Here is a 144,179-nt window from a genome sequence, read left to right as displayed (position 1 = left end):
CACCTAACCCTCATCCATGCACCTTAGCTTTGATGGCTATTGACCTCTGTAGTAGTTTACCAGCCACTTTGTTCTAGTGCTTCTAGAAAGCCCAGAGAGATCCACATTTACAACCTGAAGGTACCTAAACACATTTGGCAGTCCAGTTCCAAGTTTAACTAGCTCAATGGCAGTATTTGACACCCGAATCTTTTATTATACCACTTTTTACACATTGAAGAGCAGACTAATTACTGCCAGGCATTCAGTTATTCCTTTTTTTAACAAGACAGCTCTTGCATCAGAGGGCAGTATTAATCCTTCTGTCTCTTCTTCTGTAGATGTACTCTATTGTCTACAGTTGAAAAGTCCATTAAAGAGCCAAAGTCCGATGTGGGAAAAGAAAAAAAAATAGTGTTGAAACAGAAGTGTTGAAAGAAGAGCAAATAAAATTGTAAGGATAATTACCTTGAACTATTTTAACCTATTTTAAAAGGTAATATATAGGGTATTCACACATATCTACCAAGGACTGTATTCTTCTGTGATTAAAGGTAGAATATAAACCAGCGCTGCCAATGTTATTATGATAATATGATAATCTTATGTCCTTCAGTAACTTCTTGCACTTAACTGCTTGTGGTATGAAGTATTTTTTGTAATCAAGTTCCTTGAAAGAGTTTTCCACCAAGATTGTTTTTTGTTTTGTTTTGCTTTGTTTTAGTTTAAGTTCATTGAAACACTTCAACAAATAAATTGTATCAGAGTACATCCACATAGCAATTTTTCCCAAAAATCTTTTCCACAGAGAAGCTCTGCCTCCAACACATATCTATTACCAACCTCAGCAAGTTGTCATGTCAGTGCTCATTTTCTTTCTCAGAATCCATCTGCTCTTTATATGTTCCCAATTAGAAGAAAAAAGCCTTTGCAGGCAAACCTGCAATTCACCTCGGTATGCCACAGAGCTGTTCTCAGGCAGCTCATCTACGAACAGTCTTATGGAACACTTTTATGTGACTGCTCCTAAAGAGCTGAGAGTGCCCAGGTACTGCCAGCCAGGAAAGAGATGGATCAGACACATTATTTTAAAACTACAATATATTCTAAGACCCATGAAGGTTGGGTTGACCTCTGTTGACCGTGCTGTGCCAGAGCTGAAACCATGAGCCCTGGGGGGCTTCAGCGGTGTCTCCCACTGTCATCCTTTGCTGTGGGAGAGGAAGAGAAAGCCTGCCTCTGGTCTGGTCCCACCTGTTCCCAGCATTGCCCCAAAGAGAAGGGCAGCACCATCCCCATGGAAGATGATGGAAGCTGATGGCTGTGCTGCAGTTTACGGGCCCAGAGGCAGCAGAACTAGGGGACAACCTGCAGAGCATCATAGCCAAAAGCACTGATCCGAACTCTGACAAATCTGCAGTATTCACATTACAAACTCAACTCTAATATTTTATTTTGCACTAGAAGACAGTGGTCCTGGAGAAATTAAATTAGTTCCAGAGATTGTGATCCCAACATGTAATTTCAAGAGTTAACCTGTGCAGGACATGATTTTGGGTGCTGCTGAGAACCCTTCGAGTGCAGTAACATTGCATTTATTGATTCTGTAGTTATGGTCATCTAATTTTTGTTTTGCCTTACTCTGTGTCTGAGCTGACAGGATTTTATTGTGCATCAGCACTGAAGCATGACACCATTGATCTCCCAGCTGTGCCAGTATCACCCAGCCCATTTTGCTAGCAAATACTGCAAAAAATTATTTCCGAAACCTATTTTAATCCACTCATTACCTTCAAAACCAATTGGTCATCTGGGGCCAGAGGGCTGCATTTTGCTGTGACACAGCACAGACCAGGCTATCAGTGCCATTTGCTGTACCACCAGAGCAGCTAAAACCAGAGAATTATGAAGTTCTTTTCCAAGCAATCTGAGGAATGTCATTTACTGAATTCTTAAAAAAAAAAATGCTTTGAGGGGGGTCTCAACTTCTGTGGTTTGGGGCTGTGGTTTGGGTCATGTCCATGATGGAGTAGGTGATAGGCACTGAAGTAATATGAGGGGACACGAATGGATATATTCAAACTCTTACTGCAAAAATTGGCATGTTTCAGTCAAAAGCAAGGAGAAATGAGCAAATGAGTGACATTAAAGTACAGCCAAGCAAATGCAAGATAAATATAACAGCATGAAAAGCAGCAAGAAGTAGCACAAATTGTTGTCCCATTGCTGGGATGAAATGTCATAGAAAGCAAGGAGACAATATATGAGATGCATATTAAATTATTGCTACAATTACATTTTAGTAATGATGGACAGAGACACTCCTCTAGTATCTTTCTAAATTTATCCTGTGGGCAACATAGTTATTTTTCCTGCTATACAAATGTAGAGTAATCAGTGCTACTGATGCCTCAGTTTTAACTTTTATATTTTTCTGATTCTGTACTGCTTAGAGTGTAACTCTGAGGTTTCTTGTAGCTTGCTAATTTCTGCTCACTTGTGGTAGGTAGATATAACAAAGCCTCTCCGGGCCTGCTCTTCAAGGTCACCCAGACCATCCAAGGCCCAAAAAGTATAATCCAAAGAGCTTCTAAGGGGATAAGCAGAGGGGAAATTACATCATTGAACTGAAGCTTTAATTGGAGAATTAACCCTGATATGCAAATGAACCAAACCCATAAAGGTGTGAAAAACTCATGACCTGTTGTCCATCTTGGGGTCCATTTTTGGCAATAGCCTGTGGCTGCCAGGGTGTACCTTTGAAGGCTTTTCAAATAAATACTTATTTTATTCTTTTACTCCTGTCCAGTCTCTGTGTCTAGGAGGCCTCATAAGGCATCACGACAAATGCTTGATTTTCATTTCTTACACAAAAGAGTGTCTGCCTATAAATAATATTATGCTAATATAAACAGATAAAAGAACAGAAATAAGACAGGGTTTTTTTAATGTTCATTATTTTTATCTATTTATCTGTTTATTGCAAATAGGAAGACAGGAAGAAATGTGAATCTGTGATCTTGATTTTTTTGCTAAAAGCAAGAACAGAAAGCAAGTTTGAACATACAAAAGGTAAACAGTGTTGAAAGAGGTCTGAGACTGGACAGGAATGATGAGTGCAAGGTTTTCATAAATAGACTTGTTTATGTTATTTGTACCAGGACTAGACTTGCTGCATAGAAGAGCTGGGAATTCAGGACTGATGGTATCATCTACTGGATAGTCCGAGGAAGATGAAAAACAGGGACAACCCTAACAAAATCAGATACTGCATCTTAAGAAGGAAGAGTTGATGGAATAGTTCAGGTCTTATGCCAAAAGGCTGATACAAACTCAGAATCCAGACTTGTAATAACAACACTACATCCCACAGATTTCTTGTCAACAATAAACTATGTCAGCCCCAACTTTTCTCAGCCATCCCAGGCCAGCAATACTGAGTTTACAGCCTCCTCATTCAAACTGTCACAGAGCACCATTACTACCAGATTTTTTTTTGAACCCCAACTTCAATTATTCACTACTGCAGTTTAAGATTACTATTTCTTAGTCTTCCTCCTACAGACATGGAGAGGTTGCTCCCTACCACTCTATAATAGCTGTCACAAACCTGGAAACAGTTATATCCTCCCCCAGCCTTCCTGTGCAGATAATCACACTTTGTTTAATCCTTTCCACACAGAGGATGCTCCTTTTCATTTTTTCCTTGAAACTGCCTGCAACTGGTCTGTATTTTTCATTATGTGTAGTGGCTAAGACTGTATACATTACTGCAGCTGAGGCCTTAGCAATGAGCAGAAAAATAACTTCAGGGCCTTGCAAATTGCCTTTCTGTTTATACTCCCACCACCATTTTCACAGTGGCATGGTACTGTTGACATATGTTCAGCATGTGAAACACAGCCCGGCCCTAAAGCTTTTCTTCAGTTATTTGCTGTGGTTTGTTGTTGTAGATAATTGTACCCACGTGCAGTTGTAGCAAGCTGCTCTGCCTGGAGTGGGGGTAAAAGAGTTGGAACATTTCCCCCTTTGCAAAACTATAAATGGTGAATGGGGCCACTCATGCCTTTGGTGTTGAAGAACGCCAAAATCAGCATGAACCATTAACCCCAAAGTTAAACATCCTAAGGAAGAACAATGGTTTTCCTGAGAGACACTGGCACAGGTGCGGATGTGGCAGACAAAATACCTGCTAAAGGAACCAACAAGTGATACTACTGATAACTTTATTAAAGATGCTAAATTGACACAGCTGGCCTGGAGATGGATGTGCAGATTCCTCCTTTTGAGTGGGGATGCCTCTCAAGTTTACCCCTCAAGGCTGAGTAAAATGCTCACTGTTTTCTAAATACGATATTCTTTCAGCGATGGCCTTGTCCAGGCATTTTGAGATTAATCTTTTCGAAAATGTTGCTTGGAGCCCACATGTCTGAATGTCAGTGGGTAATCAGATCCATCTTAGTTTTTTACTCCATTTTTCAAATGAAACTAAGAAGACATTTTTCATAGAAACAGTTACAACTTGTGCTCTATAGATATGATTATGTAAAATTAGTATAAAGCTGGTTGATAATTACATCATGATGAATTCACTCCATAATGGAGCTGTGCAGTATCTGAGATAGTTAGTCAAATGTGGCGAAAAGAAATAAATGCCACGGATCTAGACAAACTGTTCACACTCATTCTTTCTTCATCCACTAGCATGGTCAACAAGCACCTAGTCACAGGGAGAAAGAAAACTAAACAATTACTTTAGCCATATTTCACAATTCTATGCATTGCAATCTTTAAAAATTTAAATAGAAATACCTGGCTGCGCACTTCCCTCATAAATGACAGTTTGTCATGGAAATCTCCATAGTTGAAATTTCACTCAAAGCTGTTGCACCTGGCAAGTTGCATGGTTTAACTGCTGTTATTGCCAACAATTCAGCACAAAACAAATTGTGCCTGAAACTGAGACTATTAAATTATATAGTGTAATCAAGAAGGCAACAATGGCAATACCAAAGACATATAAAGAACAAAAAATAAAACCAAATTAAATACAATGCTGCATTTGTTGTGTCACAGCTGACATTTCTGGCTTCAAGGACATGGTTCACATTGCCCTATCAGCTTACAACTTATCAGTCCAGCTTGGAACATATTTGCAGCACAATACAAGATTGCTGGGAACTGAAATTTTTCAATGGCAAAATTTGCAGTGTTCTTTTTGAGCCTTAGGGGCATTTACAAAACAATTCAGCTGGATCTAAGCAAAAACTCCCTTTCTTCAAAATTTCTCCTCAGTTTGGTAGATGTGATCTGCAGGAGGTGGGTATTTTTCAACACACAGATTTTCTGCCAATTGCTGACCTGAAACACGGGGAATTAAACTGATCTGTCTCCTGGTAGTAAAGAGAAATACCACGTCAGTGCAGATTCTCAAAGGAAAGTCAAAGAAGATTGGGGCTTTCTGCCTTCTTAAATCATCCTCCTCTCACTACATCTCAGTGTGAAGTTTTTAGTAATAATATTCTCTCACAAGGAAGCTTTCTGTAAAAAATGTCATGTGATTCACTGTCTAGTGCAGACAATCTTTGTAACACAACCCTCTCAAAGATGCATATATGCATCTCTAGTGTAAAAAAAGAGATCATCACATCACATTTGAGTCCAATCTTTGGAAAAGATTCAGTTCCAATTTAATCCCCTAAAGGCATGTCAGGTATTCCGAAGAGCTCAGTAGCCAACAGCTCAGGTCTCAATTGTCATGTATGTGGTCCAAAAATTCAAGAGAAAAATAATATGTGATAACAAACTGTAGAAGCTACAAGGCTGAGATTGTACTTAATACAGAAAAGATCTTACAAAGTTGAAAAAAAATTGATGTCTACTGTAGATAATTGCACCTGTACTTTGCTATTTTTCGTACTTGCATTTTATAGATTTCTAAATCTAACACACACACACACAGAGGCATGAACATTCATGCACCCATGCACACCCAAATATAAAACCCACTGATTTACCATGCAGAACTCACACAACCACTTCTACTATACCATACTGTCCTGATTCTTTGTCAGGCCTCCATGAATTAATATATTATAAACATTCTCTTCTATATTGCAAAATCTGTTACTGTCATGTTCATCAGTTATCATGGCTCTGAACTCACAAAGTCTGCTTCCATATTCTGTTTATAGAACACACTTCTGTTTCTCTCAAATGATTTTGAATAATGAGTCATGACAATTGAATACTGTCTGATAGTCCTGAAATACTTTGCTGAAATCAAAACTCAAATTTTCTACTAGAATGCAAATTTTAAAAATCTGATGGCATCTTTTATATCACTTCACAAATAATTTGAAGCCAAAGTCCTTCACATTATTATAAAATTAGACCAGTTTAGGACATGAACTCTAGGAATTACATTTCCTAAGAGGATTTTGTCATTCACATGGGTATAGACCATCACTTAATATTGTAGCAGGTCTTGGGTAAACCCCACAGGGAGAACCATACTAAATTCAGCTCAAATGAGAAAAACCCAGCTTTAACACCTGTGAAACACTTGGAGCTATGTGGAAAATTCATGACTGAGTAGACACACCAAAATAGGACCAAAAATGAATTGTGGGAGCATAATGAGCTGCCAAATGCTGGTTGACCAATCCTCACTAAGCAAATGTATCCTCTTTGCCCATTCCAATTATGAGGTAATTAACCCACAGTGCAAGAGACTGAACTGCGTTCAATGTGCATCTTAATACCCCTTTTGATGAACAAAGCTGTTCCTCAGAAAGCAACACAAAAAAGAGATTTTTATATAAGGTGAGCAAGTTAAGTTTTTTCCATCTTGTGCTTTATCAATTTGACTATGAAATTCTTTCCATCTTACTGCATAACTGGCACATTAACTACTCGCATTACCATCCCTGTAAGTAAGTAGGAATGGTCAGTACACCTAAGGTGGATAAAGTTGGCTGAAGAATGCTACCCAGCAAACAGCTATCAAAGTGTTCCTGTCAAACCAGGAAGATAAAAACAGTGAGACCTTGGAAATTGCTGCCTGTGGTCTGATAGCATGTGATTTTTAATTTTCATTAAGGACTTGGTTGACAGAGTATCAGGTATGTCTAAAATATCTTCAAGCAAATTTCTGCCTGAGAGGTACTGCCAGTTAATTGAATTAGGATTAGGTACTGCCAGGATTAGAATTCAAATTTACCTTAACAAGTTGGAAATATGACAAGAAAGAATAAGATGATCTTCAGTACAGGCAAATGCCAGGTATTTTCCTCAGGAGGGAATAATCAGACTCATGATGGACTGAGGGAAAAAACTGACACCGTTAAGGACCCAGTAATGTACAGGGATAAAGTTTTGCTATATCATGTCTCAAAAATTCCCATCCAGGTAAATTGTAAAGTGTTAAAAAAGGCAGCCCCTGTAATCAAACTCTAATTACCCTGTGTACATCTGAATGAGAACTACCACTAAATCCTACATCTGAACCATCTCTACAGTCAGAACATACAGCAGTTAGCTACTCTGCTTAAAAACAAGTATTTTAAAGGATATTTACTTGGCATTGTACTAATATTACAACTACTCTGTACACAGGCAGTAGAACCCCTTTTAAGTGCATTTTCTTTGAGGGGCCTGCCCTCAAAAGGTGAAATAGGCAGGAGAGGAATAGGAAATAATTCAGGTGAAATAGGCAGCAGAGCACCTCTTTCCTTATTCTCTTTTTAAGGAAAATATCAGTAGTATCAGATCCTTTCTTGACTGTTTCTGTTCAAAGCAACTCTTGGAATATCAATAAAGCAGCAGCCTTAAGTACCTTACTGAAATGAGAATGCAGATGGATCAGAGGTCTAACTTCATATTCATGTTCTTGAAGAAGGGAAATGAGACATCCAAAGACATTGGCTAATCATTTCACAGAAAGAATAATTCTAAAAATATTGCTTTATTGCAAAATACACCTCCCAAACCAAAGCATGTTAATAAAACTACTGGCCTCAGCTGTTCCTGCTGAAGGCATAAAGGAACATAAAGGAACAATTTTTTGCTGAATTTGAGGAAAATCTACACTCTTTATCATTTTTATGGTAATTACACATTTTAAATGCAGAAGAATACCTGGCAAACAAGCCTGACCTTTTTTTAAATGTCACCAAAGTAATCAGACTTATAAGCCTGGATAAGTAAAATTGAAGCTGTTAATTAATTTTAAAGTGGAGGTCTAGCCATATTCTAACCAACTCAAGGTTTCCAAAGTGATCATTGGGTTTCCTTACACTTCTTTCAGTATGACAACCCCAAACTCTACCAAACCCGCCTTTTGTGTTGATAGTTTTTGCCTGTTTAATAAATGGCTGATCACGTTATAGATAAGCAGTTGCTGAAACAAAAGCAGTGTAATGACTGAGACATGGACTCAGACCAGCAGGGAATCTGAGACATACACTTCTTCGAGACACACTATTTCCTTATGTGGTATTTTTCACTAAGCGACCTATCACGCATTGCTGCGTCAGCAACACACTTTCTTAATGTCCTTATATGGGGGTGATCACGAGCTGCTCACTCCTCCAGCAGGCTCCTCTCCGTAGGGCGCCTGGCCTGTGGCATTTCTTCCCCCCAAGGTCAGGCAGAGACAAGCTTCTCTGTGCTGCCGTGGTGTTCTACAGGCATGTCCCACAGCCTGTAGCTCAATTCTATCTTATCTCTCCCCACAAAGCAGGGACAAGCACAAAAGGGCTGTGTGCTGAAGAGCATCTCTTCCTTCAAATATTCCTTCTCATGCCACTTCTACATGTGGTCCCAGTAGAAGAAAAAGGTGCTCACTGATTAGTAGTAAGTGAACTAAGAAAGGCTGCTTTCCAAACGATTTGTTTTCTGTGGCCCCTAAATTTTTCCCTGCTGCTTATCCATCTCCCTTTCCTTCCCTCTATTTGCCACGCTTGACAGTGTATGTCATGATTATGTGTGTGCTGATGGATCAGCCAACATGTGCACTCTTTGACTAGCTGGCTGTTGCCTCCTAGAAAGGACAAAAATCTCAATTATAACTGCCTTTGCCTCACTAGGGAGCACTAATTTGGGCTTGCGTTCTCCATCCTGCCCCCACTTGGCTGGCTGCTGCCAGCAAGAAGAGGATGGCCAAGTCCTTCACATTTCCCACTTCAGTTTTGTCATAGATTAATCCAGGTCCCTTTCTGTGACTAGCTGTCAATTCTTTATAGCATTCTCAAGAAATTAACATCTCTGAACTAGCTGGTTGGCTGTCAAAACTGCTCAAAAGTTTAAGAATTCACAGTGAAAACTAACAGACTGTTAATACAACCACATATGTATCATTTTCCTAAGAGTCAGGCTGATAGGATGTGTACAATTGCACTTATATATAAAATCAATGCCCAAAATAAGGATAAGATATGAGTTTTGGTGACTTCATACATTATCACCTGTCAAACAAGACAAGAAATCAGCTAGGAGCACACAGTCACCCTGTCCCTACTATGAAAATAAAGCTTATTAGCTAAAACTTCAGCATGGTTCTACAAACCTTTACCTTTGCAGACCTGGGTCTGAGTTCTCCATCATCTTCATTCAAGGACTTAAAATTCCCTTCTGTTTTGACATGCAGATTTTTTTCAACCTGGAGCAATTTTTGGAGGGGAAAAATAGCTTTTGTAGACCTGCTTATATGATTTTACACTGTTGAATTGATGTTTGCTATGTAGCATGGTGATCCCAGCCCATCTTTCAGAGACAATGTATAGCCTTAGCTAAAGGAAAGGGAAAATTCCAAAGATGATCTTGATGCACAAACAAAGCACAATACGCATTTAAATTTTCTTAAAGAACTGCTTTGAAGGGCTTATCCTTTTCTCCATTTCAACAGGTAATTTATTTAACTAGAAGTAGTAGTTAGTAAAGTAAAGTGCTGCATATTTTGGAACATTTACCAACATTAACTCTTCTGTACTGTTAATAGCATGGGAGCACACAATGAGAGGATCTGAAACAGATAAATACCAGAAGCTAGCAAAAGTACAACAACAAGCACTGAAATACGATTTTAATACATACAGTGAAATGTAGCCTAGCTCCTGGGCTGGTGGTTTTATTTCCATAATGTTAATCAAAAACTCTGAAGCCTAGGAAATATCTAATCATCCTTTAAAGCCCATTATGCAAAGTTTGAGATGGAATATGTTTGTGCTTATTGCAATTAAACAATATTTCACTCTCCACTACTTTATACCTTGTCAAATCAGTTCCAATGCAGCAAAAAATGATGACAGTTTTCCTCCACAGTGCACGTAATGACTACATGAGGTGCTCAGAAGAAGCTACTGGGCAGTCAGTTTCTCAAATATCTCTTCTTTTTCTAGTTTCTTAGTTCCCACTCACTAACTTGATGTCCACCATTAAATAGCAAAAATGTTGAATTGATCTTAGCACAAGACTTCAGCCCATTAAGTTCTGTGTTTCTCCAGACCTCACTTCTCCTGGCAGCAGCCAGCATCTCTCACAACCTTGCAGAAGCCCACTGAACACTCAGCTTCTTTGAATCCTTGTCAAGCAAGCCTGATTTTAATGCACCACAAAAAAAGCTGGTCATTATAAATATTCCCAGGTGACCGGCAAAAACTGTGGCACTGCCATAATTCTAATGGTCAGAAATCATAGATTTTAATGTTTCAATCAAGAAACTGGTGTAAAACATAAACAAGTTATTTTCTTGGCATAAGTAAGTAAGATTTTTTTACTCAGCTAAGAGACTTCCTTTTTTATTAGGATAGCTTTACCTGCTTTGTTATGCCCAAGAAATGCCTTGGAGTAAAACAATAATTCAAATAAATCAATTTTATTCTAGCTTCTGAATAATTTACAGGCTACTGTATCAGGTTGCTCTGTCTGCAATGGGGTAAAACAACTCAATAAATGTCCTGTTTGCAAAGGGCACTCACAAATGAAGAAGAGGAAGTCATGCTGATTTTGGTGTTAAATAATGCTGAAACCTGTTTGACTCACCAATCCCAAAGTTAAACATACTGATAGTGAGATGAAGATGTGGTAGTCCTGATAAAGTACCCAATAAAGGAAAAAAACAAGTGATACTATTAATAATTTATATATAGCTACAGAAATGACACAGCTGACCTGAAGACATCTGACTGACAGTCAGTCATTTTATAATATAAAACCCATATTTTAACAGCAGGGTCTTCTAACAAATCTCTTCTTGAAGTGTGTGTGGAGATTCTTCCGTTGAGTATGGACACCCCTCAAGGTTAGTTCTCAAGGCTAAGTGAAAGAGATTTGCCCACAATCATCGGTATGGGTGAGTAGCATCAATCTCTATTTAATTATTGTTTTTGCTGGTTTTTCAGTATTGCTTCAAAATAGTGCATTATACTATACTCATAGTTATAGCTCCTATACTGTGTAGTAAATAATTCTGATTAATTTCTCTTGTCTAATCATTATCTTAATAAATCATATATATTTGTGTAAATATATCTGGTTTGCCATCCTCAGTCCTGCAGGACAAAGTTGCATAAAGGTTCAATTACACCTGTATAATCCTTTAAACATAAACCATTGACAAAGTCTGGGGCTAGGATTAGATCCAGCAGCACCTTGACTCTTCTCTGAGAAGGAGTTTACAAAGCAAGGAGGTTCTTTCTTCACCTCATGACTCAGTGGAAGGGATTCTCTAATAAACTTTGTCTGAATCTCCCTCTCTCCCCGTGACAGCTACCTTCTGGAACTCTTGCCTCATACCACCGAAGAAAGAAATTGCATTTTTATATGCAACAAGAGTCAGTAACAAGATGGAAATGTCTTTTAGAATTGGAAGACTGGAGACAGTATGGTACAAGTACTGGCAAGGCAGGTGGAGCTCCCAAACAAGAGCACAATACATACACAGCAACCCTTCACTTGGGAATGTGCCAGGAAAGTACCATTCTTTTCTGATGACATTTCATATGTGATACAAGAACTCTTCACAGCTGCATTCACTGACAAGTTTTAAGTAAAGGGCAAGGAGCTGCCAAGATTGGGTACTGGTAGTCTGTCTTGAAATGGAGTGTCCAGGGTGTAGGAACCCAGAGTGCAGAGGATATTTCTCTGCCTTTTTTGAGGGGTTTCACCCCCCTGAACAACACAGCTTTTGACCTCTGTCTGTGAAAAAAACTGCCTGCTCTTAGAGAAGAACTAGAAACTACACTAGTGTAAATTAGGTGATAGACTACTATGTAAGATTGTCACAGGGTGAAAAATTTAGCGGTTTTGGGTTTGTTAATGTAGTAAATAGATAAAAGCAAAAAACAAAAAAATGGAGGATTGTTGTTGTTCTCCAAACCTTCCTCTTCTTCTACAACTCCATATTCTGCAGTAAAAGTAGTTTTGGATGATTGGACAAAGAATTCCGCAGTTCCTGGCTGTGTTACTGAATAATTGGCAGAAAGGTAAAAATAATGTACGTTTTTAGTAACCATTGGTTGATTTACCTTTAAAAAGGCCATGTAATCTTGATAATTCGGCTTTCTCCTGCATTCTCTGCTTTGTGCTATGTCTGGATCATGCTAGCGACTCTTTTTCTCTGATAAGACTTAATAAACAACTATCAAGAAGCAGCAGAGGCTGAGAGTCCCCGTTTGTCTCTCGAACTCCTGTCAAGGACTTTAAAAACTCTCTCTCATCAGGAGAGGTTTGATTATGGCATGAACAGTGTCACAGAGGAAGATGTGCTTTTTCAGCCCAAGTTCTCTTCCACTTCATTTACATGGAGCTGGAGTGAAGAAAAGGATGCAGAAAAATAAGCAAGTAAAAAAAGCCAGCATTAGTAGCAAGGACAGGCAGGGAAACAACTTCACCGTCAAAAACTTGGACTAAATTTACAGTTAGACCACTGAGATTAAAGGGGAAGGAATGACTGTGAATAAAAGAATGTTTTAAGTATTTGGCTTTACAAGGAGATGTTTCAGAGAAGGGACGACTCCTTGGCCATACAGAGTAAACACCAAAAGCAGGCTGGATGTCTAAGACATCTGCCACAAAAAGATAAAACATAAAGAAAATACACTCTTTTTCTCCCATTCTTGCACAAAGGATGGGGAAACATGTACACACATTGGAAAGCACAGTACAGGCCAACACGGACTTAACATATAATCCTTCTGCTTCCTGCTTGCATGTGGTAAGGCCCTTCATAATCAACAAAGTTCACTTGTGCTGAGGAAAAGAGGAAGCCTGAGCACACCAGCAGTTTCTTAAGAATACGCAAACAGCAAACAAATGACTCAGTGAGTCATTAAGCAGATGATCCTAGGTTTTTTCCAAGTTGTACTACTCATCTGCTCGAGAAGGCAGGATCACAGTGATGCTCATGATGACAGCTTCTGCATTGCATTTTTTAACAGGACTGGACTCAGATTGTTTATAACTCAAAGTTCTGGTGCTAGACTGGACATGACCTGCAGGAACACGGTAAGTGACAAACATCCCATGTCTTAATCCCACTTCAGACCCTCTGCTAATCTCTGTCTGGAGACTCTGAACAATTAGATTTATCTGCCGATAGTTCCAATAGCCCAGAGCAACTGTAAAATTTCATTTCAGACTCTTATGTACTCTAGCTGCTTGCCTTCTTTTTTTTTTTTGGTAAAACCTGCAATTGCTTCTTTATAATGACTCTTCTTTTCCCCACAGCAGTCCCAGCCAACAAGGATACCACATGAAAACGAACAGACTAAAATAATAATGTGAAGTGTGTCAGAGACTGAAATATTATAATTTATGACTTAAACATTTTCTTGAAGGACTTTTAAAACTGTGTCACTGTTATCCCCAGTAACGGCGGAGTCACGACACAAATCCAGGTTGTAAGGTATGGCCTTTATACCATAGTTCGCGAAAGAGAAACTACATGATTGATCTATTGGCCCACCACCTCCCAAGGTGACAGGCTGAGCAGTAAGGCACCCATTTCCAAATATTATTCTCACAAGACTGAAAACAATTCTACAGTTTCCACAACAATTTACAGCTGCAATAATGATTTACATTCTTACAAACTGTTATCCATCCAGTTCTCATGAGAACAAGAACTTTCACAGAGAAGCTATGAGAAGCTGGATTTCTCTAACTGCTTTCTTATGAGAAAGGAAAGTTTCACAGGAAAATTCCTCTGCTAGCCCTTGCTAGTATCCACAAAACTGTATTACAAAGCTGCAGAGAAGAGTACTGCACCCTGAATGGGGCCCTGACTGAGGCCTTACACCACTCCCTGATGGAGATAAGATAAAGTAACCACTCAGGGCTGGGAACATTCATGGAGCACAGGCTTAACACCTCCAAGGTGGAGACCTCAGCCCCAGGGCTATCAGCTGCCAGGCTCGCACAGACCCTCCACCAAAGGGTGGGGGTAGGAGAGGCTTTGGGTATCTGGGAAAAGCCTCTGGTCAGAGGCGCAGTGACTGCCCGTCCTCCACTGTGCAGAGGAGCCCAGCTGAGGGGTCCTCACCGGGGTGGGGGGAAGCTTATCCACAGCAGAAGGGGGTGACATGGCCCATCACAGGGGCCCCCCTCAAAGGGGTGCCCAGACCCTGCACCAGAGCACCAGAGATGATACAACAGACCCTCAGTGTTGCAAGGGACAGTGTCACGCTGGCCCCTGCAGGGGAGACATGTGGGTGTTCCCACTTGGCCCACAGCGTATATTAATCCACGGGATTCTGTACTCTTCGGCGTGTGGTGTGGTGGTGTGTGGCGGCATGGCGTGTGGCAGCATGTAGTGGCGTGGCCACGGCAGTGACAGGGGACCCTCACCACCAGCAGACCAGATGGAGGGGAGCAACGAGACGTCATTGGGACCCTCGGATGGGTGATATGCTTCCACCTAATCCCTGTCACCTCTCCCTGTCCCCCCAGCCCCCCCACACACACTTCTTTTCACCCTTCCTTCCTTCCTTCCTTCCTTCCTTCCTTCCTTCCTTCCTTCCGAATTCCTTCCTTCCTTCCTTCCTTCCGAATTCCTTCCTTCCGAATTCCTTCCTTCCTTCCTTCCTTCCTTCCGAATTCCTTCCTTCCGAATTCCTTCCTTCCGAATTCCTTCCTTCCTTCCTTCCGAATTCTTTCCTTCCTTCCTTCCTTCCTTCCTTCCTTCCTTCCTTCCTTCCGAATTCCTTCCTTCCGAATTCCTTCCTTCCGAATTCCTTCCTTCCAAATTCCTTCCGAATTCCTTCCAAATTCCTTCCTTCCTCCCTCCCTCCCTTCCTCTCTTCCTCCCTCCCTGGAATCCTTCCTTCCTGGAATCCTTCCTTCCTCTTCCTTCTCTTTCTCTTCTCCTCTCCTTCTTTCTCTCTCTCTCATTCTTTTTTTGTTTCTTTCTCTTCTTTTCTCTCTTTCTCTCTTTCTTTCTCTGAATTTCTGTCTTCCTCTCTTTTCCACTTTCTCCTGATACCTGGGGGCATTAGGAGAGACAGGAACTCTTATCTGATATTCCATGCATTGTACACAGCACAGATGCAATCCCTGTCTGAAGTGAGTTTGTGTTCTGAACAGTTTTCAAAGAAAACTGTTTCATGTAAAATGTGAAATGCTGTCTGTGTCACTGGGAGAAAGATGTGCACAGAAGCATCAGTGTCAGGAGATACCTATTTCAGGAAGGGGGGAAAGGGTGTAGATGTATAGAGAAGAGGATTGGAACTTGTTCAATGTCACCGATAGCTAAAGTAGCAGATTTGACAGATTTCCAAAGCTTGAGCTGTGCAAGTTCTATTAATCCCTGAATCAGTTTATTAAAAATCAGTTTAGTGCCCAAGGCTTTATGCTGTTTGTTTAATAGGCAACAAGATTAATTGTTAGATTTGGGGGCTATGTCTCGGTTTTGAAAGACAGGTGTCTGCTAAGGAAGGCAGAGGCCCCCCTTGAAGTGGCAGATATAACCCCTTTTCCCTCCAAGTTATTATATTTTGAAATCAAGGGCCTTTAGGCAAAGATGTGGGAAATAGGAATAACAGTTCTTTACTCTCTCTATATATATATGTATATAACCAGTCAAACAAAACAACAACAACTATGGCAGTAACAGCAATCACAAACCCAGTCCCAGCCTTCTCGGCTGTCAGGCCCTTTCCCCTCGGGTGCAGTTCCGCTCGCAGCCGGCAGGGGCGCTGGCGGCTCCCGGTGAGCAGGGCAGGTGCGATGGTTCCCCCGCGGCTGCAGGGGGGGCTCCGGGGCGAGCTCGGGGAGCACGCGGCACCGGTGCCCCGGGATCCCGGGAAGGGATGGAACAAAGGCTTCACAAACCGCTGGGCAGTTGATCCCGGGCTCTCAGGAACAGCAGGCTGAAACGGCAGGCTGGAATGGCAGGCTAGAACGCAAATCCCGGGTGGCAGACGAGATGTATCCAGATGGGAAAAACCCACGGAGGCCCAGGCAGGCAGGGCGAGCAGAGCTACAGCGTAGCGAAAGCTCGAAGCAGAAGCGGAGCAGGGCAGCCACAGCTCGGTCTCCAGCAGGGCAGGGAAAGCAGCTTTGGGATCCCGGCGTTGTTTCCAGCAGGAAGAAAGAACGGCCAAAAAGAAAGAAGCAGCAGCTCCTTTCTCTGCAGCTTCTCTCTCCGGACGCTCAGAGCGAACTGACCCCACACCCAGGTGTAGACAAAGGAGTAGCCAGGCCCGCCCCACCCCCCTTTTTGTCTTTCTTAAGTACAGCTATTTGTCCCCTAGCAACATGCATATGGGAGAAAATTCCTTTAACAGGAAAACCTAAGACTAAACTAAAACCCCAACATTATCCACCCCGAATTTTTTCCCATACTAACATGTTACATGAAACAACTTTTTTTAACCATATAAATCTATGCATTACCCAAATTATATACAAATATACGTGCTGATACTGATACAAGTACAGAGCCATGGGTAGTTCACCCTAAAACAAGGTCCCCTTGAGGTAAGCATCGGGTCTCTCCATCCTTTTGCATCACCCACCAGGTGCAACCTGGTCCCTGAGCAAAAACAACCCCACGGATGGGTTTGTCTTTGCTCAAGGCAGACTTTACCCAAACAGTTTTTCCAAGCATACCTCTCATGTGCACCACTGGAACCTTATCCCCGTCTGTTGTTTGTAGGGGTTCGGATTGGGCAGGGCCTGCTCGGCTGGTGGAACCTCGAGTGTTAACTAACCAGGTGGCTCTTGCTAAATGCACCTCCCAGTTTTTGAAAGTCTCCCCCCACCCAGTGCCTTCAAGGTGGTTTTAAGCAGTCCATTACACTGCTCAACCTTCCCAGCTGCTGGTGCATGGTAAGGGATGTGGTACACTCACTCAATGCCATGTCCTCTAGCCCAGGTGTTTATAAGGCTGTTCTTGAAATGAGTCCCATTGTCAGACTCGATTCTCTCAGGGGTGCCATGCCTCCAAAGGACTTGCTTTTCCAGGCCCAGGATGGTGTTCTGGGCAGTAGCGTGAGGCACAGGGTAGGTCTCCAGCCACCCAGTGGTGGCTTCTGCCATTGTGAGCACATAGCGCTTGCCTTGGCGGGTTTGAGGCAGTGTGATGTAATCAATCTGCCAGGCCTCCCCATACTTGTATTTGGACCATCGCCCGCCATACCACAGAGGCTTCACCCGCTTGGCCTGCTTGATCGCAGCGCATGTCTCACAGTCATGGATAACCTGGGAGATACTGTCCATGGTTAGATCCACCCCTCGGTCTCGTGCCCACTTATAGGTGGCATCTCTGCCCTGATGACCTGAGGCATCATGGGCCCATCGAGCTAGGAACAGTTCTCCTTTATGTTGCCAATCCAAGTCTATCTGGGACACCTCTATTTTCGCAGCCTGATCTACCTGTTTGTTGTTACGATGTTCTTCATTAGCCCGGCTCTTGCGGATGTGAGCATCTACATGACGGACCTTCACGGATAGCTTCTCTACCCGAGTGGCAATGTCTTTCCACTCTTCAGCAGCCCAGATTGGTTCCCCTCTGCGCTGCCAGTTTGCCTTCTTCCACCTTTCCAGCCAACCCCACAGAGCATTGGCTACCATCCATGAATCAGTGTAGAGGTAGAGCTTTGGCCACTTCTCTCTTTCAGCTATGTCCAGAGCTAATTGGACAGCTTTGAGCTCAGCAAATTGGCTCGATCCACCTTCTCCTTCAGTAGCCTGTGCAACTTGTCGTGTGGGGCTCCATACAGCGGCTTTCCATTTCCGGCTAGCGCCTACAATTCGGCAGGAACCATCAGTGAAGAGGGCGTATTGTCTTTCACTCTCTGGTAGCTTGCTATATGGTGGGGCTTCCTCAGCACGTGTCACCTGCTCCTCTTCTTCTTCAGAAGATAACCCAAAAGTCTCACCTTCCGGCCAGTTTGTAATTATTTCCAAGATCCCAGGGCGACTTGGGTTTCCAATTCGGGCGCGCTGCGTGATGAGGGCAATCCATTTGCTCCAAGTAGCGTCGGTGGCGTGATGCGTGGAGGGAACCTTTCCTCTGAACATCCACCCCAGCACCGGTAGTCGGGGTGCCAGGAGGAGTTGTGCCTCTGTGCCGATTACTTCTGAGGCAGCCTGGACTCCTTCATAAGCTGCCAGGATTTCCTTCTCTGTGGAAGTGTAGTTGGCTTCAGATCCTCTGTAGCTTCGGCTCCAGAATCCCAGTGGTCGGCCCCGAGTCTCACCAGGCACCTTCTGCCAGAGGCTCCAGGACAGACCATTGTTCCCGGCTGCAGAGTAGAGTACGTTCTTCACCTCTGGTCCTGTCCTGACTGGGCCAAGGGCTACGGCGTGAGCAATTTCCTGTTTGATCTGGGCGAAGGCTTGCTGCTGTTCAGGGCCCCAGTGGAAATCATACTTCTTGCAGGTAACCAGGTAGAGAGGACTCACGATCTGGCTGTACTCGGGAATGTGCATCCTCCAGAAACCTATAGCACCTAGGAAAGCTTGTGTTTCCTTCTTGTTGGTCGGCGGAGACATTGCTGTGATCTTATTGATGACCTCAGTGGGAATCTGACGTCGTCCATCTTGCCACTTTACTCCCAGGAACTGGATCTCTCGGGCAGGTCCCTTGACCTTGCTCTTCTTGATGGCAAAACCAGCTTGCAGGAGAATTTGAATTATTCTCTCTCCTTTCTCAAACACTTCGGTTGCGGTGTTCCCCCACACAACGATGTCATCAATGTACTGCAGATGTTCTGGAGCCTCACTCTTTTCTAGTGCAGTCTGGATCAGTCCATGGCAGATGGTGGGACTGTGCTTCCACCCCTGGGGCAGTCGGTTCCAGGTGTACTGCACGCCCCTCCAGGTGAAGGCAAACTGAGGCCTGCACTCTGCTGCCAGAGGAATGGAGAAGAATGCATTGGCAATGTCAATAGTGGCGTACCACTTTGCTGCTTTGGACTCCAGCTCGTACTGGAGCTCCAACATGTCTGGCACGGCAGCGCTCAGCGGTGGAGTCACTTCATTCAGGGCACGATAGTCCACAGTCAATCTCCATTCCCCGTCAGACTTGCGCACAGGCCAGATGGGGCTGTTGAAGGGTGAGTGGGTCTTGCTGACCACCCCTTGGCTCTCCAGCTCGCGGATCATCTTGTGGATGGGGATCACAGCATCTCGACTTGTCCGATACTGCCGGCGGTGCACTGTCGAGGTGGCAATTGGCACTCGTTGCTCTTCCACTTTCAGGAGCCCAACTGCAGAAGGATTCTCAGATAGTCCAGGCAGGGTGTTCAATTGCCTAATGCCCTCTGCCTCCACAGCAGCAATCCCAAATGCCCACTTGAGTCCTTTTGGGTCTTTGTAGTAGCCATTCCGGAGGAAGTCTATGCCCAGAATACACGGGGCCTCTGGGCCAGTCACAATCGGATACTTTTGCCACTCCTTCCCAGTCAGGCTCACCTCAGCTTCCAAAAGGGTCAACTGCTGTGATCCCCCGGTCACCCCAGCGATGGATACAGGTTCTGCCCCCACATGTCCCGATGGCATTAAAGTACACTGTGCCCCAGTATCAACCAATGCATCATATTTTTGTGGCTCTGATGTGCCAGGCCATCGGATCCACACCGTCCAGAAAACTCGGTTCTCCCGTGCCTCTTCCTGGCTAGAGGCAGGGCCCCTCTAGCCCTGGTTATCATTCTTTCCCTGGGCGTACATGCTCGAGGTACCTTCAAGGGGATCCGACATATCATCCTCCCTTCTGTAATGCCTGGCAGCTCAGTCACGGGAGGCTGAGGCTACCTTCACCTTAGCGGAACCCCCTCGGTTAGTGCCTCCCTCCTTGAGTTCACGCACCCGCGCTGCCAGGGCAGAGGTGGGTTTCCCATCCCACCTTCTCATGTCTTCCCCATGCTCACACAGGAAAAACCACAGCTCAGCTCGTGGGGTGTACCCTCTCTCTCTAGCAGGGGGACGACGGGCTCTGACTTGGGGGCCTGTGACTCGCACTGGTGCCACACTGACCCTCCTCATCTCCTCCCTCATCTCCTCCCTCATCTCCTTCATCTCCTCTTTGAGGTCCTGGACCACAGCAGAGACATGAGCTTTCAGCGGGCCATTGATCATGCTGTCATAATGCCTGAGCTTGTTGGCAACAGAGCCCACTGTTTCTCGGGTATTGTCAGCATCAATCGTTGCAATGAAGGTGGTGTATTGCGATGGCCCTAGCCTTGCCAGGTTCCACATCATCTGTCCTGTGCACCTGACCTTATCGGGGTCATTATCATGCTGTCCATCCTTCCCAAAGAGTACCTCTAATATTGCCACCTCTCTTAGCTGTTGGATCCCTTGCTCAAGTGTCTTCCACTGCATTCTATGATGATACTCCTGCATTCTTTCTTTGTGAATGAACCTTTCTCTCACACTCATTAAGAGCCGCTCCCAGAGAGAGAGAGGCCCTGGCTCCCTCACAAATATCTGGTCCACACCTGGGTCCTGGGTCAACGATCCCAGATACCTTGCCTCACCACTATCCAGTTGCACACTTGTGCCCATAAGGTCCCAAACCCGAAGCAGCCAGGTGGTATAAGGCTCACGCCCCCTTCGCACAATGTCGTTTCGCATAGCACGGAGACTGTCGTGCGACAGGGACTCAGTAATGATCTCTGGCTCTGGCTCTCCTGCTGGTTGTGAGGGCCCTGGTTGCCCATCATCATTAACTGGTTGTACTGATTTGGTCTTACACTTCCTCCTTTGCACAGGGGTGACTGCTGCTGGCTGTGGTTGTCCTTGTGGTTCAGCTGAAGCCTGGACGGTTGTAACATCCGTGGGTTCCACTGCTGCACCATCGGACTCACCCTCTTTGGGGCAGGGAGAGGGTTTTTCACTAGCTGACGAGGTGTATTCCCTTAGCAATTGGCATATCTCCTTGCGCACCTGGCCCAACTCCTGGCACATCTCCTTGCGCACCTGGCCCATCTCCTGGCATATCTCCTGGCGCACCTGACCCATCTCTTGGCACATCTCCTGCATCCCTTTTGCCAGTACCCCCACCCAGTTTGGGTAGTCCATTTCTGAGGTGGACTGTTGGGCAGTATCAGTCTGTGGGGCGGGATCTCTAGTGTCTGGGGCTGTGGCAGGCTCTGGCTCTGGGGTAGGATCTCTAGTGTCTGGGGCCGTGTCAGGCTCTGGGGCAGGATCAGGCTCTGGGGTAGGAACTCTACTCTCTGGGGCCATGTCAGGTTCTGGGGCAGGATCTCTAGTCTCTGGGGCTGGTGTCCGGGTAGATATCCAAGCCAATCTCAACTTATCCTTGAATGCTAAATAGAGTAGGCCTATCAGCAGCAGATGGTTAGTATTCAGAGGGAATTTAAACCCTTCGAAAATTGATGGGGTGGGCCCAAAGAACTGGTTGAGGGGTTGGGAGAAAACTTCCGCTGGTGTCATTTCCTCACAGAAGGTACCATTGTTAACATAACCCCAAAAACATGTGCTCAGTGTGTGATAGCTGTTTATCCATGTGCCCACATTCCGGAGGAAGTTAAAAACCCATGAATTCCTCACCTTCTCGACCCATAACGCAAGCTGGATAACAGCAATGGTAGCCTTAGTCAGAGGACCCATATTCAAGTAAGGAGCTGCAAAGGGGAAGAATATAGCCACGGCTACATGCCACCCAAACCAGGGTAAACTAGACCACATAGTGCTGCCTAACAAGGTTCCAATATCCAGCTCACAAAATAAAGTTATCCAGGAACTGTTATTCCTTTTTCACCTCTATCTCTTAATGCCCTCAGGCCCCACATTGGGCGCCAAGATCTGTCTCGGTTTTGAAAGACAGGTGTCTGCTAAGGAAGGCAGAGGCCCCCCTTGAAGTGGCAGATATAACCCCTTTTCCCTCCAAGTTATTATATTTTGAAATCAAGGGCCTTTAGGCAAAGATGTGGGAAATAGGAATAACAGTTCTTTACTCTCTATATATATGTATATAACCAGTCAAACAAAATAACAACAACTCTGGCAGTAACAGCAAACACAAACCCAGTGCCAGCCCTCTCGGCTGTCAGGCCCTTTCCCCTCGGGTGCAGTTCCGCTCGCAGCCGGCAGGGGCGCTGGCGGCTCCCGGTGAGCAGGGCAGGTGCGATGGTTCCCCCGCGGCTGCAGGGGGCGCTCCGGAGCGAGCTCGGGAAACCCGCGGCTCTGGTGCCCTGGGATCCCGGGAAGGATGGAACAAAGGCTTCACAAACCCCTGGGCAGCCGATCCCGGACTCTCAGGAACAGCAGGCTGAAACGGCAGGCTGGAACGGCAGGGACGGACGCAAATCCCGGGTGGCAGGCGAGATGTATCCAGATGGGAGAACCCCACGGAGGCCCAGGCAGGCAGGGCGAGCAGGGCTACAGCGTAGCGAAAGCTCGAAGCAGCAGCGGGGCAGGGCAGCCACAGCCCGGTCTCCAGCAGGGCAGGGAAAGCGGCTTTCGGGGTCCCGGCGTTGTTTCCAGCAGAAAGAAAGAACGGCCAAAAAGAAAGAAGCAGCAGCTCCTTTCTCTGCAGCTTCTCTCTCTGGACGCTCAGAGCGAACTGCCCCCACACCCAGATGTAGACAAAAGAGTAGCCAGGCCCGCCCCACTCCCCTTTTTGTCTTTCTTAAGTACAGCTATTTGTCCCCTAGCAACATGCATATGGGAGAAAATTCCTTTAACAGGAAAAAAAAACTAAGACTAAACTAAAACCCCAACAACCATCAGCAAGGTTAATCTTTTCTTTGAATGTTTTAGGCTAGTTAGTATCTGCAGTTAGGCTTAATAATAATGATAATAATGAAAATAAAAATCAGGAAATTTATTATGGTAATTTAGTTGTAGTAATTACAACTCAGCTGAAGGGCTGTACTCTTGTGTTCACAATCCCCTTCCTCTCATATTATTCTAAGAAGACACTACCAACATCAAAGTTGAATGGTTTTATGAATGTTTATTTTCAACAGTAAATTCTACAGACCAAACCCCTGTGGTTCACGTACCTTTCCCTTCTTAGATGGCACGTGTGGTGCTCTTGGTCCTTTTAGGTCCCCTCTAGATCTTCTGAGAGATTCTGATTCACTATACCCCCCAAACAGAAAAATAAAGAACACTTAAAGAAGCCATGGCTGTTATAAAAAACATCAGGAGGAATACCTCTGTTTGTTGTTTGTTGTTGTTGACACAAGCAGGCAAATTATACTCTGTTTCCTATTTAGGTGGTAGATACTTATTTACACCTTCAGGCAATTTTTCTGAGAAATTGCTGAACACACTAAAATTCCTGGGCTACTGGAGAGCTTTTATTAGCTCGTAAGTTTTGTTTGGTTACCTTGCTACTTGCATAATTCTGAACAAATATCCCTACACATGACATGTTTAAAACCAGCATAAAGGACAGACCTCAAATACTTACATTTGACTGAGTTGAGCAACGGATTAAAAACTCATAAAGCTACCTCTAATTCAGACTGTATCTCTAATATCAAAGATGCCCGTACATACTTGGCCCAACACGGTTCTGTATTTCACGATAAAATTGATGTGTTTTAAAGCTTTAGACTTTCAGTTTCCCAAAAACCTTTCAGTTCTTGTAATTATCTTTCTGAATTTAGTAAAGGATTTTATACTCACTCTTCACTTTATTAGTGTATTCTGTACCATTCTTTTAGACCTTATTACTTGTACAAAAATCACACTGCAGTATTTCTACTTTTTATTAACTTCTTTGGCTACAAGGTAATGTATTAAAATTGTACTGTGGGTAAAGAGGTTGTGAAAAGTGCTATTGTGAAAAACACAACAGAGGACTAGAAACAGTAAATTCTTTGTTCTGTTCATAGCTTGGTATCACAGCTTTCCATAGATGGAAAATCATGCCTCAAACATTGATATAAAGTTTTGCTCATTAAAAAGAAGCTACAACCAAAGAGGCCTCCCTGAAGAGTGGGACTTAGGACTGAAAGTCAGACTGCTGATTAGATAAAGGGAAACCTATCCTTCAGTCATCTCAGGCTGAGGGAAAGGTATATGCATCCACAAAAGGCCAAAGCCACCAGCTGCAACTAGCCCCAGCTGAGTCTGGGGTGGGGGGAGAGCACAGCTCACATATAATAAATGGTTAAAAAGTTATCTTTTTTTGGTTGAGAAGAAGTTAAAAGTTGCTTGTTAGAGGAGTGGGGGTATGCAGTTAATGAGTTAACTGTTATTGCTACTGTATGGGTGTAATGTTGCCATGTACCCACAAGATGGCGAAACCAATGGGGGGGAAAGTAGTGGGTCCACAGGAAGAAGGGGAATGCTCTAGAATGTTCTCAAGACAACCCAATAATCATGATATAAACAACCAATCACTCGACGCCCCAGAGACTGACAGAATTGAACACCAATGAGGACCCTAGCAACGAGGCATCATGTGAAGGATACAGAATGTTTTGTTCACTAAATATCAAGTAGCAGGAAACCAGCTGCCTAGATCTAGATAAAAGCCAGAGACAAATATGTGCTTGCCTAATCCCTATCTGTACTTGCTTAATCAGCTTTTAGTTCCAGGAACTTGAGCATAATGACCATATAAGGAGGGGTCAACCAAAAGACACCGGAGGATGACTACTAGCCTTCATTCTGCGACCACCAGGAGGAAAAAAAGAGACCCCCTAGCAACAAGTCACACATGCGCAGAATACCATAGAAGAGACACTTCAACTGGAAAAGAGACTGTATAAGAAGGAACTGGAACTGGCAGAAGGCGCAGCAGTTGGTGGAGCAGAGACTCCCCTGCCGCCCAGCGCTGTATTTGCCTTTGCCTTGCTTGCTTATTAATTAATAATATTTTGTGATTGGCAAAATGGAGTTCCTGGATTTGTCACATATTTATCACAATCAGAGGGAGGATCTGAGCTGCACCAATCACAGCATTAAAAGAGACTATAAGAACTGCTCCAGGGCTCAGCCCCTCGTTGTCGTGGGGAACCTGAGTCCAAGGGAACACCGTGTGCGACGCACTGTTTGTTTCTCTGGGTTGTTGAGTGGGACTTGGGCTTACCTCGAGTCTCCACTCCTGGTTTTCTTTTTAATAAACGAGCAGACTTTTATTCCACCCAAAAAAGTCCAAGCTTCGTTTATAACATCACAGAAGCCAGGTTTACACAGACTTCCCCCAAACCCAGGGGGGAGGAGGAGGTTTTGGGTGCATGGTGCAACCTCTGGTCAGAGGCAATAAACACCCATCCTCCATTACACAAACCGGCCCAGCTGTGGAACCCCCAACCCCACAGGCCACACCCATGGGACTTCCACGTGAGAGGCTTGGCCCCACAGGACTGTGAGAGGCTTGGCCCCACAGGACTGCACGTGAAGCAACAGATGCAGAGTCTGCTGTGAGAGACTGACTCCCCACCCCAGGGGGATGTGCCCAGACACACATAAGCCTACCTAGCTTAAGCATATACACCCTTTGGATTCTTGGCGAAGATTTGGATCTTCACCACTGAGAAGACCAGCTGGAGAGGATCAATGGAACATCGTTGGGATCCATTGAGTGGTAATATTTTCCTTATTCTGTCCTGGTCATTTTCTTTCTGTACCCACCACCTATTTTCTATTTCTTTCTCTCTCTCTCTCTCTCTCTCTCTCTCTCTCTCTCTCATATTTACTATCAAATAAAACCCTCACTATTGTCACTGGCATATGGTCTCGCTTCCACCTTAATTTGGGCAGAGGAATTTGTAAAGAACCTCAATAATCTGAACTTAACACTTGGTCACAGACTTACCAAAACTTTTTCTTAGTATTTTACTATTACATTTCCAAATGTGTTACCTAAATCTGCTTTTGTCCACTTTCAGACTGAATTTTAGAATCACTAATAATTCATGATACCAGTTAAACTTCAGGAAGAACTACAATCAGTGAAGTCATCCTTAAACCCATACACCTTTGAAGTAGATTCTGAAAAGTGAAAGGTATAAAAGAAATGGAGACTTAAAAAAAGAAAAAAAATCTGCTTTATTCTCTATAGTGATCTTTTCAGAAATTTTCATTCCTATTCTTACATTTTACTCAAAGAGTGATGATGTGAAATAACATACTGTCCCTCAGTAAACTGAGTATTAGAATAATATGCAGTATATATGAGTCTCTAATTTGTGATGGAACTGTTACAACTAGATGCACAACAATACCCTTTTGGTATTTTTTGTACATATGGCTCTTGAAACTCAGATTTGGTCAGATTCGAAACTGTTGACATGTTGGATGTGTTGGATTGCTGTAATTTAAGGCAAAGTATTGACGGATTTAGACTATGTAGATAATACAATTATTTTCTGTGTAGTTTAGGGAAAGGGCTTTTGTCATGTCCATTCATAAGGAACCACTTTGTCACTGAAAACCAGGAAACAAACTCTCCAACCAGTCTGTTATGTTAGAAAGCTGGTATTTATTCAACATGCTGGGTGTATGGGGATAGCTTCACCTAATATGCACATCCACTTTCAAAACTTTTCACTATTTCTACACTGTAGCAAATAAAGAAATCAATGTTCATTAGTTATAAATTCTATAATTCTCTTCATTAATTAATATTGTATCTTTTTTTTGGTTTTTTCTCATTTCTTATGCTAATTAGCCCACTTCTTCAGTCTTTTTATTATCTTTTTCCCAAACAAAGAAGGTTTCAGTACAGTTGCTGAACTGACTTTGTTAGTTTCTTTTTTGAGTTTCTGCCAAATGTCCTTGTGGTCTATGAATTTTGCATTACTTGTGTCCAGTTTCAGCAATAGATCTCTCTCCAAGGCTTTGTTGACATCCTTCTAGGTCTGAGATCATTGAAACATATCAAAGTGTTGATTACACTTGCTTTAGCAAAACTTAAAAGTTTCAGTAATTTTCCATAACCACGTTTTCACAATAACAGCTTATGACAACCTTGCTAAATTTTGGCTACAGTGGCATATGACAGAATGGAAAATTACACAGCTTATGAATAATTGAAACAATTAGTTTGAAAAGTTCTGAGGAAAGTTATACTATTTCCAATACTAACTGGCACAAGGCTTATTAGTCACAGATGTAGGGAGTTAACACAAAGCCACATGAATCCTTGGCATTTGTAGTAAGCACTGTATGATACAAAATGCAGCATTAATCCTAGATAGGGATCAAACACTATTGTGCTAAGGTTAAAAGAATTTTCCTCCACTGCTGCATAAACTCCTTTTAAAAGAACATAACTTGGTCAGTAACACTTCCAACTACAAGTCCTGTGACTGTCCACAAAAGTATGTTTTACATACTTTCCTCACATACTTCAAATACAAATATTAGACCCTACACAGTAGTATCTAAAATTTCTGGCTGAAGCATGGAAGCTATGAAATGCTGTTTCCTTAAAAGCATAATTGGATTTTTTATATAATGGTTACCTAGTGAGAGCAGGAGACTACTGGAGACTAGTGAAGGAACCTAAGGGAGCAGAATCACAGAATATGCTGAATTGGAAGGGACCCACCACAATCGTCAAGTCCAACTCCTGGGCCTGCACAGGACACTCCCAAGAATCACACCACGGGCATGAGAGCATTGTCCAAACACTTCTTGAACTCTGTCACGCTTGTTGCTGTGACCACTTCCTTGGGGAGTCTGTTCAGTGCCCAGCCACCCTCTGGATGAAGAACCTTTTCCTGATTTGCAACCTAAACCTCCCGTCTTAACTTCATGCCATTCCCTTGAGTCCCGTCACTGGGCACCACAGAGAAGAGATCAGTGTCTGCCCCTCCTCTTCCCCTCACAAGGAAGTTGTAGACTGTAATGGGGTCTCCCCTCTGCCTCCTCTTCTGCAGGCTGGACAGACTAAGTGACCTCAGCCACTCCTCATATGGCTTCCCTTCCAGACCCTTCATCATCCTCATGGCCCTCTTTTGGATGCTTTCTAATACCTTAATGTTTTTCTTATATTGCGGTGTCCAAAACTGCCCCCAACACTCGAGGTGAGCCCGCACAAGTGCAGTGTAAACTTGCAAGTCTACATTAATAAAACCGAAAGAGAAACAAGAGAGTGATGCTATTGTGCAAAAATTTACAGACGTTGTTTACAAAACAGCGACATGGGTTTTTTTGCCAGAGGTCGTCCTAAAAAATGAAAGGTTTGGAAAAGGAAAGGGAAACGTCCGTCTCTCACGAGGGCCTCTCCCGGACCCACCCCGCCGCGCCCCGCGCGCTGGGGCGCCTCCCGGCGTGCCATGCGCGGGTGCGGCCATGTTGCGGAGCCATGTTCCACAGCAGCACGCAGCGCCGGCACTGGACCTTTCGCGGCGGGGAGGAACTGGCGCGGCGCCGCGCCGAGGGGAACCGCCGGGCCCGGGCCAGGGCGGCGGCCAGCGGGAAGGTGCGCGGGGCTGCGGGGGTGGCGGGGGCTGCGGGCGCGGGGCGGTGCCGGGGTGGAGGGAGCGGGGCCGGCAGGGTGAGACCGCGGCGGACTCAGGCGCGGCTTTCCTTCTCCCAAGGTGCCGCAGGGCGACCCGGTGCTGCTGGAGCCGCACGAGGAGCTGGCGCTATGCAAGTACTACGAGAAGCGGCTGCTGGACTTCTGCGCCGCGTTCAAGCCGGCGATGCCGCGGTCCGTTGTGGTAAGCGAGACGAGGACGGAGCCGCAGTCTCGGCCTTCCTTATTCCTTCGCGTGCTGCCTGCGTGGCTTGTTCTTGAGAGCACGGATATCTTTAAAGCCTCTTTTCTCTCTTCTAGCGCTACAGTCTGTGGCCGCTTTTTTGTTTCGTTTTCTGACACATGCAGGCATTTCAAAACCTGATGTTTTTCAACGTGATCTTTTGCTTGTGGCTCTTAAACTTGCATGGGTGACTGAATTGTTTTGTTTCCCTTTACAAAGAGTAAAAACAAAATAGCGGTAGATGGTTGGTGGTAATGTTTGATGATAAAATGAAACCATCTCCCAGTAGCTAAAGGAGGCGGTCCCAAATTTGGGCTGTCATTCAGTTGTTGGCTCCAGCATTGATGCTTGTCTGACTACAAAATCAGCTGGATCAAGTACTGACAAAATATTAACCTACAAAGGAAAAACAAAATTACTGTGAACGGGGGTTTGTCTTGAATGCAGAAGAGCGTGTTTTAGAAGGGAGAAGTGGGGACTTAGAGCTGAAGAACCGAGTGAAATTGTGCCTCTCTCTCACTAAGCTATTAAGATGTATGATTTATTTTGTCCCCTGTTAGTCCTCCCTTTTCGAAGCAGGTGTGGTGAAGAGTGCCGTGCTTGAGGATGTCTTTGAAAGGTGGCAGTCACTGCCATGGCATGTTCTGTGAAGCCAGACTGATGTTTGAGAAGTAGCCCATGCAGAGTCTCGTTTTGGAAGGCATCAGCTTTCATGCTGATAAACATGCTGCAGAATTTACTGATCCAAAAAGTCAAATGGTTGGGATTGCTCACAACTTTCAGGATGATTTTTTTCAGCCTTACCAAATTTTTTTCATAAAGATACTGTTGGCTTTTTAAGCATTGTCTTCCAAAATACGTCTAAAAATAAAGAAAATTATTTTGTATGGCAGTCATATTGTAAGGCTCTTGCAGGCAAAAATAAAGACTTTGAAATATTTAATGATATGGCTGTGTATGTGTCTTAGTGCCTTGGTGTATGTATCCTGTGTGCCTGTAGTATATATTCAAACTTGGCTGTTTCGTGATTTTTTTTCTTTTTATGTACTTATATTTTTTCTTAATCCATTTTTGGTTTTTTCCCTCCTCGTTCTTTTTTTTCAATTTAGGGAACAGCTTGCATGTATTTCAAACGTTTTTACCTCAATAACTCAGTGATGGAGTATCATCCTCGGATAATAATGTGAGTTATAACCCTTCTTGAGTTACTCTATCAAATGGAATATTGAAGTATGATCTTTATATTTGTAAAGACCTGAAAAAAAACAAGAAAGAAAATCTGAGCGCTTAAGTAGGAGTAAAGACAAAATATGGTTTCAGTTTCACTATCCTTTTGCTGTGTTCAGAACATCATGTTTTAAAGATACACAAATTTTCTGAGCAGAACTCTTGATAGGGGAATGGATGCTGCGTATGTCAATTGTTTTTGCTTTGTTTTTTCCCTCCTCAAGGCTAACATGTGCATTTTTGGCCTGTAAAGTAGATGAATTTAATGTATCCAGTGCACAGTTTGTTGGTAACCTTCGAGAAAGTCCTCTTGGACAGGAAAAAGCTCTTGAACAAATACTGGAATATGAACTGCTACTTATTCAGGAACTGAACTTCCATCTTATCATCCACAATCCATACAGGCCATTTGAGGGATTTCTAATTGATATTAAGGTAATACTCTCTGTTATGCTACATGCTATGTATAGTAAAGTAATACAAGTCTGTCATGCATTGTCATAAAAAACTATTTCCTTTTGTGGCTGTAATTTAAAGATCTAATTTCTAAAGTGATAGACAAATACCTAAAAGATATTTCTTTTACTTGTGGTCTTTAAGCTATTTAGGATATTTTTGAAATAAAAATATGGTCTGCTATCTTTCAGCTTTATAAAATACTGTTGAATTGTGTGTTTTGAGCTCATGAACAGGAATGACAAACAGCTGCTTATTTTCCTAAATCATTACTTTTTAGACTCGCTATCCAGTGCTGGAAAATCCTGAAGTTCTGAGGAAAACAGCTGATGACTTCCTTAATCGAGTGGCTCTGACAGATGCGTATCTGCTCTTTACGCCCTCACAGATAGCTCTCACTGCCATATTATCTAGTGGCTCAAGAGCAGGAATTAATATGGAGAGGTAGTATTTTCTTTCTTACAAGTGTGATTTAAGCAGTTTTTTTGCTTCATGTATAAAATTGTTTTGCTCTAATATTCTTAACTAGTAGAATTGTGTAGTTACTGATTGATAGCACTGGTCTGTTCTTTATGTTTTAGAATGCAGTGGTACTGTTCATTTTCACAAATAGGTGAGGAAAGCAGTTAGTTGCTGTCTGGTTTTTATATTCTTTTGGAAAAAGGGAAAAAAAAACCCTGGTGATTTTGCCTTAATTAGAACAGCATAGGATTTTCAGACTCAGCTTGGGGGTTACACCATGAAGAAAGTGGAAATATGATAGAAAACTGAGAATCAACTGAAACTACACTGAACTGACAGCTAATGGGCATGCTGCAACATGCTGTGTTTGGCTGCTGCTGCTGCTGTTCAGCTTCCATGGATATGAAGCAGGGCTAAGGTGTTGCTTTAAATCAGTTTTTTCTTTCCCTTCTGTGTTCTTGCCACTGGTGTTTGCACAGGCATTATCAAACACTTTGATATGTTTGCTGAAATGTGTAGTTTGTTTGGTTCAGTTCTCTTATGGACAAAAAATACACTTTTCTTCAGATAAACAGCTGAGGTGGTTGCTGTAATACCATGCCACAGCCTGTGAGCATTTTGCATCTGGAGTGTAACACCTCTAAATCCAAGAAGTTGTTTTAAAATAAAATCTTCCATCTGCTCTAAATGTATCTCACATCTTTCTTCTAAAAGAAAGAGTGTTGGGAGTATTCTCTACAGGATTCACTGTCTTCTCAGAATTGTGTAAAAACATTCAGGTGCTTACTTTAACTTGAAACTTGATCTTATTCCTAGATCTGTATTCTGTACTGCTTGTGCCAAAACTCAGAAAGGCAAGCTTGCAAAAAGAATTAAAATAATTTGTAGATAGTGTGTGTGACTCAAGGTGTCTGAACTTCGTTTGCACGTTCAGGAAGAATTCAAGTCTCTGTTATCTGTCTGCACCCTACAGTTGTTCCAGCCTTGTCATTTATTGTTTGATGTGAGCTTTTCCTGCCAGACATGAGAGAAGCTGCTGGTGCAGCTTCAGTCTGTGGATCTGTGAGCAGGTGCACCTGCAGAGCTGGTACAGAACACCTGGGAACTGGAAGACCTGTTGCTCCCATGATGAAGGGGATAGAACTCCTTGGTTGTTGTGGTTGTTGGTGAGGGCATTGCTCGTGTGTGTTGGGGTTTTATCCAGGCAGTGTGCATTAGGGTTCTTACTAAAGAGAAGTTTAATCTCCTTGGGAAGAGGAAGAGACCCATAGGCTCAGGCAAAACAGGGTTTAGTAATAGCTTTCAGCTGCCAAAAAAAGCAGGCCTGTCTTGCAAGCTCTGCTGTCTGTTGGTCAGTCTGAAAACCACTCTTCTGTAGTATTTGTTTGTCCTGTGGGCGTACTGTACAATAGTGTGATGTTGTCATAGAATCTTAAATATAATTTGACTTAGCTCCATGAGGCTTAGAAATGTCTCATTTGGCAGTGTTACTTCTCTGTGGCTGGGGAAGTACTTTTGTCACATTCTTACAGTGACAAATTTGCTTTTTTATCACTTTATAGCACTTAAGTAACCAAAGCGTTCCTTCTTACCTAATTATAAAGCTCTAGCAGATATGAGTAATAAATAATACACTTTTTATTAATTCATAGTAATTGCTACAAATTATTATGACACTTTTAAGAATTTATTCTTCTGTGTCTCTTTGCAGCTATTTATCAGAAAGTCTGATGCTGAAAGAAAACAGATCAACCTTATCCAGATTACTAGATGACATGAAATGTAAGTAAACATTGGAAAAGTATGATAAAGAATATCTGGAAAGGAGGAAAAACCATCTTTTTCCAAATTACAGAAGCTTTAGATAGAAGGGTGTGCTTCAAATGGTTCTCTTCACCTTAAGGCATGCATAAGTAAAATGCAGGCAGGTAGAAAACTACCCAGCATGTCGATGGAAGGGGAAAAAAGACAGAGACACAATGAACAAATAAATTAAACAAATGAATATGAACAAATTAAATAAATTAACAGGCTAAGGACCTCCCTGGTGCTTTCAGAACGTAAGTGCTAGAGTTGGTTAAGTGCTAGCAGTTGATTCAAAAGTGAGAAATTTATTTCGAGAACTAAATAATGTTTTTTGTAAGACAGAAATCAATTGCTTTTCAAGTCACCTCACCATATCTTAAACACTACAGCTTCAGGCAAAGCCTGCATGTAACAACTACTACCACCAGAAGGTGCCTTTTGTAAGCTAAATGATTAATGTGTTATGCCAAGATTTATACTGCACATCTGTTCTGCAGTTATGAGGTGTTTCAGCTATAAGATGCTTAGCTTCACTAGTGAGAGAAATGTGTGTATGTGTGTATATATAACAAATATTAAGAATATTACCATGGTTTAGCTAAGCTAAAAGGGAATGTAGTACACTGATTACTACCTTTTTGTATTTAAATGAAAAGGCTGTGATACGAAATTCTCAGTAAGTAATCAGTTATTGAATGCGTTAAGCTAATGCATGCACTTAAAATGGGAGTGGTGGCAGTGAAACTAGGCTGCCTGACATGAGCAGTGAATGCATCATACAAGTAACCAGAGTCTACAAATTCAATTTACGTTCAGTTTATAAAAACTTAAGATGCCCTTTCCTTTCTCTTCTTCTAAATCGCATCTTTAGACTTCCATTGCTGAGATGGAAGGGAATGCTGGGATCACTACTCTTCAGTTATTATGGATGGTAGCTTTAGCCCAAAGGCAGCTCTTCCGTAAACCTAAGATGGTTGGAAGGAAATTTTTCAAGCATTTGTAAATGACTTCTGCAGAGTACTGGTGGCAGAGAAAAAATCTTGTAAAATGAATTTGCATTATTAATGAGATTGGAACTGATATTTGTTTAGGACAGCAGGTACAATGCTGATTGCAAAAAATACCTGTGTATTTTGAAGCTTGTTGGCAGAGTAATGTGAACTCTGCCTTAAGGAAATCCAGAGTCAGTGATGCTAGAGACTTGTTTGATTGTAGTTACAATGAGGGAAGGAAGGGTGAACTGTTGGCTCAAGCCTGACTGAGACGTAAGCAATACTCAGCCACACTGGAGACTGGATAGGGTTGTGTAATTCACAAGTGCAGTGGGCTGACCTTAGCTGGATGCCAGGTGACCACCAAAGCCACACTATCACTGACCTACCTAGCTGGGCAGGGGAGAAAAAAGAAAACAAGTTCATGGGCTGAGATACGGGCAGGGAGAGGTCACTCGCCAGTCACGCTCATGGGCAAAACAGACACAGCTGGGGGAAATTAATTAATTACCAGTCAAATCAGAGTAGGATAATGAGAAGTGAAAGCCAGATCTTAAAAAGGTCTTTCCCCCATGCCTCCCTTCTTCCTGGATTCAATTTCACTCCTGAATTCTCTCCCTTCAGTGCAGGGGTACTCAGCTTATGATGTGTTGTTTCTGCTGCTCCTTCTTCCTCACATTCTTCCCCTGCTGCAGTGTGTGGTCCCTCCCACAGAGACAGTCCTCTACAAATTTTTCCAACATGAGTCCTTCTGACGTTCTGCAGTTCTTCATGAACTGCTCTAATGTGGGTCCATTACACAGGATGCAGCCCTTCAGGAACAGGCTGCTTCAGTGCGAGTCTCCCACAGGGTCACAAATCTTGCCAGCAAACCTTCTTGTAATAGAGGTTTCTCTTCCCAAGGGTCTGCAGGGTCCTACCAGGAGCCTGTTCCAGCATGGTATTGCCAAGGGGTCACAGCCTCCTTTGGGCACATCCAGCTGTTCCAAAGTTGCCTCCTCTACGGGCTGCAGGTTCATCTGCATGCTCCACACTCCTGCTGACCTTCATGCAGGGGCTCAGCTGCTTCACCATGGTCTGCACCAGGAGCTGCAGGGGAATCTGTTTCAGGCCCTGGAGCACCTCCTTTCTCTCCTTCGTCACTGACCCTGGTAGATGTAGGGCCATTCTCATATATTCTCATTCCTCTTTCTAGCAGCACTTAGTGTTGCACCAGGGTTTGGGTTTTTTTCCTTTAAATCTGTTATCACAGGGGCATATCTACTGTCACTCAATAGGCTTGGCCTTGGCCAGTGGTAGTATATGTCTTGGAGCCATCTGGCATTGCCTCTGTTGTATATTGGAGGGAGCCTCTAGCAGCTTCTCACAGAAGCCACCCCTGCAGCCCCCGCCACTAACAATATCTTGCCGTACAGACCCAACACAGCAAGGCAGAGCAGAAATTATCTGTGTGCTTAGATCTGTGTTGCTGCCATTTTAGGCATGAAAAATCTCATAAAACGATACGAACTGCCGAGGCCTGAAGAGGTTGCTGCTCTAAAACAGAAGTTAGAGAAGTGTCACAGTTTGGAGCTTTCATTTAATACAAACCTGTAAGTAGATCTTGGATGTGTTAAACTTCGGCCTTTTTTATTGGCATAGGAACATTAGTATTTGCTTACCTCTGTGAGTGATGGAAAATGGAAGCCCTTAAATGTGCACACAGTGTTTGCCTGCTTGCTATGAGTATCTACTGGAAGCTGAGATCCAAGACTCAAAGCAGTGCTTTCAGTTATACCTAAAATTGGTTCTTTTGTGCTGATTTGCACTGCAAGCTGATTATTTTGTAACACAAAACTGGAATACTGGGTGGCTTCTAAGGTGTGGCCAGTTTATGTTGTATGTAATGAAAACTAAGGGCTTTAAAATCAGGTGGTTAAAACAAGAATGTTATAAAGGCTTAATGTTTTCTTAAGAATTATGTGGATAGCAAACGACCTCCTGATTTTTCTTTTCTGCCCATTTCACTTCAATATGCATTCTGAACTTGCAGCAAGCTGCATGCTGAGGCTTTGGTAGTATTTTTATGGAACAGGTATGTCCACAATGTAATCCTGGGGTCAAATAAAGATAGTCTTAACTTGTAAAAATACATAAGCATTCCACTTTTCTTCTGGGTTAGGAAGAAGAGGAAAGGCTATGAAGATGATGAATATGTCACAAAGAAATGTAAAATGGATGAGGTCAGTAAACCTACTTGTATGAGTTTTTCCTGTTTTTTTCACTCTTAATTGCCAGGACAGAAGTGACACGGCTACTGAGATAAACTTATGCATCTGTAATATAATTTTAATTGTTGCTTAGACTGAACCTTTTTCAGCTTTTTTTTTTCCATTTTAAATGGAAAAAATACTCATCTGCACTTGAAAGTGTTCTTAAACACCCATGTTTTGTGGAGAGGGGAATGAACACGCAGACTATCCTTCCTGCTGTTTCTTGTGCTTTGAAAGTTTTATTTACTTCATTTGGTTTCTTGCTCAAAGCAGTATAGAGTGCTGGACTAAATTTATGTCAGACAATTTGCTAACAAGGCTGCATTAATTACAGATGGGTAGCTAGTACTTTGGATATAAGACCAGGTATAAATAAGGTGGAGATAAACTGATGAGGGTGACTCAACAAATGAAAACAGTACTAAGGTTGTCCTTTACATCGGAGATGAACACCTTCCAGAGCTTTTGTTTGTAATACGGACTGGAAGTTGGAGAGATTCCACATTGGCAGAGGTGAAGAACCCTTTTTAACTAGACTCATCTTGATACTAAGACACTGGATACTGGTAGTCTAAGACACACTAACTATGGCATTTAGAAAAATGTGCTGACATCTGAAGAGGATCACCTGTCAAACTCTGAAGATAAAAGACAAGATTTGTGTCTTTTGCTATTAGAGATTATCGTAGTAGGTTGATGCTATAGCGTCAAATTAGAATCTAAAAAATTATTTAAACAAGATTAAAATAAAATTGGTATCGAAAGTATGTTCTAACAAAATGTGGAACTTTATAAACTTATTTTGTAACTTTATTGCTGCAAAAACTTGTGTTTAGTGTTTATTCCAAATGCTGGTCTTAAAATGTATATTGAAACTGGCAACTCCATAAAACAGGCACTTGCAAAATTTTTCACTTTATGACAGAATGGCTTAAGAAAACAGCTCCATATGAGCTTTGGAGGTTTCACTTGTTCCCTGCCCCAGTTTAATTTGTGTCAGTTACTCTGCTGTGGTTTGAGGCAGTTTTGATTTTGGAGCTTCTTTTTAATTAGTATCTGTAATTCTTTGCCTGATAGGCAATAACCTGATAGGATAAATTCACATAGCCTACAGCATGACAGACTCTTGCACAATTCCAAAGGTCCTGAAACTCAGGATTTTTCATTATTGATGTATCTGAACTGGGTTTCTACTTGTGTAATTTCACTTCTGAGTAATTCTCACAGGAAAGATCAGATCTGAACTGGCCAGGATATAAAGTGTGCTTAACTTTTTGAAAGCTTACTGAGTGTGCAAACTGCTCATACTTTGAGGCTTCATTAATCCTGTAGTTAGCTGATATTAGACTGTAGTCTACAAGTGCACAGTCAATTCTGATCTAATTTCTAACATGTTTCTGGATTTAGTTGCTTGCAGCTGAAGGTTAGTATCAGTAGGAAAGCCAGAACTGGTACAGCAAGCTCATCGGTTTGAAATGATAGTAAAAAGGTAATGGTTGAGCACAGATGACTCAGCTGCCAAGGTGACAAAGCCATGAAATGCACAAGACAGTAGTAGAAGTTGCAGTATGAGCTATTTTGGAATCTCTACATCATTATCCAAATAAAGCTCATGCTTCTTTATCTCAGACAGGTGCTGAAAAGGGGCTGCTAACATGACTGTCTCCATGACTGTAAGCATAGGTATGGATAACTAGCTTTAAGGTTAAAGGCCTGACTTGCCCCAAGTTACACTGTATTTTTAGTCTTGTGTTCCTGGAATCTTTCTGTAAGTTCTTAAATCCAGACCATACAAAGCACATCAACACCACACACCACACCACACACAGATGTCGCTCAAGGTGTTGTGTTTTCCTTTCCATTAGGAAGAGTGGACTGATGATGATCTTGTGGATTCAGCATTACTTTGAAGAAGATGGACTCCTACCACTGCATGAACTACTCTCTGGTGTCAGGTGTGACTTTGCCTGCCACAGGTTCCTTTTTATGTGTCCTAAGGGCTTTGTGCTGATAGTTCTTACGTTGGCAGTAAAGCCTTTTACTTTCCTAAAAGAATGAGTCATGGTTCCATTAAACCCTCACCCTTTACAGGTCTGACACTAGCAAGAATTACTTGCTTCAAAAAAACTGGCCCACAAGTTGTTTTTGGTTCAGAAAAAGTTTGATGTGGCTCCAGTGTAGGGTTAGAGCAGCAGCTGATTTATTTCCTTTTCATACATCCTGTTAGAGTTCTACAATACACACACCTAAGTGCAGCTTTGGGTGTTCCCCAATTTCATTCTCTTTGCTGCATTTTGTGTGTAACAGGTAGATTAGCTAGGTAGCTCTGTCTTCCAGTCTGTATTTTGACCATGTTGTATTGCCTATAACCAAGCAACTAAATCCAAAAATAATCCCTTTTATATATGTTAAAGACCTAAGTAGGACAGAATGAAAGGTAAATTATTTACTCCTCTGAGATGCAGTCTAATACAGGCGTGACAGGGTTATGGGACTCTTCTAAGAAAACACTTTCCTAGTAACAAGGTCTTGCAAAGGGGTGTATTGTCACTGTGGCAGAGCATCACATGTGACTGCCCAGTGCCTTACATGTGACATTTGGGAGCTCTCAGCTTCAAGAAGCTGTTCCAACTGTAGACCAGGGCAACACAGCAAGAGCCACTATAATACTACAGCAAAGGTGCAAAAGTAAAGTCTGATTTTATGTGACAGTGAATTGGCAGTTCTAACAGGAAAAACAGTGTAGGCATTATAAAAGTCTACAACAGTGTTCATTCATACGATAAAAATATTTGATTATCTCATTAGTCTTGTCAGTGAATCTTTTTATTCCCTATTATTAGATCACTGCCTAGAACATAACACATGGTGATGGTGAAATACCCTCTAAATCAACAGCACATTTTACTTTTCATTTTTTTAAACAGTTTGTGGCAGTGCAATGGGCAGGGACACCTTCCACTAGACCAGGTTGCTCCAAGCCTCATCGAACCTGACCTTCAACACTTCTAGGGATTGGGGCATCCCTGGCTTCTCTGGCCCTGTGCCAGTGCCTCACCCCAGTCCCAGGGAATAATTTTTTATTAAATCTCAGCCTACCCAAGGTGTTTTAACATCTACTTTCTCACCCAGTAGTGTACAGCTTAAGGCATATGGACAAGGTAATGCTGTCTGAGGATTCATGCTCAAAAAATGACACAGTGTGAACACTGCAAAGTACACCACCAGTGCGGACACTAAAAATTTCCACAGCATTCAGATTTAGACGGTTTCCATAGAGTCAGAGATATGGAGCTTGACTTATTTTAAAAACTTATTTTTCACTAAAAAGACCAAACAATACCTATTTTATAAAACAGTTTAATGAATGCATGCATGTCTGATACAATGATCAATAAATTTACTGAACTCAAATTATTTACTGTTGTAAACATTTTACAAAAGCATTGTGATTTATCTGGATATACAGTTCTTGATGGAAGAACTCTTCAGATTGAATCAGTGGCACATCAAAAAAATAAAGCTGACAAGACCCATTCTGCATATTCTCTCAGCATAATTCCAGCAAGAGAAACAGCATGGTATAAAAAGTGTACAGTAAACGTTGTTCCTACCATAACATCAAATTCTGGAAATGGTAAATACAAGCTAAAAGTGGTTGAAACAGTCAAAAGTCATAATTATTGTAACCAGTCAGAAATTACAGTAAGAAATGTTATCCAGTTATAGGTGGTTGTCAGAACACCACCTTTCTTCTCATGTCAGTTGATAATTCCTTTCCAACCAGACAGCAAAAACTTTGGCAATCAGAGGTGCTGACAATTTCGAAGTCATGGACACAGTCACAGCATTTTCTCTGCAGAGGAAGGTGAACTGTACACCAAGGCTCAGAGGTTGTAAAAACTGTTTCCAAGTGGAAAAAAAAAAGTGCAAATGTCCTGCACAGATAGCTTAAAAAAAAGCTGCTGGTACAATCATTCACCAACAGGGTATTTGTTTTCTTTTTGCATAGTTCACACATCACTGGGAATGTGACAGGGTGTGCTATTTTTGGCAAGAGCAAGAAGAAAGTGTGTAGCGGGTTGAGTTCGAAACCGGGCGGAAACACCAATTAAATGTAGTGGTTTTGGTTCAAAATATTCATTACTTACTTATTTTCCTTCTGTGAGATAAGAATTAGGAGAAAAGCAAAGCAGGCACAAACCTTAAACAGTTGCAGTACAATGAAAGAGTTTTATTACTAATAGAATTAAAAGTAAAGAGAAAATAACAAAAAAAAATTAAAGCAAATCCCCCCCCCCCCCCTCCTCCAGCACTTCTCTCCTTTTATCCAGCTCACACAAGGGATAACAGAACATGGGATGTTAGTCAGTGTTGTAGTTCTTGAAAAGTCTCTCTCTTATGCTTAAGGAAAAAAGGGTTTTCCTTCAGTTGCACGTGGTTCCCAAACTGCCACCAATAGCAGACCCGCCCGGAAACAAACAGTCTGCTGTGTGTAGAACATCTCTCCCATGAAAAATCTCACAGTTCCTTCACACTACAAAACATGGGCCATCACATGGGGTTATTCATCTTTTTAAGGATAAGTTATTTTGGCCTGCACACAGAGGCTTTTCTTCGCCACAAGTCTCTAACAGCCTCTTACTACTTCTATATAGCCTGGCATAGGCATTCTTCACAAACTTCATAGGCACACGTTGATTCTCCACCCCCCCCCCCATGTTCTTCAAATGGATTAAAGAGACAAACAGTTTGTGGTATTACAGTTTCTTACCACGGCATGCAAGAAGGTTTCTTTTAAGCTGCGCGCCAGAATCGCGGCACCGCCCTCTTTTCTCCCGTCGCCATGCTCAGCTCCGTCCCACGGGACTCACTTCTCTTTCTCTCTGACTCCGAAGCCGCCATGTTGAAGAGTGTTCTTGTTCGGGCTTTACGGTGGGGAAAGCCTCGCTCCCTCTGTGCTGCTGGCTGCGTGGTGTCCTCTTCAGTTCAGCACGGAGTGTGCTGGCTGCAGACAGGAGGCTCTGCCGGCTCCCGTTGACTCCGCCGGCTCCGCATGGAGAGGAGAGGGACCCGCCTGTCCCCAGAAGCCGCGCTGGATGGGTTTAGCTGTGAGCAGTCCATGGCTGGTTTGAGCTGCCTGCGGCTCTGGGACAGTTCCCCCCAGCGACCCAGGGTCCGTGCCGCAGCGTTGGGAAAGGGGGAAAGGGGCAGTGGCCCCGGCCCGGCCCGGCGGGGCCGGGAGGCTCGGAGCCCCCCCCACCTTCCAGCAGGCGAGCTCCGACCAAAAGGGGAAGTCCCGCCTTTCCGTGCAGTTTAAATATGTAAATTGTGAGAAGCGTCATTGGTCTTAAAGACTGTCCATCAACTCAGGGTCAACCCAATACAAAGTGATACTGGTGAGAGTTGCATGTTGGGCATGCTGGATCCATGCAGAATTCAGGTAGAGGGCTGCTACCTAACATTGTTAGACACTGAATACTGATTTTGTTTTTGTTGTAGCAGTTCAGTAATGGCCAAAAGCTTCTTAAGAACGTGCTGTAAGAGAGAGTGAATTGGTAAAACTACGTGTTAGCTACTGGATACAGAGCAGTCCTCTCTGAACAGCATTTTCAGCATCAGCCTATCAGACCAGCAACTCCTTAGTTTAAATATATAACTAAAAAAAGAAAATGTCTGATTCCCTAGTCAATAAGGGTAATCTTAAAATGGTGTCACAGACCTTGGCTCTCCTCCCATGCATCTTCTTGCTGCTTTGTGGTTAACAGAAAGGCGGAGAAAGTGTATAGCTAACCCACTGCTACAAGTTTGCCAGCAGTTTGCCAAGCATACAAGTGTACTGGCAAACTAGGAAGCAGAAATGAAGTATTAATAGAAAGCTAAAGAAAGTGAATTTAGTTCTCAACTGAAAAAATCCAGATCTGAAAACTAAGACCCAGAGAGTCTGTCAGGAGACGTAATTTTGTGGGTTTAAGGCTTCCTCTACAGATGTAAAAAAACCCCCTAAACCTACTTCATTTTGCTGCATAAAGAAACAAAACTATGGATTAAGTATTTCCTTCATGCTAATAACCTCCGGGTGAAATACAACATCAATCATACTGCTACAGAAATACTACAAAAGAACCCCAGTATTGAGGAGTAACTCAGGACATAGCAGCACCCCTGCCTGTGATTTATGTTAACTCACCTGCATCACCCCTCGCTCGTTGCTGAGCGTCCGGAGTTCATCCGAGTGTGCCACACAGATCTCGTGCAAGGCTGCCAGGTCACGGGAGAGGTCAGTTCGAGAGTGCTCTGCCGTGTCTGGAAGCTCAGGAACATTCTTCAGCAAAATAGAAGACAGCAGATTTAGGGTACCACGACCAATTTTGGTCTTTCAGCTAAACCTCCAGTCCATCTTTCTATTATGAATTAATTGTTTATTTTCTCCTTTTAACAGGCATGTGTTTTGCGATTCTGCTGCAGTTTCTAGTGCTAGGAGGATTCTTACTACAAGATCTGGTATTGCTCTACTACCTTTGAGCTAACCAGAAATGTACAGCATACGGAGACTCAAACCCTCTAAATGAAAGGGGGAATCCATCCCTTAGGAGCATTTTTTTATCTACATGAGGCAAGAGCAACAAAATTCAGCAAAATCTGCTGTTACCTATCAAGTAACTCATTAAACTGATCATAAACCAATGATGCTGCAATTAAAACAGCAGATTAATCCAACAGGTATTTTCAAACCAACAGTTACCACAGACCTCATGTAAAATCTGTCATTAAAGAAAAGTGATGTATCATAGTATGCAGAAGTTGTGATTTAATCAGAAAAGGATGACATCTGGAACATACCCAAATGCCACACTTGTTTTTACATTCTATCAAAGTATTCTGAGATGTCTTCTAGATCACTTTCAAAGGCTTAATTCAGGATGCTTAGCACATTTTTTTTCATCTCTCTTTTTAAAATTAATTACTGGATTTAAAATACATAGATATAAAACATGATGACCTAACTCCTGTTACAGCTATTACAGACACAAAACAGTCACACTTTGAAAGGACACAGTGATAGTGGTTCACTTTCAAACTACAATATATAGAATGCATGCAGTGAAGCTTTTCCCAGCACTAACTGAAATTCAACCTAATATTTTTTAAAACAAAAATTCGTTTTCATCTCTGGTCAAAACCATGTGACAGGTTATATATAAAAACTGCTGGTTTAAAAACATGATTTTGAAAGGTTTGTATTTTTGCCCAAAATTTCTAATCTCATAGCTACAAAATTTACTTCAGCTTCTCACATTTACAGAGACACTAAATTAGTAAGTCTAAGAAGATACTTGATGGTTTAATTCCGTATGACAGACCAGCAATTTTTAAATATTTATTTTAAAATGTACTCAGATAAAAGAATTCAGAATTATGTGGGAGCTGATGCATTGTTGAGCTAGTTAATAAGAGGTGTAAAGAATTTTCATTTACAATCCTGCTACGTAACTTCAGCAAGTATTTTTTTAACCACTTACCCCAAGTTCATCCAAGAACATGATCATGCGATGTTTGTTGCTCTTGATGAATGGATTTACCCCTTCCATATACGGCTCCTAGTAATTTCAAAAAGTATTCATTAACAAATCAGTGCCAAGATAATTGTCACATCTGAGGCAAACATAGTGCAGTCAGGCAAATGACACTGCAAAACAAGTATGTACATTGGAATATTATCTTTTTTCAAGTGAATTTCTCATGTCTGGTGTGCAGCCAATCAATAGACTACAGAATTTGGTATTTTCTGGTATTCGGAAGATTGAGAATCTGTGATTCAGAATTTTTCTTACACATGCATGCAGATACAAATTTGCATTAAGATGAATGTCTCTGAATACATGTTTGCAGTGAACAGATGCTCTATGTTCAGAGGTATCATCAGGCATAAGTGCCTTCTTTTCTGTTTTGTCATTAACTCTTACATTCCAAGTTCTGTGTGTCAGAGAAACAACTTTCTAATGCCAGCCTGAAGTCAGGTTAATTATGCTTAAGTCAACAGATTTATTTTTAGTAATGTTTCCGCCTGGAAACTGAGACCAGTTACTGCTGGCACTCTTAAGTGTTTTATTAGAAACTTTAGTGAAAGCTTGGGCTTTTTAGTGCAATAGGTAAACTTGACTTACAGTTTCTATTATGTCTGGTAGTGCGATAGTATAAACGGGAGAGCTTTGAAGTGCTCTACCACAGAAAACACCAATCTAATGAGTGAAAAATGCAGGATCAAAGTAGAGGAAGAGAAACTCATAGGTTCTGCATGAGAAAATAGCAACAGATTTTTTGCATGCATTACACAGGAATGTGTGAAAAGTGTACTGGAAACATAGTTCTAAATTGTTCTCTGTGTGTAAAATTATATTTACCTTAGCTCCAAATTCAACCAGATTTGCTAAATTCTGCACAGACTTGGCGACCAGCGTCAGTGTTCTTGCAGCAGTGGGGGAAGGAGAATCTGGCAGGAATGCAAAATATAGAGTCACTGGCCATTCCATTTAAAATTAACAGCAGACACATGAAAATTAATTCTTCTAGAATTTTAATATAAAACAACTGCGTGTGAAAGACATCACTTGGTAAAGTAAAATATATTCCTTCTGTAATATCCAAAAGCCATGTTAATCTGATATCTGATTTTCTGTAATAATAGCGTACAGAACAAGAAGGCAAAATAGTAAGTGTTATTCAGTTAGGTGAAATAATAACCATTTGCTCAAAACTTGAGCAGTTTTGTGGAAAGGGGGATTACTTGTTAAAACATTTACCATTGAAATTTAAAAAAAAAAAAAAATGTTTGCGTTTTCCTTATTTGCTTATACCCACGTAAGTGGGCACTGACGAGTTACACTTTTAAGTTACTGGCAGCCGGAAAACAGAGTGAACATTACATGCAATCCTGGCCTGTATTTCCATGAAACTGTAGTCTGTAATCACTGTCACTATAAACACTTTACATTAGCCACTTAAGTCAGTTAGAACTTCCTTTTCCAACAAGTGATGTTACCCAGCACTATCCCACAAAATTACTTTTCTCTCCAGTTAAGGTAAATGGCCAGGTTAAAAGCATTCCACTGACAGGGTTATAGGATTGTAAGGTCTGTAAGTTTGCCTTAACAGTAGTCAAGAATACTAGGCTGGAGGTAGCTCAGCAGGATTGTAATGTACAAGCTTAAAAGGCATTGCTCAAATTTTTAAGTAGTTCTTCACACCTGCAGTCACAGTGCAACCCAAGTTAGGAAGTACCTAACTTGCAAACCACCCAAAGATAATAAAAAGCCGGAGAAATTATCACTTGTTCCAGGCCATGTTTCTCAAATGCTTTCTTCAAAGCATGTACAGAAATTATTACTGTGTGAGAGAAAGGAACTTTCTGTTTGACACAGTCCTCTTTTAGTACAGTTTAAAGACTGATGGTAGAAAACATGCCACATTGTCTTAAAAACTGTCTCTGAATGAAGAAAAAAAGCTTTTCTGAACCAGATTTTTTATTTTCTCCTGTATTTCCTATTTTTCACCTTTTCTGAAGGCCATCTCTCTGTCATATTTAAGATCAACTGTATTTAATGAGTCAAAACACCACTCTAATGTCTGGAAGCCTTAAGAAGGACAGTCAAACAAATTGTTCAAGAATAATTGTTCAAGGTGCACAAATGTATTCCAAGCTCTGCAGACACATAGCAACTTAACAAGTCTTATTCATTTCAGAGATACCATTGCATTCAGCTGTTAACTCCAGCATTGCACTGTATTGAAAGTGACATCTGAAGTTCCCATAATTACATTTTTCACACTGCTAAAATAAATGAAACAATGATAGGCTTAACTCAAAATTTTATTATTAAAATATCATAATGCATGTTTTTTTGGACTTCAGAATTACATTGGGGATATCTACAATCAAGCCTTTGAGGGTGAAAAGCATACGCTCCAAGAAGAAGTCAGCCAACTGATGTGGGTAACTTGACTTCGAACACAGCATTCAAAAGCTTCCTATTTTGCTACATTAGACACTACAGCGATTTCATGTCTCCTGCTGCATAAAATATGGATTCAATCTGAAGCACATAGTCACCTGAGATGATATTAAACATCCTTGGGTTCAGGATAGCAGGACAAATCAGTCGAAGAAAAACAAAGCCACTGAAATGGAAAGAAAATTGTATTTCGTTCAAAGCCATTAGAAAATTAATGTAAAATTGTGTATCAGGAATAAAGTTAATGTGGCATCTTGAGACAAACACCAAGCAACTAGCCCTTGCTCTGTAAAAATAAAAATTAAGATCATTGTACATCATGCTACGATTCTATGAACTGCAGTGAAATCTGAAAGAAGAGGCACATTGATTTCCCAATAAAGGTGAACTGTTCAAATTGTGTAGGAAGAAATTGATTGCCAAGTCATAATTAAGCCAATCCCAGACCATGCTGGCCTCAAAAAGGAGCTGTCCTTGGTCTCTGACCTCCCAGAAGTTCTCCACTTTCTGCTGCTGCAAGTCATCCATCCCACAGCCACCCACTTCCTCAAGCCATCATAAGCTGGAGCACAGGAGTGGATGGGCAAAAGGATCATCTCTTGGCAGAACACACCTTTAGGTCAGCTTCAGCTGATCCATTATCCCTGATGATAGCACACTTCAGTAGAAAAATAATAAGGGATCTGCTGCTTTACACCATGAAAGAATTGCTGCCATTTAAAAAGCTGGAAAAGGAGTGCTCTGTTCTAACTGTGGAACTAGGAATTCGTTCAACAGGAACCCAGAATAGGCTTCAGCAGCATGAGAAAAATCTATCTTCCTGTTAATATCAGAGGTAAAAAATCACCCATTCAGGTTAACCTCAACTCCAGCTAATTACTGTACAATGAAGTGACATACAAACCAATTTAAATCAATCTGAAACATCTGTAATTTTGTCCTTGGACACCATCAGCAGGCTGGATTTCACCTCAGCAATACCAGAGCCTGACCACTAATGAAGGGAGGAAGGGAACCTTGCCTGTTGTAAAGTACACCGTTATGGAAATGTCTGCATTTCTTTTAAATGACAAACAGTAGTGAGGTTGATGCACCTTCTGTAAGTCCAAGACACGTAGTATGTTCTGTTACAGGTATGTCTTATCTCTAAGAAATGCAAGTTATGGGGTGGTAAGAAAGCAGTTCTTGGTCAGAGGTTAAGCTAAAATACTTTCTGTGGTGAGAATTTAAAGCTAGAAGTAATTAATTTTGAAGTCATGGCACATACACCAGTCCCTGTTTTAAAGTGCCCAAAGTTGAAGACCAACAAGGTACGCATCTAGCAGAGACTCTGCTGATAGGGAAGATCTGATGCTTCTTACCTTTGTCAACCTACCCAAATTAAGAATGAGCAAATACCTACATGGAAGTTTTAAACCAAAGAGAAATGGTAGCACATTCTGACTGATACAATAGAAAAGACACCCAGATATCAAAAAACTGTCCATCTGGATCTGAATATTTAATCATTCTTAAACCAAAAATAGTGCAGTGAAGTAATAAACATCACTGAAGGCTGTGAAACTCTGCACTCTAGAGAGAAATCTCTACTATCCACTTGTGAAAATGGAACACCAAAAAAGCAAGTGATAAAGTATTTTTAGCATCCAGTGGAGACCACTGGGAAAACTCTGAAAGTGAGCTGTGTGTCCACTAATGAAAGCGACGTGGTCCTCTTTGGAGCTGGGGAGGAACAGTAAGAGATACGGAATTCACTTTGGTGCTTTACACCCTTCCAGCAGCTTAGCCCCTCAGAGTACAAAGAACTCTTTAGAGTAGGAGCAGTCTCCATTTGAAGGCAATGCTCCTTCACAGTATGGAACATATAAGGCTTCTGGTGTCAAAATGATCAATAAAAGCCAAAGACAAATCCTCTGAAAGATCCCTCCATGGGAGATTAACCTCCGCTACTCACACAACTGCCTGACACCACAAAAAGGAAAACTGTGGCTCTGATACCCTTAAAATCCCCACCACATTTAGAAAAAGTGTCAAGACCAGAGCTTTGTCAAAGGTTTTTGACCTCCCCTGGCAATGAACAGAGCTAAAACTTTTGTATTGCGCTGGTTTAGTAATAAATAGACTGGAGTTTTGGTGGCTGGTGTGAGTTCAGTAGAGCCAGGTTCTGTAACCTTCAGCATTTTCAGAGGAGCTCTAGAATACATTTCGACATGACTGGGCTGTAGTACTGTAAATTCGAAGTTAAAACCATTAACTAAAGCTATACTGACCTCTATACTACATCATTTTATTCTGGCAAGGCTCTAAGAACAAGACCAAGAATCCAGCAAGCTCAGTCTTTAATTGGGACATTGTGCTTCATCATCGTAAATATCTTAAACACTGCAGTAACCTGTGTAAGTACATACAGTTTTGTCACTGAAAGAAACATAGATAAGCACACTGAAGTATGTCTTCAACAAGGCATGGAAGAACTATTTCCAGAATAAGGCTGACAAGTAACTTACCTAACAACTCTGGTTCTCATGGTAGTATTAGCTGGCCATTTGTTTTGAACAGACTTCTGTAGGCACCCATAAATATACCTCAGCGTCCTGCAGAAATAGCAGTTAATTACTCATTGCATTAAATAACACTGTCCCTGGCACGAGCTCTGGTGTGCCCTCAGTCAGAGGGGACACAGCATTACTTCTGCAACATCTTTCAGGACTGACTTTGGTAGCAGGAAAGGCGCTGGCTGGGCACATGTGCTGCTTCCTCCACAGAGGAGGCACAACAGGGGCCAATGGTCTGGGCTCACGTTAGTCCAGAGGCAAAGGAAAAGAGAGGCGCCCCTGGTCTGGGTTCCAACAGGTTTATTGTCAGAGGTTCCAGCAACCAGAAAAAAGGTGCCAAGGGGCTTTCGCTTTCAGTTTTGTAGGGGGTTTGAAAATGGTGGGGAAAGGGAAGGCAACCAATGAGATACAAGCCGGGGAAGGATACAAATTAACAACAACCAATGGGGGAAAGGAGGCAGGAGTTACAACAGGGAGCCAATGAACAACTGAATAACAGAGAACTTTCTCTAACGGGGGAGGCAGTTTGAGCCCAGGTACTGCCCAGGGGGATGCGGCTTAGGCTTCTGTGCCACCCATCGACCCACCCTCCGACTCACTGTCCTGGGTGGGGAAATCCACCAAGGGATAGCCCTGATTTGATTGGCATTCAACTGCCCCAGCCTAACAGTGGGCTGGATCACTGCAACAATTAAACTTACAGAATCAAAAAAGCTGGGAAGAAAGGACCTAGACCAACGTCCTACTTGATGCAGAACTATTACCAACTTTACATTAGTAACTTAGAGAAATCCTTAAATTATAAATTAACTCAGTTAAAGTTAACACATTTATAAAAATTCTATTTTAAAAGTTTGTTTTAAAAAGTACATTTATAAATGACAAGGAAAATCCATTCTGTGCAATTCTGTGATCATTCCGATGTGCATTAAATGTTTTGTAACTGTTTCCTTGAGTAGTATTTCCTTTTTGAAAGAAGTCCATTTTGATGGTTGATTTTTCTTTTAGGTTCTCTCTTAACTAAACAAAAACTATTCTTTCCTTACATGATGCATAGTGAAAAAAGCTAAAAAAGTTAATCAGCACAGCAATAGTCCTCTCCCATTTAAAAAAAAAAAAAAAAAAAACGAAATCTGTGGTGTATTTCAGAAAATGTTGATCACTGCATCATATACTTAAAAGGAGCGCAATTTTTCAATGCTAACCTTGCCAGCACTAAAACCAAAGAACTTCCATGCTACTCCACTGCCTCAAAAGTGAGGGTTTCGTATACTTTAAAAGCTAATGACACTATGAAAGGAAATTGTACTGTCCAGTTTTTAATAGATGATTCAAATCTGAGGTATGAAAACAAGTTACTTTATCAATTAAAAGAAGCGGGGGAAAAAAACAACCTCTGTATTTCCCCAGCAGACAAAAACAGGCATAGCATGCATGGTATCACTATTACTACCTACCTGTATTTTTAATATGCTGTTAACAATTCCATCTCTTTCTCAGAGGAGAAGGACTGACAAATACATATCATTGTCTGCTAACTAGCACTGTCTTCTACCTTTTTGTAAAAATATGAGATTAATTATTTTATTACTATTTTTTCCCCTATCTCTTGGGTCTAGTAGCTTCTCCTTTAAAAGAAACCCAAGTGTGCCAGCCAGAGGCTTTTGTAAAACACTATTAATTCCCGGAAGGGTTATTTTCCCCCTGTCTGTATTCCTCTGTGTCTATTCTGTGCCCCTAAGATAAATCAGTAAGAACATCATTATAAGGTGCAATGTAATTCATGGAAACAGGAATTTTCAAATATAAAAGTGAACAGAAAAGTGCAGACTTACGGGGGCAGTATCTCTGCTGCCATGAATATCTTCTCCACCAATTCTGAAAGTATACTGAGTAGATGTGCCAAATTAGTGTTTACATCTTCATTTTTTTCTAACTTCGAGGGATTTAACTAAAACGGAAAAGAAGATTAGGTTTCTTCTATCTAGAATTACATATATACAGTTTCTTAGTATTACACACTGAATACTATTTCAAAGCAAATGAAATATTCTGCTGCCGTGTAAGTCTCTTACAGAAGAACTCTCTCACAGGCTCTCAAGCCTGTTTCAGTGGCTTGTCAGGAATTGTGAAGCAACAGTTTTAGGTTCTAATACAGATATCTGGCATTTAACAGCTTGGATATTCACCATTTGTCATCTGTGTGACTTTTTTGTCTCTCTCAATCCAAATTTCTGATGACTCCCATCCTTCCCACACTGAAGTTGAAGTGCAACACAGAAGTTAGGAGGATCATTTTAAAAAGAGTTTCAGGATCAGTAACAACCATTTAATATCAGGAATTTTAAAATTAAAACAGAAGTTCAGACCTTGACTTCTGCAATATCTTGGGTTTAATAAGAGTTACTTAGATTAGGGCATTCAGTAACAGCTACAGAATGCCTCCAATTGCTAAATAATTAAAAGAAATTTTGATGAATGAACTTATAGTAAGTTCTACTATGAATATTGTTTGAAGCCAAAATCCAGGGAAGAAAAATATAAAAACAACTCTTAATTAATTCAGTTCTTGTATTTCTGATGTAAAAAAGTCTAGTTATAAGAGATTATCAAATGTCTCTAAAACTAATATTTAATGTAAATATAACACTTAACAACCAATGGATTATTGTGTCAACAAACCAAAATGTTTAAAAGCACAGTTCAAGGTATCACCTCACAGGACTGCTTGCTCTCCATTATCTTTAATATGGAGTCTTTCAGCGCATGATGAACAAAACTTGTTGCTGTGGCTTTCATATACTGCTCCATAAGTGTGCTTGCTAAAGTGGTGGCACGGAACAAGGTAGTAGCTTCGTCTAAAAAAAGAAGTTGGGAAGAGAAAATCTGAGAAAAGGAGACCTCAAAAAGAGAGGGAGAACACGTTTACTCCTTGACATAAGCTGCAACTAAAGGAGGAGAAGAAAAAGCACCAGAACCCTTTCCTCCCCACCTGCCCAGAATTCCAGTAAACTTTCATGTGCTTTAGTGCAGTACCTTCCATGCTTATCTCCCTGTCATTTAGTGTTCGTAACAACAAGGACTCAAGCTTTTCATGAAGAAAAATCTTCAGTAAAATGCCAGCCAACAGTGTTCTATCCTGTCCACAAACATGTGATAAGGCATAGACTACATGAAGTTCTTTCTGGAGTATAAGCTGAAAGAAAAACAATTTTAAAATATTCAGAAGCTTCTCCTTACATATAACAGCTTTGGAAGAATATAGTATTGTATATCTATATATCTATATATATAGCTGTCACTTAAAAATATTATTTTATTACATCAACCAGTGTTACTGAGATCCCTCTTGAGCAAGGAACAAAATTAGTTTTGACAGATAAACCATGGATGGTTAAATTTAAGTTCATACCTCTTTAAACTCATTGTACTCTTCTTCTGGCATGATCTTCTCCATGGAATATCGTGCTCGAACACGCAAAGATCCTGGCTCAATACCCTTTAATGGTACATGGGAACTGAGTTGAAACCACTCATCTGTTGCATGTCCTTTTTGTAATCGGCTTAATTGGCAACGCATAAACACTTAGGGAAAAAAAGCATTGTTCAGGTATGTTATCTCCACCAAAACTCTGCTATTACTGAATAAAAAAATGGTTTTATTTTCAGCACGTCCTCTTATTTCAGAAAAAAATATCACCAAGAGTAAACAAGAAGTTTTTCATCAATATATTAATGGATTCATTATCTTTTCAATGGCTCAATAGTGTCCTGTAAACTGAAGAAGAAATATGTGGCATTCTGTAAAGAATGTATACACATACATTCAAAAATGCCACATGAATACTGACATGGCTTTCCTTGTAACACCCAAGTACATAAAACAGCACTACCCTGCAAATCCAGGTAGCAGTCAGAAACTAAAATACAAGTTAAATCTTTACAATTCACTACTTCCTTTCCAGCCTTGGGCTGACACCACCATCAGGTCTGCTCCTATTTATTATTACAGTGTTGCTATGGTTTTCCCCAACACTGACGTGTATATTACTTGTATAACAACTCCAGTCTAAGTAACAGTTTATGTGTATTAAGTTAAAAAGTGTTCCCAAGCACTTGCTGACTAGATAATGGAAGTCAGCTCAAGAATGGCCAAATCATTAACTGGTGATGTTGGTACATTGAAATTGCCAAGCAACGATCTGGAGTGCACCTGAAGTCTGGTGCAGCAGCTGGGAGGGAGCACAGGCTCAGCTGGAGCAGGAACATGTGCTCCTGAGTGGAGGAGTTTTTTCCACAAAGAAAAGGCCCAGGCACTTCCAGAGGCAACACTGTGCTTATGAAACACCCACCATGCTCCAAGAGGAGTCCACAATTAGTTTTATATTTAGCCTATTAGTCTGCACCTCTCAAAGACCCTCTCTTTCCATGACTCTCCAAGAGATTTTCTTTTACTTTCCTCACATGGAAAACAAACAAGCCAATAAAAAGAGCTTCCCCACCGCCCCCGCCCCCCCCCCTTTCTGCAAAGCCCATACACCAATCTGCCTTGCAGAAATTGTCAACAGTTCCAGCAGATTTCTCATTGCCCCAGTGTTGCAATACATAGCAGGATATAATTTGACACTGGAATGGAAAAAAGATCAAATTTATAATGCTTCATTCAGGAAAATCCTGCTGCCTATTTTATATTCTCTGGAGTTGATAAACTGATAAAATTTAATGCATTTAAATCAGTCAAGTAGCATGAAAAACAATCCATCACCACCTGCTACTTATCACCAGTGCGGATGGGATGTCACTGGACTACGTAAAAATTGACTTTCCTACAGTATTTCTCCCTGGCTTCAAAGCTCAGTATCCCCAACTAAGCAATGTGCTTTTCTTCTTATTTGCTTGCACATGTAAGGCACATGTACCACAGTGAGATGAATGAAACACAGCACCTAGAATAAAGAGATTATTTCATTTTTCCCTGTGGTTGCAGTAGCACTTCATAGCTATAATATAAATACTGTAATTTGACTTTGATTTAAAAATCATAACGAATATCAATAGAAGGACTGCAGAATAGTTGCTACCATAACTTATATTAAATTACTTTAACAAGACTGCTCCCTGTTTATCAGATTACATTGAATTGCTAGGCTCCTTTCAGTAAGGGACTTCTATTCAACATGAATTAATTTGAAACTAATCACTGTAGTGCAAAACCAAACCAGAACCTCCACTCCAGTTTAACACTGTGTGGTGGTGTCCCACAAGACTTACTAATTCAACAGTAGCAGATGGAAGTCTTCAAATAAATTCTAGGGCGTTGGATTTTTCAAGCCACATTATATATTTATTTGAGTAAGTCCTTTTGCAATTTACAGTTAGAAAAACAAAAAAAAAGTGAAGAGAATGGATGAATTGATGCTGAACTGTTTAGTATCATTTCTTATGATCTGGAATACTTAAACTCTAAAGGAACTATGGAATGTTCTTAATAGGCAAAACTTCAATGTAAAGACCTGAAAACTCCGGAAATATTTTAAAATACTGAAAAGGTAGCCATCATTCACGTATCATTTTGGTATTTAAGTTTTGCATGTTACAATGAAAGAAACAAAGCAGTGAATCCAACAATTAAATTTTGGGCCTTCACTCTGCTTTACATGGAAGGAAAAGCAAGCAGAAAAGGTGAGTTAACCCAATTAACTGGCAAGATGAATAGCATCAGCTGTACAGGACTGCCACTTCATAGCATTCCACAGGTAACATCTGTGGCTGAAAAGGAAAGGAAAGGTGGGTGGTTAAGGAAAGGAACCAGTTATCTTGCTTTTGAAGAGTTACAGGTTTATTCTGGCAGTGCAACACAACATATGTCAGAGAAGATGTGGTTTAGCTCATTCTACCCCAGCGAACTTCACATATTTCATAGGGCTGGGGATGTAAGCAGAGGTGTAGGTTCATTCAAGCTGACTTGGTATAACCTTTATCTCAAAATGAAGGAGTTACACTGGATTATGCTTATGCTGTAGGAGTGTAGATAACTGCAGTGAAGAAATTCAGTCAATCCTGCCCCTGACCTAAAACAGGAAGCCTTCCATCACCTGAATGCACCCAGAACTAACAGCATCTTCTTAATCTGGATAGAGAGGAAAAAACTACAAAAATACTTCCAAAGAAACTACTGAAGTATCCCACTCAAGAATTACCCTTTTAAGATTCTTTTCCTAACCAAGGCTTTGGTGTAGATAGGTAATCAGTTTTCCAGCTCCTATGAATTCAAGACCAAGGTCACAACTGCAATTACAGCCGTTTAGTCTGTCAGAGAATGTGTCTTTACTCCTCCTGCTATGCAGAAATTTTTCTAGTGAGAGGAGGAGAAAGAGATCTGAAATTGACTCAGGTTCTGCAAGACCATTCAAAATGAGTTGTTAATACCTACTTTGGCCAAGGTTTCCCTAGGGATTTTAATAAACCCCAGAAAACCAAAAATCAATAAATTAGCACCAAGGCGTAAGTTACAGGCCAGTAACACAATACATGCAAACTGAAAACAACTGCACTAGATTATATATATATACTCTAACTGCCTGGGAACAGACAGCTCAGAATATAATGGGGAAAAAAGTAATCTTGGAACAAATTTTAAGAGGGCAGGGAGAGCCATCCTGCTTGCAAGCAGCAAAGAGGGGCACAGGGCTGAAGCTGCTCCAGGATAAATACATTGGGAAACAAGATACCTTGAAGAATACTAACTAAAAGTATTGTGTGGGAGGAGACCTGACCTTTAAAAAAAAATTTTTTTTCTACCTAACAGCTTCAAATTCACATTCTTTAAATGCTTTCTTTTCTAGGCAGCTGAAAGATTCTACCACCTTGCTGTTGATTTGCTGGAACAGAAACAAAACCACATTAAAGAAGCACTGTCCAGCTAACAGGAAGAGAAGAAAATGCAGATCCTTTCCCATTCAAAATTATACTGAAGTAACTTCAGATTTAAGCCAAAGAATGATAATAAGGGAAGCAGACAGATAAGGTAAAATGGAAAGAAAAAAAGGGAAATATTCTTCAGAGACTGCCAAGATTTTTTTTTTTTTTAAATAAAGAATTGTACCTTTCCCTACCTCACTGGAAGCAACCAAAAACTTGAAAAGAAATTCCATGTAGTCAGACTCCATGGAACTTAACATTTTATGGAGCAGACTAATACAGAAAATTTCTCTTTCCTCTTGCTTTTTGATAAGCACAGTCATTGTCTAGCAGTAGTTACCCTAGAGCAGAGTATATAGAGCAGATATACAGGACTGGAGTACGGCGTGTTTTATTACTAAAATCAGTGGAGGTTCTCATTATGAAAACATTAACAAAAAGCCAGTACCAGACATCAAAAACATACATACACAGCAGTATGGTGAGCCTAAAAACCTACTTAAATTCTCTCATGACAATGCTAGACAAAAGCTACAATAACCACACAAAGTATCCTTTGCTGTAATGTATAAGCATCTTTTACAAAGAAATACTTACATATATCTGGATCTTTACTCTTCTTTGTTTTGTTACTAAGACTTATCTCAAATCTATTAATATCAGATGAAAGATCACTAGGAGAAAAGACAAGAGAGCCTCAATTAATACGATATCTGGCTGGCATTTGAGCTTTTCCTAATTTCATTTCAATTCCAAATTATCATTATCAGCAAAGATAGGTGTCTACAGAAAATTCTGCCCATGCAGAATTTGTCTGAAAGGTTGGTGCTGTATAAACACATATACAGTGTTTTTTTAAATATTGTAAAACAATACACAGTGTTAAAAATCTTAAATGCAATACAAATTAAAAGTGAAATTCATTAATTCAAGAAAATGAAGACTTACTCAAAGACAAATTCTTCAGACCACACCGGGTTCTGTCCTTCCCTGATGTGTGTTTTTGCTACCTGGACACTGTTCAGGTAGATGTTACAATATGGATTTGTAAAATGCTTTACTGGGAGCGTATGAGCTTCTTCTACATGCAAAATGAGACTGCTGACCTGAAAAAAAATAATCACAATTTATTTTTTGTTGCTAAAATACAAAGCACATGAATAAATTATTTTTTATCCTCTGGCTTAATTTTAATATGTGAATACTAAATACAAACTAAAAACTCCTTATTAGAAGGGCAAAGAAAAAAGCTATTGGAACATTTTAAGAAGTACAAGCAACAAAATAAAAGTAACTCAATTACTGAAAACAAATATCCAGACCCATGTTTTAAGGCATCTTGGCTTTTTATTTTAAAATAATTTTTGAGGCATTAGGATTTGCAAATTACAACTTTTCCAGACACAGAAAATTTTACTAAGATGGAAGACTGGCACTTTGAGTAAGAGCCATGAACAATTCTGAATACAGTGGTTTATTGTTTGGTGCTTTCCTAACAGATTAGTAAAATTCTCTTGTGCAACACAATACATTGTGTTCTTTTATGTAGATAAACAGTCTTTGCTTTTTGAAGAAAAGAATTCCCATTTTGCTTTGCTTTTGCACCCTGAAGCTCCCAACTGCACCTGCCACTTTATCTGTAAATTCACCTAATTTAGTTCACTTATTCAGAAGTATCCAAACTTCTTTAATGTTCACAACCAAGCTGGTTGTGGTTTATTCCTTTTTATTCACCCTTTTATTCCTTTCTCTACTGCTTGTAACAACTACATTCAACGTACCTAAGATTAAATCGTATCAGGAATTGTTGAAATACTTCCCTGTTATTCTCCACTCATTACAGACATAGCAATTTAAGACTGACTGTTCTCTATCTCTGAAGAAATTCTGGCATATATCGCGCTTTCAAGAGGCCAAGAGAAATTAAGACACAAGCCACAAGCGTGGTTCAGCATGTATTTGTTACATAGAATGAATATCATCAGTTAAATAATATGTACTTATATGTAAATAAAATGTAAATAATGAGTATTTTATGTACGTTATATAAATTTTTATAAAATTTTTTGTTTATGTGTCATACAAACTTTTAAAGTTTCCCATGCAAGGCATATTAAAAAAGCTGCTGACTTCTTTAGACTTTTATTCAGGATTTGCTAGTTCAAAGGAAAATTCTAAGATTTATGAATATCATTTTGCACAGAGGAGACAAAATACTCCTCCACATGCACCTCCAACCCCACAAACAGCTTCACCTGACGCAGACGTTTATTTGATGTTCCTGGACTGGTTTTCCTTAAACTGCAAAACATCTGCAGAGCTTTCATCCAGTCCTAAGAGAGAAGGATGCAGAAGAATGTAATGAAACCAAGTCAGATACAGCTTCTTGCAGTGGAACAGACGTATATACAAAAAGTATCTGAATTTTCACTTTAGCTTGGCAAAACCTAAGTTTTCTGTAATTCCACAGTACGAATGTTTGAATATTAAAGCAAATTTATTATCTTTACTGAGCAAAACCTCATAAAGGATTTGCAAATCTGAACCATTTTCTCTTTTAGAATTATCAAGCGTTACTAATGGATATACAGCGTGACCTTTGCCAATTTTCCAGTGTAGTGATACTACAAGAAATTACAAATTGTATATAAAATTAAGAAAAATTTGTTTGCTTCTGAGAAAATTGCATTTAACAAGCCAAACTGGTCTGATTATTCTCTCCAGTACTCTCGTATGGAAGTCATAACATTGTGTACACTTCACACAAAAACTGAACAATTAACAGAGAAACACAGAGCATATATCCAACATTCTCCAGCTTGTCTTTGGAAGGTGGAAGATGTATTATAGCCTCACTCTCTAGTTACTGTCTCCCAACCATTAAATCCTGTATATTTCTTGCAAAGCACAAAATTTAGGTTTTGACCAGCAGTCTCCTCTTCAGTCTGAATCTCAAAGATCTGCCATCTACTCTTAAAGTACAATTTAACAATGTCATTAAAACCCCCACAACACTGCTTCGATCGTTCTTCACAGTATCTTCCACATTTTAAAGAAACAGGAATATGTACTGCATCTATTCTCAGCTAGATCACTTTGTGAGTTAGGCTTCAGCTTTCAAATCCTTCCAAGGAAAAGCTTTCAGCTACACCCCACAAAGTTTCTATTTTTCTATTAAATGTTATAGAGCAAAGAAAGCTGAGCTTTCTCAAAAGAGAAATATCTGTAAATTTTTCTGCGCCAAAGCCATATTATAAAGAAACCTGAAACAACTGTGTTGTGTATAAATGGAGTGAACAGCTTTATTAAGCAGTTTCAAAACCAAAAGCAAATTATACCAATGTTCAGGAAACAAAATAGGATATTCTATCTTCTACACATTCTTAATTCTTTTACTTTTAGAACACAAAAGGTTTTACAGATACGACAAAAATTAATAAAGGAGCATGGAATTTAATTTATATATTCTCAATTACAATACAGCACACTGCTTCCAAAGACAGTACACTGACAATTGTATGACGAATGCCATTACATCATTCTTGGTCATCTCTGCAAATTTAACAAATTTGCATTAATTTAACAAGAAAATCTGTGCTTTCCTTTATATACAGCACAGAAGAAATACTATATTTATACAGCCTTCATGCTCTGGTGAATACAGTCTGTTATGAGTGCTCTAAAAATCTTTCATTCCATTCAAATAACATCAAATGCAAAGCTTAATCTCTAACACAATATACACATCACAGCTGTGGACTTAGAGAGCTTAAACCTTAATAAACAACAACACTCTGTCATTTTAGATATAACCTGCTGGTAAATTATTTCTCCAAAGTAGGCTTCTATCCCACAATTCTTAATCAGTGAACATAACTGTTAAGAGAGCTAGTAACTAAAAGATACCATATAAACCCAGAAAACCTTACACTATGCACCATCAGGGCCAAAGACTATGCATGACTACCAGTTTATATACAGGACAAAGAACAGGAAAAGGCAGTTCAATGCACTTTGGTCACTGGGCACACATACATGCATTAGCATTTTATTTATTTCACTCTGAAGTAAAACTCTCATTTACTATGCTGTGTTTTACAACATGGAAAATACATGTAAATTTTTCTTCTGAATTGAACAATGTCAAAAAATACCTATGTTGTCCAGAAATAGAGAATAGAAAATAATGGAAGTACTACCCATGGGACTTGACTGGAATTTGTCAAAACTGAAGCCCTGTAGAGCATGTAATACAGGTGCTGGATTTTCAATACCAACCTTTCCCCTCAGAGATCTGCTACTAGTCCATTTTAACACCTGCTTATATAACCAGTAAATATTTGTGATACATTTGCTTCCTGTTTCAGAAGGGCAACATCATTGAATAACATAAGACAAAAGTTACTTTTTTTTTTACACTTAGCAAAATAAAGTTCTCACCTGTGCTTGTTCTGGAGTTTCACCTGCAAAGTAAAAGATGTAATGCTCTTCACTAAAGTGCTGAACTACTATCTGAAAACAGTTTGGCCTTAAAAAAAAAAAAAAAAAAGAACAAAACAAAAAAAAATTAAGTTTAATTAATCTTCACATATTAATGAACACCTTCACTTGATCTGTGCCAAAACAAAGTTTACACTGAACTAATAGATTTCTGCTGTTTGTCTGTAAGGTGCACTGAATAATTGCATCAATTTTTGTTCATCAACATGTTACCATCACACATGGAAAGAGGAAGAACTCCAACAAGATTTCTCAGGTCCTTCAAAAACTGAATTTTGGTTTTGAATGCATTGTGTCATTTTAAGAAAACTACACTTCAGTACATGCAGCCTGCTTCAGAATATTGCCACATTTTTAGAATGGTGTGCACTGAACGGGCATACACACTGGCTTACAGTCATGGCAAAAAAACAGCCATCTGAAAAAACCTGTCAACAACGATTATCCTAGAGAGTTTAAAAGCAGCATTAAAGTTCAGCATTAGTTCACAACCCGTTAATCATACATTAAGGATTTTTCTTTCAGGAAACACTATTAACCTAAGGAATACCCTATGCAAGTGTGTCCCACAGCTCTCATGACCAGTGAAATGTGTACTGGATCATCCAGGAAACATTCAAGTATGTGACAAACCTCTACAACCTTAAATGTTGTAGAAGTATGGACTTCACTGAGGAAAGGGCAGAAGCAGTTTTTTATCAGCTACTTAAACTGCAGGAGGAAGTCTGTCTCAGCTGCAGTTCCTCACTAACAGTTTCCTAAGTTGCTGCAACCATGCACATCCTCCTACACACCTGTAAGTACCACCTAGCACCCAACAATGCTCCAACCCACAATGCAGGGTTTCTTAAAAGCTGTTTAAAAGAAAAAACCAGAATGTTTCTTGATTACAATATACACCAAAGCTTCCTGCCTAGTTGTCAACTACATAGGGAACATTTCAGTAATTTCTCTTATAACCTTTATCTGTATCTGTGCTCCTCATTCCAGTAGTTTGATGTTGGGTTGTTTCGGTTTTTTTTTTAATTATTATAAAGACTTTAAAAACCCCCAAACAGACAGAACAAAGCATCAGTCTTTGCAATTCAAGAAATGCCACTAATTTTAAACATTTGTTTAAATGTTTTTTCATGAAGTAACTAGAAGTCAACTATGTATAACTTTTGAATAAATATTAAGATCCTTAGGATAGCCAGAATTTCTAACTTCTATCATTTACTATATAAGTAAATGTAGTTATATAGTATAAAACACTATAATACAGGCCAGTGGAGTTGTTTTTGTAACTACCAATGAAAAAATAAATAAACTCTCTTGTTAATTACTAGTGATATCTAAAGAGTTCTGATTCTCAACTTTCTTGCTGATAATCACATCCCCTTGTGGCCAGCATATTTTGAATATCAAAACATTATAGTAAATAAGATTTGACGCCTAAGTAACTCTGAGTATAGTAACTGTGCAAAAACAATCTCTGAGGATGTTACTTACGTGAACTGGTATACTACAAAGTACTTGTTTTTAAGTAGAAAAGCACCTACAGATTTCTAACCAAGTTAGCTTTCAAATACCTATCGAAATAATGTAGAACTTTTAGAACTTGCTAAAATTCTTTATCTTATTAACTCTTGGTGGAATAGGATTAAAAAAAGCCAATGTCCTACCTGCCAAACAAACTGTCATGTACTCCATAGACAGAACACACACTAAGGTCTATTAGTCCTTTGGGTTTTGTGGCTCGTTTTTCACTTTCAAAATAAATAAGCTGGGCGTCATTTCCCTCTAATATAAAGTACAAGTTTTTCCATCTCTTTCCTTTACCTGTACGAGAGTCAAGCAAAAGGTTACAATACTGTCTAAAACAACATGTAATTTTTGTAAATTAAGAAAACAGAAGAGGGCAGTAAAGTTTTTGTCAAATTCCAATGAGAAGAACAATGTACAGATAATCACACTTGAGTTATAACATCAGTGTACTCATTCAATTTTATAGAATATGTGACTAAAACCAGACCCTCTTCACAGATTCAGGTAGAGTTGCACAAGGTTCTTCAAACATATTCAGTGCTCTCAACAGCATTAAGCAAGTGCATATGAGCTGCCTGAACAGTGAGCTCCTCTCAGTCTTATACCTGTATCTACACAGACTACAAATAATGGAAGTGCGAAACCCAGTCATTAGATTTTTTTAAGAAATGGACTCCTGACATTAGAAAGTTATTCCTAAACTCTGACCTATGTTTAACAGATTTCATTACAATACCTTAAAACAGTCTGAAGAACAGAAATGGAAATATTTTATATACAAACTTAAATCAGAATCAACCCCCAAGCACAACCACATGTAAGAATTTGGCCAGTTCCACTTGCTGCAGAGAAAGGTTCTTTGAATTACAATGGATTAGGAACATTCTGCAACAAATTAATGCTTAAATCAGAGTACCATTTAAAAACTTTCAGCCTTTATTCTATACTTTAATCATCATAAATCCACTAGGGCCTCAATAAACTACTAGCAACATTGTTTTAAAAAGACAAGTGTAACATTTATTTATTACAGTATGACTCTTAGACGGAACACTGATTTTATTGCATTTATTCCATACACACTATGTGCATCTCTCTACAAGAGAGTACTCCAATTTGCACATTTAATGTATCTCTTTTAGCCTGATTTTTCCAATTCATTCTCATTTCATTCCTTACTCTATGACATCTCTCTATACCTCTCAGAATAAGCCTTCTCAACAGATGAGATGCTTCCCTTGTTCAGTTCAGGAGGTATAGTCCGGGGTGGTTTAGGGTTTTTTAATATCTCTTGTACTAGGCTATATGTAAACTCATACCTTCTTTCTTGCATTTGGTCACTATCCAGATTACTACCTGTAACTTATCCTTCTTATCATTTGCAGAAATTTTGTTACTGGTATCATTTTTCTGCCTCCATTAATGCTGATTTTTTCCAAAAGTAGAAATATAACACTTGGCAAGGGACTAGCTTCCTCAAAACCTCAAAGATGTGCTCAATAGCAATTCTTCAGGGTTATATTAAAGGTTACACTGAAACGAGTCAAGCTGTCAGCTTTTAATGTGCTTACTGTATGTTATGCTGTCAGTGTTAGAACCCTAAGAAGTGACTATATCCTTTGCATGGCAGACTATGCATTTTAAATTTAAGATTGAAAACATACAACCTGACTTCCAATAACAAAATTAAATAGCTGTGCTCTGCAGTGAATGTACAGATTTACAGTATTCTAGCTCTCTCAAACCTCTTACCAGCTAGAACTCAGTGAGTTCCAAATTAAGTACAGACACTTTATGAAAATGTATTTCATTTCATGATTTTGAATGCTACCTTTGACAAGGATGCCTTTTTGTGCTGTGCTGATTTTTTCAGAACAACTGCAAACCAAAATTTTCATACTGCACTTAATTTAATGTATCACATTGTTCTATTCATCTGTTACTTAAGGAAAGAGGTCTTTCATATGCCTTACACACTTTCTGCAACCTTCTGCCCACTTCAATTTTGTTCTTTCTAGTACCACTAAACTCACTAAGTTCAGCTAGGAGATGCTGATCTCCGCTCTCTGCTGACCAACAACAGGGCACAAGGAAATGGAATGAAATTGAATCAGGGAAAGTTCGGATTAGACCTTAGGAAAAAGTTCTTCACTGAGGAAGTGGCTGGTCCTTGGAACAAGGTACGCAAGGAAATGCTCACAGCCTGTCAGGGTTTAAGAGGCATCTAGATGATGCTCTTAGTCATGTGGTCTAGCTTTCAGTAGACCTGCAAGGAGCATGATCTTTTTGAGTTCCTTCCAGTTTAAGATACTGTATGATTCTGTGATCCTTATGTGCTTTATTCCTTTAAAAAAATAGAGGCAAAAAATAACTCACTTTTTTTCAGAAGATAACCTTTTTTGACAATATTTTTATAAAAAGCATCCTTTGTTTTCCGACGAATTGTATTGTAGATTTCTTTTCCATCCACTGTATCATTAAGCACTTGCTCTTGGTGCTAGAAACATGTAAGAAAAACATACTTTAAGCACAGAAATTGTCATTAAAGAACATAACCCATGAAGTTGCAATTAGGATCATCTTACTGAATGCTACCAACTCACTGCAATTGTTCTCTCATGCATTTTACTAAAGCACTCACTCATTTTTCATACTGTACACTTGCTAGAAATGTACTGTAACTCTTTCCATATTTCCAAAACTGAAAGAAATAAGTTCTCAATACAGACCAACTTCAAAGTTGTCTTTTTCATGTAAAACTAAAAATACATGATCTTTCACTGTGATTTCTGTTAGAATTTATGCCAGTCTTTAAAGATTTACCTAGCTTCTAACTGTCTTCTACCAAAGCTCATGGGCCTGAGAAATCATGGATAAACTCTGAAGCAACAAAAATGTTGCAGATCATAATTAAAACCAACTCAAAGTGGCACCATCCCTCATTAATCTCATTAGAACTCACATGTTGTAATTGAGCAGAACTCAAGAAAACAGAAGCAAGCAGAAACAGAAAACAGAAAAAGGACAAATTCACACAAAAATTGGTAGGATCAAGAAATGCAAGTAATAAATACTGCCAAAGCCCAAGGTAGGTCTGACCTTACTAAGTAATCTGATCAGCAAAGTTCTTTAGCCATAAAAAAAACAAAGAAAAGCAAGACTGTTAAGAAATAAGGACATCGCTGAGATGAAAAGAGACACATGAACTGGTTCTTATATAATATCCTACATTTCTTCCTGTGAATATATCTACAAGAATTATGATTTTGATCAAAACAACCAAAGCAAGATGAAAAATATTTGGCAATACTAACAGGAATTACAGGACCTACAGTGGAAGGTATATCCAGAGGATATGAAATTATAATGTCTGTAACATTACATAATTATCTGTCAAGATAAAGTTTGTAACATAACGACACAAGGAGTAGTGCACAAAAGAAGAGAGCTAGTGACAAATATTTTAAAGTAAGTTGTTGGGGTCTCCTCTCCCCACCGTGTAGCCCTGGGAGAGGGGCCCTGAGGGCACAGACACGGGGTTTCCCTGCCCCTGCTCAGCCTCGTTCCCATTGGTTGGTTTGTGCTCCCTGCGCGGGCAGAAGGACCCTTGGTCCCGTGACTGGGACAGTTCCTCGGCAGAGCTCCGGCCATGCGGCTGGAGAAATAAACATCTCTCTGAAACAGCTATCAAGAATCTGTCTGTCCATATATATTTCCTTTCCACGGGACTCCTGGTTTGATATATGCGTGTTGCAGTATCCCCACAGCAACATAATGGTGGAGAATTGAGAGAAGAACGATCCCCGATCCCTAAGCGACTGATTTGTGTGAGTAAACCCTGGAAACTTTGGATTCCTCTTCTTGGTTTTGCTTTGCTATTCCGTATCTAAACTATAGAGGAACGGTGGGAAGACTCTTGGCTCTCAGAGCCGCATATGGACATTTATCTTAAACTTAAAATGATTCTTGAACAACGATTTGTAAATTTTAGCTTGATTCAAGCTCAAAAAGAACTGAAACACTTCCTGGCATGGTTGTTTAAGAACTTTTTCTATGTTTCTTGGGATTTAATGCTTACCAAGGGCTTTTGGAAAACCGTTTGGACACAGTTAATATTGGAGTCAAAATATATGCCGATGGAAGAATATTTTCGTGAATATTATTTAATTACCGAGACTGCTGAGCAATGTCAGCTGTGTCCTGGTGAAGGGAAGCCTGGCGCAGGGACCGTGTGGCCCAGGCCACGTGCACCGAGCGCTCTGCGAGCAGCAGCGAGGCAGTTCCCGCGCGCAGGCGGAGCCACGCGAGCTGCAGTGTCGGCAGCGGAGCGAGGCGCAGCAGGAGCGGCGGGACCCGGCGGTGCCCGCCTGGCCTCGCGCAGCGCGTGGTGGAGCGAGCCCCGTGAACGCCCGACCGAGAGGGGCGGCGGCTGGCGGCGGTGGAACGGAGCCGCGCTGAACCGAAACACGCGCTGGAGCGGGGGGGTCGTCGCTCGGGGGCCTGGCCAAGACGTGGGTGCAGCGCCCGGCATCGGCAGCGAAGCTGCGACCAGAGGAGGCGACGCACGGAGAACTGAGCGGCGCGGCCCGGCCCGGCCCGCGCAGCCCCGAACGCGACCCCGGGAAGAGCCCGCAGGCACCAGCAGCCCCGACAATTCCAACACGGGAGCGACCGAAAGAGAGCAAAGACGCAGCGAGACAGAAAACAGCAGCCACTCGGAAAAAGGAAAAGATCATAGTAACTAAGACCTTAGGGATAGTAAAATGGTATAATGTTAAGCAAAATTATGGTTTTATAACAAGGTGTGACAACCAGCAAGACATATTCGTGCATAGAACTGCTATTAAAAAGAATAACCCTGAAAAATGGATCCCAAGCTTGGGAGATGGAGAGGTGGTGGAATTTAAAATTGTACTAGGGAGAAAAGGGTTACAAGCATTGCAGGTCACTGGGCCTGATGGTGTTTCTGTGAAAGACAGTATATATGCAAAAAATCGTAGTCATGTTAGACAATATCTCCATTGTAAGCCCCCCCTACAGTCTCCCTTTCCTAATCCCACCTTTCCCTTTTACCCTATGTCCTATTACCCCCAGTGTATTCCCAATCCGTTTTTTCATCCATGGTTTCCCTCACAAAACCATGCTTTTGCCAATTGTTTCCCCAAAAATCCCTTTCCAATGCCGAGTGGGGGATGAAAAGGGGGAGGGAAGAAGTTAAACCCTCTCCTGCCTCAGTTTCCCCACAAAGCATGCTCAGTTCTGTCTCCCTTCTGTCAGCCCGAAGATGTTCCACAGAATCTGTTTGGACATTTAAAGACTCAGGAGGGTGGCTTGTTTTGTTTTGAAACTGTTCTTGTTATGTTTATCCAATTGTTTTCATTCTCCTTTTATTAAAATAAAACGGGTGAGGTGTTGGGGTCCCTCCCCTGCCGTGTAGCCCTGGGAGAGGGGCCCTGAGGGCACAGACACGGGGTTTCCCTGCCCCTGCTCAGCCTCGTTCCCATTGGTTGGTTTGTGTTCCCTGCGCGGGCAGAAGGACCCTTGGTCCCGTGACTGGAACAGTTCCTGGGCAGAGCTCCGGCCATGTGGCTGGAGAAATAAACATCTCTCTGAAACAGCTATCAAGAATCTGTCTGCCCAAATATATTTCCTTTCCACGGGACTCCTGGTTTTGATATATGCATGTTGCAGTATCCCCACTGCAACAGTAAGTATCATATTAAACACAGGAATTCAATCAGCTTGACCCTAAAAGGATGCAAAACTTCTGAATTTTTTTTCCCCCCTCAAAAACATAGAGCATGGTGGTATGTGGAAGGGAGGTAACACAAAGCTGAACATTAACTGCACCTCTGACCATTAAATTTTTAAATAAAGTCACAAGTGTATCTGGCTAGGTTAAAAGAATCTGAAGTACTCTCATATGGAAAATTAGTCAGTTCAGAGTTTATTAATACAGAAACTCTACGTTTCACATATGTGAAAAGCTAAAATGAAGACTTACTGTCATGATTAAAGAGGAATAATGGTGCACAAAGGAAGTTACTAATGAAGTTTTCCAAGGAGCAGTCTCAGAATTCCTATTTGCTTTCTGTCCCAATCACATTACTGAGCACAAGTTAACAGCAGCAAACAATGGGGAAGCACCAAAGACACAACACAATTAGCAGTACAGGAAAGATACAATACCAAGTATAGATCTCCTGGTGCAAAACACAAGTTAACCTGTTGATACTTACAGAAAATGAGACATGAACAGCTGAGTCACTCACTGGAGGACTGGGCTGTGGTAAGTTGGCTATGCCAACATATGGATCTCACAAGGATGGACTTAACTACTTCTGTCATGGCAGCCCTTAAGGTGCTGTGTTTTGATTTTGTGACTGAAACAATACCAGTGTTCTGGCTCTTGTTGATCAGTACCTGCATAGCCTCAAGACTTTTTCCATTTCCCACTATGCCCCCTTCCTCAGTGAGGTGGCTTGGTGGACAAGATCCTGGGAGCAAAGACAGCCAGGACTTGATGGCACTTGATCAGAAAGATATCCCCTGTCATGTAACATCACAATCAGCAATATGCCTGTTTGCACAGAGAGATCTCAGAGAGCGGGTGGGCATCACTGTGCTTGTGGGAGGTGTTGAGTGATGCCTTTGCATCACCCCATCACCCCTTCCTTTGCTTAAAAAACAGTACTTATCTCAACCCAGGAGGTTTTTTTGCTTTTGCCCCATTCCACAGGAACAGGGAGTGAGCAAACAAAGGTGCAGGTCCTTAGCAGCTCACCAGGGTCAACCCACCACAGAAAATGACATGTATGTTCATTAAGTGCTTACCAGAGAGAAAGGGAACTATGCATAACATGGTACTACTCTGAATTGTTCTGGTACATGTTCAAGAAAGGTGAGTTCACACTGAAACTGGTAGCAGCAAGGCAGCTATGAAAACGTTACAAAGAGACAGGATCAGCTTTCATGTGCTTAGCTTGGTAAACAGAGGAAATGCTCTCATATTAATATGAAAGATCTCACAAAGAGGTAGGCATTGACTGCAACTCTCTTTTGGGAGGACAGGGACAGCAAATTTCTCATTTCCATTGAAACAGGAAGGCTTGGGAACAGAAAAGGAATAAAATAGGTACATAAATTTCATAACTAGCTATTAAGGTCATGAAAAGCTAAATGATGTGGTGTGCTTAATTACTGGTGATCTCTTACAATCAACTTCTGCTATGGGGCAAGTGCGCTCCAGAACAAGTGCTGCAATCCTAGCCCTGCAATCATCCCTGACGCTTTTCTGTGTGTACGAGTTTCCTGTGACAGGAGGAAAACCCAAGACATAGAAGGGAGAAGGGCAGACTGGTTCCCCTTAAAATGAGACTAAATCAAAGTATGGTGAGCTAAGGGCACACAGCAGAGGTCGAACATCTCACAGGACAGACAGAACTTACCATACTTTCTGTTGGCTACAAGCCAGTCTTTGGTAAGTGTATGTATTTGAGGATAAAACAGACAAGCTGAAAACATTGAAACTATTGATGACTGACTACTGGAGATGATGCTCTTTAACTACCACTGGTATCTGTGCTGTAATTCATTTCACAAATTGATTTGATAATGATTCAGTCTGTGACTTCAACATCAAAGGCTCAGAGATGAAATCCTACCTGCATTGGAACAGGATCTTTTAAGTAATATCCTTCAACAATCTGTTCTTTTCTGTAGTGCTCAATGACGTCAGCAATACTGTTCCAGTAAGAAAAAGAAGATTGAAATGTTAAACACATTAATTTTTCCTGTTTGAGAATCTGCTTTTCCATAAAACCACAGAAAAGTTTCCCACAAATTTTTAATAAAATCAAGTGTTAATCATCATAATCTTATTTGCAGCAATGACAATTTACTAATATACTAAAGTCAAGAAAGTTCACAAAACTGTATTCAGAATGTACTAATTCTAAACTCTGCAAAATATTTTAATGACTTGCTTAAAATGTCAAACAAGGACACTGCACTTTCCACATTCAAGCAGTACATGTGCGTTACCTGCTTTCCAACGAGGCTGAAAATTGTTATTTCATTGGCAATAATTTTCCAAGTAAGTCCTAGAGTAATTAGCTAAGTGGAATGGGACATACATACCCTGAGTGAAGTGCAATCTCTTTCTAGGAGGACAGGAATAGAAAACAGAAAAGGTTTGTAGGAGAGCTTATACAGATTATGACTGACCATCACTGAGCTATCCTTTTAAATACTTATGTCAGTAGCACTCCTCTACAGGGAAGCATTCATTCAAATCACCAGATTCAGATTGCAATTGCACTTGGAAGCTCAGGAGAGAAGTAGTGAGAGATACAAGCTGAAATTCAAGGCATTTAAGTAGCTCTAATTTATTTTTGCAGCTACTGAAATTTACACTGTAATAAAAGAACAGCAACAGAAGCATCAACAGAAATTAATGATTTACATGCAAAAGATCAACATAGAAAAAGAGCTAAATAATTAAGGAGATAAAAATATACTGAGTGTGTCTTCTCAGTTCATGCATACTCAGATGGGTGTGCAAAGATATGAATAAGGCATGTGTTCAACACAGAACAATAGCTGATACTGTAAAAATCTCAAAAACTTCTAAATAAAGCCATATCAAGGCATCTTGGTTGGCTTTTCTATCTCATTCTGAAGCTATGAACTAGTGCAAACTTGATAAAATGAGCTTCCCACAAGTATTTTTATTTTTCAGGTATGTAAAATGAGATTAATTTTTCCTTCAGTTTTAATGAACTAAAGTAATTAATTTCAATTTTTACTGAGATGCTGTCTGCATATGCTCTTTTCTGCTTAAGAATTTCAACTGTGTCACACTACAGAAAGCAATGACTCAGTCATTATATTTCACAGGTTGAATAGCTACTACCAACATTTCATAAAACAGCATTGTATAATTTTTCTCACTCATTGACCTTCAATGCACCCTCTGCTTCCTTGATTAGAAATTACATCAGGAGTTCCTCAATGTAAGGAGCAGGTGCCTGAAGAATTTATGCATTTTATAATATGGGCTGAAGAATAAACTCAGTTGTATTTAAAAACTCCTTTCGAGTAACATATAGACCAACACTCCATGCCTTGATGGAGCACCTAAGGGCTACATTCCTCATTACATGTTTGATCTTCCAGCAAATTTACCAACCTGATGCTGAATGTGAGCTTAAGAGTATAGTGGTAATTGTCCCAAACATGCAACAAAATAGGTTTTCTTTCATACTGAGGAAGATCTCTGCAAACTAGGTACCAAAATATTAAAAAACTTTCTTAAAGCACTTTGTCATAATTTATTGCTGCTTAACTTTACAATCTTGTTTTCTGTTCAGCTGCACAGAATCTCTTTCAGATAAATGTAATCTACACCCCAAGTGAATCAAGCACTGTATTATAAAGTAATCTGAAACAACAACAATGGAATAACTTTCTGAAAGTATACTATTGAATGCTAAAAAACCATTTGAGACTAGTAAGAGTTCTGCCAACTTGCTGATTAATTTGACATCACCAAGTGTGAGGGGCTCCTGGCCTATCATTCTCCTAATAAGCCATATAACTAGAAATGGGCATTTACCTTCATGAAAGGCTGACACTGCAGCTAGCCTGGTTTTCAGTGAGGATGGTGGGAGGCCAGACTGATTAATGAAGAAGCTGTTCAAGTAGCCTGGGTGTGGGATGGACATAGCTTCATAAGGGTCCAATTGTTTCGCCTCAAAGCATCATGCGAGTGAAGTCATATGAAGAAGTCCACTGAACTTACTTAGGAGACCTTTACATTTTCTCAAACACAACAGCTGATGAATCTCTACCCACTCAGAAGCCAAGCTGGAGTGACAGAAATTATCTACTGGGGTAAGAATGCCCTGGTTCTAGGTGAGCAGGACTGGAAAAACTATGATTTTTTCAAGGCAGGCAATGATCTCTGTTTAAGGAGGGAAGTGTGTTTTCACTACTGAAAAGTCTTCCAGCTACAACAACTCTAAAAGAAATACTCTCAAAGATGGCGGTGTACTGATAGTTTCTCTCCACAGAAGGGGAAACACCTCATTATTTCTCTTCCCTTTTGTACAAATTACTGTATTTTTGCACCAATGGCAAAAGAAATGCATCTTAAGTTTGTTCACTCTAAATGAACTCATCTGTATTTCTGTTCCAAGTATCATGCACATATTTCAATGCAATTTAGTAACTTTTTCCAACAATGAAGGTGTTTTTCCCCTTTCCTCTAAATACCCATTTTTATTATTTGAAAACTCTGTGATTGTCTCAGATAAAATTAGCATTTTTATTTTCCCCTTTTCAAACAGACAATAACACATGGAGAAGCTTCCAAGCTGCTTCAAATAGAGTATTCTCTTAATTACTGATCCACAAGTTATGGAACCACAATTTACAGAGTGAAGCAACCGGTTTGCAGAAGAAGCACAAATACTTCAAGAGAAACAAGTTACACTTGGGTTATTTAAGCTGTAAGAATTTGTTCAGTTAGAAGCAACTACTAAGGAAATCAGGGAAAATATTTAGTGTAAAGAAAACTAGAGTCTTAAAATCGTAGTAGTAAATAATAAATCAGGAGCAAGTTATACAAGCCTAAAATATACACAATGTTTTTTGACACCAAAACTTACCTATTATAGTATCTGCCTCCCATCATAAACTGATTGTTTGATGTTGGACATATTTTAAAACGCTGAATATTTTCACTGGTCCGGAAATAAAGTGAATAATCCCCAGGGGTATTATCTGAAGGCCTCACAAGAAAACTGCACACCTGACCAACTGAAAAGACATCATAATAGTGTTATTTTTCTTAGTGATATACGTAAACCCTTACTAAATCTATTTCTACACAAACTAGGACGAACTCCACACTTGACGAAATACCAACCCTATAAAGGTAAATTCCAGCAGTGATCTCAGACTAGAAGAACTAGTACCAAACCACCAAAATTAACGAAAAATGGTTCACCTGTAGCCTGCAACCTAGCCACATCTTTGCCGTTCTTTAAAACGGCATACAAAAAAAAGTTTGCTAACATTTTCAAAAAAACACAATCTCTGTTCCAGTATTTAAAGTAGGCTATTAAACAAAATGGGTCAGAAGCAATGTTTTCATTTTAAGAAATATTTGCTTTATGGAAGTGAAATAATTGATTCCATACATAGTAATTTTATAATTAATTAAATCAAAAGTTATTAAATTAACTTTACTTGAGAACATACTTAGTACTGACAGCCATGACAGTTTTCTTCCAATGTAGTATCCTACTGAAGTAGCAACCAGAGGGGTTAGAGAATCTACAACAATCGTATATGTTCAGACATAAAAGGAAGTTTTGCCACAGTTTAATATTAACAGGATCACTTTGTGCCATTTCACTATCACTGTATTTCACATCAGAAATACATGTACCTGTCATCAGCAAATTGTAAGCTTCTTGTTTGGAGATCTTCCCATGGAACCATCTTAACAAAGATGAAGAGGAAAAATTAGAAAGCAAGACTACCAGCTCTCTTTTTTTTGGTTGTGGTGACATCCAAGGCTCTGGGACCTATGAATTAATCTTTATTTAAAAAGATCCAATATATATATAGATCAGACAATCAATTACTATGATGCTTAATGATTCTGTTCTACCAACAGCATGAAAAAACTAACACTAATAGATATATAAATAAATTACTTTCAGTAAAAATATCCAACATTTGGAGCTGATGTTCAAATACAACTGTGTTTAGAGATTGATATGAATCGCCCAAAAAGTAGATAATTTCATAGGCATTATTTGAAGTCATACAGCAATGTACTAGAATCGTGAAATCTGAAGCTCAAACAAGAAGTTAAACATGTAGAGAAAACCTCAGACTCAAATTTGCCAGAGCTGTGGTAACAAAACCTAGCTTTGTTAGATTAATGAAAGCTTTGATCTGACACCTTTGTAGTTTCCCAGAATCCTGTGTCAGAGCAGTATCCCACAAAAGTTCACAGCCTCTGCCTAGTCAGCCTGATACTTACCACTATTCAGAAAAGCCTAATATGCTACAACTTAATAATTTGTATTTAAAGGAAAGCTAAAGATATGGCGCTTTTGTTTATCAGAAAAGACCCCAATTTCTAACTTTCTTTCTATACTACCTTCAGATCTTAATTTATGGATTCCTCTGAAAGGCAGATAACCACTGAAAGACAGAATCAAAGCTCCAAACATCTCTTACAAACTACTGTGGAAATATAAAAATTAAAAAATCCACATTTGAAGACATCCATACTGCCAAATTCACTAGCAGAACACAGTAAACCAAACAGGCCAATGAAATGCCTCCTTCTGCCACTGGCCTCTTAGAAAGTGGGAAACAGCAAAAAACCAGCAAGCACCAATATGACAAACAAATGAGGACATCAGATTTAGTCATCAAGCCATTAGACATTTTTTAGAACTATCTGCTACTCATCTTCACTTGTGAAAGTAATCTATAAACAGACTGACATATCAACACAGTGTTGATTCTAAGTTGCACTCAATTTTTAAAAAATGTTAAAGTATTTAAGCAAATAGAATGAAACTTACAGACTGTGACTTTTTCTTCAAACTTTAAAGTGTTACTGTTTGGGTTTTAGGAGTTGTCCTTTTGGTTTTTTTTCCCCCATACATGTTAGGGAGACAATAATGACTGGATACTTAAGAGAGACAAAAGACATGGCCACAGCTCAGGGGAGGAGTCCAGCTGGCTACCCTCTCTTTTACCTGGAGGTTTCTCGTGTAGGGCAGAGATGCCGCAAGATCTGGACTGGGGAAAAGGGGTTCAGTGGAGCCCCTAGCTCTCTGGTGCTCTGGGCATTTGGAGGAGAGAGAGGCTGCAGTCACTGTGGGGAGAATTCATCACCATTGCAGGGTTCTGGCTTCTGCTTTCTTCTATCATGAGTGGAGCTCTGCTCGTGGGGAGCGGCTGTTGCACTACGAGCTTGTTAACACCCTACCTTCACTAAAAAAGGGACTTTTCACCATCTGCTCAGGTGCCTCAAGGGGAAATTCCCAGGATCCTGAGCCCACTTTTCCCTGCCCTGCTGGGAGCCAGCTGCCGCTGCCCCACCCTGCCGTTCTTTAGCCACTGCTCTGAGCCTTTGCTCACTGCGGCTCTTCACCCCCTGCCTGCCGAGACATCCCGGGGTTCCCACTGCAGCTGTGGAGATTGCTACATCTCGTCTACCACCCGGGATTTTGTGCCCATTCCTGCCGTTCCAGTTTGCTGCTCCTGAGAGTCCTGCTGGGGCACCAGGATTGGCTGTCCAGGGGATTTGTGAAGTAAGCCTTTCTTCCATCCCTTCCCGTCTAGGCCAAGCCGCCATTACCGCGTGCTCCCCGAGCTCGCTCCGGAGCGCCCCCTGCAGGCGCGGGGGGACCATCGCACCTGCCCTGCTCACCGGGAGCCGCCAGCGCCCCTGCTGGCTGCAACATTAACTGCACCGAAGGAGAAGGTGCCTGACAGCCGAGAAGGCTCTCACTCGCTTTCTGTTTGTTGTTACTGCCATACTTATTGTTATATATACTAGTAAAGAACTGTTACTCCGTTTTGTCATACCTTCACCTGAAAGCCCCTTAATTTCAAAATTATAGTAATTCAGAGGGAAGGGGGTTACATTTTCCACTCCAAGGGAGGCTCCTGCCTTCCTTAGCAGACACCTGTCTTTCAAACCAAGACAGTTACTATAAAAATCACAAAACTGTAGGATCACAGAACCCTTTGGGTCGAAAAATACCTTTAAGATCAAGTCCAATCCTTAACCTAGCACTGCCAAGTCCATCACTAAACCATGTCCCCAAGCGTCACATATACACACCTTCTGAATCCTTCCAGGGGATAGTAATTCTACAACTGCCCTGATCAGCCTGTTCCAGGGCTTGACAACCCTTTCTGCGAAGGATTTTCCCTCATATCCAATCTAATCCTCCTCCCTTGGTGCAACTTGAGCCAGTGTCCTCTTGTCCCATCACTTGTTACCTGGAAGAAGAGACCTCTTCTGGCTACCATCTCCTTTCAGGCATCTGCAGAGAGTGATGAGATTGTCCCTGAGCCTCCTTTTCTCCAGGCTGAGTCCCACCAGCTCCCTCAGGTGTTTCTCATCAGACTTGCGCTCCAGACCCTTCCCCAGCTCCATTTCCCTTCTCTGTATTCATTGCCGCACCTCAGTATCTTTCTTACTGTGAGGAGCCCAGAACTGAACCTACAACTCAAGGTGTGGCCTCACCAGTGCTGAGTACAGGTGATGGTCACTGCCCTGGTCCTGCTGACCACACTACTGCTGACGAAAGCCAGGATGACATTGGTCTTTTTGGCCCCCAAGGCCCACACTGGCTCATGTTCAGCCATTGCTGACTAGCACCCCAGGTCCTTTCTGCTGAGCAGCTCTCCAGCCACTGCCCCAACCTGTAGCACTGCAGGGGTTGTTGTGAACCAAGCACAGGAACCATCACTTGTCCTTGTGGAATCTCATACCATCGGCCTCACTCACTCAGCCTCTCCAGATCTCTCTGCAGAGCCCCCTACCCTCTGGCAGATCAACACTCCCAGCCATGAGGCAAACACAGGCACTTTCTAATAGTGCTTTGCTACAATATCTAGAGTTGTTATGTCCAAGGCAACTGTGTTCAAGAAATACTCCATAGTGCATATTTTGGCTGAAAGTGATCATACACGGCCTCATCTAAGATTTTAGCACTGCAATACCCATTAGCAAGAGACATACCTTACAGGACTTTTTCATGTTAATTACCGCTGCATCTGCAGCAGCTACTATATAAAAAAGTATTGAGATTAAAAAAATAAATCTCTTTGGTCACTTTTCCAAAAACTTAGAAATCTCATAGTGGAAGTTTACGAACAGTTATGATTGCTTTTAAACAACAAAACAAAAATCCTTACATTTTGCCTTCATGGGGATCTTCTTCTCTTCCCTATGAGAAAATTAACATATCAAGTGAATGACAACAGTACAACTCAATTTCAAAAAAAAAAAAGCCGTAAGTTAAGACCTTCTGTAGAAAAAAATTACATTTAGAAGTCTGAGGCATTTTTTAACCAGACGGCTTACTGCGGCTCTATGAAAAGTTTTCTTCTTCTTCATTCATTAGGTGAAAATTCAGCAAAAATATGTTATTTCTGATGATTACTTCTGTCATGATCCAAGTTCTTTAGAGGTGGTAACTTCCTAAAATCTCAACTTTCCTAAGGTTAAATTACCACTGACCTATCAGTCTATAGATCAATAGTCTAGTACTGCCATTTCAATTTAGCTATTCACATCCTGACACAGGTCTATGAAAAGCATCTCAAGTAACATTGCTATTAGCAAAACATATATACTGTGTAAGACAGTATTATTAAAAAATCTATTTTTTTCCTTTTTTTCCTCTCACCAATAAATTTTGAACCCAAATTTCATCCTTGAATAAAGACCTACCACAATGCAAAATTACATTCTGTTGAGTTAGTGAACATTTCATGGCAATTGCAAGAAAGAAATGCAATTTAATGATTCTTCACCGGGACAGTTGATTTTAGCAAAGTGCCTAGTAAGTTTACAGCACCATTTATTTGTACTTCACTTTAGACAACACATGAATAAGCATTTTTTTGATAATGAATTAGGCTTAAAGGTTTGTTTTAGTTTTAGAACTAGTAGATCAAATTACTAGGTTTAGAAAAGTACATATATTAGAAAACAAGCAATTAAATACAACTAGTTTTTGTTCAATAATATTTTATCAAAAAATCCCGTTCATTTAAGCAATTTGAATACAAAAACTACTTACCACTTCTTCTACCAGGTCTTCCACAATAAGACCTTGTTCATCTGTCCGTAGGTTTGTAACCCACATCCAGCCATCTTCCAATTCGTTATGGACAATAAACATGTCTCCTTTAAGGAAACTGAAGAGGGTTACAGCAAGATTTAAATCAGACATACGATCATAATATAAATTTTAATGAACACAATGAATTCTTGAGTATATTTACCATGAAATATTTGGGAAAACCTATTTGTGAAAAATGCAGGAATTGATATTCCAAGCACATGTGTATTTTTCCTCACAGTTAAGGATATACAAGTTTTTATACTTCTGAATTACATCTAGTATCTAACACATACTTCAGTGCTGTCAACTTCAAAGTGTGCTGATGTATAAAACAAAAATAACACAGCAATACTAAAATACCGTAATATTGTTCTTTTATCAAGAGAGATCAAATATGAAATAGAAGAAAAATAACCCTTAGTAGGCTATAAGAAAATAATATTCCTTTCATTGAAAGATTATCTTGCATAATATAAGTTGTTTGATGCCATGAAGATTTTTTGCCTTTTCTTTTATACCCCTGTTATACCTTTTTTACAACTTCTGTATCCTTAGTGCTTTTTCCCTATGTTCTTGGCTTGTTTGTCAAGCTGAGAGACTAAACATTTTAGAAGCTTCATAGTCAGGGATCAGTGTGCCCCAGACCCCAAGGTCCTCTCTAGAACACATTCTGTAAACTAAGATAGAACCATCCAGGGGAAGGCTCTGGAAGAGGGCTCACTTGAGCCTCTCATTGGGGAATTTTTGATAAATATGCTAATTAGTAAAACCCATAATGTTATACCAGATCTTTTGGAGGGGTCCATTGTGGTGTGCATGTCGGTGCATTTGACCTGGACATGTGCACCTAAGGATCCTTAAAATAAATACCAAGGTTAAATCCCTTTTCCCCTTCTACCCGTGTTTGGCTCTTGATTTTAAGACCAGGAAAAGGCATCAGTTGAATACCTATTCATTATGTTCTCACATCTGAAGACAAGTGATACAAAGAGAATACAGAGCAGTTACCAGAGATGCAATGCAGTTAGGTAGAGGAAAAGCGTAAGAAGCATTAACATTCAGAATCAGAGAATCACAATCAATTAAGTTGGAAAAGACCTCTGAGATTATTGAGCCTATGACCAAATACCACATGTCAGCCAGACAACAGCACTAAGTGCGACATCCAGTCTTTCCTTAAACACCTTCAGAGACAGTAATTCCACCACCTCCATGGGCAGCACTTCAATGTCTAATCACCCTGTCTGTGAAAACTTTCCCCCTAATGTCCAACCTAAAGCTGCCCTTGAGTCTTAAGGAGAGTTTAAGATTATGTCCTCTCATCCTGCCACTGGTTGTCTGGCAGAAGAGACTGAACCCTACCTGGCTACACGCTTCCTTCAGGGAGTTGTAGTGAACAAAGAGATCTCCCTTGACACTCCTTTTCTCCAGGCTGAGGCCCCACAGCTCCCTCAGCCACTCCTAATAGGGCTTGTACTCCAGACACTTTAGCAGTTCCATTACCCTTCTCTGGACACAGACAGGAAAGCCTCAATGGCTTTCCTGAATTGAGTGGCCTAGAAGTGGACATAGTACACAAGGTGTGGCCTCACCAGTGCTGAGTACAAGGGAAGAATCACTTTCTTAGTCCTACTGGCTACACTACTGCTGATCCAAGACAGGACACCATTGACTCTCTTGGCTACCTGGGCACAGCTGGCTCCATCTTCAGCTGCTGCTGACCGGCACCCCCAGGTCCTTTTCCATTAGGCAGCTTTCTAGCCACTCTTCCTCCAGTCTGTAGCTCTGCAGAGGGTTACTGTGGCCAAAGTGCAGGACCCAGCACCTGGTCTAAGGGAGTTTTCATTCCTGGTATACTAGTGTAAGTTACTCCTTAAACGTTAAGGGCACAAACTCAGGTCATATGAAAACCTTTCACTGCAGCACAGAATTTTCAATGATATTTCATGATGCATCAGGGTACAGCAAAAACAATAAAGCACTGAAGCTCATTAACTACTATTTCCATTCAAAATTTCATAGCAAATGTCTATGGTGTGGCTCTCATCTGAAGTAGGCTAACAGAAAAAACAAAAAGCAACAAACCACTATTGAAAACCAGGAATAAATTCAACTGCTATTCAACTTTAACAGGTGACAGACAACAAGAGCACCCTCCATCACTGTATAGTTACTGAATGGAAAACAAGCTGAAATTAACTCAGTAACACTTCAAACTTGCTCATTATTAACTATGATATTAAAATTCTAAGTCAAGATTCTCTGAAATACACAACGTCTTCAAGAGCATATTAATTCAATCTAGAACAAACTGAGAACTTTGGTCTCAGCTATGCCACGAACAGAACTATTTTAGCCATGTAGACCTCAAAACCTCAGCTCTAGCCTAAGAGGAAGAAAAGGTTTAATTGCTTACTTTTTGTTATGATAGCAAAACAACAAAATGCTATTTCCTCTTAAGCTGATAGGTACAATAAGGCACGTAAAGAACTCAATTTTTTTTTTTATTCTTACACATAGCAGGAAGCCTTAGTTGCAATGTGCCATTACAGAGCCCCTTCCCAGTCCAACCCTCACTAAAACACATAATTACAGAAACAAATATCCTCCTATCATCTTTTAAAGGATCAGACTAGACTGTGAGTCTTGGAATAAGTTTCCACCCAAATGAGGATATAAAGCTCTAATATCTTTCTCTACATTTTAAAATAATAGTCCTAAACCTAAGAAAATTCCCAATTCATCTGGTATATTACAGCAACTTACAAAACGTGTCTCATTATAGAGATTAGAAATCACCACAAATCACTTTCAAATCCTCCTAACTTTTTATCTGGAAACAAAAACTATCTCAAGAAAGCAGTATCAATTCCAAGTTACCAGAAAATGGTCTTCTATTGAAAGACTCACTTCTTCCATTCTTGAATTTTTAAGTAGTCAAGGCTCATTTTCTCTATTAATCTGAATTGCTTCCCTTAGCTATACATCTACTAATAGTTTTGTTGCAGTTCATGAAAGAAGCCTAGCTCATTTCTTTCGCACACTCAGATAAGGCATTTCCATATAGGATTCTTTGACACATGAATTTTTCCTTTGGGTAAAAATCTAGGGCTTTATAAAACATACTTCAAAATTATAACATTACTAATTTTAATTCTATGTACCTAATGTACCTTCCCTTACAATCAATACAAACAACTATAGTAACAACAAAAAGTCTTATTTCCAACAGAAGAACAGAGAGGTATCACCCTTTAATCTAACTGTGTCAAGTTTAAGATGCAACTGGAAGGTATTTGCATATGTACACCTACTTAAATTATCACTATTTATAAATACTCTTGAGAATTTCACAGCTACTACCATCATTCAAACATACCTTATTTCATCAGTTTCTGGTACTTTGGTGTAAGGCAGAATTGCTCGAACTCTCCTTCTGTCTTCCACAGGCTACAGTTTAAAAGAGAGCAATGGTTTTTTTCTCTATACTCTATACTGTATACTGTAGAATCCTTCTCCCCAGCATTATGCAATAGCTGGGGCAAAGAACTGGTTAACATCACTTATATCCACCTTGCCAGTTTTATATTTTCAAAGCTCAAGATCACTCACTGCAAGCTAGAAACATGTAATTAGTTGGTTAAGAGAGCACTTATTTTAAACTTTTTTTCACTTAGAGCAGAAGGAATGTCCAGAATTTTAACATTCAGAAACATCTTTATTCAGGTTTTGAGGTTTGTTACAGGGAATTTTGCAGTGTTCTGTTTCATTTTTAATTACTTTATTGTTTTAAGGATGGGCACGTGAAAGAAACCTTGCTTATCTTTAAGGATGCATATTTGAAACCATTGTGAGATATGCAAAATGTCACAGAACAGTGACGATTACATTACAACTGTGCTCTTTATTAGCCAAGAACTCAGTATTTTCTTGTTTGTCTACTTAAAATAATGTTACTACATTATGAGATAACTGCAATGCCTCTATCTTCCTCATTATATATTTTCATTAAACAGCAACTTTTTAATCATTACTTTGTATCAATAAAATTGCATTTTTATACTCCTTATACTTCCACATATGCCTATACAAAGCTACAGGAAACTTTCTAAAATACTTTTCCCAACAAAAATGATGAATAGTGATTAAAGTTACAAACTTTAAGTAAATTAGTCTTCAGAATTTTTTTTTTTTTTTACTTACCTCTGGAGGTGCTACTGGAAATAAGAGCTTTTCCCCTTTTAGCAAGCAGGACACATGACTGTAATAACCAATCAGGTCTGAGAGTGAAGCAAAGCGACGCCCACCAATGTAATAGTCTCCACACATGGCAATAATCCTGTTAATAAAAAAAAAACCAAAAACTTCACATTCGATTTTTTTTTTGCTACCTTTTTTTTTTAAAGAAAAGCAGATTAGGATCATGTTTTATTCTTAAAACAGTGCCTATATTCAGCAAAATGCAGTATTACAGGCTCTCTATAAACATGTAAATAAACCTAATGAATATTTCATCCAAAAAATTCAGATATGTATCGTATGATCCACCAGTTCTTTATCTAAAGAAAGTGCTGATTCACAGAAAAACACAGTACACTTGTCAGAACTAAATGAAATCAAAAGAAAAAAAAAAGTAAATGTAAACATCCTGGAAAACTGAAATAATGCACTAGTACAGAACAGCATTATTACATTATTACTGTATCATGCACAACATGCATCTTTTATAATAGGCATAAATTTAACAAAGTAGCAAAGTACCTTAACGAAAACTTCCTACATTCAAGACTACACAATTAAGAAAACAAACACCATCAACACTTAGTCATTTTGTTACAGATCGTTTAGCATCCATATTAAAAGTTAAGAGATTTACTTTGGAATAATCAAAGTATCTCCTTAAACTCAATTAAAAAATTTGGTATCTAATGAAAAAAGCTTACATAATCATTTCAGCAGTTAAACAAAACAAAGACTTCTTACAAAACTGTTTATTTTTTTCTTTAAGGTTTGTGTTTTTTCTTAAAGAGCTTCTTTAATGCATTAATTTGAATTAAATTGTTTCTCCCAAAAAGTAATGTAAAATACATACAAAGATGAATCTTCAGAGATTAAATCTGAATTAAATGCTCATAAGCATATAGCACTGCAAGAGGAGTCAAAAAACAATGCTCAGGAGATACGCTAGATCCTTTGGCATATTTTCTGTTAAGATTCCTTCATAAATTATCCAATGGATAATAGAGTCTAAATGAAATATAGTGTTTCAGATTATTATTTCATCAAGCTTAAATGAAACATTTCTTTGGAACACTGAGTTAGCAAATACAGAAAGACTTCTGTAATCACAGAGAACTCCAAAGGAAAAGATTAAAAATAAATATTTTCTCTCAATATATATTGTATCACTCTGACTCACCAAAAAAGGTAACATTTAAGTGAAAAAAAATTTAATTTTGACACAATCATATGCTGCGTGAACATGTATGTCTGTTTACAACTTTCAAAGGACAGGAAAAGTACACAAAGAAAGATTCTTTAAGGATTGAAAATTTTTTAAGGACCCTTTTCTTGGGGAATTGGAAATAATTAGATTATTTTCTACCTGAGATACCAGAGACATTTTTATGGCGTGCATGAACCAACAGTCAATTGTCTGACACTGGCTTCAAAAGGAGAAGTTATTACAGATAACCCAAAACTTCAAAACAACACTAGAAAGTAAGTTTTAGAACAGTTTGCTTTTCTGCTACTGCTACACAGAAGCCAATTCCCAAATGAGTATGAGTACAGCTGAGAGCTGAAATTGATAGTTCAGATGGCAAAATGCAAATATGAGGTACTATTTGTGTGTCATACTGTCTGCATTTACAACAACTATGCCTTCATTCCAATGGTACGTCAAGACCTCTGAATCACACTTCCACCACAGAGCAAATACAACCAAAAGTTGCCTACACTTGCAAACCATGTGTACAGTGGATCATAAGCTGGTATTCTGGATAATTCCCACTTTCAGAAGTTGAAGAATTTGCTTTGGATTTGTTTGTTACCATCAAGACAGCTGACAAAGATTTTTTTTTTAATGCTGAAGAAACATTTGCTTTCCTGTTTTGTAAAGAGGAACATTAAACTACAGCACTCCACTTACTACTGTTCAAGCTTTTCTCAAAATACATCTCATTTACACCAACGAATAACTGAACTTACTAATGCACACTATTTGACAATGGTAAAGTAATCCTAGTTGCAACTTGGGATGAAGAGCTACTTGTACTTAGAACAACTAATTCTAACACATGCTGAAAGCTGTTTCCAGCAAGCCGTTTGATTACTAAACATATGAGCTCTTTGCGGTCTTTGGTTTGAGATTGGTTTTGGTGGCTTTTTGTTTGTTTGGGGGTTTTTTTGTTTGTTTTGGGGGGCTGTTTGTTTGTTTTGGTGGTTTTTTTCCCCTCAAAATGAAGGAAGCAACCAGATTTGCTAGCACTTTAACTGTGCTAACTACAATGACTACTATGGAACAGACACAAAACAATCTCCTTGACTGACTAATGAAACCTGCATGGGGCTTTAAGTCTATCCAAACCACTTTAGGCAAGCTTCTCTATCCAGATATTATCCCTCACACTTTTGTTCTTCATCCGATAAAGTAACTTTTAAGCAGCATGTTTTAAAACAACTAAACACAAGTAAGAAACTGTACCATGAAAGCATGGAGCAAGAGTCAAAAATACTGCATTATAATACAATCATTGTTTCTGCTCTACTGTGTTCTGAAACAAAAAAAAAATAGATCACAGTATTCAAAATAAAACACTTAACTCTCACCTAAAATGATTGACATTTGTTTTACTAAGGAATGAAAGCACAAATGAACCTGGTCTCCGATCACTCTCTCGAATAAGGTAACTTCCAGGTTTTCCTGCTTGTCGAAGACGTTCTTCTGCAATTGTTCTGTCAAGTTTTCCATGATACCACCTGAAACAAAAGAGTAAAAATGGGTGTCCTTAGAACTTAAGGGTTTTGTTTATTCTCACAAAACAGACCTATGAAATAAAGAAAATCTTTCTGTCATAACCAATATAACTCCAAAGCTTTGTTTCAAAGCTATCAAATTGTTACAAGTTCAACCTCCTAGTTTACTTATTTCCAATAAACAGTATTTTTAACACAGCAGTTTTTCAGACAACCTGCTTTTCCCAAGGAACAACCCTAAGAGGCAGAGGCTCTATACATATCATCAGTTTTTATCTCCTCCCTAATTTGTTTACTTTAAATAAACAGAAACAGAGCTGATTCACCTGACTTAAAAGATTCTTGTATTTTAAGCCTACACAGGCGTCAGCTCAGGCTGGGTATTTCAGAAGCACAGACAGAGAAGTGAATTGTATCAGGCTATTCCTCAGCTGACAGAGATGCTGCTGCAGCAAAACCAGTAAAGAACTGGACAGCAGTCACCAGGCCACCATCCAGCCCCAAAACCACCTTTCCTAATCCCAACGTGCACCCTTTCAATCAAAAGGGAGTGCCGATGCATGGCAAATCACAGACGGCAAAATCTGACAAAGGAACATTTTAATCTACGGCTACCATTCAAGCATTCAACCACCTTATCTCAGTTTATTTACACGGCCTTTATCAGAACACATGTTCTACTCCAAATGATCAAGTACAACTTTCTTTTTTTTTAAATGAAGAGCAGTTTTCAAAGACAGCCACTGTTCTCATTACCTTCACCAAGCCACAGCATGTTCCAGAGCTATATATTGCAATAATTCAGTAGCTCTTCCACCTGACTTTGCTTGATTAAACCTTTAGTTTTTACACTCAGAAACTGTCAGCTTCAAAACAGCCACTGTTTCAGACAATTTAAATCCTTCACCATTTCAGATCACGTACCATTAGAACATTTAGTTCTAACAGTTCACAGACATTTTGCAAGATTCACAAACATGCAATTTAGAAAAGATAATGTAAATGACGTCTTGAACTAATAGATGCAAAAATATCAAATATTTCACAGCAAAGTTTCAAAAAAAATTTAAAAAATTAAAAAGCTGAGCTGTTGATAAAAATCTGAACAGAAACGATTTTTTTCTACAAAATGGAAACAAAAGCTTTGAGAGCTTTTATCAGAACCAAAACTATATCAACTAAACCAATAAACACCATTTCACCAGTAGGAGCAGTACAAGCATAGATATTGTTTAACCTGGCAAAACTGGGTGCTTGCTAATATTGCTCCCCTTTGCTTCTCTTCCTCATCCTGATCAAAACAAGTTAAACCAGTAGAAGCCCTGTTGTATCTGTACAATGTTTAAAATTTGACACTGATGCAGGCCTAGTTATATTAGCAAGATCCTGTGTCATTCTATTCCAGAGCAAAGCAGCCTCATGTACAGAAACCTGTCGTTCAAGAACAGTTCACAAAGAAGTGGATCACACCTTCCCTACCAGGAGGGTCCTTTAGGAATTGAAACAAAATCAAGACTGTTGATTTTGAAGTAACTAGGATGAAATATTCTGTGTGTCAGTGTGCACAGCACAGCTGAAACTTGAATGAGTTTGTTGCCAACACATCACAACTGAGCATTGCTTTCCTGGATAGACTGACTTTCATGAAGTATATAACTCCCCAGAAACCCAAGAAACTTTCCAGATGAAGAAACCAACATTCCATTTCATGAAATCTATTTTAGACTAATAATAGGTTCACTGAGCTTTTATTTGTTCCTATTTAACACCCACTTGAGGAAAATAATATTAATTCTATTGAGAGACACACTGCATTACAATGCCAAACTTAACGAAAGGCACAATTTCAAAATGGAGAAGGTGGGAGTCTTAATAAGAATGCAAATTACCAATAAAAAATTTACAGAGTAAGCAGAAAGGCAGGATCATATGCAGATAAAAGAACTCATTTTTCTGTAAGGGACCAGGATTTCTAATAACAACAGCACAAACTCAGGTGCTCCAATTTTCAGTCCAGAATCTTCAAACAAAAAAGGCACCCTCCTTGCTGGTGACAGCAATATATATATTGGTATATCCCACATACTAGAGATCACATTCTCTAACACTGAATAGCCTATATATATATTTTGTCCCACTCAACAGTTTTATATCAATCATGACTGAAGACATTTATTACCTGGTAACGCACTTAAGAAAAGGTTTGTTTTCTGAAATAAAAATATTAAGTTAATTTCTGAGTGCAATTAAATTCAGTGTCACTGAGCCCATATATAAAATGTTAACTTCAGATAGAAAAAAATCACTGTATTTTACAGCTCACTCTGCATTAGTGTAATGTACCAAATTACTCTACAGTAGTAGCCACAGAAATTCATATTAATACTAACTTCAATACAAACAACAGTAAAGCAGTCAATATTGAGCAATGATAAGAGAAAACTGCTCAAGGGGTATCCTCAGGAAACCTCTGTAGATTGCACTCATCTTTTAAAAAACAGGATACACACTTAAGTGCAAACTAGTATGATACCATTAAAGTATGCAAAATGGTTGTCAAGAAGTAACTGCATTTTTCCCCAGAGAGCAGAGGTTCATCAATAGATAAAAACAGATTGTTCAAGCAATATACCATCTAGGAGCACTGAAAGACATCACTGTCAGAAGTGCGTGCCTAATAACTCATCCTGCTCTCACCAGTTTTCAGTATTACACTTGGCAACTTTCCGTCATTATCTTCAAGGACTTTGATAGCAAACAGTAAAGACTGTTTTACAAAACTGCAGTACTCAATCTGATCTAAGGATATCAAGTGCTCAGTTAAGGAGTGACATTATATATTTTCTTAATATTTCTCCTAAATGGTTGGGGGTTTTTTTCCTGCCTTGAAATACATCCATAGGTCAATTTTTCTGTGAATATTGACTAATCTAACAAGTACTAATGAAAGCTTTTGAGATCTCTTATGCTGTATTATCAAAGATAGATCCATCCAATAGTCAATGCTATCCAAACAAAGTACACCAGAAATGAGTAAACTACAGAGCTAGCCATACTCCCAATTTCATCAGACAATAGTGTGCAGAAAAGGATATAAACAGGCTACCAAAATTTCTGAAATTAAATAAAGTAAGCCCCAGATCCTTTGGTTCTAAGCTTCAATCAGGTATCTGAGCGAAGCCTGATATCAGTATTTCTGCAAAAATACATCACAAGAAACCACCTCTCCCTCTGAGTTTTCTAAGTCAAGATCTACAACTTCAGTATTTTGCAATCAAAACATCTTCAAGTTTAATGTTTTCAGTCAGAAGCAACACTAACCTTAGAGATTCTTAATAAATGCAAAAAGAATTACTATTTATGGCATACTTTAAGGCTCGTGAAAGGAACTAAGGTTTGGATAGAAAAGTATCACACTAAAAACCTGCCTAGCTGTTCATACGTAAGAAGTTGCCAGGTGACTGTGACTTACAAATGCCTGCACTCAAAACTCTAACTCACTACCACTTAGACGTACATCTTCCATCATTGGCGAAGACAAGGTCCCTATAATTTTTAGTCAGTCACCTCTGCTTGTTTGTCTCATCCTACCTAGGAACACTTCTGTATTTCTAACATTACCTTTGCATGTTTTTAAATGCTGACAACCCACTACTTTCACTGTGTTTTGAGCAAGCATAATTCAATGACATTCTGAATCACAGCTAGGGCTTTAACAATACAGTTGCTGCTATAACACACATTCAAAGAGAGTAAGTAGCCTTGCAAAAATATGTTACGAAATGATTCAGGTGGTTGTTTCTGTGACCACTTGTTTAACTTGCCTGCTTTAAGAAATTTGTGTAATTGTTCTTTATTTTGCTCCTAAGAGAATACCAATAAAAGGCTTCTGTGTTTCGGAAACCAGTCAAAATTGTGCATGAAAATACTCCCATCTGCCAGTGTAAATCAAAAGCAGCATCTTCAAAACTCCAACCCTATCTATCAAAATTTAATTACAGTAAGAAGACAGAACAAAAACACAGCATCACAAAGAGCTCCTATATCCATACAAGTAACATAGAGGTGTGCACAAGAATGGTGCCCATACCACTGCCACACTGAGTGGCTCACAACCATAAGTCAAGTTATGAACCTCACTGCAGTCAGAGCTGTCACCTCTGGTCCGTAGGCAAACAAGAGATCCCTGTATTTTTCCATGCTCCATGAAAGATGCTGGCTATCACACCCCCAGTCACACCAGCCCCATTAAGCCCAGAAAGCCCTTTCTACTGTGAGAAGGAATGCAGTTACACTGCATCCCTTTAACCAGTTCACAGTACAGATATATATACAGATTCTGGCCCCCAACATGGCCCTAACACCACAAGGCCCATGAAAGGAATAAACCACTCACAAAGAGGTAGCAGATGGTGAATTTACCTTATGGAAGGAGGCAGCTGCTATTGCACCTGGAAGCATGTCACATTGTACAACCAAATCCTTCTATTTACATATTTCCTTTTTACATGTGGCAAAACCAAATATGAAGTTTTGCTGCTCCACTAAAAGACTCCGCTCTTACAGTACACTGCAATTTTTGCTTAGGAACACAGTAGGTAAGGGAGAAGAGAGTGCAAGAGGAAGTGCTGAAGGGAAGTAAAAGTGAGTTTCAGCAACTTAGTACAAATATAGATGTTGATAACATCTGTAGACCTATTTCCATCTAGAAAAAGCTATGATGCACAGGAAAAACAGTCATCAAATGCCACATGCACTTCACTCAAGGCTCTTCTCAGCCAAACCATGGTGCTTCAAGCCTGTAGTAACAGCAGAGAACTTGTGGAATCATGGTCAGACTCTGCCTTAGTGCCTTTCACACATTAGAGATTCTTGTTACCACCTCAGACTACGAGCTCTGTTTCAATTAGAGGCAAAAGAGAGCAAAGACTACTTTGAAGTGCAAAAATCCTCAATCTCAAAAGACACACAAAAATCTCAAGGAGTTTCATGAAGACAAAGGAGAAAAATTACCCAACAAAATATTCTGAATTATTATTTTTGTCTTCTTATTCTGTTAACCTCAACCATCCTCCTCTCAAGCCTTCCATGTGAAGATTGTCTTGGGGGTGGATCACCGTGATGAGGATATCCCACCATGATCATCTGTGGTCATTTGATCACTGCAGTCATTTGTGCCAAGAATTGTCACTGTTTCCTCCTGGGTCCCCCACAGTTCAGGGGATATCACAAGAGGTGTAAGCTCGGCCTGGGATCCTGTGAGGCATGAGGGCAGGACTGTCCTTTCCTTAGGCAATCGAGGAGAGGAGCCACAGGGGTAACAGTGAGTGTGGTTGGCCTAGGATATTGCTACCTCATCATTTTCGGCAGTGTGACCAAAACCCGCCTGCTTGCTTCCCTGATTCCTTGCTGCAAGGGAGCCCAGACCCAATGCCTGAGTGCTGGCTGAGGCCAGGGCCATCATCACCTGGGAAGGTCCCACTCTTGTATCAGAGTGCCCCTGCTGGCCACAAGAGTGCGGTACTGCACCTTGCCTGCTTCACCGGAGCCCGCTGGCACCCTCTGCCGGCTGCAAGGCAGTCACTACAGCTGTTGCATCACCAGAGTCATCAGTGCCCCTGCCGGTTGTGGTCGTAACTACACCACAAGGGAAAAGGGCTTAACGGGCGAGAAAACTTCAGGGGTTTTTTTTGTTTGTTTGTTCTGAGACATATATATATATATATGTATATATAGCTCATATATATACTTCCTAGTAATGTTATTCCTTTTCCCATATTTTGGCCTGGAAGCCTCGTAATTTTTGAAGTCACAATAATTTGGAAGGAATGGTTGTTTTTCCATTGCAGGAAGGTTTCCACCCTGATTATTTTTCTGGCAGATATTCTCCTCAGCAGATTTTAAACCAAGACAAGATTCAATGCTCCTATTCACTGCTGAGTTTCATTTCAGTGTTAATAGTTTCTCCCAGTCTAAACAGCACTCTTGGTTTTACTACTTTTATCCAGATTCTGCCTTTTATGATGACTTCATTCCCCATCTCTGTCCTATCTGTAGGCTCTGATACTGCCTTTATGCACATAATTTGTAGCAATTAAACTAAATTTCAGTTAGATTTTACTACATTCATCTCCTTCCATCTTATTAGTCATTATTCAGTAGTTACCAACTTTTCACCAAGTCTTTGTGGTTCTCCACATCACAAAACTTTGCTATCAGAAAAAGATCTCCAAATATACTACAATGGATGCACCTTTAAAATCAGCAGTTGAAATTAACTTCTAGCCAAGTAAGTGTTCTTTGTGTCATGTGCATGACATTGAGTGTTACATACTGTTCTAAGAACATGAGGGAGAGATTTTCATCCCTTTTGCTTTCCTAGGCATTTTTCTAAGAGGCACTCAAGCATACCCATGTATGCCTAACAAAGACTCATTCTGCTTTTCTCATTTTTTTGTTCCAAAAATCCCTCAAAAATAGCACAGGGAAGACTGACTGAACTGTGCTGCACTACCAGACTAAGAACCACCAACTAACATGGAAAGTCACTACCACAAGCACTCTTTGGCACACTATCTGTGTCTAACTGTGGGACTTGCACATCTCCACAAGAAAGCCATTAAAACTCTCTCAGCAGTTTATGTCAGCTCTGAGCTAGAACTAAATAGATCAACTGAAAACCTCAGTATGTCTTAACAAAGAGACTATGAAAACATGAAATAGCAAAATAAGCATATAGTAAAAAGAATAACACAAATAATTTCCAAAAGGACAGAAAGGCTCTAAAAGTTTCAACAGCTGTAGCAAACAATGCCATTAATTTTCAAAGAGACACAGGTGTGACAAGAGCATAATATCCAACACTGAAAAGAAGGCTGCCTATCTCATTTTCCCAAAAACCACCAATAAGCAAGAGAAATACAGCTAAACTTGATGAAAAATAGCTCTTGAAACAGCTGGCATTTTTCTTACTAAAGAGTCAGATTAGGCAATGAATTCTGGAACTCATTAAAGGCCTTAGCAAGAAACTTTCCATTTTTACACGCTAGGTATCTGTGCCCTCAGGTGAAAAATACACCTTTTTCTGTTAGAACTGAGTTATTACTTCTGAAACAAAGTTAATAAGGCTACATAAATGAGCAGATACTCTTGACAATAACTAAGGAATTTCTAAGATGTTGCTCAGTTTGTCCACCATAGGAATAAAGACATTTCTCTAGCATCCTTTTTGTTTTAAGGAACAGAAGTAACAAAAATACCCACAGATGCTTAGAAAGCATAAAAATCTACACAAGAAAAAAACTGAGGAAAAAATGTGCTTTGAATAAGACAATGCAAGCAATTCCTTAGTGTTTGGTATTATGTAAATATCCAACCTTGAATCTGGTAACATCTCAAATGCTAACTCTATTAACATATGGCAATATTGAGAAGAAACTGACTTAATGATTACTCTTATATTTTATAAATAGAAAATATAATACAATTTATCTATAAAATAACCACACAAAGCCTCATGGGCCATAAACAGAATTTCCTTTATATGGCTAAATATTTACATAGAGATATATAATTTTACAGAAAGCAAGAAGTTAACTCAATAACAATAAAAAAGAAGATGAAAATTTCAGAGAAACACCTTAACACAAATCTACACATAATTACCATATGATTCCTGAGTCGACTATCAAAAGTTGGCTAAACCTAGATGGTGATCATCCCACTCCACCCAGCTGTGAGGCTGCAGCTGGAGTACTGTGTCCAGTTCTGCTCCACACAATTCAAGAAAGATGTGAACAGACTGGAGAGGATCCAAAGGAGGGACACTAAGACGAAGAAAAGGCTGAAGAACCTGTCTCATGAGGAATGAATGAGCTAGGCCTCTCCTCTCTGAAGAAAAGGCTATGGGGCATCTCATCACCATGTTCCAGTAGTTAAAAATCATTCACTGAAACAACCTCCCTCAGCAGGAAGAAAAACCTCACTGGAGGTTTTCAAGATGTGACTGGACAGGTTGCAAGATAATCTCAGTTATACTCCCTTTGCCCCAAAAGGCTGGGACATAAGAACTTTGAGCGTCTGTCCCAATCTGGGCTGTTTTATGGTTCTGTGATTCTATATATTCCAACCCTCATGAAACTTTATATTCACAAAAAACTGCAAACTTGAGGATGAACAACTATTGCTATTTCAGTTTAGCAAAAAACAGAACACCAACCAAAAAAAATTGATATGGTGTGAAGTTGGCCTGAAAAGTAGCTGAAAATACAGAAATTTTAACATGAAAATTACTTTTCTGGGTCTGATATTCGTAAGAATCAGACTGCTAACTTTCCATAACACACTGTGTACATCAAGTGTCCTGGAAAACGCAATACTCCATTCCCAAAATATGACTGGAGCTTTGAAATTAATCTAGCAACACGGGATACATTAATTAATACATGTAATTATAATAAAAACATACCCTAGATGGAAAAGCTAGGTATTTGCAGCAAATAATTAAATATTTAAAAGTCACTGTTAGCTACTTTAGAAAAACCTTTTAAAGGCAAACTCCTGAGCTTTCACCAGAGAAATTAAGTTATGTATCTACATAGAAAGTAATTAAATATTCTTTTTGCCAACCTAAAAATTCCTTGTGCTTTCATTACAAATCTTCCCTTTAGCTACTGTCATGACTTTATTCCCAACTAATTACAGTAATGGTTTTCAGCAAATTGGTCCTGTAATGTGGATCCTCACCTATAAATAGTATCTCTATACATATAGATAAAATCACTTGAGTTGAGGTGACCACTGGGGATCATCTAGTTCAACCTTGCCCCACCTCCTGCCCCCAGCTCAGATAGGATCAGCTATATCTGGTTGCTCAGGGCTGTGTTCCATTGGGTCAGGAATATCTTCAATGATGGAGACTTCATGACTATTCCGAGCAATCATTGTCACTGTTTGATCACCTTCACCATAAAAAAACCCGAACAAAACAACAAATAAACAAAAACATTATACATACATAAATACATGCTGTATTTAAATGGAAATTCAAGTTTTTCCATTTGTCTCCATTTCCTCTTGCCCTGTCACCTCACACCACTGAGGTCAGTCTACTACTCTCATCTCAACCCTTCCCATAAGATCTTTATACTCATGTTTAAGACCCACTCAAGCTTCCTCTTCTCCAGGACCAACAGTACCAGCTCCCTCTGCCTCTCTTTATGTGACAGATGATCCAGTCCCTTCATCACCTTGATGGCCTTGCACAGACCTCCCTCAAGTAACTCCATGTCTGTCTTGAACTGGCAAGGCCAGCACTGAATACCCTAGATGAGTCTCACCAGTGCTGAGCAGAGTGGAACGATCATCCCCCTCAAGCTGCTGGCAACACTCCTCCCAATGACACCCAAGATACTGTCAGCCCTCTTCACCACACAGGCACGCTTCTGGCTTTGTTCACATCCTCACGCCCGCATCCTTTTCTGCAGAGCTACTTTCCACCTGTTTAGCCCCACCACATCCTTGGGGTTACTACTCCACAGTGCCAGAGCTTTGTATTTCCTTAACTACACAAGATCTCCTGCAGCCCAATTCTCCAGCCTGTCCACATCACTTTTTGGATGTTAGCACAGCCACCTGGTGTTTTCAGCTACTCCTCTCCCAGTTTTGCATTATCTGTGAACTTGCTAAGGGTGCATGCACCCTGTCCAAGCATCCAGGTCACAGTACTGGCCCCTGGTGGTACCCTAGGGAATACCACCAGTGACTTGCCTCTATCTGGACTCCGAGCTGTTGATTATGCTCTGTTACCAGTCACTCAACCAGTTTTCAATGTACATCATGCCCCTTTACCTAACCTGTACACTGTCAGTTTGTCTGTAAGGAGACGATGGGAGACAGGGTCCAAAGCCTTACTAAAGTTACAGTAAACTCTCTCCCTTTCTCCCCAAGTCAATGACTGTATCACAGAAGGCTCTTAGGTTGGTCAAGCACAATTCTCCCCTTATAAATCCATGCTGATTACTCCTCACCACCTTCAGCACTGAACATGATTTAAAGATAGACTCATTTAATAACAGAAACTTTTTTCTGCTCTATTACTATCCAGAGTGATAGACAAGGTATTTTACACAAAAAACTACTGAAGACTACCTTCAGTCTTTAAATAGCATATAAAAGTCTATAAAGCGGGTCAAGTATATAAACTCTGTCAAGCACTGGTAACATTTTACTGGTACTGACCATACTCTGGAGGGGCACTGAGGAATCAACCCTGCAATACTTCTGTGCAGCACAAATACTTAGTTTAAACAAGATGCCCTCTCCTCCCTTCTACTGTGCCTACCAGCAAGACATATAACAAGATGCTTGTTTTGTTTGGGAGAAAGATATGAAAGAAACTGAAAACTGCTACAGGAGTCTTAAGAATTTATGCCTGAATCAAAATACGGAGTGCTATACTTAGGAGACCTAAGCCCTAACTAGAAAATTTGTGTTCCTCTTCCCTCCACAAGCACTAAACACTTAGATAAAAAAAGGGTGAAAAAATACAGCATGATATTACACTTCTTAATGGGGTAGGCTAGTAGATGAACTGCCAAAGTCACACACTGATATTCTGGGAGTCAATCTATGACACAAAATAAAAACTAAATAAAGAGCAGATCAAGAGACTCTTGTTGCTGTTTAAACAAAATGACATTATCTGATGTTAACTAGAAATACTGACTTAATTACTGAAAAGTCCTCCTCAAACTTCTAGCTTCAAATGCTGTCCCACTTCTGGTTTTATTTTTCTGAAGTTTTCATTTACCTATGTAACTAACACACTCAGTTTACTTACTGCTTCACTTCCTGTAGCAGGTAGGTATGATGATGTTCTGCTGTGCTTAACCACTCATTTAATACAGTACTTCTAACACCACACATCCAGCCAGAAGTGGCCTGGAGTACATTACCCACCAACTTAGAAAAAATAAGGTGTTCTCTTCCACACACAACAGGAACTGATGAACATATTCATTATCTAAAAAAGAAAATATTAAATGCTAACTACATTAACTGCCATACACTAGACCTCATACACTAAAATCTATTAACATCACATTTCATTTTTTTTTAAACAGTACCTAACTGAACACACCAACATTATTTCCTCCCAGTTTCCAGTGCAATAGATTCATTCATTAGTCTGGAAAAGGGTCTTCTGCCATTATTCAGAAAAAAATTCCTTTTCCTGAGTTGCTGTAACAAATACCGCAGAACTCTCAACTTGCCACCTTCAGCGCTCACATGAAGATACCAGAACTTCACTCTATGATCAGGTAGAAAAATGTTCTACTTTAACACAATCCATTCTTACCTAATATTCCTCTACCTGTCTTTATCTTCAGTGCTTTTTCTTGTTATTATGTTGCCTCAACAAGCATCAAGAGTGACTATAAGAATATAGCTGCTTTGGGCAAGATTTGTTTTAGCCAGACAGTATTTTGATGCCCTACTTCATTTTGTGTGGTTCATCATTTTCAGATTTCAACTGATTTCCATTTCAAACTGATAACCACTGCTCAAAAAACACCACACGAAAATGCCAGTTTTGCTGCAATACTGGAACTGCTCCGGCCACATTAATGCAACACTAGGATATAAAATAATTTTGTCAACTAAGATTTTAAATCAAATACATAACTGAATCAGCATTCATTCATTAAATCCAAGGGCATTTCCTTACACTATTTGAGCCTCTGCCACTCAGCTCTACAAATGGGACAGAAAGCAAGGGGAAAAATGACCTAAACAAACACAGAGTTGCCCACTTTATTCCCTACTACCCTGTGCCTCCCACCTAGCACTAAGCTGCAACATAAACACACCACCGCTGTGCTCCAGAAGAATGAAAACCCCCCCACAAACTGAATAGACAAGCCTCAAGTTAGTTTCACTCCAGATCAAAGATTTTAAAAATCAATCCTACTGGGGGATTTTGAGTTTGTGAATAAAGAGAAGGTGTTACACACTAATATCCTCCCACTGCTTGAATATTAAAGAATACGCACTAAGAGCAGACATATTCCCCAAACCTCCTTGAACAAACTATATTTACAACACCCTGATGGGAAATGCAGAACCTGCATCTGCTTAATTTCCCATCTCTTCATATTAGTTACTGTGAAAGCCAGAATGTCAGCTCTACAGTATTTAAAAGCATACTCATGTTTTAAAAAGCAATTGTAACATCTTTACAGCCTAAAACTTGGAAGACTACGCAGTCATATTTTGCACGGTTTGTGTTTTGTTTGCTCTGGGTTTGTCTTTTTAACTCGTAAAACAAGCTCAGAGAAGAAGTGATAAAGTTGTGTCTAAGTTTATGCAGAATGTTTTATTTTATACTTAGAAGTCTAATCTAAGATTGGAGCTTGAACCTGGACAAACCAGCAGCAACATTTACCAGATACTTCTCTCTGGAGAGAGGGTAACCACTCAGGAAATCCTACAATGCAATGCATGTCCATGGGAAGGCAAACAAACCTAGTGAATTGTTACTATTATAAAAGAAATAACACATGTGAATTCTTATAGAGGAGAACAGTAATTTTGTATTATGGCAAGGCCAGGAGTGAAGAATACTCTCAAATCTCACATGTACACATCAGATATTGTAAGCAATTAAGACTGACAAAGCCATGTGACAGAATTGTGGAATTATCGATCAAGCCACCATGCATTCCTCCTATAAAAACTGAATAAACAAGGAGAAAGTGGGACAGGGTGGAGCTGGCAATCATATTTAAACAAATGGAACAGCAATCCTGTAATCACATCCAACTGGAGAAATTTAATACAAGTTTAAACTGAAACATCCATTACTCTTCTCAAAGACTCATATTGGAGCTTCCCGTATATATGATGACAGATTAATACTGATCTCTGGTTTTAGTAATAAATCAATAGTTCAACCCTAGAAAAGCAGATGGTATAACTACAAAGAAAGAGCATTTCCAAAATAAAACAGCAGTACTGAAAAGACAGGATTTACTACTGACATATGCCGATTTTATGACTTAAATGAGAATGATAAAAACTGATGCTGCATAGCAAAAATAAGAGATTAAAGACCGGGAAAAAAGCTTCTAAATCATCAGCCAACTTAAATATTTTATGGAAAAGTCCCACACCAAGGATAAAAATTAAAAAGAAAAGGCTTAAGTATTTGGAAGTACAAACTTCTGAATCAATTTCTAAATGTATTTTACTTCTTGTCTGCTCCAGTATTACATTTCTTCAACAGAACATTTAACTACAAAACTATGCCCTGGTCCTGTATAAGGTAAGTAGCATTCTCTGCCAAAACAAAATCAGGGCTGAAGTCTTCCCCTAGCCTGTACTCCTTGCCAGAAACCTAACATCCTTTTCTAAAAGTTAACCATGCTGCTTGCACATGGTTACAGTATTGCACCAGACAATGTTTTGACTGCAAAATCCACTCAGAATTGTAGATGTGGTAACAATTAATTTAGTTTTAAAAACTGATTACTCATAAATAATTGCCCTGCTTTCCAAAAATACTGCAAATAAGCTTGATTTTTGGCTTTTTCCTCAGTTCTCTGAGGAACTTAGGTCTGACAGAAGCACTCTGAACTTTCCAGAGAGAAAAACGAGAAAAGCAAAATCCTGTACCTCCTGTGCGTGGCATGCAATCCTGAAGAAGTAACTTTGCTTTTTATGTGCTTCTGTTTCCCAGACTTCTTTCAAAACTGCCTAACCCTATTTCCAACTCACTAGGAACTTCTACAAGTTTAAGACTATTCAAACACTGTCTTCAGAACACAAGGCCTCAATGTTTACAAACTTTCACCCAAAGTCTAGAAACCAAAAGATTGAAGGACTGCTAGGAAGCCTGTCAAGGTTAGAGAGACTAATTTAAAAAGAAATCCCATAATGTTACGATTTTATGTCCCACTTAAAATGACAATGGCTCCTGAAATCCTGAAAGTATGTAATGCAGATCTTAACTCTGCCAGTCAAATTATGACAGAATATAAGGAAAGAACTCAAAATTCACGTAAATTTTTAGGCTAACTTTCTGACCTATCCATATATCTCTCTTTAAATACAACTGTATGTTGCCCCCTAAATTATCCACTATACTTACCAGAACTTCAGGAACAACATATTTATATAAATTATACTAATGAAAAAATTTAGGGCTCTGAAACAATTTCATTTTGGAGAGAATATGAGAAGGATATGGAAGAAAAGGTTTATTTTCTGTTCTAATACACATCTTGGAAGTGCTTTGCATAAACCTGCAGATTTTCTACAATAAAATCCAAAGGTTGTGTTTACAGTACTTACTAATTACATGGACTCTATATAACATTATCTGATCTTATATTTCACACAACATAAACATAGAAATTAGTCTGCCTCTAGTGCAAGATTATTTCTATTACCAGCACTGCAAGAATGCAAATTAACCTAATATATGGACAAGCACCATAAAACCTAACTATAAGTTTACAATTTATTCCAAATGTCTCCTCTATCCAAGCATAATCTAAATGAAAACAACTTTAAATTGGCTGAGCAGCAAGGCAGTTAAAACATTTATAAAAATATCCTTCTGTAAAAGCTTTTAGAGTTTGAAATTATTTTAATTCATTTTACTTCTATGGTTCAAGACTGTCTGAATTTTTAAAAAGATCAAACATGTGGGCATTACTTTGGCTATGTTTCTATAAAAAATGGAAGAAATAAGTTACCTTTTTTTTTTTCCCCAGCAGAAAGCAATGCAATACAAAATGATGATGTGGTATAAGAACTATTTTATGGTACAGATAGGATTTTTTTATCTATTTAGAGAAACTAAGTTTATGGCTCTACTGAGAAGGCGCTATCAGTCAGTCACTGGAAAAGTCTCCCCAACAGGTAGTTTACACCACAGCCGGAACAGCTCACTCTTCCTGGCAGCCTGCAGTATTGCTATGAAAACTTGCAAAAAACTAACTTAAGCGCCTTTTTCCCATGAGCTGATCCCACTCAGTACCAGAGGATCAGCTGCCGGTGAAGGGGAAGGAGCCCGACCTCCTTTCTGCCGCCGCTCACCCTCCCGGGTTGCGATGGGCTGCCCTCCGCAGACCCCGGGCAGTGTCCCGGGGAAGCAGCCTTCCTGCTGGAACGGAACCGGAGGGACGGAAGGCGGTGGGGGGGGGGGGAGGGGGGGGGACGACGCAGAACTTCTGCGAGACTTCCAGCCGAGTTTGACACACACTTTCCCCGCCTAGAGGTGGGGGCCCAGCGGCGCGGCACCCACTCCCCACAAGGACTGGGGCGGGGGCGGTGGGTACTCACTGGTTGGTGGGGGGCGCGTTGAGTGGAATGGCCACTTCCTCTTCCTCGTACTCCGGCCCGTCCAGAGAGTCCCCCTCGTCCACTGTCCCCAGCCCCCCGGCCAACGGGGGCGGGGGCGGCGGCAGCGGGGGGAAACCGGAATCGGCAGCCCCAGCCGCCGCCGGAGGGGCGGGCCCCGCGCCCAGTTCCAGCAGCCCCAGAACCGAGCACAAAGCCGGCCCCCCTGGGGGACCGCCACCGACCATGAAGGGGCCTTGCGGCCCCGGCGCCCTACCCCGGCACACGGCAGGGCAGTGCCCCAGCTCCCCGGCGGCGGCGGCTCCCGCCGTCCCAGCCCCAGTACCCGGGCCGCCCTCCTCACTCGCGGCCTCGGCCGCCATCATGTTGAGCCTCGCCCCCCTCCGCCGGCCGCCTCACGGCGGGGAGGAGGTGACAAAGGGACTCCGGCCCCCCGCCCCCACCCCGCCCCGCCCCGGCAGGCAAGCGGAGCCGGGACGCGGCCGAAACTTCCCGGCGGAAAAGGGCCGGGAACAATGCCCGGCTGGGCGGGGGCTAGCCCACTCCGCAGGGCCCCGTTCGGCTGCCTCGGCCTGCGGCCGCCCCAGAGAAGCGCCGCCCGCCCGCCCGGGGAACTCGGCGCCTGCGCGGCGCCTCTGCGCGTGCGCGGGCGGCGGGGCCCCGGCCGGGCTGTGCGGGCCGGTGGGTGTGGGGGCGTGAGGCCGTGCGGGCCAGGGAAGCAAAGAGCCTGTTCCGCGGCCGAGGATCTGCGAACGCGCGGGACTGGGGAAGGATTCACCATTTCAACTCAACATGAGCACTGCAACCCTCTGTAACCCGTATGACCCAGCGCCAGATCCGGACGCCTCTTGAACACCTCCAGGGATGATGACTCCACTATCTCCCTGGGCAACCTGTTCCAATGCCTGACCACCCTAACAGTGAAGAAACGTGATGATCCTTTTAGGTGCCTTCCAGCTCAGCTTATTCTGTGTAATCTGAATCTCCCCCGTCTCAGTTGGAGGCCATCTTCCCTGGTCCTGCCACTGCAGGTATAGTAGAAGAGACCAGTCCCCACCTCACTACATCCTCCCTTCAGGTACTGATAGAACAAGTGGATATGGTTTTGTCAATGGAAGATTAGACATGATATTAGGAAAAAAATTTTCACTGAAAGGGTGGTCGAGCACTGGAACAGGCTCCCAGGGCAGCGGTGGACTCGCCATCCCTGGAAGTGTTCAAAAACTGTATGGATGTGGTACTTGAGTATTACGGTATCCCGCAGCTGTAGAGAGGAGAGGAGAGATCCAACAGGCAGGAATTGTGCAGCAATCTTGATTTATTTAATTATTTTACAAACTCTTTTATATAAAAAAAAGACTTTTTTTCATAGTCTAATTGGTCAAAGGATCAGCCACCTATTTGGGTGATTGGCTAAAATCCTAAAACATCCATTGTAAAATATTTTTCTACTGTACCATAAACAAATCTCTGCATGGTCGCAGGTGTTCATAATTTACAGAACTCTGCTAATAGCTTCCGTGAGAGAGAAAAGTATCTCACGGGACTGGAAAGAAGCAAGAAAAATTCTTGCTAGCAGCAATATTGTATCCACACTTGGGGACTTGGTTTAGTGGTGGACCTGTCTGTTGGGTTAATGGTTGGACTCGATGATCTTGGTGGTATTTTCCAACCTTAAGGATTCTGATTGTAACAAATTTCAAAAATGCATCTTGGTGGTGCTGTTTACCTTGTAAGAGCTGTGACTCCATTGCTACTTTACTCTGTACTTACCTGAAACTGGTTTTTTTTCATGTTACTCAAGCCTGCAAGCTCTCAAACCCCCTGCCCCAAATTTATACCTACCTATATCATCAACCATTTTCCTCTCTTAAGTGGATGCATCAGCTTCACTTCACAGCTAAGTACTTCTGGAGTCAAGAAGACAGCATGTGATTGCCATTACCAGGCAATACAATATGTAGATATCTTTAGATTTTATTTTTTTCCCCCAGTCTTAAAAGAGCTGAGAAGTAGAAGCACGTTGACACTTGCATGTCTCTCTACAGGTCTCAGAAGGCATCTAAACATTCAGGTTTTCAAAGCTTTGCATTACCCAAAAGTCTTAAGTGAATTTTTCCTGAGGCCACTAAAACAAACTACTGCTCTCACTTTCACAGCTCTGAAGCTCTTTTTATCTGCTGAAATTAAGTTTCATATCTTTCCTTTTAAGGGCAAGCTCTGCTTCCAAGTTACACTACTAAGGTATGTGGAATTATGCTGGGTTTGTGCCCAGGGTCAGTGAAAAGAGAAGCTGGCTCTAGCCCTCAGTTTATACCATTGTAATACATCCATTCATTGCTGGTTTTCTGCTTTAAGGAATTGTAATTTCAAGGAATGTTGTAGGCTGCTCTCTCTCTAGGTTTCCCTTTACTGCTGCTTGCTTTCCCTCATAGATTTCTAAACAAAATAATTTTTACACAGCCTTGTCACTGTAGTAGTAGCAATAAGCCTAAATATAGAAATGCAGTGTAAATGTTCATAAGATTCCCTTTATGAGCTAAGCTTTTCTAAGTGCCTTCCAGGGCAGCAGCATGTGTATGGAGGCATGGGGACTAGAAGGACAGCTGTGCTAAGAATTTCACTCAGGAGGAGGTAATGTGTCTACAACACTCCTTCAGGAGGTTTATTTTGGTGAGAACAGTTTTAAATTCAAAAAGGATTCTGCAGGGAAAGAGATCCGAGTAGTATCAGCTGAGCTGTTACCTGTCTGCTCCTGAAACACCTTTTCTGTTCACTTTCCAGGCAAAGTTGCCATCCCGAGTTACTTGGTGCTGCAAGTTATATACATCACCTTGTGACACTTCTTAAGCCTTAGAAGTCGACTCCCTCTTTAGAATCATGAAATATCTCGGATTGGAAGTGATCTGTAAGGATCATTGAGTCCAACTCCAAGCTTCCCTCAGGACTACTCAAAACTACAGCTACAAGCCTTCATGGGACTTTTTTTAAATGGATGTATTTGGATGAAGGGGCAAGTGTAATGATATTTTTCTTGATACTTCTTGAGCTGCTGCAAATTCGTCTTTTTCTGAAATCCCTGGTATAAATGACAATAGGATAGTCAGTCCTTCATCCCTGTTGTGTGAATGGTGTCAGGTTGGATTCCCTGAAAAGTGCATTTGCATGTTCCCTAGTTTGAGCTAGTGTAATAATACATATTGTGAGAACGGTGACAGGGGGAGACGTTCCAGGCAGATGTGTACCTGACTAGGAGCTCAGGTATTCAGGCTGGGTTTGTCACTGGTTTGCATGGCATTGGGCAAGTAATTTGAGCAAGGTTATTCCTTCTCCATCAGTAAAATAAGAAGCTACTTCACAGATGCGTCAGAGAATCAATTAGGGGTTTTTACAACATTTGAAGGCTGCTAAACATTAATGCTTATTAGGGTGAAAAGCCACATAAAATGTGACACAGTATTTCAGTTATTAAAAGAGAAGGTATTGCTTAGACAGGAGATACAAATACCACCAAACCTTCCCTTTCACTCCTTATTTCCTGCTTCTCTCTTCTACCTGAGCTTTTCCAAAGTGTTATCCTATTTCAGAAATTAATAGCAGCAGAGGAATTTTCAGTCTTTCTGTCATAGGACAGAGTGATAAGAAAGCAGCTGTCCTGTAATGAAGAACCTGGAATGCTCCAGCTATTCCAGTTCTTCCTCTTGTACTCTTACACATATAAAATAAACAGTTACAGAGAGTGCTGTTTCCTCCTACCTCCATAGCTGTCATGCTACATGTATTGCTGAAGAGGTGGAAAGGTGGGCAGAATTTGGATAAGAACTTGAATATTGATATTGTTATTTCCTGTGACTTAAATTCTCTACTTTCATCATGTTTATATTTTGTTTTTATTGAATACAGCTGATTCTGTTCAGAGACTGATCATCATAAGGCAGTCATTAAACAGCCATCATCACTGCTTTCATATTTAATTTGGGGTCTATGCTGTCCGTTTTTCCATACTCATGGTACAAAATAGAAGCTTTTGTTTGTATTGACCATTTTGTTTGTATTGAATCACTGGACAGAGATTAGATCAGCAATGCTAAGCAGCTTTTTAAATATTTCCCTTCATTTTAGGAGTTCAACTGTTTTCAAGTGGTATTTTTGGTTAATGAATTTTTTATTATTATTGATTCTTGAGAAAATTTTTGTTACATGAGAAATTATCACTCTCAAACTCCAAACTCTTCCATGACCTTTTGTCCCTAATGATTTTGCTCCTGCATGGTTTGATATCTTTTCAAACAAATGTTTAAGCTGGAGATGAGTTAAGCACAAATAAAAGACTATACTTAAAGAAATTTTATTTTATCTTGAGAGTCAGTATGTTTATGAATTTGAAATTCATTAAAAAATTACTGCTGGATCAGTACCTTTATTTTTGTCTTTTAAGCAGTTGGAAAAGTATATGGTCTTGCACAGCCCTGGGTTGGTACTAACTTAGAGTTGTTAGGGTTGTGTTTTAATTTACAAACCAACCAAATTCAAGATCTAATCTAGAGACTGGATGAAACTGGTCAGTAAAGTGGAACCCAAACTGCAAGTCATGGATCTGGCATTCAAGAGGCAGATACTGTTAGTTGCCAGCCACAATCTTTAAGTATGTTGGAGATTAAAAGAAAGAAAAACAAGAAAGATATAAATTTCAGTCACAGAGGTGGCGGCATATTATCTTAGCACACAAGAGGCAAGTAGAAGTACACTGAAGAATATTTATTTTATTTATTTTGAGACACTGTGATTCTTTTCATATGTGATTTTCACAGATGTCTTTGTCCTTATCAGTGTCCTCTCTGACAAATTTGCTGTCTTTTTTAGTATATAATAGTTAATTAAGCAGCATTTTTCCTCTTCTATGAGAGTTCAAGTTTATATGCTGGTGCTGGTTTCAGCTGAGGTAATTTTCTTCATGGTGGCTGATATGAGGCTGTGTTTTGGATTTGTGCTGAACACAGGGTTAATAATATAGAGATGTTTTTGTTATTGCTGATCAGGACTTGCACACAGCCAAGGCCTTTTCTGCTTTTCATGCACTTGCCATGCTGGCAAGGGTGTTTGGGGTACATGGGGGACTGGGAGGAGACACAGCCAGGACACCAACTGACAAAAGGGATATTCCAGACTGTGTGACATCATGCTCACTATATAAAGTAGAGGTAAGAAAGAGGAAGAAGGAGAACATTTGGAGTGATGGCGTATTTTTTCCCAAGTCACTATTACACGTGATGGGGCCCTCTCTCCTGGAGATGGCTGAACAACTGCCTTCCCTCGGGAAGCAGTGGATTAATTCCTTGTTTTGCTTGTGTGCATGGTTTTTGCTTTCCTTGTTGAACTGTCTATATCTCAGCTCATGAGTTTTCTGGCTTTTACCCTTCCGATTCTCTTCCCAGTCCTACTGGTGAGGCAGTGAGCGAGCAGCTGCCTGGAGCTTGGCTGCTGGCTGGGTTTTCAAACCGTGACACCCTGTCAACCCAATACCCCTTTAACTTCAGTAGCATACAAAAAAAGTGCTATGTGATTGCTCTGTCAGTCTTTCTTAATGGCTGTGATCCTTTTATTAAAATTCTATATTATTGTCTGTTAAATGCAAGAGAAACTGTACTATTGATACTTACCTATGTTTATAATTTAGGCCATCTTAAAAAGCACATTTGGATTCTCCCCTGAGCCTGTATATACTGTCTCCATGTACAGATGCACTGAACAATTATGTTACTTTTTAAGCAACACTAAAATGATCCTCATTTTTGGAAGCTGATTCGTTAGTTATTGAGTTTTTTCCATAAGAAGAAATGAAAAACTGAGTTGCAAAGGACAACTTCCTGTTTTTCAGTTTTAAATGTGAAAATATTTGCATGTAGTAATTTCCCTGCTTAGTTAATTACATCTAACTTCCATAAGGGTTCTCAGTAATGATAGAGCTTAGGTTTCTGAAGCATATCTCTGGCTGTTGATGGACAAAAGTTACATGTTGACAAACATCTTTGTATTTTTGCAGCTGCTTAGGTATCCTTTGGATGTTTATATAGGTGCTCAGGAAAGGAAAAAGGCATGATAAGAATGAACAAACAGGAAAATATAACTACACTCTTAATACCTACAGAACTTCCTCTGAGACTGGTGATGTAACCTGCGTAGGATAAACACAGCTGTTGCATAGAGGACTATCTTCCATTTCAAATTTGGGTAATTTTTGGTGCTGTTTACTCTGCAATTTTTAAATAGTTAATAACACCATTGAGGAATACATAATTCTCACTCATTTCAATAAAATAATTTCTCAGTTTGTGGTTATTAGTTCCAATGGCTTAAAATAAAACATCTACTTATATCTTCTATTTAAATAAAGAATATTTCTGTCAGACATAGCTATATGTATAACCTATAAAAATCAACAAAAATCTTTAATGCATATGTTACTCAGGAGGCTCATATTCTGCATTGATGGTAGAAATTGATGTCTTGCTTAATAGAACAATCAAAGGGTAAAGTTCCAGATGTAGCTGTAATACAATGTAGTGTAATATGTTAGCTATATATTGGTCTTTTCAAGGAATGTTTATATAATGAAGCTAATAATAATAGTGGAAGCTATGTTGAATTTTAAAATTTCATGTAAGTTTCCAGTTACCTGGCAATTCTTTTTTACCTACATTTTTAAATTAACATCTTCATGAATTGTGTCGTTGAAAACTGAAAAGTAAGGAGAGAAAATGCTGATTCATGTAACAAATGTTTCTTTATCTAAGATGTAGCCAGGTCTAATTTTCCTGTATGAAGCCAATTGTGTTTTAAAATGTCTGCTTACGTGCTGCCGTCAAAACTTACGTATACACTTGCTGATTATACAGAAGCTAGTATTTGCATGTGAGACATACAAAATGTATTTGCAAAATGAGTAACTGCGTCTAAGGTCAAATTTACACATCTAAAGCATCCATTCTGTATATGAAGATTGCTATTACCTTACGTATATATTCCCATGGAACAAGTTCCTTCATATGTTACACTGGGATAGTTTAGGTGTCCTATTCTTCTCCTTACAGTTTAGTTCCTGGGGTGAATTTTTTCCATTAAGATATGTTTCTTAATTAGAAAGAAGAAATCAATTGTTAAAATCCAATATGCTAACTCCAATTCTTAGCTATTTTTGTTATAGGATTCTATGATTTAAGACACTGAATTAATCTAACTGCAAGATTTAATAGGTGAAATGCTGTGGTTTATATTATGCAACAGCCCAGACTCCTAAATTTCTTGACCTTATAGTATGTTAACATTCACTTCTCACATAGTCTACTTATCACTCTTTCCATTACTATTATGTTTATTACTTATGATAGAATTTACTTTTACTTGTATAAAGCAATTTGTTTAAGCTATCTGTATTTCTGTTGTTGACTTTGAAATCAGTTCCAGAGCATGAAACTACTAGGAACAGGAATATATGTAGTCTATACTTTTAAGGAGTTATGTAACTCATTCTAGAATAACCTAAACGTATTCACACAGTGATTACTCACTTTTAACTTACTGTGGCTTGAATTCCACAATTCACAATTAAACGATAATAATTGTGTTTAATAATTTAAACACAATTGTTTAAATTATTAAACAATTAAACTAGCTGTCATTTCACTATTCTATTTAAATCAGAGATACCTGAGGATTTAATGATGATAATGCTGAACCAAATTGCTTTGAAAGGTATAGAAGGCTAATATATGTGCTTTACATGACATTAATGATGATTGGGAAAATGGGAGGTTCAAACATTGCATCTGATGTATGGCATCTGCTACATAGGGGCAGTTATTGTAGCAACAGTTAGCTACAAATAGCACTAGTTTCATTTGACATTTAAATGATAGCTCATTAACACTGTTTAAATTTAATCTAAGATTTTCCAAGATGTACTGGTATATAGTTGTTTATTTGCTGCTTTTTCAGCACCTGTGAATAGCTTTGCAACCTTCATTGATATTGCAGGGATATCCATTTCCTCATAATGAGCAATTACACATTGATTTTTCTAACTTTATTTCTATAAAACAGTGGAAAATGAGCTGTTTGGAGAGGTGTATCAATCATAGAGTATATAATATAAATACACAAGGCTTTGGCTGTATTTTGGTAATTGTACTCGGTGAAGAGCATTATATGCATAGAGTTTGTAACAGTAGCAGGGTTTAGTACAGTGAATGGAAAATTAGGGAAGGCTAAATACTAGTATTCTTTTAACTAATGAGAATTTGCAGTGCACATGGCAGAAAGGAAACAAGGAGCTGCCTTGGCATACACAAGGAATAGGCACATCTAGTCCCTGAAGCAGGCGAGCATAGAGGCAGCATGGTGGGAATAAAGTTTCTGCTTAAATTCATGCCTGATGGTGGTCAGCAATTCCTGGAAGAACAAAGTCAGACTGGCAGATTTCAGACAAGGTTGCAGTCCTTAACCCTCTGTCCTGGGTTGCAGTGTATTCTATTACCATCCTCAGGAGCTGTTGAAACCAGGTGGGGCAGTGTTTCCTTGCCTCCTCCCCCCAGACTATCTTTCTGTTAATGGCCCATCATTGTCCTGCCGAATGACTCAGAGATAACTCCCTCTGGACTATCTTCTGTTAATGAGCCTAATCAACACTTGGCCTCATGACTCATTACCCCATTGTGAGATGCTCCACCCAGAGGGAGGAACCAAGCATCCCAGCGTGGATATAATCTGGGACTCTGACCACCAGAGACAACCCTTCCCACTGGATTTCCAAAGGACAGGAGCTACACAGCCACTATTGGACTTTCTGAGGAAGAGTAGACTGTTTTACTACAGGATCACTGCTTCAGAGGACTGCAGCCACCATTCTACCAGACTGCTACCACCACCGTGCCTAACAGGGTGTCAGGTTGTACCTTGACTCTGTCAGTTTGACAGTGTTTTCTTTTACTTTTTTTTTTCCTTTTCTTTAATTTCCATTAAATTGTTATTCTGACTTGGTGCCTCCCACTGGTTTGTTTTCAAACTAGTACACCCTCTAATGGATTTAGACCTGGCAGTGGTCTTCACTATGTAGGTATTTGAGCCTAGTGCTTCATCTTTTAAAATCTGGTTTTCCCTGTAGGGAGAGATCTCTCCATAGCAGCAGATTAGCTCATGTTACATCTGCACAAGAGAAAACAGTGTCCCTTCTCACTCACAAAGGATGCTTCTTAATATTGGTGCTTTTGAGGTTTTGTGTATTAGCAGGGGAGTGGAGGACTGACGGATCACTTCATGTGGTAACCTGCTACTGTTAATTTGGCTTGCCTTTGAAAGCCTGGTTATTCCATGCCTCAATTAAAGCAGATAATTGAAAAAGTTGCAGGCTTGTATATGCGATTTACAGCAGTGCACAAGATACTGTTCCAGTGTACAACTGAACTCGCATATCTGTAACTCAGATTTCCTCTGGATAATTTATTCTTGTGGGAATGAAAAGTAATTTGCATCAACATAAATTTGTTTAGCTATATCTGTGCCAAACTGTCTGCATTTGCCTTCCTCCTTTGCTTTCTCACCCTTCCAACAACTCTACAGTCCTAACCAGCAAATCCACCTATTGGCATCACCTCTGTTTCCCAGGGAATAGAGTACCTGGACAACAGGAATGCCTGACATTACCTCCTTGTATGAATACCAGTGTTTGGCCATATTCTGCCTTTTTCTATCCCTCAGTTTGGATGCCAGAATAGCTAGAATATACAGTATTTTTGTTAGACATTTACCATACCTCATCACCTAAGTTAAGATCATGGATCATATCAGACTCTAGGAAGAAATTAAAGCAAATTTTCTATCAGGCACAGAAAATATGGCATACTTGAGAGTAGTACCATGTCAGTGGAGAAAGAAGATCTCAGACAAATTTCTCTGCAGTGCTATAGTGAGAGTAGTGTACCAACAATTCCATGAACAGCAATATGAAAACTTTATTATCAGTGTCACATGGAGAGTTTTACACATTACCAACTGCTTCAGATCTTAAATTGCTGAGACCCATTGAAAAACAGCAACCCTGTTAACACAGACTTTAATCCAGCCACAGGGTACAAGATACCATGTTTCAGATGTAAAAATTGCCATATGAAAGCAGCAGGAACTGCCTATCTCCGTCTTGCTTTCTTAAATACCTTCCAAGATGATAGCAATTTGTATGAAGGGCCAAGATAGGCCCACAACTGGAAGGAGGGTTGCTCAGCTGTGTCATGAAACCCATTATCACACTTCCCCCCAATGGAGGGGGAAGAAGGGAGATGGGAACCATTGTTCTCTTCATTTTATTTTTGTACATTTGCTTGTATTTTTTGTGCCTTCACTTGTCTTTTTCGTCCTATCTCCCTCAGCCTTCATTAAGAGTTACGTTTTTCCTTTGCTGTTTTGTTGCACAGATTAGCAAAATATCTTTCAACATTAAGAATCATGTAGAATGATGAATTAACCAAGCTTCAAAAGGAAAATTCCTCTTAACTCAATGCCATGCTGTAATTATTTTTTAATTCAAAGATAGCACTAAGAAACCTATGCCATCTTTCTGTATCCTTATTTTAAATGAGGACAGCTCATCTGTAATCAAGTGTGTCCAATATGGCAGATAGGCTGTAGTCTGCTATTGGAGATATCTCTGAGATGGGTGGTACCACAGCATGTTTTAAAGCACACAGAAAGAGATAAAAAGGGAGGTACCTCGAATATTTAAAAACAAACAAAAGAACTGAACAACCCAAGTGGCATTCTGGGAAGACAGAAGCTGTACTAACATTCTCCAGAGTCTTTAGTGTTTTGGAAATTTAATATTGCAGACTGTTGTCCAAATCCGGAAAATCACTGCTGTTAACTGCAGCTCACTGCTTTATTTTGTTTTGGAAAAGCAACAGCATAATAAAAAAAGCTAATAGAAATACTGAAAACTGTTAAGAATGTGGAAAGTTGACTCAGCAATTCATGGAATCATAGAACCACAAAATGGTTTGGGTTAAAAGGGAACTCAAAGATCATTTAATTCCACCCCTCTACTGTAGGCAGGGACATCTTCCACTATCCCAGGTTGCTTCAAGACCTGTTCAACCTGGCCTTGAACACTGCCAGGAATGGGGCAACCACAGCTTCCCTGGGAAACCTGGGCCAGGGCCTCGCCACCCTTGCAGTGAAGAATTGCTTCTTAATATTTAATCTAACCCTGCCCTCTGACGATTTAAAGCCATTCCCTCTTGAACTGTCACTCCATGCCTTTGCCAGTAGTTCCTTTCCAGCTCTTAGAGCCCCTTTAGGTACTGGAAGGGGCTCTAAGGTTTGTCCAGAGCCTTCTCTTCTCCAGGTTGAACACCCCCAATTCTCTCATCTCATTTCCAATAGCAGAGGAGCTCCAGCCTTCTGACCCTCATTGTGGCCTTCTCTGGACTTGCTCCCACAGATCCACATCCTTCTTAAAATAAGGACCCTAGAGCTGAACACAGTACTGCCGGCAGCATCTCACCAGAGCAGAGCAGAGGGGGAGAATCAATTTTTTTTAACCTATGCTGAGCAATCTCATTTTTCAGGAACTGATTCACCCCACTCATAGAAATGGAGGATGAAGGGTGAAAGAAATCTAAGAAACCCAGATGGGATGTGTCATTCCTTAAAACCTGTTTAGGTAAGATAAGGAACAAAGCCTGCCAACAGTGTTCCACTCAATTTAGAAAAGTCATTTCAGTGGAATGTCAGAGTAATGCAAAGTGGTCAACACTGAACCATTTCAAAAGCTTGTGGGAGCATCACATTTTTAAGCTCTGGAACCAAGGAGGAGTATCAACTCACCCTTGTTTTGACTGCTTAAGATTCTGTTGCTTTGGGAAAGAAATGTTTGTGTTAATTTAAAATAGTTTAGTTCTGTTTTGATTTTCATGTTGCATAGTAAATACAGTATGTTGTCATAATTAAAAAAGTTAATTCAGTCCCTTGAATTTTCTTTTGCAGGTATCTTGAGAGGGTAACTCAGAGCAAAGCCAAATGCTGAAGTCTCTATGTATTTTAAGAAACATTTCAACCTTTTCAGATTTTCACTCAATATACAAAAAAATGCCATTATAGTCTCACTCTGATATAAGCTGTTTTTACAACTTTGTTTTCAAATGGGGTCTGATACACTACAGGCTCTCTGTAGTGAAAACCACATGCAATTTGACTCATAGTTACAGAGGATGTGTTGCACAATTGCTAATGACTTCTGAATGTATAATTATGCTTTTCGGTTTGGTTTTTTTTTTTTTTCCGATGAAGATCAGTGTGTCTTTTATTCAGAGTATGCAAACTGCTTGGTAGTATGCCATTAATACTTCTCCCTACACGTCAAAGTGACTGGCATTTACATAGAAACAACAGAAAAGATGCTTGTAAGAGCAGAGATTGAAATGATCCTGAATACTGTCTGGAAAAAAAATTGTACAAATGCTCCATCTGAACTACCATATTGCAGCCTTTTGTTTAAAAAACTGAATTCCTTGAGTGTAAGTACCTATATATCTAAGTCACTTATGGATAGAGGTATATCTGAACTACAAAAAAAAAAAAAAAAAAAAGGCAAAACAATTTATGTGAAAACATGAAAACATTCAAACCCTGTGCAGTGAACCATGGCACTAAAGCCTATTGAAATGTTCCTCTAAGAGTGGGTTAGATTCCCTAAAACCAATATGTAATAAGTTTTGAATAATGATGGTTATTTGAATAGCTGTGAGATGACAAAGTACATAAAAAGGAGATAACTGAGGAGGATGAAGAGGAGACTGAATGAACTGCTTTAAATCTATATGCTGCTATTAGAACAACAAAAAAATATATGTATCTTGAATGACTAACATCAAGTTCATTTTCTGCTTTTGGCAGTAAATACTTAATTCTGGTTTCATAAAAGGAACGATACTTCATGTTTGATCATTTGAAAGGTGGGAATAATTTTTTTAATTAAAAAACGTTACTGCAGTTGTTTAATATAGATGATAAGAGACACCTGGAATTTTGTTTTAAGCATTCTCACTCAGGAAAAATCACATTACACCAAAGGAAGAGTGTATCTGTTCTCTTTCGTTTTTGGCTATACATACTTCATGTATATATGTGTATACATATATATTCACTTCATATATATTCTTATACTTGGCTACACGTCATTATAACTACTCTGTTGAAGTAAAAAGGGGGAGGCATATGAAGTTTACTCACTTAGAAGGTGGGTGAACTAAAAAAATAGCAGCGACCCATATAAAGGTGTTTTAAGATTTTTTTCTGCTGACCCTCTGGCATTTGTCTGACAGAACCATATCCCACACTGTCCATCAGTAGAGGAAACCATCATTAAAGCTACTGTATTAGCTCATTTCCTTATTTGGGCATGCTTTTAAATCAGCTTTGTAATTCTCAGTAAAAACACAAAGCATTCTTGATGTTCTAATAGCTGTCATTTATCAGCTATTATGCCACTGAACAAAGGCATTATTTTTCACTGAAAACCTCAGTAAATTTTTTCTTGTTATGCTTTTATTCTACAGAAAAATGCCACTGTATCTCACTGATGAGAGAATTAGTGTTCTTTGTATTCAAAGTTTTCTCTCCCGTTTAGTTTTAAAGGCAACTGTAAAGGTTTGATATTTGCACATGAAAGACCATAGCTTTTACGGTTTTATTTGTCTGTATTTTACATTTACTACAGTAATGGGTTATTGTCATTACTTAGCATTCCATTTGTTCAATAAGATCTAGTACTGTAGAAAAGGGAGAGGTTTGTTTACACATACACTTCTGAAAATGGCTGATTACTAATCTAACAACGCAGGGATTTTTCTTTCCATTTTTTGTGTTTCATGGGTTTGGTTTGATCTATCTCATTGCTTTTTAGAGGAAAAGCGAAAAAGGAAGCAGAAAAGAAGGTCCTCTCTCCTCTCTTGAAGTTCATTTTTATGTGGATAACATTTACTTTCCTAAGTATTTGTTTCAACCTTGAGTTTTGAAGTATCAGTTCCTACAAATAGCAAATCAGTCGTTCTGAGTGAAATATACCCAGCTTTTAACAAATGCAAGGGAAAACCTAATACTTCTAGTGGAACACAGGGAGAACCCAGTTGTCTGACTATTTTGGGAGATTAACCTGAAAAGGAAACAGCTGTCAAGGGAATAAAAAATGCACAAGTGCTGTAGCATTAAAGGAGCTTATATTTATTCTGTTTACAAGATCAATCCTACAATTTCTTGTATTTTGAGCTATGTATTTATAAGTAATTATTAAAAACTTTTCTTTATTTCAAATGTTACCAGCAGATTTTACAAATCTGATTTTACAAAATGCTGCAATGTAATTTTCATTTATAAAATTCCAGAAGGGGTAGGGAAGAAAATGTGTAATGTGTTTGATAATATCAACCTCACATCATATACACCCCCACGCCCCCCCCCAAAATTAATTTAAAAGTTTAGACTATTACTCTCCATTCTGCCATTTTATCATTTTATCTTGGGTGCTTACTTTAACAATGTCACTGATGGTCAACTTCTAGTCCAACAGGACCTCTAGGGTTTAGAGTAGAGCTGCTTTCCAACTGGGTGGTCCCAGGATATACTGGTGCCTGGGGTTGTTGTTCCCAGCTGCAGGATTTTGCATTTCTTGAACTACACGATCTTTATGTCAACCCATTTCTCCATCCCTCTGGATAACAGCACAACCCTCTGGTATATTACCTACTCCTCCTCGTATCAGCCTGTCCTCACAATGTCATATCAGCAGCAAATTCATTGTGCACTTTACACCACCATCCAGATCATTTGATAAGATTTTAACTCCCTTCATATGATTTGAGGGTGGGCAAGCCTAGTGAGTTACTACCTGTTCTTATAAGAAGTCAGGCATAACAATACAGTCTCACAAGGATACTAATAAATGGCTGGCTTGACGTTTGAGGTTAAAGCAAGATGTTTGTATCATACAAAATTCTATTATAATGTTACCTTACTATGGTCTTCTTTCAGGGTCCAATGACAGACGGTGAATGGCTGACTTTTCCTCTCCAAGTGTATGTGCAAGGGAGAATTCAGCAAGTCCTCCATCTATATCGAAACTGCAAGCTTAAACATTTGAGCTTAAACAAGGCTGGAGATTCAAGGTAAACTCTGTCCCATTGCTGTATCCATTGGTCCTGGTTTTCTCTAAACAAATGGTTAGGGGGAAGAATAATCTCTCATCAGAAGAGTCTGGCACATCTTCTTTAAAGCCAGGACTTTCTCACTTTGAGGGCCAGTGCCAAGCAAACAAGGGAAAATATAATTTCTTTGTTGCAGGAGAACTAAGATTAGGTTTAAGGTTTTTTTCTCCCACTGCTGTAATGGCAATTTTTAGAAAAGTGTTAAGTATTTTGTGCTTATATTTTGGCAACCATAGGTGATTTCATTAGAGCCCTGAGTACAAGTATGGTGAAGTGTCATGGGACAGTTGGTATCTTTTTCCCCCATACAGAAATAACCACTTCCTTTTCAAAAGTAATTCAGAATATCTGAGTCATTGAGGGTCTGTCTCAGAGTGCTATTTCCACCACGTTGCTGTTTTTGTGGTTTGCTTAACGTGTGAGTTATCTATACTAGCTTTCCTTCAGTTTCAGATTCATGGCCTTGTCATCTCTAGAGGAAAAAAGAAGATAATATTTTGGAACAAAATACCATAAAATCACAGAATATTTAGGGTTGGATAGGATCTCTGAAGATCAACTGATCCAACCCCCCAGCCAAGGCAAGGTCACAGGTGGGTTTTGAATATCTCCAGACAGAGACTCTACAGCTTCATTGGGCAGTCTGTCCCAGTACTCTGCCACCCCCATTGTAAAGTTCTTCCTTATGTTGAGGTGAGACTTCTTGTGTTTTATTTTATGGCCCTTATTCCTCATCCTGTCACTGGGCACCACTGAAAAAAGTCTGGCACCTTCTTCTTGGCACCTGACTTCAAGATATTTATATGCATTAACAAGATTCCCTATCAGTCTTCTCTTCTTTAGACTAAATAGGCCCAGCTCCCATGGTCTCTCCTCAAGACAGATGCTCCAGACCCCTCATCATCTTTTGTGGCCCTTCTGGACCCTCTCCAGTAGTTCCCTGTCTTTCTTGTACTGTGGAGATCAGAAGTGAACATAATACTCAGGATGTGACCTCACTCAATATGATATATTATGAATTATTGTAGATATCTGTTCTCTTCCCCTCCCTCCCCATATTGTTATATGACTTTCTCACCAATGATTCGTGAGGAGGAGGCTCTTCTCTATAGCAAGAGTAAAAGTAATCTTAAATAATCCAAGAAACCTATTGAGCTAATCAGGTAGCATAATTTCATTTAAAATAGATTTAATTAGCACTACTAGTTAAACTTCTTTACTACTGACATCATCATCATCATCATCAACTATATAATAAATTATAAATAATAATAACAACAATAACAATAATAATAGAAACAAAAAATGACATGTGCCTTAGAAGTACCAAACTCCTTTTAATTTCCTCCAGTAACCCTTCTCTCCCTTCTGTTATAATGTGTTCAGTGTCTTAGCTATCTCTTTTTATCAAAGGTCCAAAACAATTACTGCAAACAAGTAGTGCAGACTTTGAATCCTCTTTATATAACTTCCTGCCAAACCTTCCATTTAGACATATAACTTCCTCTTCTAAGAAAGTCTTTTGCACTTTCTTACCTAACTCAGCTGCTTAAAATCTGATCCTTATCTCATCTTTTACTTAAACATCTGCCTCTCTACCAGTCAAGAGGTGTTAAAAATTGCTTCCTTTCTCTTTATTTCAGAGTTTGTGTAATTACAATTATATTGCCATATTTTCTGTGCAAGATAACATTGCAAGAGGAGATTTTTGAAAGTATAACTCTCCAATAGTTAAGGTATTACTTTAAATTTTGCAGCCTAAAGTTATAAGAAGTATGAGTAGAGACTTGCTGACATTGAGGCGCATATGCCGTGACCATGCACTCATCTTACGACAGATTTAGGACAAGTAATCTGCAGCTAAAACTAGAAACTTGAGTCAGAACCTGGAAATGTAATAGACTTTTGAAGGCAGCAGACCTTGAGGTGCAGTGCATTAAAGAGTGAAAGGGTAATTCCACTGTGAAACAAATATGCTAGATCTCAGTAAGTAAATGATTCTCCACAGATAGCACTGTATGCCTTAACACAAGTAGTTAAACTTAGGCACAGTACCTATGCTGAAAATCCATGGAAGCCATTTCCAGAGGTGTATGTTCCCCAAAACAAATTCCAGGAACAATCCCAAAGAGTTAAATAGAGCAGCTCATTTCTTTGTGAAGCAGAATTTGATACATTGCACTCTGTTTACTTCATTTGTGCTTTTACTTACAATCCTCAAACATAGCAACAGTATACCAAAAGAAAAAGCACAAAGAGCTGATACAGCTGCTGCACAATGAAAACATATTTCAATCTCTATTCATGGCATTCAGAGAGAAGAAAAAAACCTTAGTAACAACTCCCAGAAATTGAGTGCTTTTTTTTTTCCCCCCCTTTTCTTTGGAGGGAGGGCTGAAGGAATATTTTTCTTATATTCTAGTAAATACCAAATTAGTGTGTGGTGCACTGTAAAGTCTGAGATTTTTTATAAATATAAGTTATGGCACTCATATTTAGCCTTTCTTATGAATCTACTTTAGTAATGGGACCAAATATACCACATAAACTAAGAAATTAATTTAATTGTTCCCCTTCTTGCCACTGCCATGTCAAGATCTGTAGGACTAACATGCACCTGGTCCTATTTATATATTTATTTTTAATTATCTATTATCCGAGGGGTTTTTGTTACAGCTAATGAGTTAGAGCTTGAAGCCTGAAGAACTTGTTAATTTAGGGTTTCTGAAACAGAAAAGATAAGGAAGAACAAAGAAATAATTTCTTCCTGCCACTTATGCTGAATTGAAGTTAGTTTACCCTTTTTCTTTGTATTAGATAACCTGTAAGTACTGCTTTTTTTGTTTGTATTTTGTTATTTCAGGGCTGTATGTGGCACCTCTTCCCCCTTTTTCTCTGTGATGGTACTTCTTTCTTTGTTCCAGATGAAAGGAAGTTTTGCTGCTTTTATTCAAATCCTAGTGAGCTGGACAGCTGCCAGGGTTTCCATTAGATGCCTTCAGCTCTAATTACACTCAGCCCATTTGGAGCTTCAGTTCAGCTATGTCATAGGAAACAAAAGTATTTTACTAACAAACCTTTAAACTTTTATAATGCATGACATCAGTAATCATTAGCATGTCTTTGGCTACTGTTTGTGTGTTTTGAGTGCATAGTTAAAAACATTAAAGCACTTAGGTATGTCCATGGGCTGTGTGAAAAAAGTACAGTAACTGGTGTTTTCACTCTCTCCATTTTACAGACATAGTATTTTGCATCAGTAGTGCACTGAGTTATACTGGAAGTGTTCAAGACCAGTTGGATGAAGTTTGGAGCAACCTGGTCTAGTGCAAGACATCCGTGCCCTGTCATAAATGGCTACAGCTAAATAAGATTAATCCAACTCTATATGTGTGTGTATACATACAAGTTTATGGACATCTATCATGATGTATCTTTGAGCACAACCATATCTAACAGACTCGAAGGGAAATCCTCTTATTTGAATCTTGGAATCTATGTTAGCATCTTTCAGCAGTGCAGTTCGTTATCTGACAGAGCTCATGTTTCAGTGTTTTATAGATACATAAAATCATGGACTGGTTTGGGTTGGAAGAGTCCTTACAGATCATCCAGTTCCACCCACCTGCCATGGGACACCTTCCACTAGACCATGTTACTCTAAGCCCTGTCCAACCTGGTCTTGAGCACTTCAAAGGATGGAGCAGCCACAGCTTCTCTTGGCAACCTGTGCCAGGGCCTCACCACCCTCACAGGGAAGAACTTTTTCCTAATATTTAATCTAAACCTACCCTCTGTCAGTTTAATGCAATCTTCAAGCTAGCATCCCATTCAGCTTCTGCTTTCCCATACAGCAGCCATTTCAGATAGTTGTAACAGAAGGATGATCTCTGTCCTCACCTGCCTTCCAAGTCATTACTGGGAGACCAGATTTGCTGGCAGTCTCCTTTTATTTATGCCTTCTTGGTTTTTGCAAAAAGATGCATCAATTTCTTTTTATTGCTTCTTCATATTCATTAGGGCATTAGCACTCAGAGAGATTGTGAACAACAGCAGTTGTAAGCATGAGCTCGTTATGATCCACCTATCTATCGCTTATAAATTAAGAAGAAGAATTTATAAGTAAATCAGGTGGTATTAGAGCAATGCAATAATATACTATCAGATTCTTTTGGTAAGAAAATATCTGAAGACTGAAGCAGTATGTGCATGATGTTATTTCTCTTTATTATGAGAATGAGCCAACTGCTCTGTATCATTCATGATTTCTTTCAAAACTGAAATCATCTTCTTTTAGTTTCCAGGTAGTGGAAAGGCATCATGTGCAGCAGTGCTATGTGACTTTTACTTTTAAGCCATTATTTAATTCATGAATTTGTAATTACTCTTTCCTACTTGCATTTGTTGAAAGCAACCCATTTCATTTATAATAGAAAAATCTATGCCCTTCATATACTTTTTATGCAACAAAGTTCTGATGGTTGATGTTTCTCTGATGTCTTTCATTTAGCTGTTCTATTTACATATTTTAAATCATTGAAGTTCAAATGCACATTATATGCTGAAATATTTAAAAGTATATAATTAAAACTTGCAAGATAACATGCAGAACTATTTGCTTCACAGTGGCCAGAGTAAGATTCCCATAAACTACTTGTGAGCAGTGTCCAGGTTTTGTTCATCCCACATGCTACATCAGAATGTGCAACTTTCACATATATATAACTTTTGCACCCTTATGTTCTCTGAAGAAAAGATCACAGATTGTCATCATACATATATATATATAAAATGTAAGAATACAGATGGTATTGTAATTGAATAACAGAAAAGACTGTAATCCTGGCCATTGTAGTTGGGGGAATCCTTTATAAAATTAATAGAGGCACATAAAGACCTCCAGTGTGTCAGGAGATAGATGTTAAAGAGGGGGTGAATCACCCTTCGCAGATTATCTAGTGACAATACAGGGCACTCACCCTAATGTAAACTACGTGTTCAACTTCCAGTGCACCACCACCAAGTATGTTACCATAACCTTCCTAGTTTACATTTTCTTGTTTAAACAGCCAGGATTCACATCAAATTTTTCACTTATAGTGGTATCCTGGAAACTCCACTTTCATCTGTCATGACAAGCAAGTCTGGCTGATGAAGGCTGGAGATGGCTGCTCTCAAAACCAGCAGGAAATTGCAGTGTCATGTCAGGGGGTGTCAGGTGACAACCTTGTTTTACTCACACAGGTATATGGTAACAGCCCAGCACTCTGTGTCAATGTCTCGAAGATGTGTTTGGTTTTCACTGTAAGTCTGGGGAAGCACTCATGGCTGTTTGCCATGTGTTCATGTGAGGATAGGGTGGGCTGTTTCTGTATTAGAAGGAAGAAGTTGCCTGACATCTGGAGAATACCCTATCTTGAATACTCCTCCTGGATATTATTCAGGGAGACAGAGTTCATGGCAAAGCAACAAAATGCAGTTAAGTGGAGAAAGAAATGCATCTAAAACTTGAGAGCCCATTTAATTCAGGGGATACAGTACTGGGTTTTAGTCCAGAAGTTACTATTTCTGAATAATTTCAAAAAATACCAAGTTTTTCCTCAGATTGTGACATATTTCAGTGATAACTGTTTTACCCTGTGCCTAATAGTGAATCATTAGAATTAATGTGTCATTTGCACCAGCTTGACAATATACCATCAAAGAGTTCACCGTTATTTTTGACACACTCAGACTTACCTTGCTGGTAGAAATCAGATTTTTCATCTGATACAGCGACATATTAGAATTGTCGTTGCACTGATGTAGTGACAAAGTGTGTTTTATCTCATTTCCTGGCGACAACATGAAAGTGATGTTAAACTGTCATTTGCTCTAATATGAACTTTCTTTTCATTCAGAAGCACTAAACTGCTTATTGCCATGATGTTTTGATGCTGGAAAAGAGAAAAAGCAACTTTTTTTTTTTTTAACGAAGAATGAATCAGGATTTTACAACTACAACAAAATGCAGAAAAAGGAGAGATGTACATTGACTTCAGCAGGCTTTGGATCTTCAGATTTTATCAGGAGAGTTCATCAGGTGCATAGATGTATTGACACTGTCAAGTACTAGCACTCACTATACAAGATTGGTGAATGCTTCTTCTCATAAAATCATTTGTCTTTGAGATTTTATGTTTTGGGGCTTGTGAGATTGCTTGAACAGCAGAATGTCATATTCCAGCAAATGAGGAAATGTTCCTCTGGGTGAGGGTGAATCAACTCATGTGTCTGTTAGTCACTGAGGAGCTGTCTGGGTGCAGTACAGTAATAAATGTAAAGCAGGTAATCCTTCCTTCATTTGTTTTGTAAAGATGTCAGAAATATTTATATTTTAAAGAGAACCAAAGCCAAGAAGCAGATGCTAACATCCCATAGGTATGCGGCCCAGTTTCTTAAGATTTGTTTCATCTTCTTCTAAAATGAAAGTGGTTTTGTTTGCTCCAACCATGACATGCAGCCTTGCATACCTTTTAGTAATGCTGTTAGATTCAGTCTCTCATACTCAGTGTCCTTCACAAAATAGAATTATTATATGATTTTAATTTGATTTGTTTTATATGTACTGGAAATAAGTAGACACCTAGTGGAAGGTGTCCCTCACCATGACATATGGTTTGGAACAAAATTATCTTTAAGATCCCTTCCAATGCAACCTATTCGATGAAATCCAACCTTGTTTCCTTGCACATTTGTAACATATATACATAACTCATTTACCCCTTTGCTTCTTCAGCCTGGGTGAACCAGATACAAGCCTAATACATATGTTATTTCTAATTCTTCAGAGCCATAACTCTGCCAATCCTGTAGACATTGTGTTATTTTTGTTTGCCGTCGAAGTACAAGTAATATTTCTAGACTAGCTCTACTAGGAAGTGGTAATAAAAAAAAACCCAAACCAACAACCGAAAGACTTCTTTCTTCTCTGTGATGCTATTCTTATTGAAAATTTGGTTTATCAATACTTTACCACTTTCTTGTCAACTGAACTTTGAGTTACATAAGAGATTTTTTTGGTTAAGGACTGTGGGATAGTTTTTTTTTTTACTGTGGCAAGTAAGCCCCATTGGGCTCACTACAGCAGTGCTTCTGGAGCTGGCTGCAAGAAGTTTCAGCTGTCATTGCTCCTTATAATTCTGGTTTTTGGATTCTGCTTTCAAAACGAGATATGAAGCCTTAAGTTGGAATGTAGCAGACATTCATTTGACTGTATATTCACCCTGATGTTGATTTACAATACCATTTGTTTTACAAGACTGGCAGGAAGCAACACTGTGGCATTTAAATTCCCTGCTTGCATGCAGCTCTGCCAAAACAAGTTACAGATCTATTGTACCTTTTTTTTTTTCTCCCCTTTCAAATGCAAGTACCTCTGGAATCATTTTCTGTAATCAGGTAGGAAAAAAATTCTGCAAGTTTGTCAGATGGTGCTTGACCTTTTGGGCATTTTCCTCACTCTGAAGTGTTATTTAGCAGTCATTAAGTTCTCTTTCCTTAGGCACTCCTTGCTTTTCTAATATTTCAGTAATCATTTTTTTCTCAGGCTTTGGCTTCCACTATTTATTTATTAACCTCAAAAAATATCTGGCTCTTGTAATGATTTTTCTGATGCAACACTTTTCTTCTGGGGGTGCCTCTGAAAGTATTCCTGAAGCTATCAAAGAGTCACCAGCTAAAAGTGAATTCTTGTGGTTAACATGGTGTTATTCTTCTGAAGGGCATTATTCTCCACATCTTAACACTTTTCAGTGTAAGAGCTCTGCCTGTCTTTATCTTCCTCCCTTTATATTTATTAATTTAGAATAGTCAGGATAATATTTAGCAAAATAAATCAGTGAAATAATTAATTGGTAGACCCAAGTGTCTGTTACCCTCTGTCTTCTTTTCTACAAAATGTTTGCTTGAAAGGGATCAGTAGGGCTAGCTGATCATTGGGATGAGTGTTAAGTCTTTTCAGATATGCAACCATCTCACAAAGTGTTCTCTCTTGCCTGAGCTAAAGCATTTTTAATGCTGTTATGATGTTATATGGTGGGGGGTATCACTTTGGTCATCTTGGGTCAGCTGTCCTGGCTGTGTCCTCTCCCAGCTTGTTTGTTGTGGGGCAGAGGAGTAAACAGAGAAAATGTAAATGCCCTGTGAGCACTGCTATCACTGGTCTGCTATCAAGGCTCCTTTAGCCTGAAATCCAAAGTACAGAACTTTATGCGTTGCTGTGAAGATAATGATCTCCATCCCAGCCAGACCCAGTCCAATCAGTAATAACTGAAAAATCACTTACTATAGGGGAGAAGGGGAAACTCTGTGCAGAGCCCTACAATTCCTTTTTTAATGATGTGCCATTTAATTTTTTTTTTTTTAAATAATGAAAAAACGTTCCATCAACTTTGTGTGGGGCACCACACAAATATTTCTTTGTGGAAGATTTCAGAAAGTCTGTATTTCTTCAGAAACAAAGCAATTTTCTTAACAGTAAGGAGGGATAAATTGCAAAGCAAGTTCGTTATTTTTGCAAGAGGATGCTTGCAAAGTTAATTATCTTACTTCAACGTAAGCTAGAAGTAATGTATTATTTTAAAGAAAAAACACACACAAAATCCCCCAAAACTCTAAACAAAAACACATGCCAAGAACTACACAAATAGGGTAGAGGGGAAATGTTTAGGATATGGTGTAATTTATTCAGTGTAAAGTTAAATCACAGCTTTATGTTGTAATCCAATTTAAATTTTGTGTAGGGTCCACAGGTGCTGATATCAGAGTTGAATGATATTACAAAAACATCCTGATTGCTAACCTAGGGACAATTCATAACTTAAAATTTTGAGCTTTCATGAAAATCCATCTGATTCAGCTTTACCGGTCTTTATATATAGTTGAAGAACTGGAGGTCCAAGGCAATGGAAAATTAAGAAAAATCTAAGTCTAAGATCTGAAAGCCAGTTCAAACCCCCAATATATAATGTGATATTTCATAAACTAGCACTGCCATAAAAAAATACAAATTATCTGTTTTCTAAAATGGGAAAAATCCAAAGTTGATGCTGAATTCATGTTCAAATCAGGAAAAGGAAATACTAATGTGGAATAAGCTGAAGAAATTATCACAGAACATTTCTACTCAAACAGCAGATGCTTTCAAGTACTATTCATTCAACCTGTAAATTTTCAAGGCCTGACCTACAGTTTCCCTTGCTTGAAGGACCTGGATATTTTAAATTTGTAGTATTTTTCATTCTTTTTCAATTCTATCTGTAACCCTGTGAAAACCTCAGGGGGGGGAAAAAAAAAAAGAGAGAGAGATTTTTCTGCCTGTTTTTATTGTCCTATTCTTTACTGAACCTGAGAAGGAAGTCAATATGGCCTTTAAGAGAAGAAAAGTTACAGCTGCTTTTTATTTACCTGAGAACTGACAAAGCTATCATCTATGAAAGGTTATTGCAACATTTTATATGCATGTTTGTTATCCCAATAAGAGCACAGCTGTTTGCTTTATTAGTAAATTGCAAATGAAGTGGAATTTTCAAGTTAGATACATTCACATGTATATGTATATATTCACAACCTCAGTTCCTGATGCTACAATTTGCAATAATTGAGAAATATTTTTTGTTTTATTTTCTTTCATATGTGGGCAGGAAGATCTCATTTTTCCCAATTTACAAAGCTGCTTTTAAGAGGGAAGAAGAATTAAAGTCTGAATTCAGTATAGACCACTGGGTCTTTTTGGAAACATTTGAATTCCCTCGCAAGACTCAGGAAAAGTTTACAAAAATGAGAGGAGTTCTTTCTGTTTAGGTAGTTATGTAAGAAGAGGAAATAATGTGGTTCCTGATGCTATATCGAATATTACAGCTGTGCAGTAGGACTTGCTTTCAGAGTTACGTGAACGCAGCAATTCTAGTGTAAGTATTGAATCCACCCACATGATAAGAGCTGAATTAACAAAGTAATCTGCAAAGAATACATAAATATCTGCTTAGCTTCATAAAAAAACAGGATGCGAATGTTTTATCTTCTGCACACAGCTCTGAAATGTATTCCTTTGTTTTCCCTTGTCCTGTTCTGAAGCCTCAACCAGTTGATAGGTTGGACATGCCTACATTGTTAAAAGTTACTGCCCAAAAGATTTGCACTGAGTGTTTGCAGCCTGTGGACATCCATACACTGAGCATAATCCCTGGAGCCATGGGGTAACAACTCTAGAAACATATTTTGAGGGGGGGAAAGTGAAAAGTTCGCATTGTATACATGATGTCTCAGTAATTTTATGGGCAATAAAAGGTAGCAGTTTACTTACATTTAATTTGCAAAGATTTGTATCTCAGTTGAAGGAACATCTGTGATCAACCACCTAAATGCCCAGGCTTGCAATCAAGGGATGACATCTGTGTTGCCAGCGGGACTGTCTTGCCTTCAGCCACCGTGGTAATATACACTAAGCCTGCCTTTGCTGTGCTGCTTGGTGCATATGAGCTAAGACATGATGTATCAAAGGGTTGGAGAAGGAGGAAAGACTGAAGAGTGTCCATCACAAGAGGTTTTCCAGATGTGGAAAGGGTGCTAGACAATCTCATCTAGGTTCCCTTTTCCATGAAAGGTTGGACCAGGTGATCTTTTGAGGTTCCCTCCAGATGGAGCTGTTCTGCGATCCTCAGTAATACGTTGAGTGGAGCAGGGTTAAAGCCAGCCTATAGCCATCTTCCTTATTCCCAGTGACATTCCTTATTATCCGTGACTTTATTTAAAGGTGGAAATTATTACAGAGAAGCCTCTTGTACATCCTTAATAGAAAAAGTCTGTGTTGTCCTCTGTTTAATTCTATTAAAAAACACATAATCTCTTGTGTGGTATTGCAGTATTTTTGGCTCTGTTGGTTTTGTCTCAGAAAAGATTGGTGGAGTTTGCTTTGGAAATTTCTGTGTTCGTAGTATTCAGATTTAGAAGAACACAAACCTGATGTGCTGGCATGGTGCATTCTATCACTAACTGTAATGCACCTGTTGCACACAATGGTATTCAATGAGAAGGACATCAGGTGGCAATAACAATTTGTAGTCTTTTATTTGAGAAGGCAGGTGGTCTTGGACTTACATAAGGAGTTGGCACAACTGTCCTGGTATTAAGGTTCAAAAATTGTTACAATTAGTGTGGTTTTAGTTCATAGCCAGCCATTTTGTAATAGGTATATAGTTTCTTAGGATGCTTGTGGCGGAACCTTGACATGCCTTTAATGGTTTATTTATAGACTGTGGTTGTTGGAAATGTGCCTGGAGTAACAATTTCTTGATTTTTTTCCTCCCCAAAGAACATGTATCTAAATGGATTTGAGCATCCATGAAGGCAATAGAAGGTCACAGAATGATGAATTATACCATTTAAATTAAAAATAGGTTGTAAATTTGAATGGACAGCAATTTTACATCATTGCTATATTAAATTGAAAGGTTATATACATTACCAATCAAAACTTTATATCCTTCTTTCACGTCATACACTTATTTCAGAAAAAAAAAAGTGTTCTTAAAATTCCTAAATGGGGAATTGTTTTCAAGCCTTTGAAGATGTCTTCTCAAAGAGTATGCTGAAAAGGGAGAGGAGGGGAAGGCAGAGGGGGAGGGGGAGACGGAGGGGAAGGAGGAAAGGAAAGGAAAGGAAAGGAAAGGAAAGGAAAGGAAAGGAAAGGAAAGGAAAGGAAAGGAAAGGAAAGGAAAGGAAAGGAAAGGAAAGGAAAGGAAAGGAAAGGAAAGGAAAGGAAAGGAAAGGAAAGGAAAGGAAAGGAAAGGAAAGGAAAGGAAAGGAAAGGAAAGGAAAGGAAAGGAAAAAAATGTCTTTCTGATAGGCTGTCTCTTCAATGAGAAATGAGCCAATAACTGTGCAGTACAACAAACAATAATCTTAGCCCAGGCCCCAAGGAAGATAAAGATCACCAGAGGGAACACATCCTACAACTAAGGTCTTGTATAACACAACTCTGAGAAAAAGGGCAACCACCCTGGAAGAAAATGAATCAACATAATGTGAAGGGATTACTAAACCAATACACTGAATGCTTGTTACAAATTAGTTTTAACACACTCTAGACAGATCTGTCAGTATCTCAAACTTTTAAATCCTGTGACGACTACAAAGAGGAGACGAGGACTGTTGGGGCTTAACCTCAGCTGGCAACTGGGTGTCACACAGACATATGCTCACTACTAAGACAGTTGTTCTGGGGGTACCCAGCCCCCTGAGCAGGAAGACAGGGATGGGGAGCAGAATGAAGCCCATATAATCCAAGAGGAAATGCTCAGTGACCTGCTACCAGTTAGATACACACAAGTCTATGGGACCTGATGGGATCTACCCAAAGGTAGTTTAGGAGAAGGCAGAAGTGCTCTGTGAGGACCTTTTAATCATTTACTACCTGGGGCTACCCAGGGAACTCCCAGTTGACTGAAGGTTGGCAAATGTGATGCCCATCTACAAAAGGGCTGGAAGGAGAATCTGGGGAACTACAGGCCTGTCTGCCTGACCTCAGTGCTGGGTAAGGTTATGGAGCTGATCATCTTGAGTGTGATCACACAGCACCTACAGGACAACCAGGGGATCAGGTCCAGCCAGCAGGGGTTTAGAAAAGGCAGGTCCTGATCTTCTATGACAAGGTGACCTGCCTAGTGGATAAGGGAAAGATTGTGGATGTTTCTACCTGGAGTTCAGTAAAGATTTTGACAGTCTTTCTCACAGCATTCTCCTGGACAGACTGGCTGCTCATGGCTTGGATGGCTACACTTTTCCCCAGTTAAAGCACTGCCTCTGGATGGCTGAGCCCAGAGAGTAGTGGTGAATGGAGTGACATCCTGTTTGTTATAAACATATATTATAATATTGGCTTCTCGCAAGTATAAAGGTAGATATTATATAATGTTAGAAATGCTTTTTGCTGTGTGGATGTAGTTTTCTCTCTTTTTAGCAAGAATGTTAGCAAGTGTGAGCAAGTAAGATAACCTCCAAGAGAACAGAGGATGAGGCCCAAGAAGCTGCTAATCAACACTTTGTCCAGGGAACAAAAGGGCCCAAAGGCTGCTCCGCCCGGAGAACAGGCGGCCAGGAGAGTCTGAGAGCCGCTATCACCGCTCTGCCCGGGGGCGGGGGGCAAAGAGGCCCAAAGCTGCAATCAGCCCTGACTGTCTGGAGAATTAAGAGATCCACCCTACCATCAACTCTTACCTAGCGAGCCCAGCCCCAAGAATCAAAAGAAATAAAACTGCAAGGCAGAAGAAAATACATGCTCTAAAAATGCAGAACCAAGGAGTGGCCATGCAGAACAGCTCCTGGAAAAGTTTGAATATGCATAGAGAACAGACAGTAAAAATGGTATAAAAAGGACTCACCTCGAGCATCAGGCGTGCTCTTGGCAGAGCGCCAAGGCACCCGGCCGTTATCCCTTTGCTTTATTTTATTGTCTCTTATTGTCTTTATATTAAACCCTTTAAATTCTCACAGGAGAGTGAACCTCGTTTTTCACACGTTGGTGGCCAGTCACTAGTGGTGTTCCCCAGGACTCAGTAGTGGAATCAGTCCTGTTTAATATCTTTACCAGCAACTTGGATGAGGGGACTCAGTAAATTAGCAGACGCCATCAAGTTGGGTGGAAGTGTTGATCTGCTGGAGGGCGGGAAGGCTCTCCAGAGGGCTCTGGCTTGATGGGCTGAGGTTAATTGTATGAAGTTCAATTAAGGTGAAGTGTGGGACCTGCCTTTGGGTCACAACCCAAGTTTTGGATTTGTGACCAAACCAGTGTCACTAGCACAACACTGAGCTACAGCTGAACAGTGAGCACACAGTGTCAAGGCCTCTTCTGCTCCTACATCTGACTCTCAGAACTATTTCTGTACCCTTTAGCCGTAATGATTTAGTGTGATGGCAGCAACAAATGCTCAGGCTCAGAGATGACTGCAAAAAAGGTAGTCCAGACATTCTGGGATATTCTCAGACCATATGATCCAACTTGGGCGGATGCCCAACAATTATTTGAATCAGTGCTTGCTCTGGATGAGTGTATATGAATCCAGGAGCATAATCAAAGGTGGGCTGCAGATGGGATATGCTGTCCAGGAGCATAGCCAAAGATGGCCATCCCAAAATGGGATCATAGTACAGAAGCAGAGAGGAATACCTTGAGACAATGTAGAGATGAAGTTTTAAAATTCCTGGAGTGAGCAGAATGAAAAATAATTAATTGGAGTGAAGTAGGGGAATTCAGTAAGTGTAGACAAAGCACCTGTCTGATTTTTACGTTGTTTAGCTAAACAAATGAGAATGTATGGAACTTTGAAAATCAATCACTAGAATTGAGTTAGAATGATTCACACAGAGACCATAGACAGAAAAAGTAAGGAGTAAACTCCCCCTGAGTCACAAGGGATCCTCTTGCTCATGGTGGATCTTCTTGCTTTTTAAACTCTTTATGGATCCTTGGTGCAGCTAGGTGCAATCAGTCTCAGACTTGGACAATGATTTATGCCTGATGAAATTATCCACACAAAGTTTATTACAGTTTAGAGTAGCTAAATAAATTAGTAATTTTTCATAGTAATTATTCAGCATGCTATCAGTCACTTATTGGGGATTTGTCACGGGTAAAGGAACAATCTCTTCATCTCAGGTAAAGTGTTTCTAAACTCAGGAGGCATCCCAACTCAAAGGAAGAGTGGGGCTGGCATGCAGTCCAGCTGCAGTTTTGGGACAACTCAGACTGGGCTTGTCCTGATGGTGATGTTTTTAGAATGTAGTTGGCTGCTAATCAGTACTACAGGCAAGACAGATTTCATTTTAGTGCTGCTATCTTGTCCTGTACTTTGGTTATCTTGCATTTTTGGATTTCAAAACCACTTTTCAAATTATTTTTCAAGGCACCTTCACTCCCTTGTATGTGAGATGGGGTTTTCCAGTTCACAGGTATACAATGAGGACATGAGGTTTGTTGCTCCTAGTGAGCCTAAAGTGAAGTATGGTGAGAAGTGAAGTGCAGCTATCCAAAGTTACCACACCTTCTCCATCAGTTCCTCTGCCAAGTGTGATAACATCAAGCACCAGCATGACCAGGTTCTATTCAGTACCTGATTAACATTTCATCTACCAGTGACATAAACACCAGCACAAGCCAGGCTCCCATGTATGCACTATGAGGAACTGTGCCACAAGTGACATGACAAGCACCTGCACAGGTGAGGTTCCTGCACCTGCCCTATCAGCTACTGAGCCACCCATGATGTTCTAAGCATGTTGAAGACTAGAACCCATTAAATGTCCTGACAGCATTCCTGCCACCAGTGACATAAAGATCTGAAAAAGCCTGGTTCCCCTGCCTGCCCTATCAGGCACTCGGACACAACTCATAGCAGCCCTAGGCAATGCTCTAGTTCTGGAGAAATGTGTCAGGAAAGCTGCCCAAAAAAAAGGACCTGGGGGTGCTGGTTGACAGCCAGCAGAACATGAGCCAGCATGTGCCGAGGTGGCCAGAAAGGCCAATGGCATCCAGGCCTGTACCAGAAATAGTGTGGAGAGCAGAACGAGGGAAGTGATTGTCCCTCTGTACAGGACACTGGTGAGGCTGCAGCTCAAATCCTGGGTTGTTTTGTTGTGTTTCCTCACAACAAGAAAGACATTGTCCTTGTAAAGATTATGCTGTCTCTGTCTACCACCTGCTGGTGCCCCTAAATCCCTGCTGTGGGCACTCCTTCCAACTGCAGCTGAACACTCAAGGAAAGCTGTACAGTATCATTCTTCCTCTCCATGGAGCTGCTTTGTACCTGCATGAGGGAGCAGATGCTGGAGGACATGCTGTCCTTCCTCCACCACCCCGAGTAGGAGCTGAGGAAAGATCAGGGTCCCAGTCTTCTAGGCACACTCTGTACCAGTCCCTACCTTGTCATGGAGAAGACCATCCTCTGGTTCCAGATATTGTATAATTCGGCTTGACACATTTTGAATCTATTGAGACCCTGCCATGTAACAGGGCTGCCCTCCAGGTGATCCCACAAGCTCTGGGTGGCAACCATTTGACACAGAACCCTCCTGATGGAGCTGATGCTTGGGTTGCAGCAACGAGACTCGGGCACCTTCCTGAGCATCGAGAATGCAGAAGCCAATGCTTCCAGCAGCACTTACCCTGGGACCTGATGCCACTGAGGAGGCCATTCGCAAGAAGCCTGGCAAGAGAGAATCCCCCACCCTGCTAGGATGTGCAAGAGAATTGTTTTTACTACATTGCTGAAGTTGGGCACCAACTTAATGTGCTTCGTAAATCCAAGAGCGCTCACACCCTGTTTTTCTGAGCTGGGTGGTATGGAGAAGCCATGTCAACAGCCGGCTCTGGAGCTGTCCCGCGTCCCAAGCCTGATGCTGGTGTTTGCAGCTGTGCTGAGGATGCGCAGCCACACGGTGCCACTGTGAGATAAGGAATCGGCGGCTCTGGCTCGACAGGCTTCAACAGGGCCCACCATCTCAGTGACCACCCAGTACAAGGAAATGACCGGAAACTTAAAGATGGAACTGATGGTTTACCCAGTTTACATTCTTCCCCACACACACACACACAGTTTTAGCATCATTTTGGATGCTTAAGAGGACAAAGTTTTTTAGGTAGAGCTAACTATTAGACTACTCACTAAAAAAAAAAAAAGTGAAAGAAAATACATGGACAGGAAACTTCTTCCTTCTCCATTACTTATAGTAGGGATCTGTGGATACAATATTGCTGCTAGCAAGAATTTTCCTGCTGTTTTCTAAGCCATGGGATACTTTTCTCTCTCACAAAGACATTATCAGAAGTTCTATAAACTATGAACACCTGCGACCTTGTAGAACTATGTTTATGGTACAGTAGAAAAATATTTTGACAATGGATGTTTAGGATTTCTAGCCAATCCACCCAGGGGGTGGCTGATCCTTTGTCCAATTAGACTATGAAGAAAAAAGTCTATAAAAGAGTTTGTAAAATAATTAAATAAATCAATCTTGCTGCACAACTCCTGCCTGTTGGATCTTCTCTCCTCCTCCCTACAGCTGCAGGATACAGTAATAGGGATCCATTTTTTTCTATGAACGCATTAATTTGTTTATGAAATTACTGGATGTGGCACTTAGTGCTGTGGTTTAACTGACACAGTGGTGTTTGGTTCAAGATTGGACTCAATGATCTTGGTGGTCTTTTCCAACTTGAATGATTCTATGATTCTTTGAGTCTAAATGAGGAATTTCCAAACATCAGGAAAGGATTTTCTTATGGCAGGGGGCATTTTTCAGGAGAAATAACTGTGAGACAGTAAAAAAATATGCAAATCTTAGTGCTTGCAATAACTTTACAGTCTCCTGGCTGTACATCCCAGCAGTGCTTGGCATGGGGAGGTACTGCAGGCATTGGCCTATCCTGGAGCAGCCTGTCGGGGAAGTTAAGTGAAGGAGGAGAACCATGAGAATAAGAGTGTAAAGAAAGAGTACACTATACCATTTCTGCAATTCATAGTATGCGAAATTATTTCAGGTTGTTTTCAGATACAAGGCAACATGGCATGCATATAAAAACATGAAGGCCAAACACATGTATTAAACTATCATCCAGGAAAAGCTCTTTGGGTTTCATGTCAGTCCCTCTGCACTGGCACATTTGTTTCATTCCCAAGAATTAGGAGGGTTTTTTGGCATGTACACAGTTGTAGTGATGCCTCAGGTGCAGCTCTGAACTGCAGAACTATTAATCCAATTAAGCTCACAAATACACCTGGTTCTATGTGTGAAACTATTTATTCAACTGTGCATTTTTCTTGACCGCTACAAGGCCAAATTTCAGTATTTAGTGGGACTAGGGGCAACACCCCATCATATTATGCGGAGCAGGTGCAGGTGAGGGCTACTGAAGCCTACAGCTATGGTGAAAACTGTACTAAAGAAAGAATGAGCTAACTTTAAAGAGAAGGTGCAACAAAGCACAAGACTCAAAAGAAATAAAACAAGGTCTTGTTATTCCCCACAGATTATCCCAGAAAAATGTAAGAAAGGAAGAAAATAATTTTAGCTTAGTCCTTTCTTCTCTTGGAAAAATCCTGTTGATAACCCCTCACATCTTCTGTCCTTTCTCCTCTATGGTGTTGCACTGCTGCTTCTGGGACTTAGCTCTCTCCTGTACTAACATAGAATCATAGAATCAAAAAATGATTTGGTTTGGAAGGGACCTTAAAGATCATCTACTCCAACCCCACTGCTGTGGACAGAGACACCTTCCACTAGACCACATTGCTCAAAGGCCCATCCAACTGGGCCTTGAACGCTTCCAGGGACAGGGAATCCACAGCTTCTCTGGGCAACCTCTGCCATGGCCTCCTGACCCTCACAGTCAAAACTGTATTCCTAAATTTTTCAAAGAAATGTTTGCAGTAGGTTTAAAAAAACTTGAGCCAGAGGCAGCAACTGTGCATGTAGAGGTTTCACTTGTGACAGGGCTGTCATGTTACCTTTAATGAGAAACAATTTTAAGTTTGCCAGCTTCAATGAGAAACAATGGTGACATGCATGGCTGTTACAACCATACACATTTGTTTTAGGATTTGTTTTCTGATAGAAAAACAACTTCCTTCTCCACTCTGTTTTCATCCATACAACATCTTTCTTATTTTCTAATCTTCTTTAATCTCTCCTGTTCCTGGTGGTTTGACAAGGACTTAGCTGGACACTTTGGATTTTCCCCTTTTTATTTTTAGAAGACACTATGTCCATACAGAATAAATATGACTGCAAAACTTCCCAAGTGTTGGAGCCTCTGTGGAGATTTCCTCTTCACTTCTAATATTGTGTATTCACATATTATCATTTTTTTTACAAGAAATGAGGCTAGTGTTCTTCGATAAGGGAGTGCCAAAGTTTTTCAAGCTGTTTATCTCCTGACAAAAGTACTGGAAGTTGTATGATAAAGAAGATATCCAAGTATTTCACCATTCCTGGTAAATTTAGTTTGATTACATTTTTAACTCATCTGGTGTAACTTGGTGTGACTTCACTGAAACAAGTGAAACTATATCAATTTGTATCACTAAAGATTCAAGTGTCACTTAAAAATGTACAAAAAATTTTGAAACATTAATAGACATTGGCATAAACACGGACCTGAATATGGTGCATTTTCACTTGTAACACATACTTTTATTTTTACATTATGTCATGGTTTAACCCAACCAACAACTAAGAACCATGTAGCCCCTTGCCCACTTCCCCATTCCTCTCATGGTGGGATGGAGAGGAGAATCAGGGGGTAAGAAAAGGTAAAACTCATAGGATGAGGTAAGAACAGCTTAATACTTGAAACGAAGTAAAATATAGGAATTGCAATAATAATAATAAAACCAATTCTGTTTTGTAAGTTTGTATGTCTCACACTAACTTCACAATGAGTTTTCCAGCATCTTGCTCCTCTGATTAAAGCTGGCAATTTCCTGACAGATTTTCTTCACAGCCATTTTTTTTCATTTGGGCTTAGTATGTGTCCACATGGATTGTTTAACCCAAGTTCACATTGGTATCAGACATAACTTGCTCACTATTTAAAAGTCTCTAGTTAGCCAAAACTTAAGTTTCCTCATAGTGCTTGGATTGACAGGTATATCAGTACCAGACACAGTACCCTTTGTGATGTCAAGAGTAGGACCCACATTCTCAGTAGGCACATAGCCTGGTTGTACTGTATGACAATCAGTATTTAAAGCAAATCTTGCAGCAATTAGGCTAAAGGTCATTAGGTGTATGTCTCCTCAGCCCGATTTCAAAAATTACTCTAAATTTACCTTCTTTCAGAAGTATTTATTCAAAGCAGACCCTGCAGCTGTCCACCTGCAAAAACCAGCTTTCTAGGGACAGACCCATATAGTCAGTCACTCTTCAACAGAGTGACCAGTTAGGAGATTGATAACTGGTGAATCCACATTTGAAATTTCTGTTCATGCTTTCTGCTGGAACTGCTGTTCTGACCTCACTGTCCAGTTGTGTTGTCACAGCCCTTTGCCTTTATTAACAAAGTAACCTATTTATGCACAACCTAACCCTAAAAACAGACTTCATGGGTGAAAGGCAATCTACTCAAACACCGCTCTAACCTGGGATGTAATTTCAGGAAGGTGGCAACCTCCCTTGGAATGGAGAATATGATCCCCTTCCCTCTGAATTATTATACCTTTGAAATTAAGGGGCTTTCCGGCAAAGAGATGGGAAAAGGAATAACAGTTCTTTACTAGTAGGTATGTGTATGACAAGACAAACAAACAACAGCAACGCAGCGACAGCAAACAGAACCAAAACGCAGCAGCAGCCTTGTCTCGGCTGTCAGGCACCTTCCCCTTGGGTGCAGTTCCGCTCACAGCCGGCAGGGGCGCTGGTGGCTCCGGGCCGGGCAGGGCGGGTGCGGTGATTCCCCCGCGCCTGCAGGGGGCGCTGTGGCGCAAGTTCAGCCCCCTCTCCACACGGGTACTGGCGGTGCAGCTGGCAGAAGAGATGGGAAAGGGCTTACTTTACAAACCCCCAGAAGGCACCTCGGAAGCAGCAAGCTGGAACGGCAGGAACGAGCTCACCCAGGGTAGCAAGCAAGAGGCAGCAGAAATACCTCAGCTGTAGCTGGGACCGCGGGGCATCCCCACAGGCAGGGGGTGAAGGGCTACAGTGTAGCAAAGAAACCTCGGAGGGGTGGCAGAGAAACAGCGGGGCTGGGCAGTGGCCGAGAAACGGCGGGGCTGGGCAGTGGTCGCCAGCCTCCCGAACAGGGCAGGGAGGGGCTCCCTGGGAGGAGGAAAGGGGCTAGTGGATCCCGGGGTTTCCCCCGAGGCACCCCAGCAGATGGTGAAGGGTCCTCTGTTACATGAGGTAGGGTGTTAACAAGCTCCCAGTGCAACGGCCGCTCCCATGAGCAGAGCTCCACTCACGGTAGAAGAAAGGCAGCAGGAGACGGAAACCCCGCAGTGGTGGCGAATTCGTCCCACAGCGACCGCAGCCTCCTTCCCCTCCGGATGCCGAGAAAGCAGGAGAGCTAGCAGCTGCCCCAGTTGCCTTCTTCCCAGCCCAATTCTCACAGTATCTCTGCCCCTCCGAGAGAAACCCTCAGATAAGAGAAGTGCAGCCAGGTGCCCTCCTCCCCTGAGCTTGGCAACTTCTTTTGTCTCTCCGAAGTACCGGTCTAAGTTCTGGTTTCTTAGCAACAAAATGGGAGAAAATTCCCTAAGAAAGAAAACACAACAAATAACCCTAACCTCCAACAGAAGGCAACTCAGATGAAGGGAATGAGTGACATCTAATTGTCTTATGTGTCTTTGGACCTGAAATTGTTGAAAAGTTAAACTATTGGTTAAAGTACTATTGTTTTAGAGTCAAAGGATTTTTGCATTCAGCTAGTAAATCTTATCCTATACTTAAATAGCCTAATTAGGAGAAACAAATGTGAAACCTCAACAATCTGTGTAAAGGGGAGTTATCAAATGATTTCTTAATTGCAATAGCAAGAAACATGATAATTCCCATAGTGTGATTAGCTGAGAAAGTCATATAGTGCATATTACAAATAATGTTTATGTCTAATCAGAATGAGTTCTTCCTCATGTTTTTTCATTCTGTTAAAAAACTCAGCACCCTCAACCTAATTATGAGTGTTGCTATCTTAAAATTGTGAAATGAACAATAAGAGACAAAAGACAGGTTCGACAGGTGTTCTTGGAGGAAGGTAAGCGAGGACAGAGTTTCTAACAAGGTGTTAGAAGTTTGTGGAGCACAACAGTGGTGCAGCCAGCATCTTCTTGCCGGAACACACCAGGACTCTTTTTCAGGCAAATGAGCGCTTTCCCAGGGTTATTTTATTATACTTTTAAAACAATGACTCCTCTGCATTTAAAGAATGACTCCTCTGTAGTCTGACTTCTAAAATAGCATTGCTTGTTAGAATATGATTTTAAAACAGTAGGAGTTCAAACTATTTAATTCCTTCTGCAAGTAAAAAATGATTAAATATAATAGACATGTCTATGAATTTTTAATTATAGTTTGGGGATAAAATAATCTATGTGATACATAGCAGTGCATAAGAATATATTCCAAACTTTATTTCTTAGTATTCAGCACTCTTTTTTTTTTTTCTCCTAGCACTTGGCACCATAAAATCCTACCTGAGGTGAAGCAGTGAGATAAATTCCCTGGCAAAGAGCATGTCTTCTGTTGAACATGGCCATTTCTTCCAAATGACTGTTGTGCTGTGGCCAGTATTGCTTCACTTTATACCATTTGTCATGAAGAAATTTTATTTCCAAAAAGCAATGCTTTTCTTCAACTCTGGGACACTTTGATGCCTTAGAAAGCTCTTTCAACTCCTGTAATCAAAATTAAATCAAAAGACAGTGTTTAACTGGAGGATTCATTCTTTTATGATACACTGAATTTCAGCATGAAATGTTTCTACTGAAGTGAGGCAATGATTTCTCATGCAGAGAATTGTTACAGCGGGGATTACTGTAACACGCGTCTATCAAACCAGGAGTCCCGAGGAAAGGAAGTATATATGGACAGATTCGTGGTAGATGTTTCAGAGGTGTTTATTTCTCCAGCCGCATGGCCGGGGCTCTGCTCAGGAACCCCGCAGTCACGGGACCCCAGGGTCCTTGGCCACACCGGGGAACACAAACCAACCAATGGGGAATGAGACTGAGCAGGGGCAGGGAAACCCCGTGTCTCCCCCTCAGGGCCCCTCTCCCAGGGCTCCATGGCAGGGGGGGAGACCCCAACACCTCACCCGTTTTATTTTAATAAAAGGAGAATGAAAACAACTGGATAAACATAACAAGAACAGTTTCAAGACAAAACAAGCCACCCTCCTGAGTCTTTAAATGTCCAAACAGATTCTGTGGGACATCTTAGGGCTGACAGAAGGGAGACAGAACTCTCCGGGCATGCTTTGTGGGGAAACTGAGGCAGGAGAGGGTTTAATTTCTTCCCTCCCCCTTTTCATCCCCCACTCGGCATCGGAGAGGAATTGTAGGGAAATGGAATTGTATATGGAAGCCATGGGGTGAAAAATGGATTAGGAGTAAACTGGGGAGGGAGTAAACTTAGGAAAGGGTTCATATTGGGTATAGGGTAAAAGGGGAAAGTAGGCTGTGAGTAGGGAAATTGCTGGGATGGATATTGTTTATAATTTTGTGCATAACGGCTGCCTTTGACTGGAATACCCCCAGGCCCAGTAACATTTGCTGCTTGTAAACCCTTCTTTCCTTGCACTATATCAAATTGTACAACTTCCCCATCTCCTACACTTTGCAGGTAATTTTTAGGGTTATTCCTTTTAATGGCAGTTCTATGGATGAATAAATCTTCCCCTGTATCATCTCGTGTTATAAACCCATAGTTGTTTTTTACATTGTACCATTTCACAGTTCCCGTGATTTTTGTTGCTATAACTTCTATCACATGCTTGCGTGTTCGTCGTGGCTGCTGGTCCCGCGTGGCCGCCGCCTCGCTGACTCCGACGTCTCGGCCGGGCCCCGCATTGTGGCTGCTCCGCGCTCTCCGAGGGGCGCTGCTCCAGCGTGTGTCTGGGCTCTGCACAGCCCCGTGTTGCCATCACCACTGGCTCCGTGCCCTGTGAGTGGTTCTGCTCCACAAACTCCACGCTGCTTTGAGGGGGGCCCCATTTCGGCTCGGCGCTGCGCGGCTTCTCGTGTTGCTGTGGAAACCGCCGCTTCTCCCTCCGCAGGGCTCTCCGAGCCGTGTGCTCAGAGCGGCCTGCCACGCCGATGCCTGGTTCCTGGCTGCTCGTGACCCACGGCACCCGCGGTGCCTGCGGCATCGCTCCCTCACTCGCGGTCGCAGGGACCCCGAGACAGGGATGGGGTTCACGATAAGGCACGGGCTCCCGAGGGGGCCGGGCGCATCCAGCACAGGCACCTCCACTGGCACGGCTGCAGTCGTGTGCTCCCGGGATGGCGGCTGCGCAGCCTCGGCCATGGGATTAGTATGATCTTCTGCTTTAGGGGTAATGGGACCATACAAATGCTCCTCAAGAGCTTCCCTGATTATAAGGTATGCACAGAAAGCTTCTCTTTGATCTCTTACTTTATCCCAGATCTCGTCCCAGAAACACCCCTCACAAGATTCAGGAGGTTCGATATCAAAAAGTAAGTCTCGAGAAATATAGGACAACCTTTTGAAAAGCCAGATGAAAAAATGTTCTAGATCTCCCAGTTGCATTACTTTTTTGTTTTGTTGTTCAAGGATTCCTTTTACTTCTAGATACATTTTTTTCTGTGGCTCAGAGAGCCCCATTTCCCACGATTCTTCAATAGTCCAGAGAGAATATCCAAACCAAGATGAGAAGAGAGAGGTCTAGAGTGGTTATTTTACTCACGAATCTTCCTCAGGGATCGGTGTCCTGCCCGCATTCCTCCACCAGTTTGTTACAGCGGGAATTACTGTAACACGCATCTATCAAACCAGGAGTCCCGTGGAAAGGAAGTATATATGGACAGATTCGTGGTAGATGTTTCAGAGGTGTTTATTTCTCCAGCCGCATGGCCGGGGCTCTGCTCAGGAACCCCGCAGTCACGGGACCCCAGGGTCCTTGGCCACACCGGGGAACACAAAACAACCAATGGGAAATGAGACTGAGCAGGGGCAGGGAAACCCCGTGTCTCCCCCCCAGCGCCCCTCTCCCAGGGCTCCATGGCAGGGGGGGAGACCCCAACAGAGAATTACTTGCAAGAGGCAGAGTTTGGTGTGACTGTCTGGGACTCCTGTCCCAGATGTGCTGCCTCAGACATGTTTTCCTCTCTTAGCACTAAAGCTGGCTGGTAGTAAGAGATCTACCCAGATTTCTCCACTTTGACAAAGCCATAGCAGCAAAGATTAGATCATTTTATAGACAATGAGATGTAGTCAGGGTACAGCACAGAATCAGGCCTGCCAGCCAAAAGCAACCGTCCACAACTGACTGGATACTTCACGTAGTAAGTGCACAAACAGAAATCCCATGTTCTCTACCTGTGATTTGCTTTATGTATCAGTTTCAGCAAAGAGAGGGAAAATGATTATCATTCCTATTTCAGAACTAAACAGAATTAATGTTTTTGTCTAAATAATTGACCATTGACTGAATAAAACACTTGGACTTGTAGCCTTCCTGGACAAAAAGTAAAACCAAACCTTTGTGACTATTTTAGTTTCTGATCAATATCTTAACCTTGATTTTAAAACCCTTTTGAATTCTTCTCAAATTTTGTATTTTTACCAACAAACTCATTACAGATCGCCCTGCTGTGCTCAATATGCTTGCAAGCAGCTTTGGTGAGAATCAAGAAGAGGTGGGAGAACACCTCCAGCGTTCAAGCCTGGCTCTCACTAATACCAGCACTGGCCTCAAAGTTAATGAAGCTGCTCAGGGCTGTGTTCAATTTCAAAGAATTCTGAGGATGAAGTCTCTATGGCATCCCTACTCTTACCTGACTGTCTCTCACCCACTCTAATATGGTTGAAACTGTAATGATGTTTCCATCTTTCAGCTTTCCTGCCCATTCTGCTACATCAGAAGTCTTCAAATTGACAGAGGTATGGATGAGATATTAACATTCTGTTTTAAAATTAAAATGTGTTGTAGGTAGTACAGTAGTACAGTAATTGCAACTCTCCTCACAGCTGCGCTTCCTTTGATTCCATTTCTTGGTTAACAAAAAGAGTCCATTTTTCCATGCTGATCTTTTTCTTTTAATCATGCTTTTGTCTTTTAGCAAGGAAGGAAACTGACTGATGAATAGGTTTTGTATAAAGCTACCAATTGTGTGTTGTTTAGTTTACAGTAAAATTAAATGAAACATGAAAAAATAGCCTTTTTTTTTCTGGCCAGAAAGTTAGATTTTTTTAGAGTTATACATTGTTTTGAAAATAGGACCTCTTTATACATATAAGCCTCGAAATTTTCACCTTTGCTGTATTTTTGGTATAAGTTGACTTATATTCATTGAAAAGGAAATAGACGTTTCCAATATATGAAGAAGATACTGTATTAAATCTACATATGCAATTATATACTGAAATATAAAATCATATTTTAAAAATACTGCGTTCTATTAAGTATGCAAACTTTTGTGATTATTAAGCTTGCAACAAGATAACAGTTCCTGTTTATCATAGAATCATAGAATTGCTAAGGTTGGAAAAAACCCTCTAAGGTATCAGTTTTTATAACCGAATGAGCTTTTTTATTGTCTGAAGAGCCACAAAAACCGCCTGGTAGTCATCCATTGACATCATTTAGCCAAGATCTTCACATTTTGTAAAAGCTATGCTTTTTGATAAAATTACCAGTTTTAAAAATATCCATCAACATGTTCCAGAGAGGAGTGATTCCTACACTGCCCAGGTAAAAAGCAATCCCTAATATTTCTTACCTTCAATCATAGCAACAGTCAACTGTAGAGGGATTCCTTGTGGAACAGGGGCATATGATACCCCTGGAAAGACTGGACAACCCAGGGTTGCTGAGGAAAAGCCCCTGAACTGGCCCCTGGCTGCAAGCAAGCCTGGAAAGCACCTGGCTGCAGGCAGCCCTGAAAGTCCTTGGCAAAGTTATACACTGGTCGTCTCCCCTGCTGATTAGAGGCTGTCTAGAGGGACTGGGCGTGAATCTTTGCAAAAGTAGATATAAGCTTGTATAGTTAAACAATAAATGGAGAACGATGCTCAAATCGTATCGGTGTATGTGTTGTTACTCTGGCTAGCTCTCCAGCACTCGGACCTCCCCAAAACCTGGTGCCTGAGCAGGGACTCGAGTGATTTTCACTTAGATGCGGTTTGTTTTCGCTTAAATGCGTTTTGCTTAGACGCGGTTTGTTTCCCTTAAATGCATTTCGCTTGAATGCAGCAAGACTCCGAATCATTGCACAGATGGTGAGGAGCCTGGAGAGCTGGAGTGGGAGCGTCCGGGCAAAAAAGTTGAGTGGAGCTGGAGACCGAAGCTTGCGCAGCCGAGCGAGGCCCGCAGGTAAGAAGCTATGGAATACGAGGCTGGCACTCGTCTCCTAGCCAGTATTCTCTCTAAGAGAATGAGAGACTGTAAAAAATCAAGATCTCTATGCCCTAATTACGTGGGCCTGAGAACAAGGGTTTTTGAAATGCACTTCACTTTTGTTCTCGATTGAAGAGCGGCAGGAAGTCGGAAACAGACTGTGGCTGTCCACAATTGAGGGTGGAAAGGAAAGTAAAGAAGCAAAAGCTCTAGGTTTACTTGGAAAGCTGTGACTAATACCCCCGCAGAAATGAAAGCAGAGAGGAAGGTGGCCACAGCAGCCATGGAGGCGCTGGGGGGTGGCAGCCCCAGAAAAGAAAGAGAGGGGGGGTCTCACGGAGTGGCAGCCGGAGGCCAGGGTGGAGTCCAGGGTTGCGTGATTCTTCGGGCTGACTACAGGTCGACCGATGAAGGGAACAACAGCACCCTTACGTTTGCTGCGGGAGCTGCTGGATGCAACGGGGAAGGAAGTTACCCCACAGACGCCTGAAGGAGAAGTGGCCGCAAAGGTGGAAGTACAGCCTCCCGACTCTGGGGACGGGGCGCAGACAAGCATAGGAGAAGCGAGTGGTCCTAGCTGCTGGCCAAAAATAGCAGCACGCCACCCCCCTCTGCCGGACAGCGGATCATCGTCCTACTGCGAAGCAGCCTCCACGGCTTTGTCGCCCGCAGAGCCAGAGCCAGCCAGGGCTGTTGGGGGTCAGCTCCAAGAGGAGGAGAACCACCGAGAGATGATGCATGAAGTAATCAAGAAGCTTGCAGAATTGTCTACGTGTCAGGACGCACTGGAGTCTAAGGCTTGCAAAACCACACCATCAGCACCGTGGCGTCCCGTGGACCCACCGGTCAAGACAGCCACCAGAAGTCCTCTGTTCCTGTCGGGAGAACCGGGCACAGGGCCTACGGCCCCTCCCTTCCCACAGGAGGAGGTGCAGCCATTGCCTCCATCAGCCCTGATGGTGAGGACTGATCCATTGTGAAGGAGATGGAATGGAGTTGTCCGTAACGCAATTATTGAAGGAGATTGGCAAACCATAGATGCCTTAGCCTGCCCTGTACTGATACAGGGGGACACCGCAAGGTGGGAACCCCGTGACTGGAAGATCTTGCAGCAAGCAAAGCAAACAGTCACCACGCATGGCCTCCGGTCCGAAGCTACGCAGTTTTCTTTACAGCAGATGTCCTATGTCCTAATGATTGCATCAGCATCGCACAATTGTTGTTAACCTCTTCACAGTTCCTGCTCTGGGAGCAAACATGGAAACAGCTAGCACAAGAAGAAGCTAGCAAACATCAAGGGGATATGCAAGACTCATTGTATGCGATCCAAGCCAACATGCTAACTGGGAGCGGGGCTTTTGGAGCGACGGTGACACAGCTGACCATGCCCACAATCATTCATCAGTTGTCACAGACTCTTGCCCACAAAGCCTTGTTGTTAGTACCTGAAAAGAAGAAGTCTCCTCCATATGCAGCAGTCCAACAGGGGCTGTCGGAGCCATATGGTCAGTTCATCGACCGTCTGTCAGCAGCCTTGAAGGACGCAACTGAGCTCTCCAAAGAGCTCCAAGAGCAAATGTTCCAGACCCTTGCCTTTGAAAATGCCAATAGGCAAACTAAGACAATTCTTGCCACGCTGCCCCAGGGAGCAGGAGTAGATGAGATGTTCATGCATGCTAGCCAGGCGGAGCAGTCATCTCAAACAGCTGCATTTACCTCAACACTGCAGAATGTCCTGCAAAAACAGGGACAAG

General features: G+C 40.4%; 2 protein-coding genes and 3 long non-coding RNA genes across 10 annotated transcripts; 4 read left to right on the top strand and 1 right to left on the bottom strand.

The window, feature by feature from the left end:
- Positions 1-28,684: 28,684 nt before the first annotated feature.
- On the top strand, positions 28,685-57,832 carry CCNH (cyclin H). 5 transcript variants are annotated; one of them, XR_007200930.1, is made up of 11 exons: positions 28,685-28,837; positions 28,956-29,078; positions 30,227-30,300; positions 30,569-30,779; positions 31,081-31,244; positions 32,974-33,044; positions 35,541-35,652; positions 36,222-36,282; positions 38,178-38,267; positions 55,726-55,907; positions 57,645-57,832. XR_007200930.1 is itself a non-coding variant. In XM_048291610.1 (10 exons), the coding sequence occupies exons 1-9, from the start codon at positions 28,721-28,723 to the stop codon at positions 38,220-38,222; spliced, it is 978 nt and encodes a 325-aa protein (XP_048147567.1). In that variant the 5' UTR covers positions 28,685-28,720; the 3' UTR covers positions 38,223-38,267; positions 55,726-57,832. The 5 variants fall into 5 exon arrangements, 4 of the variants coding, with proteins under 4 accessions (XP_048147567.1, XP_048147566.1, XP_048147568.1 ...); XM_048291610.1 differs by having other exon boundaries at positions 55,726-57,832; XM_048291609.1 differs by lacking the exons at positions 55,726-55,907; positions 57,645-57,832 and adding an exon at positions 46,226-49,828.
- Positions 41,622-100,484, bottom strand: LOC125319885 (ras GTPase-activating protein 1). 2 transcript variants are annotated; one of them, XM_048291606.1, is made up of 25 exons: positions 100,054-100,483; positions 84,559-84,708; positions 81,931-82,066; positions 81,107-81,177; positions 77,683-77,800; positions 76,793-76,824; positions 73,284-73,336; positions 72,499-72,649; positions 69,493-69,571; positions 64,205-64,325; positions 61,966-62,122; positions 60,242-60,329; positions 58,057-58,134; positions 56,750-56,907; positions 56,399-56,475; positions 52,293-52,465; positions 51,917-52,076; positions 51,596-51,738; positions 50,716-50,831; positions 48,833-48,919; positions 46,424-46,491; positions 44,718-44,806; positions 43,836-43,913; positions 42,503-42,637; positions 41,622-41,850 (listed from the first exon to the last, which is right to left on the bottom strand). In XM_048291606.1, the coding sequence occupies exons 1-25, from the start codon at positions 100,434-100,436 to the stop codon at positions 41,767-41,769; spliced, it is 2,985 nt and encodes a 994-aa protein (XP_048147563.1). In that variant the 5' UTR covers positions 100,437-100,483; the 3' UTR covers positions 41,622-41,766. The 2 variants fall into 2 exon arrangements, with proteins under 2 accessions (XP_048147563.1, XP_048147564.1); XM_048291607.1 differs by lacking the exons at positions 60,242-60,329; positions 61,966-62,122; positions 64,205-64,325 and having other exon boundaries at positions 100,054-100,484.
- Positions 100,485-100,727: 243 nt separating this feature from the next.
- Positions 100,728-104,488, top strand: LOC125319888. The gene is made up of 2 exons (XR_007200931.1): positions 100,728-101,102; positions 102,856-104,488. It is a non-coding gene; the product is annotated as an uncharacterized LOC125319888 (long non-coding RNA).
- A 7,000-nt stretch (positions 104,489-111,488) lies between these two features.
- LOC125320502 lies at positions 111,489-112,229 on the top strand. The gene is made up of 2 exons (XR_007201130.1): positions 111,489-111,781; positions 112,105-112,229. It is a non-coding gene; the product is annotated as an uncharacterized LOC125320502 (long non-coding RNA).
- Positions 112,230-114,024: 1,795 nt separating this feature from the next.
- LOC125319372 lies at positions 114,025-126,167 on the top strand. Its single transcript, XR_007200691.1, has 4 exons — positions 114,025-114,108; positions 115,147-115,280; positions 115,767-115,912; positions 121,220-126,167. It is a non-coding gene; the product is annotated as an uncharacterized LOC125319372 (long non-coding RNA).
- Positions 126,168-144,179: the final 18,012 nt, after the last annotated feature.

This window comes from Corvus hawaiiensis, chromosome Z, assembly GCF_020740725.1.
Source record: "Corvus hawaiiensis isolate bCorHaw1 chromosome Z, bCorHaw1.pri.cur, whole genome shotgun sequence".
In the NCBI taxonomy this organism is placed as follows: Eukaryota; Metazoa; Chordata; class Aves; order Passeriformes; family Corvidae; genus Corvus; species Corvus hawaiiensis.
Note: the sequence above shows the minus strand (reverse complement) of the source record. Positions and strands in the feature narration are given on the sequence as shown.

Excerpts from the sequence above, each read along its gene's own strand:
- CCNH (XM_048291610.1), top strand. The coding sequence starts at position 28,721 with ATGTTCCACAGCAGCACGCAGCGCCGGCACTGGACCTTTCGCGGCGGG. Across the intron at positions 30,301-30,568 it reads TATCATCCTCGGATAATAAT|GCTAACATGTGCATTTTTGG; the intron begins GTGAGTTATAAC and ends TCCCTCCTCAAG. Across the intron at positions 31,245-32,973 it reads GCAGGAATTAATATGGAGAG|CTATTTATCAGAAAGTCTGA; the intron begins GTAGTATTTTCT and ends GTCTCTTTGCAG.
- LOC125319885 (XM_048291606.1), bottom strand. The coding sequence starts at position 100,436 with ATGATGGCGGCCGAGGCCGCGAGTGAGGAGGGCGGCCCGGGTACTGGG. Across the intron at positions 77,801-81,106 it reads CCAGAAACTGATGAAATAAG|TTTCCTTAAAGGAGACATGT; the intron begins GTATGTTTGAAT and ends AACCCTCTTCAG. Across the intron at positions 64,326-69,492 it reads AAGATCCTGTTCCAATGCAG|CACCAAGAGCAAGTGCTTAA; the intron begins GTAGGATTTCAT and ends ACATGTTTCTAG.